General features: G+C 38.8%; 6 protein-coding genes across 14 annotated transcripts; 5 read left to right on the top strand and 1 right to left on the bottom strand.

Moving 5' to 3' along the window:
* The first annotated feature begins 3,188 nt into the window (after nucleotides 1-3,188).
* On the top strand, nucleotides 3,189-27,993 carry LOC144025590 (neuronal acetylcholine receptor subunit alpha-7-like). The gene is made up of 9 exons (XM_077531807.1): nucleotides 3,189-3,331; nucleotides 11,652-11,791; nucleotides 13,892-13,936; nucleotides 14,411-14,520; nucleotides 20,625-20,872; nucleotides 22,485-22,679; nucleotides 24,123-24,209; nucleotides 25,410-25,519; nucleotides 25,830-27,993. Exons 1-9 carry the CDS (start codon nucleotides 3,262-3,264, stop codon nucleotides 26,436-26,438), a joined length of 1,614 nt encoding a protein of 537 aa, XP_077387933.1. The 5' UTR covers nucleotides 3,189-3,261; the 3' UTR covers nucleotides 26,439-27,993.
* A 6,554-nt stretch (nucleotides 27,994-34,547) lies between these two features.
* On the bottom strand, nucleotides 34,548-37,563 carry LOC144026053 (uncharacterized). 3 transcript variants are annotated; one of them, XM_077532549.1, is made up of 6 exons: nucleotides 37,434-37,525; nucleotides 37,035-37,088; nucleotides 36,789-36,959; nucleotides 36,622-36,721; nucleotides 35,809-35,939; nucleotides 34,548-35,461 (listed from the first exon to the last, which is right to left on the bottom strand). In XM_077532549.1, exons 1-6 carry the CDS (start codon nucleotides 37,464-37,466, stop codon nucleotides 35,174-35,176), a joined length of 777 nt encoding a protein of 258 aa, XP_077388675.1. In that variant the 5' UTR covers nucleotides 37,467-37,525; the 3' UTR covers nucleotides 34,548-35,173. The 3 variants fall into 3 exon arrangements, with proteins under 3 accessions (XP_077388675.1, XP_077388676.1, XP_077388677.1); XM_077532550.1 differs by lacking the exon at nucleotides 37,434-37,525 and adding an exon at nucleotides 37,303-37,395; XM_077532551.1 differs by lacking the exon at nucleotides 37,035-37,088 and having other exon boundaries at nucleotides 37,434-37,563.
* A 29-nt stretch (nucleotides 37,564-37,592) lies between these two features.
* On the top strand, nucleotides 37,593-40,977 carry polr2g (RNA polymerase II subunit G). Its single transcript, XM_077532552.1, has 8 exons — nucleotides 37,593-37,941; nucleotides 38,171-38,280; nucleotides 38,796-38,955; nucleotides 39,395-39,445; nucleotides 39,529-39,594; nucleotides 40,256-40,327; nucleotides 40,431-40,464; nucleotides 40,594-40,977. The coding sequence occupies exons 1-8, from the start codon at nucleotides 37,930-37,932 to the stop codon at nucleotides 40,605-40,607; spliced, it is 519 nt and encodes a 172-aa protein (XP_077388678.1). The 5' UTR covers nucleotides 37,593-37,929; the 3' UTR covers nucleotides 40,608-40,977.
* A 668-nt stretch (nucleotides 40,978-41,645) lies between these two features.
* Nucleotides 41,646-47,825, top strand: eef1g (eukaryotic translation elongation factor 1 gamma). Its single transcript, XM_077531974.1, has 10 exons — nucleotides 41,646-41,733; nucleotides 42,471-42,629; nucleotides 42,767-42,830; nucleotides 43,566-43,708; nucleotides 44,213-44,356; nucleotides 44,499-44,628; nucleotides 45,291-45,492; nucleotides 46,070-46,242; nucleotides 46,605-46,729; nucleotides 47,496-47,825. The coding sequence occupies exons 1-10, from the start codon at nucleotides 41,722-41,724 to the stop codon at nucleotides 47,652-47,654; spliced, it is 1,311 nt and encodes a 436-aa protein (XP_077388100.1). The 5' UTR covers nucleotides 41,646-41,721; the 3' UTR covers nucleotides 47,655-47,825.
* Nucleotides 47,826-61,158: 13,333 nt separating this feature from the next.
* Nucleotides 61,159-93,746, top strand: ahnak (AHNAK nucleoprotein). 6 transcript variants are annotated; one of them, XM_077532762.1, is made up of 7 exons: nucleotides 61,159-61,322; nucleotides 68,312-68,375; nucleotides 73,901-73,962; nucleotides 74,042-74,198; nucleotides 74,323-74,540; nucleotides 74,846-78,524; nucleotides 78,930-93,746. In XM_077532762.1, the coding sequence occupies exons 4-7, from the start codon at nucleotides 74,042-74,044 to the stop codon at nucleotides 92,909-92,911; spliced, it is 18,036 nt and encodes a 6,011-aa protein (XP_077388888.1). In that variant the 5' UTR covers nucleotides 61,159-61,322; nucleotides 68,312-68,375; nucleotides 73,901-73,962; the 3' UTR covers nucleotides 92,912-93,746. The 6 variants fall into 6 exon arrangements, with proteins under 6 accessions (XP_077388888.1, XP_077388887.1, XP_077388890.1 ...); XM_077532761.1 differs by having other exon boundaries at nucleotides 74,846-79,247; nucleotides 79,653-93,746; XM_077532764.1 differs by having other exon boundaries at nucleotides 74,846-80,063; nucleotides 80,475-93,746.
* A 6,178-nt stretch (nucleotides 93,747-99,924) lies between these two features.
* On the top strand, nucleotides 99,925-130,118 carry klhl4 (kelch-like family member 4). 2 transcript variants are annotated; one of them, XM_077532324.1, is made up of 11 exons: nucleotides 99,925-100,725; nucleotides 111,113-111,280; nucleotides 112,542-112,678; nucleotides 113,117-113,313; nucleotides 118,613-118,825; nucleotides 120,388-120,574; nucleotides 120,643-120,867; nucleotides 123,618-123,780; nucleotides 126,901-127,113; nucleotides 128,770-128,941; nucleotides 129,169-130,118. In XM_077532324.1, the coding sequence occupies exons 1-11, from the start codon at nucleotides 100,283-100,285 to the stop codon at nucleotides 129,226-129,228; spliced, it is 2,178 nt and encodes a 725-aa protein (XP_077388450.1). In that variant the 5' UTR covers nucleotides 99,925-100,282; the 3' UTR covers nucleotides 129,229-130,118. The 2 variants fall into 2 exon arrangements, with proteins under 2 accessions (XP_077388450.1, XP_077388451.1); XM_077532325.1 differs by lacking the exon at nucleotides 99,925-100,725 and adding an exon at nucleotides 109,329-109,509.
* The last annotated feature ends 1,990 nt before the right edge of the window (nucleotides 130,119-132,108 follow it).

The following is a 132,108-nucleotide window of genomic DNA, read 5'->3' as shown; positions in this document are numbered from 1 at the left end:
ACATGCATGTTTTAATTTTTAAAGACTTTTTCATTCCTGCTGTTTATTTTACTGCCTTGGTGGCTTAGTTAACATTTCTCAACTATTGGAGCATAAATTGGGGAACTTTTCAGAAATATTTTGTTGCATGTGCACAGTTGTGTGTGCAACCCTCAAGGCACAAGACGGGGTGAATATATTTAGCGCAATTAAACTGTTTTCACACTTGGGAAGGATATAGACAATAATACTCTCTTAAATAACAATCCTGGGAATGATGTGAATTATGACATCATCAGTATGATAACCACAGTTACGTTGTTGAATTTGATGCATGGAAGAAATGTATAGTCATGAAAACTTTAAATTGTGAATCCCGTGTGTTGGTGTTTGCAATGACAGTGGATGTTGGGAATCAAATTCTTTCAGGGAGTAAAAACCTAACTGGCATAGTTAGACAGTAGACCTGTTAGCTTGTGGATACTGTGTGTGCTTTTCTTGTGTGTCATTTTAACAGCAAGTTGTAAGTTTGACCCAGTTTGTCAACTCTGCATCCTTCAGTCAGCCAATCAGCTCTTCTACAGCCCTAATGGGCAACCCAACTCATTTAAACTGAAAAGAAGTAAAGAACCTCACAGCTTACAGTCATTGATTCCCAGTCAATAAACTGATCCAACTACAACATGCTCAGTCACCTTCAACCAACAATGAGCTAGTCAGAACAATGAATATGTCATAATCTTGGACATTGATCACTTCTCACTTATTAGAAAAAAAACATTCAAGAAGCCTTATAGCAAATAAAATCTAGTAACACGATTGTCTTTCAAAAGAGTGCCTCGATATGTAAACGTGTCAGCAGCACTGCTTTTTGAATGAACTAAAACAGGGAAAAGAGTGAGTCAGCCAGTAAGAACATTTAAAGAGTTTTTCCACCTCATTGCCTCTCGGATTCTATTTCTGTCGGGAATTATCTGTACAGCTCATCTGCTTCTGAGCCACACTGGCCTAGAATAATGACAAAAACAACAAACACTGCAAGTGGTGGAAATGCTGCAAATGTAAACGGGACTAAATAACAATTAACTGCAACGTCAATGCAATGCACCTACAAAATGTACAACATGAGAGATGTGTTGACATTTTCACAGTGCTGTATGACAACAAACTACCACAGGTGGGTAGAGTAGCAAAAAAACAAAAACAAAAACAAAACAAAAGTACTCAAGTAAGAGTAGTGTTACTTTGGAATAATATGACTCAAGTGGAAAATGGATGGATGGATAAAAGTAATGAGTAGTCCTTCAAATAATTACTTGAGTAAGAGAGAAAAGTACCCAGTGCGAAAATACTCGAGTACTGAGTAAATGGTGAGTAACTTGTGGTTATTTATTTATTTATTTAATCAGTGGACGAATGTCAAAATTAAAAAATAAAATAAAATGTGAATCTGCACATTTAGATAATGCTGATCAATATAATTTAATAAACCGTAAAACAATACTAAATAAAATCTTCTTTAAATTACAAAAAATAAAATATTTATAAAATATCATAAATGAAGACAAATTCAGGACCTGCACTATTTTGTTTCCACTTGTGAAACAGCATAAAATATGGATTAAAAAAAAAAAAAAAAGTCTACACACCCGTGTCAAATGCCATGTGATTTTTGTGATGTTAAAAAAAGACACCAGGATGAATTGTTGATTGATAAGTAAAAGAGGCATAAATTTACTGTTTCTTCTTAACATAAATACTCAAGTAAACGTACAAAGATATGTTGCATTAAGACTACTCCATGAGTAAACAAAATCTAAACATGCCTCTCTGAAAGTGACAATTAAAACTGAGCATTACTAGCCTTGGAAAAGTGAGAATTTCTGGTATAAATCCAATTAATCAACAAGTCTGCAGTGTTGAGTGTTGAGGAAATGAGCCTGCGTGTGTGGCTCCGTGCGCTTGGCATATTTGACTATAATTGACTTTTGAAATAACCATGAGCTGACAAATGAAGATTGTGCACCCAACTCAAGAGAGTCCAATCACTTCAGAACGAGATGACAGCCGCAGGAAACAAAACAAGCAAGTGGAGACATCTTCGAAACCAACTCGACTTTTGGGAATAGGCTTGCGGACTTGTGATCAGCAACTATTGTGGCAGTGTCTATTCATAACCAGCATATATATATATATATATATATATATATATATATATATATATATATATATAGCAGTGGTGTCCAAACTACGGCCCGGGGGCCATTTGCGGCCCGCCATACATTTTTTGGCGGCCCGCGGCAAATACTAAAAATAATTTTTCAATGCTGTTTAAAAAAAAGAAAAAAGAAAAAAGAGGGTGGATTAAACATCTAACTACGCAAAGACACAAATTTGCAACTAATAATTCAGTTTCAGCAATAAAAATAGTTTCATCCACTTGTTACTTAGTGTCGAGGTCCAATTTGTGAAACCATCACATTAATTTAATGGTTCTTAAGTGTGGTCAGTTGATGACCGATTGTTCTTGTTGTGGTTCAGAATGTCAAGTTGGGATTCAGCTGCTGCTCAGTGGAGAGGCATATCTATTATAGTGGCACACAGGGGTCATTTGCCTTGTGACTGTTAGCAGTTTTCAATAAGTAACTGCACATCATATAAACAATTTATAATTGCTTCATTGATTTTTACCATGTTTAACTCATTCACTGCCATTGACGGAAAAAGACGTCAAATGATGCATTTTTTTTTGCTGGTCTGGCAATGAATGTGTTAATAAATAAATTTTTAAAAAAAATCAAAGTGGCCCTTGCAGCTTTCTATTTTTCTCTATGTGGCCCTCAGAGGAAAATGTTTGGACACCCCTGATATATAGGCTTTTATTTTTCCTCTCATATGTGTATTTTGTATGTTTTACAGAGTAAAGATGAATTTGTGAAAATTAATGTACAGTATAAATGTGTATCAGTGTTGATTAAAAGCATAATTGTGTAACTTTGGACGATTTCAATTGTAAATTTTCTGGCTAAACAACTTTCAACCGAACCGAGAGCACCACAAGCGCGCGCCAGCGTGCAGTCTCGCGAACACGCTAATCTTCACTTGTTCTGGATTGTCAATAGTGGGCACGTTGCCCCCTCCCCTCCCTCCCTCCCTCGCTGCCTCTCCTCATCTCTTCTCTTTACCCCGCCTCGCTCCTGCCTCTTGTTCCCGCCACCCTCCAAAGACGAAGAGCATCAGCAGCAGAGAGCCCGCAGCCAGGGCCGGTGCCAACCTGCCAGGATGCGGTGCCACAAGTTTTGGGCCACGTGTTCGGTTGGATTTTACGTGTGGACAGCCCTGCTCTTCAAAGGTATGTATTCGGAACAAATTGCTTACAGTACATGCTCAAGGTCTGTTCAGTAAGGGCACAGGTTGGAGCAAATAAGGGGGAGTGGGTGTGCTGATTATTTGCGGAAGCCAAGTATTGCATTGTTCTAAGCTGTTTTATTTCAAAGTTGAACAGCAACTGCCCTTGCAGTACAACCAACACACTGAATTGTTTTCAGAGACAATTTTCACCTCAGATAATTTTAGAAAATATGTACAGTTATTTGACAGTTTAGATCATCTTTCATGCTGTTCATTATTCACTTGCACAACGCCTCCCCACTGTGAGAACAATTCTGGACACTGTGATATTGTTATACATATTAGATACAAACAATCAGTATTATACATATTAATATACAGTGTTTATCGTCTTTCAATGTGCAAATATTTTGCACAATATGCATACATATAAGTTTCATACACTTTACAGACAGCATTATATCACTAATATTATACTTCCTACTTTGCACATAATTTTTTTTGTCATTTTCATTTTCATCATGTTTATTTGAATAGGGACAAATGCCACAATATACAACTTTAAAACCGCTGGGTCAAAAACAACCTAATAGTAGCCAAAAATTGGACCAACCTGCTGCTTGGGTCAGTTTGACCCAACTCTTGGTTGTTGTTGTTGTTGTTGTTGTTGTTGTTGCTGCTGCTGCTGCTGCTGGGGAAAAAAAAAAAAAAAAGTTTTATGTGGTCATTTTTACATTGAAAAAAAATTATGTCCATAATGTTTTGTACAAGGCAACCTAGAAAGTTGAGGTAAATTTACCCAAGTAGCGAGTCGATCCAATTTTTGACCAATAGTGGGTTATTTTTGACCCAACAGTTTTAAGGATGATGTAGATGAATGGAAAAACAATCACTAATGCACAGCATCACAGCATTTGTAGCTAATGCTTATTTGCAAAGCCCATCCCCGGAGGTACTTTTAGATCCACACAAGAATAAAATCATTCAAAACATAAATTGTATTAGAAAATACATATTTCTAAAACAGAGGAAGCATAATTTGACTATTTTCTTTACAAACGACTGAAGCCTGCCTGATATGGATGTTTTGAGGTAGATGCTGATTGTCATATTTGTCAGGGGGAAAAAAATCCTGATAACCAAATAATCGACTGATTATTTAAAAAAAAAAAAAAAAAAGCATATGTAATGAATAAATAAACATATTTTTTTGGTCCCCTGAACTCTTATAACTAATTTGTCTATAGATGTGAATTTGAGTGCGACTGATAATTTGTCTGTATGGGCCCTGGTATTGCTTGGCCACCAGTCCAGGGTGTGCTGGGAGTATAGATAGGCTCCAGCTCACCCACAACCCTAATGAGGACAACCAGTATAGATAATGGGATCATGGTTAACAGTGAATGATTTCATAATGTTTTATTGTTCCTCTTCATCTTATTGAATGCAGACGATTACATGCAACCCGAACATCTGCGTACATACGTATACCGAAAGTTTAGACTGTGTCGATTTGCAAAAGTTCAGTATCTGAACACTTCTTGCCTGCGACACCATCACTCAACTGCCAGGTAAGAGGAATTCGACAAGAGGAATAATCAGCAAACAAACAAAGAGAGTTGCTTTTTGATTCTAATCCCCATTCGCCACTGAGTTTTTGCTAACTCTGAGCACAATCTGTACAGAGAAGTCAAAGTAACTTTCAAAGTCCGATGCATCAAAACAACATTAATATTCTGTCTGGGAAAAGGATTCAAACGGCCACTAGCCTTGTGTTGTGTATCAAGCTTGCTCACATCCTCCAATTTTTTGGAATGATCTTTTATTTTTGACCCTCACAAAGGTTCAGACGCTCGTAAGGCCGAGTGTGCCTGGCCCGGATGCTTTAATACTAACTGCATCATTTCCATTCAGCGCCTCATCTCTCTCTTGGTGTCTTTCCCTGTCTTTTTACCTTCCCCCAGTCAGCAATAAGTGACTCTTCCCGTCACTTTGCTCTTTAATAATGACCTATCTGCAGATTAGACTATTTAATGACTTGTTCCGAGTTTTACCCATGGCAGAAGGCGGTTTATGTGGCAATCTTCACCCAAAAGCAATGAAAACTTCTTGTGACCTTCATCTTTCAGTGTGAAACATGTCAAACATCTCAAACAATTGGTTTTATTGCCGTGGCAACACAAAATCGCCTACTTTAATGATCTGTAATACTGCTGGACATGGCTGGACCATGTTGGGTTAGCGCTAGCGTCAGTTTTGACATAGCAGTTCAGCACTTATAGAAACTTTGCTAGGTGACACAATCACACATTTGTGAAACCTCACAATAGTTTCTTAGGAGTCAAAAATACTCAACAAAACACTTATTGTGGCTTTGTCTCTTTGTACAGTTTCAGCTGTAGTAGGATTTGCGCTGCTCAAGAGAGGGTTCAATGAGCATGAAAGTTGTAGAAACATGGGAGGTCTTTACACCCGGATTAGGATTAAACATCAAGTGGTTTTAGGGCTGTGATCCCTTACCATAGATTATAAAACTCTCCTATATGATTCCATCCAGCCAGAAAGCCATTAAGACGCGTGTCCATATGCTCGGCTCGTCACGTCACTCATTTGAAAGCAGGAAGTCCTCAGTGATTTACGATAAATACCTTAAAATTCCAAATGTTATTATTGTAGTGTTGAGTAACTTTAACACATTTAATCATTACACGTGTAATGATTTAGTAGGCAGCGTCACCGTTTTAGCTGACATCTGAAGTTTTTAATCTGGCGACATCTTCATAGAATGTTGATTTCCAGTCCCCTGACATGCTCAGCTCACTTCAACTCTTGACTTCTTTTGAAATTATTTTTCATTCAACTTGTGCCCAGCTCATATCCGCTCGTAGATTTTCCAGCAGGACGACCTCCTGGGTTTTAGATCGCAGCTTTTGAACACCTGGGAGCTTCGCCGCAGAACTCCCCTCATCTTTTTCTGTTGACCTCATTTTTGCATCAGTGTTCTTAATAAAGGGTCCAGTGGTTGTATTTTACCTCAGTTGGTGGAGAGTCAGATGTGTTTTAGTTTCCTTTCTGTTTCTCAAACAAAAGTGTGTCACTATTATTTATTAAACAACAAAAGCTGCTTTGGGAGTTTATTTTTCAGCCCGTTTTCACACGGGATTGCAATATTTGCATTACTTTTACACACACACGTACACACAAGCCAACACATATTTGCACCAAAATAGCTGGAGATGTGCAGCGTTGTCATTTGGTTGACTCACCACAGCACCCTGAGGGAGAGGTGGGCTGTCAGCACATTGGCAGTTCAGAACTCGTCCCCTCTTAGCAGGTCTAGAATACTGCCCCAAAACACTGAGGGACCGAAGCTCTTTCATGATTCTCAAATTGTGGCATCATGTTTTGATCAAATCTGTTTTTTGTTTGAATTTGTCTCCTAAGAACGTTTGACTTTCAGTGTCTTTAATCAAAGTTGGTTTAATCTAATGCAACAAATTGGACAACCTTTTTTTTTTTTTTGTCTTTTTCGTGCAGATTGTTCAGATTTTGTTTATCCTCATTTGACCATTGTGACGCTCATCATGCTATTCTGCGGCAAAGCTTGAATTGATCACGGGTACATATAAAGACGAGTTGTAATTAGTATAAGCCAAAGACTTATATTTTTGTGACTGCATCATACCTTGGATCAGTAATGTTACATTTAGAACATAATTTTGAGTATATTTTTTCCACACATTGTTGCATTGAATTCCTGAACAATACGCTTTAATTGCAGTCTCGGATAATTTAGATCAGCTCATTTACAATCAGCAAAAAAAAACGTCACAGTTGCTGCAGCCTGAGCGGCTTTAGCGCAGCTAAGCGCAGACACAAAAACATCAGACATTCCTGTGTGTTTGAGTGCGTGCTCATGAGTGTGGGAGAGCCTGTGAAAGGGAGAATGGGTCCCAGTGGCGGTCTGTTTTTGGATAGACCATCTCTGATGAGTGCGTCTCAAAGTCAGATGCGACGTTATCGCCGGGCTGTTTGACAGCGGCAGAGAATAATGGACTGATTAACCCCAAACAAATGCGTTTACGTTCAGGAAGCCGCACACCCCACATGAAGACATCTGATCCGACTAAATTCCTTCCTTCCATTTTTAGGTGACACCGACTAATTGGAAACGGTGCCAATCATGTTTTTCCTCGGCTTGTTTATTTCAATCCAAAACCCAATTGGCTGTGGAATGTGTTCATTTATTACACACACAAAAAAAAGCAAGTGGATTCAGGACAGCCAGAAAGTCTGCGAGAGGAGAGAAGGAGATCAAAAGAGAGGATGCTCATACAAAATATACTAAAAATGAGGTTGCATAAATTAGAGCTTCATGCGCAACACTGCTGGTGTCTAAAGCATCGAGTTGGGAGAAAAACAGATGGAGAGATTAGGGAAGATAAGAACACACGTCAGATTTTTCCAATTTAAATTTGCATGTGACATTTAAAACCCTTTATGATTCAAACGATGCTTATCATAGGCAATATGGGTGGTCTGTTATCTGCTGCATTCGAGAGAAGTGGGAAGCACAATGGAATGCTATTTAAAGTCATAGTGCACTGTGCACTAAGACACTGTATTCATATGTATTTATCTATGAGTACAAATGGGAGTCAAACTTCTACATACCACCATCCATGACCATTCAGGTTCTTATTGTGAATGAATTGGTCATTATGAGTCCACATGCAGCCCAAATGCATCTTGCGTTCAACCAAAATTGACCAACAAATTGAATGGAGGTACAGGCAAGAATACTGTATCATGATTTTTATCTTCCGTAACCATTAGTTTGATGATTGTGGAACATGTGTTCCAGCTAAAAGTTAGCACAGAGCATATTTTCGTCACTGCAATTCACACATTTTCATTTTCTTCATATCTCCGTAGTCATCGATTGCATTTAAAAAAAATAAAAATAAATTCAATATTCTTTCCAGACAAAATCCATGAAGAGAAGATTGCATTGAAGGAGCATGAAAAATGTGTTAGTTTTTGTACAGTGCTGCAAAACTAAACACCCCCCTCCCTCAAAGCCCCCCTGTGGTGCTGATACCCCTGGGTTTGCTTTAGTACCCAGAGGTGTTCTGGCTCTGCTTAATTTAGAATTCTATATACTGCACATTCTGCCCACATTTCTACATGTGAATAATTGCAATATCGTTCCCATTAAGTTCAAAGTTTACACATCTACACTGCTCGTTTAGTCTGTTGCCTCCTTTGGAAGGATAGACCTTGACATAAATGTATAGTTTTATCTTCCAGAATATCATGTAGGGTAGCTGATCTAAAACGGCAGTGGGACATGTTCTTTTTAATTTATTTTCGCGCATCTACATTGCACACATCGCCTTTTAACAACACTCAATAAGTGTTCATTCTTACTTGATGTATAACTTCAGTTGCTCAACAGTCCAGGATCTCCATTGTCATATTTTGTGCTTCATAATGCATTTTCAAGGGGAGACAGGTCTGGACTGCTGGCAGGCTAGCCTAGTACTTGCACAGTTTTATTACGAAGCAGTGCTGTTGTAACACATGCAGAATGTGTCTTGCTGAAATAATCAGTGATGCCCCTGAAAAAGACGTTACTTAGATGGTACCTTCACAGACACCCATTCCATCACAGATGTTTTTCTTTTTTTCTTTTTTTTTTTTTTTTTAACTGAAAACATTCCGGATGGTCCTCATTCCTCTGAATCCTCTTTGGCCCCGAGGATGAAGAAGAGAGGCTGAGATAATTTTTTGGTTGTTGTTCATATATGGCTTTTACTTTACATGGCCAAATTGTAATGTGCATTTGCAGCTGTAGTGACAAACAGTGTTAACCGCTCTTTGTGACTGTATTTAGGTCCTTTGTTGTCCGTTGCTATGGTCCTTTATTTTGTCACAGGGTTGAACGTAGCCTGGTGTCTTTCAGTATTTAATTCCTCAACTTTCCCAGTTTTTTCTTGCCCCTGTCCCAGCTTTTTGGATCAAAATTCTGAATTAGAGAATATTTGCAAAACACAATATCCTTTGATATTTTGTATGCCTTTGTTGTGAAATTACAGTAATTAAATATACATTGAAAATGATTTGCAAATCATTATGTTCTGTTTTTATTTACATAATGCCCCAATTTAATTGGTATCTGGGTTTGTAAATCAATCTGTAAAAAAAAAGCCTCATTGGTCAAAGATGCTCTAGTAAAGAGATGACTGTGGTGCGCAGTGAGAAAATGGAAAGGAAAGTCCACTGGTCTTGAAATGGGGTGCGAAACAGAATGAGGGATCAAATAATTCCACATCTCCATGCTTCCTTCTGCTAAAGGAATTTCTGTGATGATACTCCTCTCTGTGTTTTTCATATCAGCTTCATTACTGAGATGATTAATGGGGGGAAAAAAAGTAAACTAGGATGCCTCCCCTCATGCCTGGTGGGAGCCACACATGGTTTGTTGGTGCATTGAAGACAGTGATTATTATTTTTTCCTTGTGAGCACAATTTCACGAGGCAGGCAGCAGCAAAGGCACCAATCCCCCCCACTACTGACTGCATTATTTTTTTCATGTTGTGTCGACCTCAGTACATGCTGTGACAAAACACACAGGCTCGTTATTTGGTGGAACAGCGGTCGTGGTTGCTAATGTGTCTGAATACACTGTGCAAAAGCACACATCTTTATGACTTTTCATGCACTTGTTGAGTCTTTCTGCAGCCAATAAATAACCAGTAGTTTATTTTGTCTTTCATCTACAATGTTCCACGATGACAGAAAATGTTGGTGCAAATAAATGTTTGCACATGAGCTTTCTCAGGAGGATTCTGGACACAAAAGCAGAATGTCAGGTTGTTATTCTTTGCTGTGAGGATTAGTTGCCATGTTGTTTGGCAACAGATGCGATAGTCTGACGTGATGATTGGCGTGACAAATTGATTCATCAGTTTTTTGACAATTAAGAATTTTGACAATTAGAATTTGGGCGGTATGGGAGAGTTGACGTCTGCCTCACAGCCAAGAGATTATATGTTTGAATCTTGGCACAGGTGTTCGCATCCTGTGTCTAGTTCACTGTCCAAGCAGACTGGTGTAGAAATGTAAATGGCAAGTAAACCTGTACAAAGTGGAGTTTGGCTTATTGAGGAAAAAATATATTTTATTATTATTATTATTATTATTATTATTATTATTATTATAATATTTTTTTTATTATTTTCTTATTCAATTTATTAATTCTGAATCCATGCTCTGCTGCACGTTTTCCTTTCATAGTTCCACTTCGTTTTTTTGAGGATAATACCTAATTGTTAACAGATATATGAATATTAGAGCTGTCAAACGATTACATTTTTTAATCAGATTAATCACATCTTAGAATTTTGATTAATCATGATTAATCACTGACTTAAAAAGGCTTTTTTCCCCAACATATTTTGCCCACTAAATTTGAAGCGCACCTGTTATGTGTTAATTTTTTTGACATTTAATGTAATGAAGACGTCTTCAAAAATTTATATCCACTGCACACGCTCATCCTGCTTTTTCTAATCAATTAATTATTTACATAATTTAAAATGGGAAAAAATGACCTATGGCATATGTAAACATTTATTAAATGCTTTACTTTTATGAATGTAGTTATGTTTATTACTCAAACTCCAACAGCTACCTTTAATGTAACCATCCACTGTCGGATAAAAAGGATCATCTGCCGTCAAAATTAATAGTGTGATTAATCTGTGGTAATACAATGATTAATGCGATAATTTTACGTGATTAATTAATTAGTTAACGCTTTAACTTTGACAGCACTAATGAATATATACACTTTTATTCTTGAAGTCAGATTTACATCTGCTTTTTAATCATTTCTGTCAACCAAAAATTAATATTCAAACTAAATTTTTCCTTGATCAGTAATATAAAACATTTTCTGAAATGCCGATCTCCATTATGGTGCGCCGACCACCTTCTTATATCTTGCTTTTCTTTGTCTGACCTCAAACGCTAACCTGCCATAACGCTCCACATTTTGGCATTAATGGGCCGATCAACACCCTGCCAGGTTGAAGGCACGCTTCTTTACTCCTCGCAAAGCTGGGATTGACTTGATCTCATTGGGATCCAGCTGTGGATAAGCGCAACGTGGATGATGGGCTGAATGGAAGAATTGATGGATGGGCTGCCTGAACTGTATTGTGCTGCTGTTTAAATGTCACTGAAAAAAATGCTTTACTGTATGATGGAAATTAGCCACTTTGTGTAACTTTGCTCTTGCTATGTCGGTCCACAGGATCTCTGCAAGGAGAGTACCAGAGGAGACTTTACAAGGAGCTGCTTGCTAACTACAACCGACTGGAAAGACCGGTGGTCAACGACTCAGCTGCCATCCTGGTGGAACTTGGATTCACCCTTCTGCAGATAATAGATGTGGTGAGGCGCATGTACTATATGGTATTGAAAGATGTGGCATTGAATGGTCAACTGTTGTTGATATATTTTTTTTAAAGTCTATAACAAAAATCTGCAATTACCGGTAATTGACCGTCCTTATAAACATATGATGTCGCAAACGCACGCACGCAAACACACGCACGCAAACGCACGCACACACACACACACAAAAAAAAAAAAAAAAAAAAAAAAGAGCAATGATGATAAGACGTTGAATCGGTAAGACTACCGAATGAACAATTCTGAGCTCTTTTAGAAAAAAATAAAATACAAAAAAATAAACATATGATGTCAAAGAGAAAAGAAACACTAAAGCAGCACCAACATTGTTTGTCCTGTTCGTTAAATGGTTGTGCATTTACTGAACAGTGTATTTAGTGCATCTTGACTGTTAGCACCTTATTTGTTTTTCCTTTCATTTAATTCAAGCGGTGGCTCATCTAAAGCTCACTCGAACCAATAATCCAAAATTTGGGGCAGCCTACCTGTAAGTTAAAGTTCCACTGTAATCCATATCTTAAATATTTTTTTCTTTTCTCTGCGGGCAATAGGAAGGACGTTATCTTCTGTGACCATTTTTTAGTCTAATGTGTATGTATATGAATACGTGGTTAAGAAAATGGATGGATGGATGGATGGACGGACGGACGGACGGATGGACGGACGGACGGACGGACGGACGGACGGACTTTGTGCTCATAAAGCACTGTTAAACACTGGCGGAAGTAATGCACTTCTGCTGTTCAACTTGCTGACACATGCGCACTAACACGCAGACATGCTCATACATATGTTCTTGAAAGTAGTTGCTAGATTGAATCGGACAGCCACAACAGTGACCAGATGCTCTGGAATATTTTGTAAGGTTCATTTTCGATTTGCCATTCGGAGCTTCTCGCAAAAGAAGAACAGCAGTTCTATTTGTTCTTGTTGGTTAAACCAGACAGAAACGGTCAGTTTCTCCACAAAAGTGCACTTCTTGTGTCTTTGTGGAAGCTTTTTTTTTTTTTTTTTCTTTTTTAACCGTCCAGGGGACTTCTTTATTCCACAAATTTATTGGCGAATCACCATTATCTTGAGCAAGGTGGAAGTGTTTTTTTTTTTCATTAGTTCCTCTAACTTTAAAAAGAAAAAAGCTAAATTGACATCTAAATGCTGCTTTTCTACTGCACACGGGCTTAAGTCTACTCTTGCTTGCCTTTGTTAACAGTGTTCAGCTATTTACTCGTCACTACAGGGGATTTGCGAAAGCCAGACTAAAAAACAACATCTGAAAATAAGGAGATAGTTATTATTAGTTACTGCTAACCAGAGATGTCATTTCCAGATCCAGAAGGTAAAAACCGTCTCACAGTTTAGCCACCGGTGCTCCTACTCAACTGGCACCAGGGAGCTTGTTTACCTGCTTGTTAAATAGAACCACCTGTGGCTAAAACAAAACTGTGGCAGTTTTTACTTTTTAGACCTGGATTTGACACCACTGTGCAACAGGATAGTTAGCATGCAAGAGTGTTTATTTCTTCTTCTTCTTCTTCTTCTTCTTCTTCTTCTTCTTCTTCTTCTTCTTCTTCTTCTTCTTCTAGTATGTCATCGAGGACCAAATACAGCAGAAAGCCAAAATAGACCATCGAAGATAGTATTAGCATTCACATGTAGCATAAATGCTGATCTCATGAAGGATGATAGTGGATATGAGAAGACGAGGAAGAAGCCCACTTCACCTTCCCAGTAGTGCAGATCCTTTAGCAGAGAAGTTATATGCAAACAAGCACACACACATGGGAATTTTATCCCAGAAGAGACTGACATTAAGCTGTGCACTAACATCTGTATCGTCTGCTGTCTGACATCATGGAGTTGTCGATGCGTTGGTTAAACAGACCATGGAAAAACTAATTTCCTACAGTAAATAAAATAGCCTATATAAAACTGTAACACTAGGTCAGCTAGGTTGCATAATGATCTCAACTTAAGGCCCTGTGTGGATAATAAACACAATTTGAAAGCATTAATTTCACAAGACGATGCATTATTTTTGTGTAAAAATGTGTTTTCTTTATGATCTCTGTCTGGTGTCAGGATGAGAAGAACCAAGTGTTGATGACCAATGCCTGGCTGCAGCTGGTGAGTCACTGGCAAGATTTTCTACACGATGCTGGCATCTGTCTGCTGGATTTATTTTGTCCATTCAACCAGAAGAACATCACAAATACTTCAGTTTATCCATATGGTGTAACATCACACATGTGCAAGGGTAGTGAGTATTTATGGTGAACACTGACTGGAAGTGGGCCTTAGGGAGTCACTCAGTTCTACATCCTAATATAGTTTGTCCAGTCAAAGCCTGCAAGACAGAAAGTTACAGTATCAGTCTATAAACTAAAGGCTAGAGAGCATAAAATCACAGCTGTAAGAAAAGCACGTGCGCATGAAAATGGTATTTAGAATTTTTATAAGCCCTCACAAGATTGTGCATTGTCAGCATCGTTTCCAAAATGAAAGATCATGAAAACACTCCCTTAGAAAGATATGACCCTTCTCATTCGCCTATGTAAGCATTACTAAAACAGTGTACTAGAATATCTCTCTGCCTCTCAGTACTGGACTGATATCTACTTGAGCTGGAACCCAGAAACCTACCCTGGCGTCCAGAACCTTCGATTCCCTTCAGACCAGATCTGGACTCCTGACATCCTTCTCTACAACAGGTCAGAGTTCTTCCCATCATGTAGCTACTTGTCTGTGCATGCGAAGGCAAAAGTTCTTCTTTAAAGCAGGTTTATTTATTTATTTATTTATTTATTTATTTATTTATTTATTTATGCTGTGCTGTGTTGTTTCTTTCATGGGTGTCATGCAGTAAATCGAAGAAAGAAGTCATACAGTACCGTAATTGTAGATCCCCATGCCCTCCATTGAATAATAAAATGAAACGTGACTTAACAGGATGTAAATATTGATGAAACAGACTGATAAAATGGCTTTTTTGGGTCAATGATGACTCGAGCAGCTGTTGAATCTTTGCTTAGGCACAACCAGGGTACTGAAGATTAATGTGTGGACATGTTTGTCCAAATCCCTCTGAGACATTCATTAAGTCCTTTAATCCTGAATGGATTTTTCAGGCGATAATAGGCTGCCTTTGTAATTATCCTAATGTATTGTTCAAATTCTCTTCAATTGTTCTTGTTCTCCCATACAGGCAGTTTTGTTTAAAATTGAGGGGATTGAATCTAAACAAATGGCCGATGCAAATTGTTATCTTTTTCAAGTGTTTTCATTTGATTTGGATGTTATCATCTTGTGTTTTATCTGTCATAAAATGAGTGTTTTAAACATCTCTCACCCCCCCCTAATTGCATTCTAATCCTTCTTATCCAGCACCATTTTGCTCGGTGCTCTGCTTAATCCCTACATAGAAATAAAAATATCTGCAAAGTAATTTCACTCATTAAGAGCTTGTTTATTATTTTGGGCTCATTCGGGATAAAGATACTAATGAAGGTTAATGTGCAGATATTTCATTTAATAGTGGAGAGAAAACAGAGCAAAGTGTTGCTCTTCTAATTATCCCTATTGTGTGAGAAAACTCATTTACACGGCAGACAAGATGAATGATTAACTTTTGACCTCAGCCACCTCATACGCATGGAAATTGATATTATTAAAACATCTGAACAATTGTTGCTTTAGCAGAAAATAATGACCCTGAATTTTTTTCCCCACACTTAATATTTTTATTTTTTTTTACATTTTACATCAAGAACACTGTTCCTACTGCGTATTCATTAATTAAACACTAGCTGTATTTCACACTTACATGTCAAAAAGGAGCATGAGGACAAAACAAAGGTTTGGTTGTATTAACCCAAATATTCAAAGCTGAGCTTTTAGACCTGCTGGATTACCCATCCTAATCCTACTGCTCTCTTTCCCCATCTCAGCCCTTTACCCTCAACCTCCCATTCCTGCCTCGCTCTCTCGATCATCCATCCCACCTCACCACTTCTCCTTGCATTCCCCATTTCTCTTTCATAACTCAAATGCTCGCCATTGTTCACCCTATTCAATTTTCTTCCGGGTTTTATCTTCCGAGCTTTCCTGGGTATTGTTTATAAATCATACCCTCCACAGAACCTGATTTTTTTCAAGCACTCAGTATGTTTGGCCTCCCTTTCTCCTATTTTGTTGTCTTGCAGGTTTATCAACTCTTTTAGTACTCTCTTTAGTACATCAATATTAGTTATTATCCTTTGTTAACTCATTCACTCCCAGCCATTTTCACAGAAGCAATCCCGTTCGCTCCCGGCTGTTTTACTGGATTTTGACTGATTTTGCAAGGCCCACGGAATATTGTGTTCAATTGCTATAAAAGCATGGAACCTATCAAAAGAAAGATTAAAGTCTCTTCTTTCATCAGGAAAAAAAAAGTATGTTTCTACCTCTTTCCGTTTTTGCAGCAATTAGCATTAGAAGAGAGCTAAGTTTCATCAGTTTTCACAAATCTATTTAAAATTGTAAGTAATTTAGCTTTTTTTCTAGATGGCCCTGGTTGATCTCCTTTGTTCTGCTGCCACCTGCTGGCCGTTTGTGTAATAACTACAATTTCTGCAACCGTTCTTTGCAGTTGAGAGGCTGCATCAAAGCCTTCTGTATGCTCTAGCATAAAAACAAAAAACAAAACAAAAAAACTTATAAATACGTCTTTGGGACACTGAGAACATTAAAAAAAACGTGTTTATACGTTATTGGGAGCAAATGAGTTAATATAATTGTAATTATCTTACAGTAGATCTATTCAAATAGCTAATTTTATTTGCCAATGAAATTATTGTCTACAGTGTGCTGAGAAGAACATGATTTTTATTGTTTTTATTATTATTATTATTTGGCAATTACCCATCAACCATGACTACAGGGAGACATGTATGTAGTTTGTGCTCGTATGTTTCATTTTTCTTGCCTCCTAAGCAGAAATTAAAAAGTGCAGGCTTTAACCCTAATGGAATGCAAATACAAACAACCTCCCCAGTGCTGTAATTGGTGTTGTGGTCATTCAGTAAAGTTCAGGTGTGCAACGTGGTAAGGCATACAAAAAAAAAAAAAAAAAAAAAAAAATCAGACAGTTCATTGTTACACTAATGGCACCAAAGGCATAACACACCCCATTACTCGGTATGCCCTCAGGGAGTTTCCCGTAACACTGCAATCTCACTGTTTTGAATAGTGGATGCACTCATTAGCATGCCGTTCGGTTGGGAGACCATTCAGCTCATTTCTTTTTATGCGACCTGTAGGAGCGATGAGGTCAGATGGCATCGTTATCTGAAATATATCTGATCTAAACTTGTTCCTGATGAGTCATCCACCTCCTGTCGTTGGCGCTCGATACTTTTTCAGATCAGTAAGTCGACTATTCAACCTCCATCAACTGCTTTTGCAAGGACATATACAAATGAAGAGTATTATTTATTTATTTATCTGACACCACTTTAGATTATGTCCTGGCTATTTTCCAAATATTTTTTGTGTTCATTTCCAGAAATTTGGAATTACCACCACATAGAGGCTTTTAATGGCCTTTTCTAATGTCTTAATAGCTAATTTTCATGAAAAATTAAAGACGTGAAATAATGGGAATAATGACTCTTGGTAAGGTTTCATATTTAAGAGTCCAGGTTATGAATTGTGAATTTTACCATCCTGTTTTGCTGTGTGAATTCTTTTTTTTTTTTTTTTTTTAATAAAAATAAATAAAAATTGCTGTGTGAATTCTATCATGCAGCAATTTACATACATTCTGATATCTTTGTTTCTGGGAGTATTTTTTTTTCTCTTCTTCCCTGGTAATAATCTCTGGTTTACTCCTTTCTCCTTTCTGCTTTTGGCTCATGACCCATAACAGATTTTTCTGTGCTCTCATCTGCGCTTCTGGCTTTTGCCAGACAAAATGGCCAATGTGGGAGTTTACATAAAGAATACCCAAATGAAAAAGCAACTATATGACCTTTCTCATTGTAGGAAAAATTCAGTGGTCTCACTTGACTGACGATCGATCAGTTGCGTGAAGGACATCCAGCTCAGGTTCGGTGCTAGGTGTTAGGTGCTCTCTCAGGAAAGTGGAGTACATGTGAAAATACATTCAAAATACCAAATGAATCAATTGTTGGATTTTTTTTTTTATTTTTTTTTTGTATATATTACTCAATTCGACACAAATATTGTCATGTAAACTGTTTACAGAAGTAGTACAGCCCACAATGAGGACAAGCAGTGTACAAAATATATGTGCTCATATGTACCATTTTCACCAGAAAAAAAGGTATACACATGAAAAATATTGAATCCTGATAGGTATTTAACACAATCAAACATAAAACTGAAAATTGGAAAAGCATTAATTTCACACAATTTCAGTCATGCTGTAGTTGTATAATAAATGTCACTGTCATTAGTCAAAATGTATATTTATACTGTACAGGTGAAAATGCATTTGCTACAATAGCCTGACAAATCATAGAATATTTCATGATCCAACTGTTAACAATTAATTCACACATGAACGCACAGATTAAATTATATCATTAGGCATATTCCCACAAAATAAACATGCTGCAACAGTTATGTAATGTAAAATGATCCAACAGTGTAGCCTATGTCCCCACATTTTTTTACAGTTGACGACTCGAGGAAGATGCTTGAAATAATTTATTTAGCACACTTCATTTGTTGTATACGCTCTCCGCCCACAATAAATATGTCACACTTGAAACTAGGGGATCACTGTACTGTACTATTTGCCTGTGGGTTTCTTGGACCATCTCATTAACCACTGGGCCCACACACAACGCCTGATGTCCGGATTTCCTGAGTGACTGCTTTATTTCTCAACTGTGCAATCATTACCTTCCCCTTAGTTCAGTCCTTTCAAGGTCATTGACAACCCAACATGAGAAGTTTTCCAGCCTAGTCCACCAATATCGACCAGGGTTGCCATGATGATGGTGGCAAAGAAAGAAATGTAATTCTCTTTTTTTTTTTTATCTCTCCTCTGAGGTCATAGCAAAACCACAAGTAATTTACCCTTTTTCTATATTATGTAAATGAATTCATAGCTGCTATTTTTAGGTTTAAGACAACATAAATCTTTCAAGTTGTCTGTACTGTATGTGCTCTCCATACTGCCTGGATTACAAGAGTGGGAACACCTTCAGTTTAAATACGTCTTCAAATAATAAAAGTTTGAATAATTCATGATGTGGCTTTACCTCTGCCGCCCCCACTTTTCTACTGCCTGGTACCTGGGCACACACAGAAGAAGGATAAGTCAAACACATTTATATGACTAATTTTGACTAGTGATGCACGATAATGCTATTTTCAACCGATACTGATAAAGCAATAATTTAGACGTGCCGATGTCGATAACCGATAAGTAAGCCGATAATTGTTTGCAAAATGAACTTGCATACAAATATCCTTTCGAGTCCTACGATCAGTCTAATGTGCACAAATAATGTTAATAATGTTTCAAATCAAATTGTCAATTTCAAATTGGTCGATAATTGACGATCATTTTCAGTGGATTTCTTTATTATCTGGTTTATCTGCGTGAAATCAAATTGGTCGATAATTGCCGATAATTTTTGGCAAATTTCTTTATTATCTGGTTTATCTGTATGATGTCAAATTGGTCGATAATTGCCGATAATTGTTCGTAGATTTCTCTATTATCTGGTTTATCTGTATGACGTCAAATTGGTTGATAATTTTTGGTGAATTAGTTTATTATCTGGTTTATCTGTATGAAATCCAACTGGTCGATAATTGCCGATAATTTTTGGAAAATTTCTCTATTATCTGGTTTATCTGTATGATGTCAAATTGGTCGATAATTGCCGATAATTTTTGGCAAATTTCTTTATTATCTGGTTTATCTGTATGATGTCAAATTGGTCGATAATTCCCGATAATTGTTCGTAGATTTCTCTATTATCTGGTTTATCTGTATGACGTCAAATTGGTTGATAGTTTTTGGTGAATTAGTTTATTATCTGGTTTATCTGTATGAAATCCAACTGGTCGATAATTGCCGATAATTTTTGGAAAATTTCTCTATTATCTGGTTTATCTGTATGATGTCAAATTGGTCGATAATTGCCGATAATTTTTGGCAAATTTCTTTATTATCTGGTTTATCTGTATGATGTCAAATTGGTCGATAATTCCCGATAATTGTTCGTAGATTTCTCTATTATCTGGTTTATCTGTATGACGTCAAATTGGTTGATAGTTTTTGGTGAATTAGTTTATTATCTGGTTTATCTGTATGAAATCCAACTGGTCGATAATTGCCGATAATTTTTGGAAAATTTCTCTATTATCTGGTTTATCTGTATGACGTCAAATTGGTTGATAATTGCCGCTAATTATCGGTTGAGTTCTCTATTACCTGGTTTATCTGTTTGATGTCAAATTGGTCGATAATTGCCGATAATTATCGGCCACCGATATTATCGTGCAACCCTAATTTTGACTAAAGGCGGCAACAAATAAAAGGGGATCCATCCAGATATTTTCCCAGTTTGGGATTAGATTGTCGTTGTGTGTATGGTTCTATTGTGGGCTTTTATACTTGAACACTTGAGCTTACTATGCTACTGCATTTGTTGACCATTATGGTGGTACTTATTGAGCTAAGTATTTTTTTAGTGGGGTGCTTGGTGTGAAATATGAGGGAACCACTGGTCAACTTCACAAGCGCAGATTTTGATGCATGGAGTCCATAACTCTCTTGTTCCTCTCCTTATAGTGCGGATGACCGCTTCGATGCCACCTTCCACACCAACGTTCTGGTGAATGCGTCGGGTTACTGCCAGTACATCCCGCCCGGCATCTTGAAGAGCACCTGCTACATTGACGTGCGTTGGTTCCCCTTCGACGTCCAGAAGTGCGACTTGAAGTTTGGCTCTTGGACACACAATGGTTGGTTGCTGGACCTCCAGATGCTGGATGTGGACACATCCACCTACATACCCAATGGCGAGTGGGATCTTGTAGGTAAGTTGTAAAAGTGGTGGAGAGTGTCGTATTTAAAACTGCACTTTGTAACAATTTGCCCCAAAATGTCTTTAGCCATTTTATTTGACCATTTATGACTGAATTTTTAATTTTTAATTTTATTTTTTATTTAGTAGATTAACTCCTTAGCTATGTTCATAATGGTGACCCCTGCAAGCCTCTGGCTCTAATAGTTTTTAGTCGGGATTCGGGTTTGAATTTCGCATACGCGTTGTGTACGTGAAGAAGGGAAAATGCAGTTCCTTTTTTGGCCACAGGTGGCAGTAGTTATTCGAAATTCAATTGTCTGCATTCAGTAGCTTTAAAAAGGGAGTTTGTGCTTTAGGTAGCGCCGATGATTTACTGTAACCATAGAAAAAAATGTTTTGAGGTGTTGTGAGATGTTTCGAGGTGTTACAGAGAGAAAGAAGAGACAAACATTTCTGACATACATAAAAATAAATAGATGTCAACGATAATTTTATGGAAGGGATTGACCGCTTTGTTTGAACTCATGTGCATAGCAATTGGATGCAAAGGTACTATTTTCTTGACCCATCCTTCAAAACTGTGCTTTTAAAACTTGGAAACTTGGAACAGCACACCAGGAAAACTGCTCTACAGGTCAGCACCAATTGCCTAGCAAAATAGGCGATCTGTTGTGGACAATTTTTATTGTCATCGTTTAGCACTTTCAGACATGCAAAATCAGCAGTCTTAGGGTTGACAAATCACACTGCATGTGCTAATAATGTGTAATTTTGCACATGTCGTTGGCACATCAGCTCCCACATCTGTAGGCACAATCAAGTTGGTGTCAACTGGTGGAGATGAATCAACATGTGCATCTATAGGTTTATAGTAAAGTTTAGATTGAGTTGTACAGTATTTAGATCATAATTGTGCTTTCTATGCGAACTGTTTAGATGGCAAATTGCTTGGTCTGCCCGTTCCAATTGATGTCGGTGTGCTAGCAATAAGTCATCAAGACAATCCTGAAAAAGCAACAGAGATAAACAAGCATTTTTGCACATTTATCCAAATGTCTCCCTTCTACTTGACTTCTTAAACCATTCATTTGTACCAGTCTTATACCGATAATTTAGTAGGATGAACCATATTCATAATTTGGATCTTAAATTGAAAATGTTTGGGTAAAACCATGTCTCAAACTGAAGCAAAGAAAAAAAAAAAAAACATTAGGTGCATTAGTTTTGGAACACCACCCAAGCGGAGCCTTCCAGCTGGGAGAGTGGCTTCTAATGTTTGAGCCCTGAGGAAGTGTTGGCTGACTGGAGCTGAGGGTCGGACGAAACAGGCGTCATGGCGTGCCGCTTTTTGACAGTCATGTTGAATGTGAGAGCAGACAGAAAAACCCCTTCGAGATTAATAGCTCTACTCTGGTGATAATTCACAATGTGTTTCACTAGGCTAGCCATGACACATATAAAACCAAAGCTGTTGCAATGCAGACAATGTGGAGTATTACTTAAATTGTGTGACCCATCTCTCCATTCATCCTTCTTCCGTCCATATGGCTGCTTACACAGACAGATGGGATGATTGTGATCACGTTTTTTTTTTTGTACTTTTGTCTCCCTGTGTCCCTCAGGTGTCCCGGTCAAGCGCAATGAGCTGTACTACGACTGTTGCAAGGAGCCCTACCCTGACGTGACCTTCACGGTCACCATGCGCCGCAGGACGCTTTATTACGGCCTCAATTTGCTCATTCCCTGTGTGCTGATTTCGGGCTTGGCTCTGTTGGTCTTCCTGCTGCCTGCTGACTCAGGAGAAAAGATCTCTCTTGGTGAGATGACGCACAGATGTGAGCAATTAAAATTTTGGAGTTAGCCATGCCTTTGTAAGATGTTAGCCTTGGCTTTTATGGAAAGACTCTACAAGATTTAGAAGTGTGCCTGATGGAATTTCTGTCCAAGTGAGAGTGAAACTTTGATAAACTTATCAGTGGCAATTTGCAGAAAATTGGTCCATATATGTGCATCTATAACAGATACGAACCCAGATATAAAATTGTGACTCTGTGTAAAACGCAAATAAAAATAGCATAATAGCATACAATGATTTGCAAATTCTTTTCAACCTATACGCAAATGAATACTTAAATTGTAAGTTCTTTGTAAGTTATTCATCTGAATCTAGGCAAGGCAAGGCAACGCAAGTTTATTTGTATAGCACATTTCATACACAAGGCAACTCAATGTGCTTTACACAAGGAAAGACAACACATAAGCATAAAAAAACAGTAGTTAACATTCAGAGGGAAAAAAAAAAAAAAAAAAAAAGGTTGAAAGTGACTTGCAAATTATTGCATTCTGTTTTTATTTACGTTTTGCAAATTACAGCAAGAAAATGAGGAACATTGTGATCATTCATATACTGTAGCTTATTAGCCCACTTGAGATCACATTCGGCTGAATGTGGCCGCTGAACTAAGAGTTTGACACCCTTAGACAATAGTAAGGTTAATTTAAAAAAAAATAAAAAATGAATGGAAGAAAAGAGCTTGTGAGATCGTGAGGACAAAAAGTTCACTCGCATATGAATATGGAGCCAAACAACTTTATCAGCCTGAGTTAAGGAATCAACGTTAAGCAAGTTTTTGTTATTGTCAATGTATTCTGGTGATGAAGTAAAATTTAATTAGTGTTTCATGAAGCATAACTTTCAATTCTGGGGTATTTTCCCAAAACATTTAGTAACAACAGAACAACTCTTATTTCATAGAAGCAATGCAGTGAATGAAGGCCGAAAAAAATGCAGAATAGGAGCTCACTTAGAACATTGAAATTAACTTTTACTTAATTTTTGGACAAATCATTGCAGATCTAATTTATTCCTTTTTTTTTTCTTTTTTTTAGGCATGCATTGGATGTTTAGAACATAGCTTTTACCCTGCAATACTGTGTGTGCATATGTGTATGCAAACATTCTCATAAGTCATGAATACATGCATGTAAAAACTGCTTGGAATAATTGAATTTTTGAGTGGAGTTCTATCAGCCCCTTGGTTTTTGATGGATAGGCACATGTGGATGAGCAGTCACCAGTTAGCGTGAGTTTGACAGATTTCTGGAGGGCTAAGCTTCCTTGAACGTTCCACATGACAAATTACTGTGGTTTTGAGACGATAACATCCATAAGTAATTACAGGAATAATTTCACACATCTGTGATCGTACTCACACTAATCATTTTCCTTATTTTCTTCCTTGTCTCTGTTTTTTTGTAAGGAATCACCGTGTTGCTTTCACTAACTGTCTTCATGCTTCTGGTGGCCGAGATCATGCCGGCCACCTCCGACTCGGTTCCCCTTATCGGTGGGTTCTATTTAAGTGTGCCTCTATGTGTCATATATTATCTACACAGAATCGCCCACAGGAAGAAACCCGACACATCCTAAAGTGGAATTATGCTGCTGAGCTGAGCTATTTATATGAGTGTGCACGCTGTTGTGTTATGGCTCTGGCCATCAAAGCAAAGTGACTGTAATATTGATTCTGTCAGTCAACGCACCAACATTAATGATCACATCACGCCACGGTATCATCTATCTTGAATGTCCCTTGGAGTGTTTCTGCCAGCAGTACACACCCGCATGATGATACTTGCGTTATTCAATGCTGCCTGACCTCCAGATATGATCACCTCGAGAATAATTCATTCCAAGGGCGATTCATTTGGACACCTGCGGGTGTCCAGACATAATTCCCACAGCAGGGTGGAAGAATAAAGAAGCAATGAATGGAAGATGAAAAAGAACAGTGAGGAAATTTAGTTATGTTTGGTGTTTCGGTTTGTGTTAACAAAACTATATCACATGCTGTAATTAGTGAATTCCTCATAAACTGTAAATAAACACAAATATATTTGATTTCAGGTTAGTCTGTAACCTGGAAGGTTTCAAAATCACATTTGCAGCAACATTATTGACAACAATCAGACTTAATGGACATTTAGTGTAGGTTATACTAATGCACAATTCACAGATTTAATGGTATTGATGGGAAAATTATTTTTTTCTCAATTATGATAGCGCGGGATTAAGTTAAAATATATTTTTATGAATAAACGGCTACCCAAACGAACATAACATTTACTTTAAGTGACTAGAGGACAAGCCCAACTCTCCTCTTAATTAAAATGATTCATCTTTACCACATTTGGGCTGAATGTGGCTGTTAATTATTTTCAAAACCGCTGCCTGAAATAGACGATATGTCTTTTATCATTAGCACATAGTCACCAGAAAGTAAATTCTTCTCACTCACATTTATGTTCTTGTGAGAAGGAACCACTGCCCCATCACGCAATTAATTTCCTAATGTTTTGACCTCTGGGCAGTTTATCTTCAATTAACCAAACATACATATTTTTAGAATGTCGGAGAAAACCCACACAGTCACCGGGAGAACATGCAAACTCCACACAGCAAGTCCAGAATTGAGATTTGAAAACTGTGCTGTCCATTAAACATACCCATAAGAAGCACTTTGCAGCTGATCACATTTATCTTCCAGCTCAATACTTCGCCAGCACCATGATGATAGTAGGAATGTCGGTGGTGGTGACTGTGATCGTCCTGCAGTTTCATCACCATGACCCTCAGGGAGGCAAGATGCCCAAGTGGGTAAGTGATGGAAATCACTTTTTTGGGGTTTTTACAACCATGATCCCTGTGATCTCTATGCATGTGGGAGAGGGAGAACCAGTTAGAGCAATTGACACTGTCCTTCTTGTTTTCTAGTAAGAATAGGGCTAAATTGGGAAATTATTGTTTCTACATCAGATTATGGATTTTATTCATTTTATTTATTTCATTTATTCGTTTGTAGTTGATTATAATGTATATATTTGCTTTTATGTATGTTATTTTTATGGTGAGACTGGTGACTGAAAATGTACACTCATTTATTCATGAGTGCCCTCCACATCTTCAGGTTCGTGTGGTCCTGTTGAATTGGTGCGCTTGGTTTCTGCGCATGAAGCAACCTGGCGACGAGCGGCGGCGGCCCGGCTACAAGCACCGCCACGCTACCCAGCACCCCTCCAGCACCAACTCTATCGAGATGGGTGCCATTCCAAGCCTCTCCATTCCTGTTTCCCAAACTTCTTGCCCACCATGCACCTCAGGCACCTCCAATGGTTCAATGAGCCTCTACTTTAGCGGCTACCACCCAATGGAGAGTCCACACTGCCCACCTTCCAGTGACTCTGGCGTAGCTCTGGGGGGTCGCGCTCACTGCTCCCCCGATGAAGAGTCTGAGCCCCCCGGTGGTGGCAGTAATGTTTTGGGAATGGGCGCTGGTATGGGAGTCAGGATCCCGCCACCGGAGATTCAGCGTATCTTGGAGGAGGTGACCTACATTGCCCAGCGCTTCCGGGATCAGGATGAGGCTGAGGCCATTAGCAGTGAGTGGAAGTTCGCAGCAGCGGTGGTGGACCGTCTGTGCCTGGTGGCCTTCTCGCTCTTCTCAATCATTTGTACCTTCACCATCCTCATGTCAGCGCCCAACTTCATTGAGGCTGTTTCCAAGGACTTCACATAGCTGGATGCGAAAAAAATAAATAAATAAATACATCATTTATCGCTCTTAGAGGGCCATTAATGAGAACAACACTTATTGTATTTTTCCCATGTAAATATATGTATTTTATGTCTCAGCTGTTGCTCAGTTCTATGTGCAAACACATACATAATGGCAGGTTTTTGTGAGATTTAAAATAATAATAATAATAATAATAATAATAATAATAATAATAATAATAATAATAATAATAATACATTATTTTAAAACTTTTCCCATGTGACCTATAGCCTGTACAACTAAATTGAGGCGAGGGGAAGGGGGTCTTTTTTTTTTTTAGAAGGGAAGCAAAATTACCAGTTAATAAAAATAATGTGCTTGTACAAGTGTACACACCCTCTTGTTTTTGTAATTATGTTCACTCAGAAAAGGAATACTACTGTTACTGTACTGTACTGTACTGTTACAAAGAATCACATTTCACATCCAAGTCGCTTTAGTTTGAGTGATCACATTTTGTACTGTATTAAAATCTCTTGTGAGCATTTAGTGTAATTGTGCAAAGATGCTTCGTGCTGACTGGTTGGAGTGGACCAATAACACAGATTCAAAGGTGTCATTCAAATAGTGTAGTTTATGTTTAACATCCTTAACCATGTTCAAAGATGCTTGTCATAAACTGTTAATAGAAGATGAAGGCTTTTGTGACGTGTGACACTTTGGACAGTCTGCTCATACAAAACTGCTTACAGAAAACATTTGGAGGGATTTAATGTACTTTAATTGCTGTAAAATTGAGGCCAATAATAACATCGAGTTCACACAAGTATTGCTTGTTTTCCTGCAAATCAGCCAAGTTCAAACTTAAAAGCCAAGTCAACCTATTTATTTATGTATTTATTTATTTATGTATTTATTTATTTATTTATTTATTTATTAATAACAATATGGAGTATGGTGCATGAAGCCCCAGTCATCTAAACACACTATTCTGATTAACATTGTGTTTGTGGAATATGAATAAAGCAAAAAAAAAAAATCCTACTTGTTCTAAATCCATCTCGGAGGTGGCCATTTTTCCTTCCTCAGCGTGCGAAGGCACATGACCAAATTCACTTGCTATATCGACAGAAAATATAGCCCCTGAGATGGATAAAAAAAAAGAAAAAAAAAAGGGTGGATTTTGCTGCTTAATTTAGGTTTTATAAACACAAGATTAACTCGGGAGTACATACAACATATTAATGTAAAGAAATGTTTTGGGTTAAACTTCACTTTTACTAAAGGACTTATCTGTCGGCACAAAATTCCAGTACAATCCTCATGATGGATATTAAGGAGAACTATAAAAGGCTTGAGAATGTGAGAAAAATATAAAAATACATCACGACAATGCTACATTTATCAAAGTCATGTGTCAATATAGGTTTTGAGTGTGTTTACGAAGTCGAGTTACTAATGTACATAATAGATAACTTTAGTTTTCATTCTTGTGCTGATTGCTGTTTTCCTTTGTGTCCTTTCAAGTGTAAATGTTCCCTTGGCCATAATAAAAGTATATGTATTCTCTGTATAATTGTCTCTTTTTAGATTCTTGAGATGATAATCAATGAATGAGGAACACAGTAAATCTCCAAACTGTGGAATGACAGACCATGCTAAAGCTTCTTAGACTGAGGAAACAAATGAGCAAGATGCATGTTTCAATACATGAACAGATGACACACCACATTAAATTGAGTGAGAAAGGCTGTTTTCAAGATGCCAGGAAAAAGCATCTCTTGACAAATTTAACATGCCATATTATAGGCCTATATAGGAAAACGTAATGTGACAATTCATTTCGCACCGTTTGCTTCTATTAGGTGGTGTTAAAACTCTCTCTGATCTCAATTTGTGTGAGATTAGATGAGGCCAAAATGGGAATAAATAAAACAGGCCACAAAGAATGTGTAGCACACATTTCTGATTTCTTTAATGTGAACTCCGAAATAAGATGGGATTTCTAATGCCCAGGCAAAAATGTATCTCACATTTAGTATTCTTATCAAGATAAGAATTTGGTGTCAGTCATTTAGATACAATGGATTTTTGCTATTGTTATAATTGCTATTTTTTGTCTTCTGCATAGGGTCACTATAACAAAAATGCAACAGCCTGGTTTAAATTGGATGCAGGCATTGCAGGTTTTAAACAAAATGTGCAATAAATACAACGGAATATGAATAAACAACACATTTAAATGACATGGCTTAACTGTTATGTTAAGTTTTCAGTCAAATCAGTGAACTGTTGGATTGAATGATCAACCATTTGGCAGAATTTAGAAGCGTATTGGATAACAGAGAATACCAGAGGAGCAATAAGTAACTGAAACTGATCTCTGAGGCTGTATTGGTTGGGATATCACTTTTAGTAAATGAGTGCTGATGTAAATGGACCAAACTAATCACATCACACATAAACATAGCACAACTGCTTGTGACGTTTCATAATAAACTTTGTCATCGACCTCACTATAAGCTGTTTTTGTCTCAGGTCACCTAAATGAACACTAACTATATTAAGCCCTCCTCCAACATAGATACAACGCTGGAACTGGGGCGTATATTTCCACTGACAGCTCGGAAACAAATGCAGACTGGATGGAATTTCCACCTGATTTAATGTGCCTCTGTTTTTATGCACCGATGTGGAATATAAGAACAAGAATTATGTGTACTCATTGTGCAGTCCTGCTCTGGAACACTGTGACTTCAGGCCTGTAACCTATATGGAAAAAGTGTCATATAACCCAGTTGGACTTTTATGGCTTTGTTCCTAGTAAATCTTAATTTTTCATCTTTTCATGATATTTTGGCACACCATGCTCACAACTTTCAAGAAAAAGACAACAAACCATCATCGATGTTGGAAGGTTTTGTTGTGGAAAACTCTGGTATAAACCAGAAGAGACTGAGCCATTCAAATTTGTGACCTCTGACCACATTCTCACAGGCACACTCCGAACTCTTTTTGAAAGTTTTCCCACAAGAGTGGAAACTCCCAAATTACAAAAGTTAGTCCCCGCCCATTCCAATAACTTCTTCAAAAGTTGATAATACACTGCAGGGGGTGGACTGTGATTCGGGAATATTTTTAATTTTCTGCGTATGAACATCTCTTTAATATTGGCCTACCGGCCCTTGGGGAGGACTGCCCTCTCTTTGATTGTAATCAGGGTTTATTTTAGGTCGTGAAGACAGACATTCTCCCAGAATAATTATTCCTATAAAGCTTTTCATTTTGGCTAGCTCAACATCAATATTAATACATCCATATGCAATTTTCTGTACAATATGAACCATATTTGAAGTAGCCAAGTATATTTCAATTGAATGTACTATATGTTATATAAAATACAGTCAAAGGCTGGTCTGTCACAATTATTACCTCAATTATAATTATATACGATAATATATCAATGATGTGTCTAAAACCGGGGTGGGCAAACTCGATCCTTGAGTCCTGCAGGTTTTGGAGGTTTCCCTCTTCCAACACAAGCTGATTCCAATCAACGGGATCGTTAACAGGCTTATGCAGAGCTTGCTTATGAGCTGATTATATATCAGATGTGTTGGAGAAGGGAAACATCCAAAACCTGTAGGATTCCGGCCCTCAGGACCGAGTGTGCCCATCCCTGGTCTAAAATGTTCCCTTTCCCATATTGTTCGACCAGATTACAGTTACATGGACATATTGACAGTAGAATTTGATTTTTACAAGTCTTTATATTTAAATTTGATTCAGATGTTTGTGGTGGTTGCTCCAACAACTTGTGTATCCTTTTGAATAAATAAATAAATATTGTGGGTCTTTGACTGATACTACAGTGCATAGCCTTACATACATTGCCTTACTTTGCAATGGTGGGAAATTATGTAGAGTAAAAATTATGCAGTATATAAAATGTTTATTAGATTTAGTATGTAATGCTTTTGAACATGTGCAAATGCATCATTATCTCTCCTTGTAGTGTAAACTGCTGATTTCCCCTTTACAATAATTTGGGCGGTCGTCGGGTCGTTAGATATTGGCACCATGCACCATGCACACCATTAGCTTTATGCTATATTAACAAAACATAAGAGAATGCTAGAAGTGAGGCAGTATTCTTTGGGAAGATCAATCATTCTGGAAATTCTAAAAATATGCAAATACTTAATGTAACCCGAAATCAAGAGCAAACTATCACACACACTCAGACACATAGGCGAGTATTTTCTGATCATCTGCAGTTTAATCATTTATTACCGTGAAGCTGAACACATTTGACATGAGAAAAATGGCCTTTCATCACATTGTAATTACTGAAAAACTGAGAATTAAATAGAAGCCACGTGACATGATTATAAATCGGCCCTGAGAAAATTGGGGAGGTATCCAGTAATCAAGAAAAGTGAACTTAGCTCGGCAACAGTGTTAAACACCTCTTGGAAGTTTTTGTGGGAACTTTTCCCTCCTGCAGTCTTGCATTATTTGACAGTAAGGTGACGGTCATAAGGGAACGATCGTAACAGATGGGGCTCCCTCACTATCATCAACATTGCAACTCCCTGTGAGGATATGTTTCCTCTGCTACTCTTACACCTTCAAGTGACTGACGTATATGATGACAACATATGTTGTTGACTCCCGTACCTGTTTGTTTTGAGTGAAACAAGGCGTTGTGTGTGTGGTGAGAGCAGCAAGGTAGGGTGTAAAGGGAGGAAGGGAGGCTGCTATACAGCCTTGAGACGCTCCCTCATAAACAGTTTGTGCGGATATAAACAGTCGTGCAGCCTGCGCGCAGCGGGGTGTGCGTGATAGCAGATTGTGTGTTCATGTCGTGTCAAATGGTCAGACTGCTGAGCTCAGTGTGAGGCTGATGTCAACTTCATGGGGTACAAACTTACAAAATAAAGTAGACACTTTTAAGAGGCAATAAAGATGCATTCATAATTCTTGAGCATCAAAAATACAATATAATGGAATGAGACATGAGTCACCACACACACAATCAGGTACATTCAGCTGAATTTTCCCAAAGAACATTCAACAAAAAGCAGTAGTAAAGCCTAATACAAGTAACCATAGGGTAATGGTGAACAGTCAACCACTGTAAAATGTAAGGACAAATGACTCTACCTTAACTTTTAAGATGATGACGCTGGCGTCTTGCTACTTTGGAATCAAGTTCACTTCCTAAACTTCTGCTAATGAAAATTTAAAAGTAATATGCCCCGCCGAGATTCATAACAGGCGCCACAAAGTGGTGACAAAGAATTCTGCTCAATTGATTTCAACATACAGTAGTTCCTTATTATAAAGAGGGTATTAAAACACGACTTTTGTCAAAATGAACCGCCACAAACTCACTTCAACAAAGTTGAAGAAGGCACAATACTTTTATTGCTTTGGTCTGAGCAGAAAAACAGAGCATAGGTGAGTTTTTCATCGGCAAAGTGTTACGGGGTTTCCCCCAACCTCTCAAAAAAATAAAAAAATAAAAAAATGTAGGGGTTCACTGTATACTCTTTCTCTTCTCTTGGACTGATGTTCCTCTTCTTAAGTGTTGCAAAAACAGGCTGAACTAAAGCAAAAATCCTTCACAAGTTTACAACTGTTCCGACTGTCTCATTTGAGGTGTTTGTCATTAAATTTGAATTTTGATATATTACAGGTGGCGTGAGTGTTTTTTGTTGTTGTTGTTTTACTGATACTTGTGCCAAGAGCAGCCACACTGTATGATATCTCCTCCTTGCCTTGCATGTCGCCAGGACACCTGCCAGGTCCTCAAAGTCAAACAATTTCAACCTCACACTTATCCTCCTATGTTTTTTTTTTTTTTGTGGTCAACTAAACTTTGGATTCAGTTAGTTGCATTTGTTGTGTCATCATCCATAATTCCGAGATTTCCAGACTTTGTTGAAATGAGGTTGGCTTTCATGGATATGCTTGACTGGGATACACAAATGGAAAGTCATTAGATTTAGCGCTATCATATGTCATGTACCCCTCTTAAAGAACAATATGGGCTTTGAAGAGCCATTAACTTGAATTATAGATACGTACATAATAGCCTTGTAATGAGGAGTCCCTCACAATTTGCACTGCCTTTGTGCTGCATATACAAACTTTTTGATGCATTCACATATAGCCTATGTGTCGTTTCAGAGGCCAAAACATCCATTATTTTATTTATGATCATGTCTCTATTGATTGCATTATCATATTCACACTTTAATTGATGATTTTACTCAATAAAGCAAGAGCACTGTTGAACAAAGGCAGTTTGGTTCACCAAAGTTAGGGGTTTTGAAAGCAATTTAAGGTGTGTTACGAAAAACACAAATTTTGGGCCCCAATGTTGTAAATTGAAACTTTTACCTTCTAGGGCCACTGTCAATCCTGAGTCCCATTGCCCTCCGTTTAAGGACAAATTTGTAAACAAACTCTTTGAGAAGGATATGAGCTTCCCCGTGTCCTACATCCCAATAATTCATTGAGCTAATTGATTAATTCAGCCATGGCATATTTATTGTTGTCATGGTTTCTCTCAGTATAAAAGGACATCTTGAATGCTAATGTGATGCATCACCAAATGAAAGAACACCAGTGAGGTTGGCTGCATAGACTTTTGCCGCTTTTATACTACACAATATTGCCTTGGCTCAATGCACCTTAGCACTACTTGTATTGGTTTTACGCTTCTAATTAGTAGAGCAGTACACTGCTAAAATCATACATTGAATGTGTCAGTCAGACCGAGACCTGCTAACAAACAACTGCCTTCAAAGTAGAGACTGTAAGTTAAGAGTACAGAGCATAACAACAGGGTAAGAAAGCTACCATTAGCATGCTTGTTTGTTTTAGCTGTTTCTAGCTGTGTATGAGAGTACATCCATGATGTACACAATACCAAGACAGGGCAGAAGGGACAATAGAGCCGCAACATCCACCAGTTATCATCAGTTTTCTAGGCTCAGATATTTGCTGGACCTAAACAAATCTTACACGTGGCATCATGAGGGAGTGAGACGATATTCATATTCATGGCACACTACAAGCAAAATGAGCAAAACAACCTAGTCTGCCAAAAAATGGTCTTGCCAGTCTTCAAGGACAAAGAAACTTCTGAGATTGTTTTGAGTCATCCACTCAATCTTCACATCAAACTAATGTGCTGTGAATGTGTCTCAAGGATGCCAAATATTAAGCAATATCACGGTGTAAAAACAACTGTCCTTGTCTAATATCAATGCCATCAAACACAGTGAGCTCAGAAACACTGCAAAATTAGGCCAGTCTACCACAGAGGGACAAAAAGCAAACATACAAAACCAGACATAAATAGAACATCCATGAACACACAAGCAAAAATAATAAAAGCTTAAATCGTTCTCTCTGGGCAAAAATATCAGAAGGCACATGACCCGTTATCCACAGGGACAAAGTAATCTGACTGAATGTGCATTTGGATTATCAATCTGGGACTCTCTAATCTGAAACGAGACCTAGTGGAAGAGCCTGTAGAGATCCAGCAGCAGTAAGGCATAAATGGTCATGAGTATGAATATTGCAGTTTCCCCAATCTTTGAATCCAAGACTAGAAGGTGCAATGTAAGCAGACATGTTTCCTCAGTTATCTTTTGCTCCTTCTAGAAAACTACTTCATGACAAAAACAATTGAACTCGTGGTGCCCTTAAGATTCACAGTATCCAACACTATACGGAATATGGCTGCTCACAATTACATAACATAGAAAAGTAAAATATTTGTGATAGTGTTTTTAATTATGTAGGCTACTTGTAACCTTACACCTAGAGTATGTAAGAACTTTGGAACTTAAAATAACCCACAACCTCAACAAAGTCACTTTATTCTCCTTACCAAGCAACAAATTGGACTCAGGAAAATGAACAAGTCAATATGTAATATTCCACCATATAGTTTAAAGCAAAGATAAAGCTGCATTGATTCATCCATCAAGTGTACATCTGCAGTAAGAAACGGATGAATGTTTCCATCCGAAAGCTATTCATCTTGTCATGTGATAAATCTCCAGCATGTGCATGCAGTGTGGATCAAATGAGTTTCTACTTCACATGTTCGAAATTGTCCAGATTTATTAAACGTACTATTAGCAAATACCAATAAGCATGGTTTCGCGTTTCAAAGAATTTGTGTTTCATACAAAGGAAATTAGTTTGTCAACAAAAGTGGAAAAGGGGATTTAATTTCATGTATATTATACATTTTCTAAAAAAAAAAAAAAAAAAAAAAAAAAAAGTCATTTCGAAAAGAAAACAGTAAGAGTTGCTGCTGTGAATATTTTAGTGGAAACACAATCTCTTGAAATACTTCTGCAGTGCAAATTTATTAACCACTCCGACAATGTGATGTCCTGGTGCCACCTAGTGTTGACCCCAAAAAAAAAAAAAAAAAAAAAGCTAAATACTGCACAGTACAGTGACAAGGAAACATATTTATGAAGAGCACAATTCACTGGTAAATTCTGCTTTTTTCTTTTTTTTTATTATTATTATTTTTTTTATGTTTTTGAGTCCACAACGTTCATATCAGTCTGACAAATAATCCCAAACCAAGAAAGAGAACGAAAGAGAATAAAAGAGTCAATGTTTTTTCATTTTAAACAATGATAGCCTTGATTGATTTACATTTAAGTCTACAAATCACAATATCATCCCCTAAATTAAACTGGTCTGACAAGTCACTAGCTGTCTTTGCCCTCCTTTTCTTTGCTCTTGTCCCGTGGTATGCGACCCAGGTTATAAAACTCCTTGTTTGGTCGCATGTCGGTGAGGTGGGCGAGCCGGTTAGACATGGCGAAGAAGGCAGCGATGGCAGCAATGTCCCAGGCGTCCTCTCTGTCAAAGCCGACTTCCTCTAAGGACTTAAAGTGCTTCTCAGTGATCGTGTCTGCGCGGCACACGGCCATCGCAAAATCCAACATGGCACGCTCTCGCGGTGGCAGGTCTGCATTCTCATAGTTGACTACCACCTGGGGAAGAGGTCAGAGGGAGTGCTTGAGGATAATCACATTTGAACTATCATTAGGACAAAATGTAGTTTTCGATGAAACATGCATATGGCATAAAATGTAGGTAAATATGTACAACAATGACAATGAAACAGACTATTACAATCCCTTTTCTAACATGCCTTAAAAGAAACAATTTGGTCATAGCTTCAAGTACGTACTGCCTCGGACTTTGCTGCTTCCATAATACAACATGTCTAATTGTCTGGTTGTTTTTGTGCACCATAACATACAAATGGATCTGGCTTAGCAAATTAAACCATGATCATAATCAATAGAGAATAGTCAGTTGATGTTACTTGTGCTACCTGGTCTGCAAGGGTTGGGTTCTTGGAGTAGATGCGATGTAGTGCACTGTGGGAAACCACACAGTAAAGACACTTATTATAGATGCTGGTGGCCACCACAATTAGCTCACGGTCTGCCTTGGTTAGTCCACCTGGAAAACAAAATCATCTCGGTATAATATTTTATCTATATTAATCAATACAAAATGTTATTGAATTAGAATAATCAGAATGCAATTCAAAGGTATAATGTAGAATGGCAATTCTTTTTTTTTTTTTAATCTGGAAATTGACAATAATGTATTTTCGTTTTTTTTTTTTATTAAAAAAATGCATTATTTTCTTTTGATTTTTTTTTTTTTTTTAAGCCCTGCAGATTCATGTGTTTTACTGGACAGCAACAAAGTTGGCCAAAAAAGCCTTTAAAAATGAATAAAATGATCAGCACCTGTCCAAAACCATTGTCGCATTGGTTGAGAAACTGTGGCAATTATACAAAGCGGAACTGGGGCATCAAATGAAACACAAATCTTTCGACTAAACATATCCACTGAACTCAGAGGCCCTGGAACAAGCAAGAGCCTAACCCTGAGCCCAATACAGTAGAGCTACAAAAGCATATGAACGTTCCCTCTGGATAGCATGGATTTTGGGTTGAAGTAAACAAAACATTGAAAGCAAAAAGTTATTATTTCTTCTTTTTCCCCCCATTTTTACCTTGTGCACTATTTGCATACAGGACAAACAAAATTGTACATATGTTGCATGCCACACCACCATATAGTGTACATCGAGTATCCTGTATGCTTAATAAAGAACGAGAAGTAAACATACCTGTCTCCTTGCTCATAAGTTCATTGTAGTAAGAGAAGAAGGCTCGGAACTCTGCAGGTCTGTGAGAGAGGACTTTGAAGACATTGGGTAAGAATCCTCCCTGTAAACAAACACGTTACAGTCACATTATTGCAGGTATATCAATGTGCTTTTTTTCCCCTCCCTACCTTGGATTCTACTTCCTCCATAAGTTCCACTATGTCATACGGCAAGTCTTTCTTATAAGGAATTGGATAGCGGCTGATTCTCTCCGGAGGATCACTGGAGAAAGTTCGAGCCCCGGCGGTGGTCTCCACCGCTCGCTCGGCCAGACGCAGACAGCCCAACCGCGGATTTTTCTGCACGCAAACAAGCACGGTTATTCAAGACTCAGAGATATAAAGGTAGAATTAATTATTTGATTGACAACTTACAACGTGAGTTGACACCAGAAAGAACCTCCGGACGAAAACAGTCGCCATTAGATCCTGTTTTTATTTATAACGACCAAATAGGACTCAGGAGCAAAGCAGCTACGTTTTCGAGAAAAACTTCTTGCAAGTGTCGCTAGCAGACGGTTTATACACTGTATGCATATATTCAGTATTAGTGCTGGTCGATCCAATGCCTCTTTTAGATAACTTTCAAAGTTTCACTTTTTGTTTTTTGTTTTTCAAGAATAAACCTAGCCAATCGCAGTACCGTGTTTTGGGTACGCCTGTGGTCTTCACCTCCTCGTCAATCGTCATACGTGGGGGCGGTCTCGCGGTGCGTGCACTGACTTACATGAAAACATATTCATACATATTCATAGAGATATAAAATATGCATACTTGTGTCCGTGGGTCCGTCTGCGTCACTGTCATGCGCTGGATTTACGTCTTTCTCTGTCGTTTTACGGTAACAGTGGGCAGCCCAGTGCGACAGGCAACTCCAAAATGCGTTAACATTTGATTTTTTTCCGGGTTATGCATAGATACTCCTCCGACCGCTAGGGGTCGGTCATACATGTACTTTACAATACTGTTGAGCAAAAATATAATAATTTTCGTCCAAAAAGCACTTGATAAAATTTATCATTCTTGTTTCAGTCGGACGTATAATCAATTGGTGTGTTTTTTTCCCCATCACCTGCTGTTATAATAAAAGAATTTATTGAGTTATATTAACACCTGGAAGGCAAATTGCAGGGGAAAGGAACCAGTACAACCAACTCAACGGCGACGGTTAAATGATATGGAGCAGTAGTGCATGATTTTCCAAGTGGTACGATAAATATATATGTGAGCGAAATACTTCCATCGAGAACAGATTGAACACAGGAGAGAAATGTTTTACCATGTAAGTGTTGGTCTTATGCGCGTCTTATCTCGGCAGTTTCAATGAATCATATAATGTGAGACCTCTTTGTGTTTGCTCCATGGCTCGCCAGTTTTTAGCGAATGCTAAAAATCATGAACTGTAGTTACAGTATATGAGCTGCATTATTTTCAGATTTAGTGGCAAAATTCTCTACAGCACCCCAGACTCAAATTGGATTAATGTTTATGCTGCCATTTTGTTTTCACAGATATCTTTGGAACATGAAATTTTACTTCACCCCAGGTACTTTGGTCCCAACCTCTTAAATACCGTGAAGCAGAAGCTTTTCACTGAAGTGGAGGGCACTTGTACTGGAAAGTGAGTATTTAGTCTTCATTCTGTAGACGAACATGAACGAACATATAGACGAACAACCGATGGGGTCTTGGGTACCTACGAAATTGGCATTTGTTCGTGACCGGCAACTCTTGCGAGCGCTATTTTGCCGTGAACCGCGCGAGAGCATGTGACAGATGGCTGGACACATACCCAGTTAGTGGATCAGATTCCGCACTAGTTTTCATGCATAATCAAGTTTGTGCCAATATTAGCACATGTAATCCTTCAGTAAATCACGTGCAACACATCCAGTAAAAGCATTGTTGGCACAAACACGCAATTTAACACCTTTCTTTTGAAATCTTAGTCAACTGATGTCATGTTGTTCATTCTTATCTTACATTAATTGACAGCACCAATCAACAAGCAATATTTAGCACAACATTCTAGGCCACACCGATCCCCAGTCAATCGCAATTGTAAATGGGACATGAGTGTAAATTGATTCAGCTACATAATCTTCCCACTACCCTTCACTTATGTTTCTCTTTCAGGTATGGTTTTGTCATCGCAGTCACGACCATTGACAACATCGGGGCAGGAGTGATCCAGCCAGGCAGAGGATTTGTTTTGTATCCAGTCAAGTACAAGGCAATTGTGTTCCGGCCGTTTAAAGGGGAGGTTGTGGACGCTGTAGTGACTCAGGTTAACAAGGTTAGATTCAAGATGTTTGTTATGTGCACAGTATTAATGCGATGGTAACACTGAGCAGTAAAATGCTTCATTTGTTACCCTCCCTTCACTTATACAGTACAAGAAACTTAAAAAACAAATAATCAAAGACACAAAAGGGGCAGTCTATGCAAGTTCAAGGCAGCAGTTTAGTTGTCAAAAATGCCTGCTAAAGCTATTACCGCACAACCAGGTGGAAGAAAAGGGATGGAAGTGGTCAGCACATTGTCCTCAGCTGCTAACTTTGCTTCATACTCATTATATCAAGCTGGGTTTATAGGGTTAGGGTTTTTAGTTGGTTTGCTGAAGTGTTTAAAAAAAAAAAAAATCATGATGTTCGTGTTTGTACACATCACATGCTCTCAATTTTAGTTTCTCTCAGTCATGTGTGCCATGTGTTTGTTTTATTCTGGTTCTGCAGGTTGGTTTGTTCACAGAAATCGGACCCATGTCATGTTTCATCTCCCGTCACGTGAGTCAGCTTTCACTTTTATCTGCCGCCTTTTCACACCAAACATTGTCCCATCCACGTTTAACAGATGTTTCTTTTTGCAGTCCATCCCCTCAGAAATGGAGTTTGATCCCAACTCTAATCCACCATGTTATAAGACAGTGGATGAGGTAAATTATGTATACTGTATTGTTTTATGATGAAGTTAAAATATCTGGGCAAACTTGTGGTTGGGACACACTGCAATGGCCAATTAAAAACCGGAACTTTTTTTTTTTTTTTTTTTTTTTTTAAAGCTGTTAAAACAACCTAAAACATTGTAACAGGTTGCATGGTGTGGAGATGGTCGCATTTACCATAACAGAGGAGGCAGATGGAGGTGGTAGAGTTAAAAATGCTAAGATTCACTATTTCTCTTTGGGAGTGATGAGGAGAATGGACAGGATAAAAATTAGCGTATTAGATGGAGATCACCGGCTGAAATTTTTGGAGACAAAGCTTCACTGTACATTCAAGTCTATGCACCTGTGTTGAAAAGGCAGGTCTTTCTGCTATAACAAGATTAGACCCAACTAAATCATTTCAGAACTTGTTCCACCATATTGATGGGGCTATTTTAGCATTAACATCTCACATTCAAACTCGTACTAAATGGGAATCTGCCCTGCTGCAAAACGTTCCTTTTGGAATTATGGCCCAGAATGTCAACCTTGTTTATGAACCGTAACCCATTTTTCCACATGTATTTGAAATATTTTGTTACAATGTAAGTAGCTTATAGTACCACCAAGGTATTCAAAGTTACAGTATAGCAATTTTTTTGTTTTCAAGGACATCGTGATCCAGCAAGATGATGAGATCAGGTTGAAGATTGTAGGAACAAGAGTCGACAAAAACGACATTGTACGTAGTATTATTTTTTTTCCCCCCAAAAAAATTGCAATGTATACTACCATGCCTTATTTGCATCTTTGTAGAAAATCAGTAAGAAAAATATGTTTTTCAGTTTGCTATTGGATCCCTCATGGATGACTACCTAGGTGAGTATTACTCCACATTGTCACTTTGGTGTCAGATTTTAAATAGAATCCATGAATTACAGTGCCTATAAAGTATGCATATTTGTATTATTCTTACATTAATAATAAGTGTTTTGCTTATTTCTGTAGGTCTTGTGAGCTGATCTGCATTGGAGGAGGCAAAATTAGTTATTAATTGTGGTTTTTTTTTTTTTTTTTTTATTTAATAGGTTTGCTTTAATCATATTGGCAATCCACTGCTATTCCCATCATTACTTTGATGAGTCACTTTTTTTTTTTTAGGGGCAATTTGAGCCACACATCAACAACATATTTTGTATTTTTATTTATGTTAATTTGATGTAATTGGCAAGGTTTAATCATGTTGGCAACCTACTTCTGTTTCTGTCATCACTGTGATATGTCAATTTATTTTTAGTTTTTGGGTATATCTGTTGTTCATCAGTGTATTGATTTGTTCGTTTTTATGGTTTGACCCACGGGTCGTAATAAAACTAATTTTGTTATGTTTGAGCCTTGGTTTCCTGATTATGAACAGAGAATATTCACCTTTGTACTTAACTGTGTGAATGTGATATATACATAATTGTGTTGCACTTTTTAGTATTTATTTATTTAAACATATATTTGCATGGTGAATTTCACTGGGTATCACTTGGGCAATACTGCACGCATAAAAAAAATAAAATCAAAACATGATTTAGAAACACCTAATTTTGAGCATATACTTTCAAGACAAAAATATTTGGCCTCCCCCATGATTACTGTATCGTGATTGTGAGACCAGAGCAGAGGACATGGATGATGGACCTGAAAGAGTACCTGCATGGTGACTTATCTCTGTCATGGTTTGTGCAAATGTGCTTGAGCTCCGCCGTCGGGTTCTCTGTGTGAGTTCTTCCATTCCAAAATTATCTAAATCCGTCTGTGGACTGTGGCTCAGCATGGGGGAAAATAAAAAGCTCATCCCCAAGCATAATAGTTGAATGATGTCTTCAAATGGGAACATTAAGAATGATGTCAATGTAAAGACCTATTTATAATATATACATTATTTATGTTTAAACAGATTATTCAAGCAAAACGTGAAATGTGAGGAATTGCAATCACAACTGCATTCTTAAAAATTAGTAGTAGGAAAATTGTTTCAAATAGCAACTCTTGAAAGTGAAACATCTCGTGTACGCGCACGACTGACTTGCAGCCCAAATACGTCATCAGGTTGCGCCGTCGTTCTTTCTTTCTCTCGTCCTGAAGATGGCGGCAGGGGTGAGTAAGATGGAGAGTGGCTCCCATATTTCCATTCATGTGGACTTTTATCATCTCAATCCGCCCTAAATCTTACCAATCGTTGTTTTTACATGGCACTATTGAACCTCAGCTCAGTTTTCTATCATTTACGCTTTCATACTAAAGTGTATTTCTTACGGAAAATTAATATAGGTGGCCAATGTAGCGAATGTTAGCCCAGCGCTACACTGACGTTGCAGTCAGCCAATGACGTCCATCTGCCGGACCATGCTTGTGCCACGTTAGCTGTTCATATGCCGTGAAAATAAAATTTTGCCAATTTATCTTGCAAAGCGCTCATGTAACTTGTTTGAAATCCATTTTCTTAACGCCCACCAACTTTTGAGCATTGTGTTGGCAATACGTCTTCGTATGTGATAATGTTCGCTAGTGCCGATCGCACGGGAATACACGTGAATGCCGGGTTTTCGTTTTGGTTGGTTTTCGTTGTAAATATGTATTTAAATACCTCATTGGTTAACCACCCTTACCTGGCAGGTTAAGTAGTTCAGCGTTGGCAATGGAACACCTTGATGTTGTGCGTGAATAGACGTGGAAGATCACTCATAACGCAGCAATGCTTAATTCAGACTGATTGTAGAGTACAAATTTGTTCACAGACATAGGTCAGTTAACTAAACTACGGTACATTTTAGCTTTGCTTAATGCTTGCAAGAGCTTTAATGGTATCTATTTCTTATGTTCAATCTTCCCAGACCCTGTACACGTATCCAGAGAACTGGAGGGCCTTCAAGGCTCAGATTGCTGCCCAGTACAGCGGGGCTTCCCTCAAAGTGGCCAGCAGTGCCCCTGCCTTTACCTTCGGGCAGACGAACCGCACCCCTGCCTTCCTCACCAACTTCCCCCAGGGCAAGGTTGGTTATTATGATGACTGGAGACTCTGAGATTGGTGCAGTGCAGGTCAAAAACTGGTTTGACGATTTGCCTGTGCCATTTGTATGTAACCAAACTGGTCGTACTTTAGAAATACTTATTGTTAATTTGCGTTTAGGTACCTGCCTACCAGGGAGATGACGGTTTCTGTCTGTTTGAGAGTAACGCCATTGCTCATTACTGTGAGTATCTTGATTTGTTTTTCCTTTGAGCTAAAATGGCTGCTTCACCTCACACACCTAAAAATGACTCAAAAAAGAATGGACTAACACCACTTCAAAAGTAAGCGAACTTTATAAGATTTATGCTTAATTTTAATTAAAGGAAAATTAAAACAAAACTATGACATATTATCAAGACAGCCCCAGGTCTTTGTTTAAAATAGTCTCTTAGTAGTCCTTGCTTTTAATAAAAAGGCCTTCAACAAATGCCGTACTGCCAACATGCATATTTACATTCATACACATACACCCCACATTCATAGACTCATGGCACAACTTAAAGTGTGCTTTATTGGTACTCCATTGTACACACACACATAGATAAGCTAATATGATATACACCTTTATTTATCCCACCATGGAGAAATTCACATCGTTACCAGCAGATCTGCAGTACTGTCACATATGAGCTATTTATTGTGGGCATTATAAGTGTCGTCCCCTGTCTTTGGGCAAGGCAGTGCCCAACCATGGCATGTTGTCTTAATCTGACAGGGGAAAAGCAAACTGATCATATTCATCCCAGTCATCTCTGGTCAGTGAGTTAAAAAGGCTGGTTCATGCTGTGGTCACATTTTAACCCCAAATACTGGATGAAGAATAGTAAAATAATTGGTGGTAGAAAAAGCACCTCTGTGGTATGTTTAGTGTTTTTGTTCCAACATCTCACTGTAACTTTGTGCCCTTCCAATGTAGTGGGCAATGATGTCCTGCGTGGTACCACACCCCAAGCTTCAGCTCAGGTCCTCCAGTGGGTGAGCTTTGCTGACTCAGAGATCGTCCCTCCAGCCAGCACATGGGTGTTCCCTACTTTAGGAATCATGCAGTTCAACAAGCAGGTGGGTAGCATGTTCAAATACTACACTTAACGAGTCTGCCTTGACTCGTTCAGATTTTCTTGAAATGTTCTGTGTGTATGCTTGTAGAATGGTTCCTGCACTTTTCTCCACTGGAAAAATAACTTATTTTAGCTCATTAGTCAGTAAAATTGATGACTTTTTTTTTTTTTAAAAACACCATCAGCATATATTCTTTATGCTGGCTGGTTGGCTTCCCAATTTTAGGCAATCCCCTGTCATTGGGCAAGACTGTGTCCTTTCCGTGGTACAGAGTCTTAATCTGATGGGGGGAGATAATTGTTTTGTCCATATTCATCCCAGTCATCTCTTGATTCAGTGAGTTAAAGGCTGGTTCATGCTGTGGTTACAACTGACTTGGTTCTTAATGTTCTTAAATACAAGCACAACCTCCTCCACATCACTGATTGCTCGATCATCTTAATTGATTTATTTGTTAAAGTGTAATTGTCCTTCATAATCATCCTTCCTTCTGGGTGTGCCCAGGCCACAGAGCAAGCAAAGGAGGATGTGAAGAAGGTCCTCGGAGTACTCAACCAACACTTGAATACTCGTACCTTCCTGGTTGGGGAGAGGGTCAGCCTTGCTGATATCACTGTGGCCTGTTCCATGCTGTGGCTGTACAAGCAGGTTAGCTAAATGAAGAATACCTTTCAAACCACATTTAGTATGGCAAAAACCTACATTAATCAAAAGTTCCCTGTATATGCCTTTTTTTTTTTTTCCCCTATCTCTGTTCAGATGATCTTATAGTTCCTTTCTCCCTGTGTAGGTCCTTGAACCATCTTTCCGTCAGCCTTATCCCAACGTGACCCGCTGGTTTGTCACTTGTGTTAACCAGCCCCAGTTCAAGACTGTCCTCGGGGAGGTCAAGCTGTGTGAAAAAATGGCTCAATTTGATGGTGCGTCACTTCCTCGCCGGTACCTCATTTATATGTTCATTTCAGATGAAATCATTAAAATAAAATGAGTCAACTGTTTAAATTAGCTTAGACTGGTGTAGAAATGAAAAGTTTTGCTAATTTAGAGTACTCAATTGTTAGTTGTCCTTTATGTACTTCAATTGTGCTCAGATGCCTTCCGCTATATTTGGAAATGTGACCAGATGTAACTTTTTTTGAAGGCAGACGTCTTTGCATAAAAAAAAAAAAAAATATTGATTGGTTGGCCCTGTGAACCTAGTTTTACGCCTTTCAGGAATCATTTTAATTCACTACGTTAACAGTTCTCATTTGTTGCATGGGACCATATGCATTGCATTTTGGTGTTTTCCTGATCCACGATGGATGCTACACAGAAGTGCAAAGTTCAAATTATGCTATTTGTTAAATGTAAGTATGATTGATATTCATTCACACAGGCAGGTCAGATAATTATTTTGTGGCCGAATAAATAGCCTCTGAGCTATGTCAAGACAATTAACGTCTTATATTAAGGTTTCCTTGAATTTGTATTGTTATAAGTTAATGTAATCATGGCTTAGCAATTAAAGTAACATTAGCAAAGTCCAATGATGTTTGATGAAACAGAAAATTTTTTTACTTGTTACATTTTTTTATTGTAGCTAAAAAGTTTGCTGAGATGCAGCCAAAGAAAGATGCACCTCCTAAGAAAGAGAAGGCTGGAAAAGAGGCAGCCAAGCCTCAGGAGAAAAAGGAGAAGAAAAAGGAGGAGAAGAAGCCTGAACCCGAAGAGATGGATGACTGTGACGCTGCTTTGGCTGCAGAGCCCAAAACCAAGGACCCCTTTGCAGAGCTGCCCAAGAGGTAGAGAAAAGTACAAGATGGATCTTCACTTAAAGGGATTCTTGGCTCATTTTGCCATTTTCAGGAGGTTTTTTTTGTTTTTTGTCTGTAATAAAATTGATAACTAGATTATTTTTCCTATACTAGTAATAGCTTCTAAAAACACATTTTGGCACTTGCTATTGACCTAAAAATGACATCACAGGTACTCAGAGCTCAGGTAATGAGTCATCAAATTACACAAAATATCTTCTTACTGCTGAAAATGGCTAAATGAGTCAAGTATCCCTTTTAAGTCAAACAAATATTGAAATGGTGCTATACTGTGTCAAAAGTGGCTGTCCCCGTCATTGGGCAAGGTGGTGTCTGGTTGTGACACATAATCTTAATCTGATGGGGAAAGAGAAAACGTTAGTTCATATTCATCCCAGTCATCTCTGGTTAAGTGAGTCAAAGGCTGGTTCATGCTGTGAACACATTTGAAATCTAAGAGAGGCACACTAGACATGCTTAACACTTGCATTTAAATAAACAAAACCAAAACAGTTTTTAATACACATTCTACACATTATTAAACGGTCTCGTTTGTTTGTTCCAGCACGTTTGTCATGGACGAATTCAAGAGAAAGTACTCCAATGAAGACACCTTAACAGTAGCCATTCCCCATTTCTGGGAAAACTTTGACCCAGAGGGGTACTCAATCTGGTTTGCAGAGTACAAATTTTCACAAGAGCTTACAGAGGTCTTCAAAAGCTGCAACCTTATCTCAGGTGAGTCGAAATGCACTACATGTGTAGGTTTGCTTTTTCTGCTCTAAGGTGACTAGCATTTGAGGTTGTTTTTGTGAGACTGAGCAAATTTTGGATTTGCAAAACTTTTTCTATCAGCAAAAAGTTGCCCACTAACATTTGGCAAGGCTGTGTGGCCTTTCATGGCATAAAGTTCTAATGTGAAACTGAATAGAGAAGACATTTAAAAATCTTCTTTTTTAAAAAAAATCCTTTTGCCATACCATCTCTGATTCAGTGCGTTTAAGGCTGGCTCATGCTTTGATTACAATTTAAAACCGGTTTTGCTGCACTTGTGTGAATAGGTTTTACATATTTTATTTGTTCTACTTTGCCATTCTCAGGGATGTTCCAGCGCCTTGACAAACTCCGAAAGAATGCCTTTGCTAGTGTTCTTTTGTTTGGTACCAGCAACAATAGCTGCATCTCTGGAATCTGGGTCTTCAGAGGCCAAAACCTGGCTTTCACTGTGAGTACTCGTAAAACTGCGGTCTCTCTCGCTTATCATCATTCTGTCATGTTTTATTTTGAAAAGCTTCAGCTACAACCCAACTGTGCAGAAGTTTCTGGAAGGTTTGAAAATGCCATCCAACCTGAAGAACAGCACAGCGTAAACTGCAATGCACGTACTTTTAAATTTAGTAACATAACGTATAAATAAGTCTTCCAATAAAAACACAAAAATTACAATAAATAAATACAATTCAGTCAAATCACATTAAATTGCCGCATTCATAAACTCTTAACACGACTCGATAAGTGAGCTTTGTTGGCACTGCACAAGTGCCATCCTCTGTCATTGGGCAAGGCAGTGCCCAGCCATGGCATTTTGTCTTAATCTGACGGGGGAAGAGCAAGTTGAGATCATATTCATCCCAGTCGTCTCTGGTCAGTGAGTTTAAAAGGCTGGTTCATGCTGTGGTCACATTTGAACACAAAGATAAAAGTAGAACATAAAGTGGCATTTGAGAATGCACTGTGAAGGTTCAAAGCTTACATCAGTATTGACACCGTAGACTTAGTTGACGATTTCAAATACTTCATGCAGCGGATTTGGGTTTTTGCGTGTTTACATTTTGAAAGGGTTATTGGCCACGTGTAAATGTAGTCACTGCAAAGTTGCTCTTTTGGACCAACCAGCTCATCTGACACTGTGGTGCAAAACAAGCTTTGCAATACCTGAGGCTAAATCACTGATATTCAAAAGATCACTTGTTTTTCTTTCCACTCCCCAGCTATCGCCAGACTGGCAAATCGACTATGAGTCATATGACTGGCGCAAGCTGAATCCGGACAGCGAGGAGTGCAAGACCATGGTGAAGGAATACTTCTCATGGGAGGGCGAGTTCAAGCATGTGGGCAAAGCCGTCAACCAGGGCAAAATCTTTAAATGAGTGGACATGGGACAATTTGAACGAAAGCACTTTGCGCTTCTGCTTGCAACGTTTCCCACCATACAGACTTCAAGCCGCCACGTTCTAACACAACTGAAATTGTGTTTTGGATTTGTCTGAGGCCCCAAACTTTTGTTGTCACCTACAAAATAAAAGTGTTTTCCACAATGATATTGGAGTTTTTGTGGTCTGACTAAACATCCAGTTTTAAACTTGGATAATGCTGTCCTACTTTCACCATTTTCTTGAACTATTTATTGAAGCCTGCTTGGATGCCATATTAAATCTCTTGGATGGTCAAATGCATATTGCAGAGATTTCAATATCAATGAGTTTCAAATTTCTCTACTTAATCTGCATTCAAAAAATGTACTGTATGTACGGTATCTCACAAATACGCCCCTCACTTTGCTACAAATATCTTTTCATGGGAAACACCGACACAATGAGAAGTTTCATTAAAGGAACCATGAATACTAACGTGCTGTGACATACAGAAGCAGCACAGGACCACAGGGCAGATTTGCAACATAATGACCCTAAACACACCTCTAAGATGGCTACTACCTTGCAAAAGAGGCAGAGGGGTTAAGGTGATGGACTCGCCAAGAATGTATCGTCAAGACTTAAACCCTATTGAACATCTCCGGGGCATTCTCAAACGTAAGATGGAGGAGCATAAGGTCTCCAATATCTTACAGCTACGTGATATTGCCATGGAGGAGTGGAAGAGGATTCCAGTGGCAATCTGTGACGCTCTGGTAAACTCCATTCCCAAAAGAATTAAGGAAGTGCTGGACAATAATGGTGGCCATAAAATAATAGTACATTTTCATTTGTGGATGTGTACTCGCTTTTGTTGCCAGTTTTTTTTTTTAAACTTAATATCTATATTTTGAGGGAATCACAGATATATAAGCTCTACATTGACTACTTTTCTTTGTGACAGAGGATCATTTCTTCAATGTTATCTCATGAAAATATATTAATTGTGCAGAAATGTGAGCGTACTCTTGTGAGATACTGACTGTGCTCGACGTATACTGCATTTCCCACTTCTTCCTGTAGGGGGCAACTAATACTAACTTTTGAAAAGCTGTATGACTGGCTGTTAGCGATCTGACAAAACAAGTTTTGTAATTTGCATAGAACAATGGATTTTTTTTTCTAGTCATTTGCTTTGGTGTTTCCGTCGTTTTACACTTGAACAATATAAAACGGAGTGTCAAAGGTGTGTTTTACTGCCTTTTGCCCTTAGCAAGGTATGGGCCACAACTCAGCTCTGAACATGGTAATTAAGACAATGCATTAATTTGAAAGAGCAAAGTTTCTCAATCCTAAGCACTCATAATTAGTAGTAAAACATTTGGTCAAACAGTACAGTAACTTGATCTCTTGACAGGCACAAACCTGAGCTCGTATTTTGAACCACACCCATTTGTAGTTAAGTGTTGCAAGACTGGGTAAAACTTTAAAGGAAGAATACAGACATACTTTGCCAATACAAATGACTAACTCATGATTAAAGCAAACATTTTTTTTTTTTTAACCAATGAATTCCATCCGATTGAGTCCCCACCCTCCGCACATGCATGCACACACTCGCATCTCCCATAGACACAGACAGATACACACATTCCAAGTCACACAACCCAAATGACAGATGTATGAAAAAGCATCCCACAATGACTCAGATGTGTCATTTTTTCCGACCAGCTAAGAGCAAATCCACTCCAGTGTTGAACCAGGGAGGCCATTTTATAGTTTGCTCTGCGCGCTCATGGAAATAAAGAAAATGGAAATGTTCCCACAGCAGTGAACACATGACTCACCCATCCTGTGGATCACAGTGGATGAGAGGAGGGCCGCTGTAACTTGAGCAAATAACTTCGCCTACAGCATTGTAGTGGCTACAACAATACTGGTGGCAAATGGGTGTTGTTCCAAGCGCCTTCCCGTTGTGCAAGGGAAACGTGAAATCAACACAAGCATACAGTTTTTATGGTTTTTGGCAAGTTTGCTACACTGACAACAAATAGTTCCACACAATATCCTGGTTCCCATGTTTAGTCACTTGAGACTTTACTAAAGTGAGCCACGAACAAACTGTTGTCTTGGGCCAGTAGCAACATTTTCTCTTTTATCTTTGCCAGCCTTTCCCTCTTACTCTTTATGGCTGCTGTTTTTTTTTTTTTTCCTCCTTCCTCTCAATGCACATTTTTGTCCGCACGAGTGACTTATGGCATGGGGTGTGTTTTCCTCCCTAAAATCAGTTGCAGTGTGGGGCTCTTAGGGAAGGAGGCGTACAGACGCTGCCTGAGTTGTCTCACAACTTCAGGTCCTTACATGGCTGTCGCCCCCCTCCCCCGTGAGAACTTCAGGAATGGTCATGGGCCGAGCATCTGCCTTTACCGGATATACTGTGAAACCTCCCAGGTCGAACACACTCCAGTCTGGGGCACTGATCAGCCTCTGATTTAAAAAATTGGACCAGTAGCACCTCGTGAGAGCAGTGCAAAGTTCAAACATGCATCAGGAAAGTATTCACAGCTCTCTTTTTCTATAATCACATTTTTTAATGCATTTTTTTTTTTTTTTTATTCAACACAATGCACCCTTGAAAGATATGGGGGGGGTGAAAATTAATAATATCCACCTAATTGAAATCATATGATTGTTTACTTACAATTATGAACAATGATTTATCAAGTTAGGGAACATATAAATATCAATAATAGGCAACACTTTTATTTCTATAAATCTCGTTTCAGTCATAACTTCTGCAACATTCCTAGAAAATCACGATGACCTGATCACTGGTGATCAGGGCACCATGTAGGTGACCCGTTGTAAGTTGTGAATACTTTGCAAATGCATTCTAACTGCACACTGCGCACCAGCGATTCTTATCTAATATTTGAATATGTATATCTCCGTGGTTGTGTACTGTAAAAGACAAAATATGAAGAGTCGAAACAAAACACTCATCACCTGTAAATTATGAGGCCATACAGATTTGACTCACATATATTGTAGGTGGTGGTTACACTTCAAAATAAGGTAAGAACGACTACTCAGCTTACTGTGGTGCTGATATATGAAGCATCAAGGTTACAATGTGCGGTAAACTAGTGTGCATCGAGGTGTAAGAGAATATGTAACACATAGCACGAGAAGACATGCTTACTTAGTTACCGCTGTATTTACTGGTTTTCTTTAGATTGTTTGCTATTTATGGGCTTGAAGCGTTTTTTTTGTTTCCAAGCATTTCCTTTACTGCTGACTTGACTGTTTTGTTAGTGTGGATTTGTAATAGACCATGGCACGTTCTGACTTGTGTACAAATGAAGGTTACATCATCAATGTAGCAACACAACTCTGAGGCCCCTTAAATGGTAAAACATTTTGGAAGGAACATGTATATTATAATCCATCATCTCGTTAACTTCTGTCAGTGAGTGAAGTCCAATTTTTATTTTTATTTTTGCAGGCTACATTTAGTTATGGTTGTCCTCGGGGCATTTCAATTGGTGAAAGCAAAAATGTAGATTTGCAAGGTGTGTAATAGAGTATCAAACATGTTCATTTGGTACATACCTTGGTTGTAAAGCCACGGTTTGATTTTCATTCAGCATAGTGAAAAAAAAATGCTTATCTTTAGTGTAAATAGGAACTGATTTGTTGACTTTTAAGATGAAAAATAACTGGAAAGCTTGACAACCAAAATGTATTAGCTGTGTATTGAAGACATTCATATTCACAGTAAGTGCAAAATATAAAATGCATATATCTGCTACTATAATAGTTACCCAGTAGCTTGCCATAAAAAGACAAGCTATTTTAGCTAAAACACAAACTACTGTCATTAATCAAATTAGTTTGTGCATCTCACTGAAACATTTTAATAAACATGTGACACGTAAGTTTTCAAACTCCATTTCATCTGCACATTTGCACATGAAATTATGAAAGCAATGATTGCTGTGAAGCTGTACAAAGTTTTGTACTGCATACAGAGGTAGTAGTGATATGATTTTTATGGAATATAACTAGTTTTGAACGGAAGGCAACAAAACAATTGTGGCAAGGTTGCATAAAGCGGAGGGCCGGACTTGGCCATGATTTTGTTACTTTTGCTCTATATATATTCACAGTGCTATGTCGCTCCGTGGTCTCTTATGGTCATCTGTGGCTAATCGTCTCATCATCCTGGATCTTTTTGTAACTGCAATCTGCTCCATGAACACAAACTGCAGACTTACTGCTATGAATTGAAGTCCATTTACTGCAAATTAGTTTAAGTGGATAATTATTTTACTCCATTCATATGCATTTATGATTAACACTTAGAAAGTGGGGAGAAAAAAAAAAAAAAAACAATGGTAAGAACGGCAGACTACTTAGAGACAAGGAATGTGCAACTTTTTCTTCTTTTAAAAGAAGCCACGGCTGCTGCCCGTAAATAGGCATGGCCTTCCCCCTTTGACATGTTTAAAGGGCGCTGCCGTAGCCTTTATGGCCCATAGAAGAAGTCAGTTGGCGTAGGAATGTCCCCAAGTGGACAAAAACAGCTCTTAGACGCCACACATGCATAGAACCACCCTCTGAGTTTTATAGGCGCTTCCTTACAGTGGAGTTTGGGGTTGTGCGTAAAGATCTCGCTAAGCACACAAACACACTCCACTTCAGGGGCAATTAACGGCAGGAAAATGGATCCTTACTCAGCATTTGGGGGCTTTACCCCTTGACGTGGTGCTGCAAATATTTCAATGGTTGAGCAATGGCAACTAAGGTCTTGGACAAAAAATAGTACAGGAATGCATGTCTTGGGTTGTGTAACTGTATCCTAGGTAAGAAAGTGACCTCCAGATTGTTTAGGGGGCCTTTCTCATCCTTTGTGTGCTCAAAGCTGCACATTTCTCCGTGGCACTTAAATGCAGCGTAGCAATTCAGTGCCGCAATGCAACGAAGGAGGTCAGAGATGATTCTGCCAAGGGTTGGGAAAAACAAAAAAAGCCCAAAGAGAGCAGTGAAATACAAAATGACACAGTATCGTTACCAAAGCAGACAGAGTTGCGTAACAAAACGAGGTGTTTATTTCTCGGCCAGTTTGTGTTGCCTTGCAGTGTGAGTGCACAACGGGAGGGAGGAGTGGCAGAGGTACGGTGGAGGGAAAACAGGCAGCCCCTGATTTTCGGGATGTGAAACCCCAGAGTCGCCTCCAGCTCATATTACTCGAATCCGAAGGTGGAGCATGATGACTTCCACTGTCACAGGAAAGTAATACGAAGGTGCTCCGTAATCGCCACAATATTAAGAATGATCAATGTAGGCAGTGATCATAAAGTGTCGTCATCAAGGTTGTAGTATAACAAATACTACACTGAGAACATATACCTGTGTAAACAACAGCTTCCCAGACAGTTTGTGGCTTGGTCGTGTACTGAACGTTCTGTCTTCAACTTGGCTGCTGGTTATAATTTCTGCCTTGAGGTTGACTCACAATAGTGCTGCTGGGCATACCAAACCGCTCGCCCAGCCAGTCGGGATCGGCTCCATTTATGCACAACACTAACGAGGAGAAGGACAAATTGTATAGCGACTGTTAATGGATGTACGGTTCTCAATTCTCCTCATTAAAAGTACAAAGCACAGTAAATCAAGTGGCACGCAGTGTGTCTGCTTCTTTTACAGTGGCGGTAGCTGAGGTCTGGACATGTGCTTTTGGGAAAACAAGTATGACGACCCTCACTTGCAAATGCTTCACGTCTGCTTCATGTATGGACTTGCTGCTTGTTTCATCCCACCCAGTGGGGGGGAAAAAAAGTTGGGGTGTTTAAACATTTACAGTCATGAGTGGAATGCACAGTTTGGGAAGGTGTCTGCTTGTGCTGAAGAGCAACTTATGGGAGGCGTTCCTCAGGGTGAAGCAAACTCTTGCAAAACCCCAAATCACTTCAAGACTTCAAAGGTGTGAATCTGGCATTGTGGAAGAAGTGGCTCACGCTTGTGGGTTAATCAGTTGCGAGCGTACTCGCGTATGTTTCATAACTGTGTGTATTTGGGCAGATACTTCACTGTCTCATAGCTGAAATGTCACATTGGGTAAATAGTAAAATAGTGAAGGTTTCTCAGTAACTTCATTACTGTGCAATCTATGTGGTGGCAGAAGCAAGGCTCAACGTGCAAAGGGAGGAGCGTGTCTATGTATCATCTCAAAGACAAAAAAGAAGGAAAAAAAAAACAGTACAAGGCGGAACCAAAGTTCCTTATTACAAACTGCTTTGTGGCATGTGATATTTATCCATACACACAAAGGGCATTGCTATGGAAACAACCCAGCTAGTACCCGCCCCCTTGCTTATTTTGTTGCTATAGCAGCCATCCCAGAATAATCTTTTCACCCCCCCTTCGCTGTTCTTTCCTCGTGTTTGTGAGTCATAACTGGCTGTTGAAACCACAATTCAGAACGTCTCCTTTTCCTCACATTCTTTTCAGTGCCCAAGGACCAACTTTGTGAATCATCTCTGTGCGTGTTTGTGTGGGGGGGATTTCCAGAAAGATACATGACAGATACACAACAGTAATAATATGTTGCTATGGTGATGTTCATGGCATAACCGGTTTGACCCAGGAGTTCTAACAACTTAAATAAATTGAGTTATGCACATTGTTATTAGCTTTCACTGATTTGCTGCTAGTTATAATCCTGTAGTTCGCATTCATTTTAACTTTTGCCATCCAGCGTGCTTGCACTGTTTGCTGATTCACTGCGCTTCAGGGCGGAATAGCACGCAATCACATGTACAAATGTGTTTCATATAATGCAACAACGATTGATGCGGGAGACGAGTTGAATTAAGGATTTCTGTCTTGTTGAATGGCCACAACAATACCGTGCCTTTGCCTTATTTTTATGTCACTGCTTAGCAAAGAAGATCAGGGGAAACAAATTATTCATGCTCAACGAATTATGTTCAATTAAATGTGGAAAAAAGCTACACACAATGTGGGTCTGTTTCTGAATTTGAGATCCAAATGTACAGTACATTATGTTCAATTGATGTGAACTGAACTGCTAGAACCCTTTTCAGAAGATGGCGTATATGAGACTGAAAAGTTTGAATCATTTGGGAATCATAAAAAGTCATTTATATTAGCAAGAACAGCTACAGAAAACTATTATGCTTCTTAACAAATCCATGAAGACATGGAACAACCAATTGCAGTGGTTACAGCCCTGTTCATATTTATGAGACAAGGGTTCTAAAATAAATATCCCATTTGATACTCTTCAATAAACAGCATGGTTGACTAGTAGGAAGTAAAACACTAAAGTGGAATCACCTGCTGGATAGCTTGCCTTGATGCCATTCCAAGTCAGGATGCTTTTTGCACTGGCAAATCCTTGAATGCTTATGGAGCTTGGGTTCGGATAACTTTAACCTTGAAAACATTGAAACAGAACAAGAGTGTTTTTGAGCTCGGATAACCAAGATAACACTTTATTTGCCTTACTACAGAACATTTCCTCAAAGATTGAAAATAAGTTAAAATGATGATGTTGAAGGCTGAAATTCATGTTTCACCTAGATACAGCACAGTGAAAAATGTGTGGTTGAACATGATCTTCTATCTTCTCCAAGATTTTGATAAATCACCAATTCCTTTGCAGTTCAGAATGTTTCGTGTTTGGAAATGGATCAATTCCAGGGTTAAACCGTTGCCATTTAAGCCTTTTATTACTGTACAGACAATTTTCAAGCAACATTTTACAATGACGACTAATCAAACCTATTAAGATGCAGCGGAATGACAAATAAATAGTGTAATTCCATCACACTGGGGACAGCAGCCCACGTCATGCTGTTTCATTTATTCCACATGCACGACATTGATTCATTCAGGCCATATTTGCACCACTGGTTTCTATGTTGGCGTCCTTCTCAGCAGTGCTTTGCCAAAAGTCTTTGTCACCACACTGACAATGTTGCATATTGTGTAGGAACATCTATAAGAGCTGCTGTTGTTGTTGTTGCGCTCAATTCAGTTTGCCGAGTGAATGAGCACTTTCTCGAAGTATTCTGGGACGCAAAAGTGACTCTTTCAAAAGTTAATTGCATTTCGACGTGGGTCAAAAGCAGGAAGGAGGATGCATTTTGATGTGAAGAAAAATAAATTTTAAATGGGAGTATTGTTTGTGTGCATTACAACTTTGCTTCGTGAGGTGCCACAGAGCTTTCTACTTTAACGTTGCATTGATTTGATCAACTAAAATCACTGTTAACACACAAACAAATTACGACATGTACAAGTCATATCATGTCCTTAAAAAAAAAAAAAAAAGACCAGAAATGCTGACTGTTAACTACCTGTCAGAATTACAAGTCATGTACAAGTCATATCTTGTCCTAAAAAAAAAAAAGAAGGGAAAAAAAAAAAGAAGGGAAAAAAAAAAAGTTTTTAAGACGAGCCCTGGGATTGGCTGCAGGCAACCAACCAGTCGAGCGCTCCAGCTCTCCCGCAAACCTCATGAGGACAAATACATGTGAATATTCTCATTCATCCAGAGAACAAATGAGGCCAAATGTTATAGCAAATGGATTGTTGGCTTGTTAGACCACCAACCCCTGTTTTTCTAGCATAATTACGAGCTTTAATGTGCCAATTTCATTGCGCTCTTGATCTTTTACCACTTTTAAAAGGCGTGAGAACTTTTAAATAGGATTAATCTCTTTATACATTTAAACACTTAAATAAATGTTTGGGAATGTGAGTATATTTCCAGTTTTTCTTTTTTTTGGAAAATTGATGGCTACCATTAGTAATTATATTTTACCTTTATATATCTTCTTTTAAAGAGCTTCTACACACTGGTATATTAACTATTACAGAAAGAATAAAACGTGATTTTAATAATTCCCGGTTTGTTTCATTTAGTGCAGCTGTGTTATAAACAGTGGGTGGGCCATTTATCTTGCTAAGCATTGTATGCACAATTTTTTTTTTTTTGTAGCTCATGATCCAGCAAGTAAGAACGATGAGTCATAAACATGCTTTTTGGCACGTGAACTTCACCTGTTTGCTATTGCTACAATCCCATATGCAAAAGCAGAAACACGTTGTCATTAGTGCTTTCAACATTCGGCCAAATCATTGAGACGCGAGAAAAAAAGAAAAAAAAAAGTCAAAATAGTCATGTGATATTTTGCTTGATTAGAAGTATGCACATTGCACAAAGAAAAGATTGTTTACAAGGTCACAATCTGCAGTTCAATATGAGTCCACACTTTATCTACATGTCAGCTGGCTCTCATACCTATTTTAACAGTTTAACATATAGCAGGTATTTGAATGATCAGATATGAACTTTCTGCAATGGAATGCTTGGACTTCGCTTTATCGTTATTCTTCTGGCAGATATGTAGATAAATGAATCAAACGCTCCAGCTCGTGTGTGTGCAAATAGTCCCTCCCCGATCTGATCTTGATGTTCTCTCCTCTGCTGTCTGAGCTGCTCTGTTTTCTTTGTAGCCATGAGCGTGAGTGACTCACGGTGCATCCGAGCCAAGTTATTTGCTCTGCTTCAGGATGGCCGGCACACCTACGACCATGCAGGAAAAACACCCATTTCCACATATCCTAGTATTCAGTTCAAGTGTCCTGCCCTGAAATAGTGATAAGCAGGAGGGATTTGGTTGATTATAACATGTTCCCAATGTGAAAAATATTAAGAATGTAAGACACAAAATCCCCGATTGCTCAATGGTTTGGATTTATTTGACTATGTTTATCTGCTGATCGGTTTATCTAAGTCCCACTGTTGAATGATTTCAGTGGGTGGGGATCAATACATGGATTTGACTCATCATTTTAGCCACAAATCATTGTGAAACAATCAACACAGACATTGTCACCCATTGCAGCAGAGATGCAATACAGATGGTGTTTACCCCACAACTTGTTCGGTGAGCATGGAAATCTTAAAAGGGTTGCGAAGCGTCTCGTCACACAAAAGGCCGTGCACGTGTCACAAAAGTTGTCCATCTGGAAGCCTCAATTGCTCTGAGGCTGAAACAGTTCTTCAAAGGGCCACGCCTCTCGAACCAAAAAGTCAAGCATGCTGCACACGGGGCTGAGCAAACAGGTGCAGTAGCAGAACACAACAAGAAAGGAGCATAACAACAAACCAGGCTTCTCGTACGCGGCAATGCAAATGCAACACAATGTAGAATGTTCTCAAGGATAAATTTACATATATTATGCCAATTTATTTCATTATTAGAAAATGGACATATTGCGTTTGGGTGGAGAATTTTCTGAAAATAATACAAAATATTTTCAATGGTGCCCGTTGTAAAGACACGGATGCCATCAAGATGGCTTTGATGATGGAGGTACGAAGGGATCCGGGAAGAATCCTTCCATGAGTGCATGAAGGTGTGGCAAAGAATGCTGGGAAAGTGCGTTAGACTCCAGGGAGCCTACTTCAAAGGGGAAAACTTGTTTATAGTTTGAATATTTGTAATACTGTACATCTTTTGCGAGACACGTTGTGAAACTTTTCTGACGCCTCCTACTCTCAAACATTAACACCAGAAATGATCGCTATTTAGAAATAATGGTAAAAATTATGGAAGAGGATTAGTGAAGAGAACAAAAAAAAAAAAAAAAGGTTGGCAGGATTCAGATTTTTTTTTTCTCAGCCTTTTGACCACAATTCATAGCTCTACGTCACAAAGTCAGAATTCTCATTTTAAAGCCAGAATTCTGATTATTAAAGTCAGAATTCTTACTTTTCAAGTCAGAATTCCGAGATTAAAGTCAGAATTCTGTGATTAAAGACACAATTTAAAGGCAGAATTCTCACTTTAAAGTCAGAATTCTGAGAATAAAGTGAGTATCCTGGCAACCCTTTATTTTTCTTTTCACTGGTCCTAATCCTCTTCCGTATAAAATAAAGTATATCGCAAAATATAGTGAAGCACATTTTTGTGTGTTAGTGCGGAGGCCTTGTGAAATTCCCAAGTGTGTTTTCTTGTATGATTTTTTTGCTTAATTCATGTTGGGCAATGTGCTCAACGACTCACTCGTTGAACTGCCTTTCGGTCAAAGTCCTGCAGATTTGCAATGTTTATTTACAACACAGCTGCAGTCCAAGGAGTAGAGAAACTAGAAGTGTGGCTTATCTGAGCTCACACTTTTATCTCAGCATGCACACCATTTCACACACAGTAGCTTCTGTCCTTCACACTGTCTCCAGAATAACAAAAGCTGCGTTCTTGTGATGGCCGGTGGTGCAACATAGCGATATTAAGACAAGTGTACATGCATGTCTGAGTGTAGTTGTGCCACACCTCTGTTGTGTTGCAGCAAAAGAGGCACACTCACTTCCTGTCTCAAAAAAGTTGGGTGTGACTCATGGACAAGAGGTGCTTCAAGGACGCTGAACATTTGATGTTTGGTGTACACAAATTTAAACTGTGCGGTGATAAACACTTAAGTAACTGAACTCCAGTTTTTTTATTTTTTTATTTAAAAGCCCCTGTGCTGTTATTTGTCATGCTGATACAGATTATGATTCCAACATGAATTTAAAGCAACGTTCCCTCCTTAATGCCCATTTCATTGCTACTTGTTTGTCACGCATAGGCTGTCATATCCCAAGCATAATTTTGTTTCCACACAAGCAAAGTGAAGCGCGTTTTAGTTTAAAGATGAGTTTGAGCATGTTGCATTTGCTTGGGTGTGACACGGAACCTCATCCAAAAAGGCAGTGTCTTGGATTGATGTCCAACGTAGATGAGTGAAAATGGGAAACATGTGCGGGAACATGCATGCTACAATGAGCCCGTTTCAAACGGTCTTGCGAAATTTGCACCTGTTTAAAGAGACGTGACTGTCTTTTCAAAAAAAAAAAGTTGGAAGGGAAGAAAGTACTCTACTGTGCTGACATTACAATGGCAACTTTTTTTTATGAGAATCACGAGAATGAAAGCAGAAATAGAACATGTATGACTCATAGAAGAAAAAATGATAGGCGTAAAACATGATTCAGTTACATTTATACAAATTTGTAGGCCCATATGGAATTTTCAACTAAAAGCACCCAAGTCATATAATGACTTTAAATTACTTTAAATGAATTTAAATGCTATTCAAACATGTTTTTTTTGTTTATTTTATTACAGTCTATCACATGATTCCCATTTTCTTTTGCCTTCTTATGGAAACAAAAAAAAATCAAACTATTTCCTATGAACTCATGACACAAGCAATTGAATTTAATTTAGAATTCAACAAATTGTAGCTCCTATTTTAAGGCCACAGCCATAATTGTGTTTGAATGCATGCAAGGAAGCAAAAGCTGCTTTATCGCAAAAGTGGTAGTGCACGTCACATGTTTGGTATCAACCTAAAAACAGCCAACAATCTGAGTTATTGCAGGCTGAAAAAACATTTAAGTATGATGTGATCCATTCAGCCATTTTTGGTAATACGTGTAGTATGTGCTTTTTTTGCAGCGGTCCCCAACCTTTTTTTTTTTTGTGCCACTGACAGATCAAAATAGAAAAACAAATAAGAACATATGATTAAAAATACATTATTGTGCTCACCAATACGCTGAATGTAGCTTTAAAAATTCATTTGTGGAAGCAGTTTTGATGGCTTTATTGCCTCATTTGCAAACCCGTCACCACATATTATCAGAGTGGGTTTGGTGCATGAGTCAACTATCAATAAACCCACACCTAAAGCACGAGTGCTGATGTTATCTCTTAAATACAGATTTCTTTTTGTACTCATTATTGTTCTGAACTGTAATTAATTAAGATTGGCTTGATTGTACGTTTTCTTAATACAATGCTTTTGTAGCCCTTTTTTGGTGGAATACTTGATGCGGCCCAGACACACCCAAACTGTCAGAGGCCCCGACATGAACTGAGTTTTGGTCTTCAATTAAACTAACATGCATGTCTCGGATTGTGCAAGCAAGCCAGCGTACCTGGAAAAAAAAAAAAAATCCCTACAAGCACAGGTAATCTCCACACAGGAAGGTCAGAGGTGTGAAGATTGAACCGTAAGTCAAACGTGCTGCACAATATTTGACATAAACATGCTTTTAATTTTGTTGTGTAGATATTTTTATTCGACCGGTATTAATTCATATTATTCCACTATAATATGTGGCATTATTTTGACAACCTTATCGTTGACTTTTTCTTTCTTTTTGTTTTATTAAAGCACTTTTTTTTTTTTGCTGCGTGTCTTCAGAAGTTCCACATGTGGAGCAGTAGTTCGTCCCATGGCTGCGAAGGACAACTCCCTCACACTGGTCCCCTCCCCTCTGTAAACCAGGAGCCCAACCCAGCACCCTATCCCAGCACTCTGCTCAGCCCAGAGGAGCAGCCACACAGGGGGAAAAAAAAAAGAAAAAAAAGAAGTAAAATCAACTCAGTGGAGAGACGAGGGAGGGAGAAGAGAGCGAAGGGGGGGAAGAAAACGCCCTGGAAACTTTGCCTGATCGAAAAGTTGGAGAAGTCATAGAATCTCATCAGACAAAGTTGAGAAGCGCTCTTCTTGGGCTGGGGAGAAGGGGAAGACGACAACATTTTCAAGGATGCTCAAGCTTGTGTGAGGCTTCTCGCGCGCAACGTGTGCGCACAGGTACAGATCCCTTTCTTATTTTTACTTCTCCTGAAAGGTTTTACAAATCTGTGCATACTTTTTTTTTTCTTACTGTCATCTCAGCTTTGCCTCAAGTGATTATCATAAGAGAAAAACAATGTAATAATTAACTTAAAGTGACATACTTGGCACTCTAGAATTCCCGTCATATTTCACTTTCCATTTGCATTAAGTGTGTGCATCGCTCGTGAAGTTTTTTCTTTTCTTAGAATGTTGTGTTAATTTGTTTTTAGTAAAAATGGAGCAGGTTCTAAAAGTGGGTGTGTACTTGCAAGCTTCACATGAAGGCAGGACTGGAATTGCGCACTTCACTTTTCCTTTAACTGCGCAACAGTGAGTCAAAGGCTTTTAATGCATAAAAGCTGAACTCAACTCTGTGATAATTACCACATCGTATTTGCTTTACCAAAACACTTCAGATGACTTTCTAATTCTGTCCACATGCAACATGTGGTTTTCAAGCAGCACTGGTGTGTTCCTCACACTTGATGACAGTTGAATGGCTGTCAAGATAAGAGTCAAATTGCCAGTGTTGATTTTATCGCTTTGTGTTTTCCTGTTGCCTGTCACCCTTTGCAAAGGCTTGCAAGGGATGTGGACGTTTAAGAAGTAAAGTTACGCAGCCATGCGCGTCTGTAAGCCACCAACCAGTCTGGGTGTGGATTCCTCTCCTTCGCCTCCTTCCACCCCCTCCTTTTTCTCTCTCTGCGTACTTCTCTTCACAGAGTCACACCCTTTCGAAAGTTGAAATCTCCAAGCTTGAAAATTCATACAACCCACTAAAAATGCCAAAAAGTATCATCAATGCTGGCTGCGGAAAGCAAATATATTCTTGATTTTGATTTAAAGTGTATTTTTATTTGTGGTTATGCATATGAGGACATATTTGTTTTGCCGAATATGAATAATAATCAAGAACATGATGTTCTGTTTTTGGTAACTTGTGTTATGAACCTTAATGGGGAACTCTCCAGAAATTGATTGTCATACAGGAAAAAAAGTTTAAACAAAACTGCTTTTTGACCTCATAGCTAAAGTCTATAAATGTTTTCTTCTGGCAGATTTTTCCTCTTTTTCCGTTTCCTCGCGGGTCTCATAACCTTGGTTCTTGGACAGGGGCGCAAGTCAGGAGAGATGAGGGGAAGAAGGGAAACGAGAGTACGAAGGAGGGAGTCTGCGAGGGGGGGATGGGCGGAGCAAGTGTGAGGAGGGGAGTAATGGAATGTAGCGGTTTGGAAAGACAAGCTAATTGAAACCAGGTTTGAGCCATAAAGGGGGAACTAAGAGTTTGCAAGTTTGTGACGAAGATGCTTTTCCTATGTCTAGAAGTTTTAATGAAAGAGTTTAAAATATCTTTTTAGCGATGCTTTAAAATCGAATCTTCATCAGTTTAACACAAAGCGAATAAAACGGTGGAAAAAAAAACTGAGCTAGAAGTCACTCATCTCTTGTTGAATGCTAGCAAAGAGTAAAATGTCAACGTGTGCAGTTGCCTGGCCCCCGCAGCTCTCTCCTGCCACACCCAAAAAAACATTTCAGGGCACTGTTGCTCTTCCCTGCATATTTTTTTTGCTGTCCATGTTGTGTGTTGTAAGGTTGTAAATGTCTGGCGTTTCTCAAATTGCTCCTGTCAAAGTGATTGACTTTGACATAGGCTGCCCACAGAGCCAAATGGTTCTGGGGGGAGGATTGGGGGGGGGGGGGTCTTTGATAGTGTACTTTGGCAATAGTACTCTTGGAATGTCATAATTCGTGTTTAGCTTGGCGATAATGTGGTGTGAAGTATTGTATAACACATGTTGCTGTAAGTGAACGTTTGTGTCGCGCATGTACCTGCATGCCACAAAGACAAGTAAACATGCAACATAGATTGGAGGTGATGAAACTCTCGGAACTGGTTGTGAAAGACTCGCCAGTGAACGTTCTGGCTGCAGGCAATTACCGTTTTGTTTAAATGCTCTTGTCGCTTAGCAATGAATTGACACAGCGACCACATTATGGTGTCATGTGAACTCGTTAAAGACATTTTCATGGAAAAGTTGTTTTTTGCAACATTTTTGATTCTGACACTTGGTACATTTGCCAACCATGTGACAAAGTGTGTCAAGAACTAGACTGGGATTCAGTAGAGAACGGACCTCCGCGAAGATTGAAATGATCTTATTTGCAATTTTGCACACATTTATCAATACTAAGGTTCAAAATACATTAAGGCCCCAAAAACATGATAATAAAAAAACAACTAATATAAATTATTATTATCATTATTTTGATTAGGGATATTTGATACTATTTTTTCCACGCTAATACCCGTACGTACGCAACACATATTTGGTCACTGATACTGATTACACCACTAGTACTTTTGATGCATAAAATATCTAGACTTTAAGCGATCAGGATTTTTTTGGCCGTTCAGTGATTGAGTTTGAAAAAAAAAAAAAAAACGGCCACCGATTTGATCATAAAATGGCACAATATATCTATGTGTGGCATAAATTTATATATACATTTGAAAAACTTTTATATTTACAGTCAAACACTTTCATTTGCGGGGTAAAGTGACTTGCCTGGCTCACAAATAGCGATAATCCATGTATAATTGACGCCAATTGAAATCTATGGGATTTTTTTTTTAAATTCTTCTTAAAAAAAAAAAAAACACTGATAAACATTCAATATAACATGTAATGTCTTATTTTGCGGATAATAATAGTTTTAAAGAAAGAGTTGGATATTCCAATATTGTATTTTTCCCCTTAAAATTGCATGAAAAAAAATGCCAATTTTCAAATCTTCTAATTTGGAATATCCTGGTATGATACTGGTATCAGCCACCGTCACAAGTAACACTACCTTCAAATAAAGCAGAATATCAGCTTGATCCGATACCCGTTATTGTTACTTGCCCATCCCTTATTTTGATTATCTTATGATTAATCACTTGTTCCATAAGGAAAGAAGACAATGAAATGTCTTGCATCGAACGTAACTGAATCCACACTATAAATTAATGGATGATCCTCATCCCAAGCTCACCTTCACACAAAGTTCTTGCTCATTCTTCATTGTCACAAAGATACAAACCTCACTTTCCCTCCTTCAGGCAGAAGTAACCAGTCAGAAGAGCAAGACATGCTTGACATATTTTTTGCAGCACCACCTGCTCTGCATTGTTTTCTTATTGCCTGGCAATACTGCCCAACAGGAGCGGAATGAGCCAGTCGCAACGGAAAGAAAGTGGTCTCGAGCACGCTTCCTCTTCCTTTTCCTCTGTTGGTTCTGTTAGACTGTTGATAGGAAGGCGAACCAGTGTGTGTGGATCGATATAGCGGCTAAATTTTTACCAAGGTGATAGCAATTGCACCACAACATGCTATATATGTATATATATATATATATATATATATATATATATATATATATATATATATATATATATATGAAACAAATAGCAGGTTTGCAGATACAAAATACAAAAGTGTCTCTGTGAGGGGAGTTTACAAATTCTCTTGCAGCGTATAAACATGTAACCATAGTGTGTGAAGTTTTTAAAAGCCCTTCTAGACAATCCACCCTGCAGCCACTCCCTTCTCGTCCATCCAGTGCTGGTGTTTGGAATGTCTCATACTGTCCGCAAATGAGGATTGTCTGCCTTGTTGTTGAGGCAAAGTGATTTGAGAGGTGTGGTAATACATCTGCCATAAAAACAAAATGATTTACATACAAAAGCCTTTACAGCCAAATTGTCTCTCATGAGGGAAGACATTTTGAAGGGTGTGTTGTATTTACCTCTGCCTCAGTTTCTGTTTTTATGTTGCTAGTGTAATTCAAAGCTGCTTTCAGGATTTTCACTAAACATTGGACAAATGGAAAAAAAGCAGATCCTGTATTTGTTTTGTAACTTTTATCGAACAGCAAACCACATGACACACAGGTGTTAGGCCTGCTTTCCCCCCCCCCCATGTAATCTGAAAAGCATTTCACTTCAATTTTTTGTCTCTCTGACGGTTTGCAAGGTCTACTTTGCCAGGCAGTCTGCTTCGAAGAAAGTCTAATATCTATAAATAAACATTCCGAAACTATGCTTGCAATTCTGCCCTCCTCTTCACCTTCGGCTCTCTCGCTATGAATGGACTTGCACTTGTTCTTGTTCCAATGGCAGCTGTGATGGACAGAAACAAATTCCGACTTAATTATGAAGTGTGTAATGCCGCTGCGGATCACGTGCAAAAGCCTCACACGCGATCTTGTTTTTGTTGTGGCACATAAGATGTACATAAGATGAGTTAAAGAAAATGTGTCTCTCTTGATTTTGAGTTTCATATAGGATTTCTTTTGGCTTTATAACTGTGCAGAAAACTCACGGTATTTCGCGTCTTCCTTACATCCTAATATTGCACAAATGTGTACAGATTGGAATCCATCCAATAAAAACAACCGTTCTTGACAAAGCCTTGGTGTTTTGGAGGAAACACTCCCTCTCAAACATTAACCTCAGGAGAGGAAATTCAATCAGAGGTCCTCCCAACTCACATATCCAGTAATGCAAGAGAAAACAATGAAAACCTGCCTTGCATATAACTCTACCTTCAGTTTTGTCTGTTGATATTCCTTGTTTCTATCTCCAGTTTTTTTTTTCCTTCTAATTTTCCATCTCCCAAATTCAGAAGTTTTAATGAGCGGGCAAGCTGGCGTCAGTGGGCAGGCTTTGTTCTCATTCTGGACTTGTGGTTTGGTTTACGGCTGCAGTACTGAACGTTGACTGTGGAGCACAGAAGAGAACCACTTATCTTGACATGCATTCCTTTTATATGCGTCACACGTGCATACGCTATCTGCATGTTTGAAGGGATAGCGAACTGAGGCCTTCTCCCTTTTAGTTGCACAGTGTGAGAACAGGGAGTCCATTCTGTTTGGCAATAATTTGCTACCTCTTTTCTTCCTTCTCGTCTTTGTGGCCTTTATTTTCACGCTTTGCCAAACCCTATAAAGTAGCTTCCCTACTTACACTTGAGCTGTAACCACGGTCACACGGCTGCTGTTTTGTGCTCGTCAAAATGATTACATTTGGCGATCAAATTGACATGAGCTGACTTCAATCCTAGATTTATTTTGGCCTATTGGGGTTGGCTTGTTTAAGCAAGGTGTACATTTTTTATTTATTTATTTATTTATTTATTTATTTATTTATTTATTTATTTATTTATTTATTTATTGATGAGCAACTGTGGCACATATGTAGCCGATAACAATTTGATAGTGATTTTTCAAGTGTTGGACAAATGAAGCTTCATGAAGCTTCGTGAAGCATTTGCAATATTTTGGAAATCCTCTAAATAGTGGTCTTGGTTGAAAGTCGCAATGGGAATTGATTACATTTCCACTGCATTTTTTAATCTATGAGTATCATCTGGAGAGTTTCATGAAGCTTCACGAAGCTTCATTTTCCCATCACTCGATTTTGTACACCGAATGTTTGAAAATGTGTGCTAGATAGAAAGTAAAGGTGTCTAAATGTGTGCGATGTTCTTGTTTATTTAAGCATAACCTGCACATTGGGGGTGTGGTGGACTCAACGTAGGAGGTGGGAGTGGGCACACATGAAGGGTGCAGGGGACTCGGCAGCACAGAATGGAGCCCGAGTGAGGCAGAAAGTGAACATTTCTGTGGAGTTAGTCAGTGCGGGGAGAGGCTGGGCTCCCTTCCAGCTGGCCCGACGGCTCTATCAAGGAATGTGTGCAACTAGAGGCCTGGGTGGGGCTTTGCTCTGAGCTTCTCCCTCTGCAGGCTTAACAGAGGTGAAGCAATGTGAGTGACTGTGGAGTCAAGGGGCATCTTTCTCTTCGGTATCTGCGTTTTTATGTTTACCCATTGTTGGTGTCCACCCGTGGCTGTGTGGTCTCCTTATTGGTATCAGGGGTGTGATAGATGTAGTACTTTTGACGTACTATGAAGTCAACGCAAGCAAATCGGGAACAAATCTCACCACAAGCGAGTCATAACCTCAAGCAGCGCACACACCGATCTAATTTTGTTTTCGCTAAATGAAGTGAATTGAATTGCTACTTGACGAGCACCCTGATGATTATGGCACTGCGACAAGAGTGCGGGATGTAAAGTGTGCACAGCTGCTGTAGCACAGGTCTCCTTACGCAAACAAAAGGACAACTGCTGTTGGGTGGCATTTATCTCAGAAATGTCCCTTCTATTTTAGAGGAGAGTCCATTCAAAAATGCAATACACACAAATTAGTCTAAGAGGTTTGGAAAGCCAAGTAATGTTTCTCTCCAAGTTAACTGACTATTGATAATGAGCAGAATAGATGAGTAAGAAGGTTAATGATGGGGGTGCCCAGCCTGTCGCAGAAGGATTATTCCGAGGGGCATGTTCCCACTGGTAGCTGCCTGCCTTTATACACATTGAGTCTGGTTCTGTTTGTACTTCGCTCTTACAAAGACAAGGCTTTGTTTCCAAATGTGCCAGTGGGCTGAAGCAACAATCTGCGCTAGTCATGTCAGAACTTGGGCAAGTCACTGCAAGAAAACATTTTAACATTGCGAGAAATGTGAGACTTTTAAAAATGGAAACAAGAATCGGGCTGTGCGAATGTTTATAAATGATAAAACTTTCCCTGATTGTTGTTTATTTTGAATTAAACAAATCCAATGTTAATGATATGGTCAAAAGTTGGCTGTATGTCATGGAAAGTCAGCCTCGAACTACTCATCGTCACCTCCTTTTAAACTTATATTTCTTTTTATGATAAATTGACAAATAATTACCACTACATCAACTGTATCCTGTAACAGCCAGCCCAACAGCCCACTGAAAGGCAGCGTTAATTTCAGACACTTTAAGTTACTTGATTGTTTATTGCAATCCATTTTCAATGTGGTTATAATATCTTAAAAAAAAAAAAAAAAAAAAAAAAAACATCCTCATCCTGTCTGCTTTTCTGTCAACAGAAGTCAAGAAAACAAGAACCAACGCATCGGACTGAAGCCCTTGGCCTCGCTTGAGCTATCCAAGGTAATTGTCCTTGACATGATGTCAAAACGGAATCCTCTGCATACATCTGTTACTGGTCAGGGAAGGAAAACGAAACTTCTGATCCCACCCTCCCACTTCTGCACTCCAAGGCCATCTTGTCAATGTGACCTCAGAACAGCCCACCATTATGCAGACAGAGAGCAAAAAAAAGTCTGCTGGAATGTTTGTTGCAAAGCCTTCTTTGACTTGAGGTCATGCCTGTGCCGTTATAACTCGAACGGAAAGCTGATACTTTTTGCACACTGTTTCCTCCTCTTTGCACCCCCTTGTTCCTCCCCCCCAGCCAGCACCTGTTGGGGTCCTCGAACCCCCTTTCCGCTTCTTATGAAACAACTTCATAAGATCCCGCCAGGCTCACCCGTTTTAGGTCAGCTGCATCGGATGATTTATTTCCTTGAAGCGGAAAAAAAGGCGAGAAGAAGCCACTTTTGTACTGTCCCTGTAGGCCAATGGCAGAGCAGGGAGACACATCCATAATGCTCGTTGGTCACAGTCTAGTTGATCAAGAATTTTGTCTGGCTCACTGTGCTGCTCTGGCTCGCTCTAAATACATTACAAACCGCAGCATATGTGATGGATGGAGAGTTTTATCATCTCAATGCTATAACTTTTATCCCCTTTAAAGAGTTTTATAGGAAACCTTGTTTTTTCCATCCTCAAAAGACTTCATAAACACGCCGTTTAAAGGATGACGTAAAAAGAGAAAGAACAGATAATGACTGTCATGGTGCGCGACTGCGTGCCTGTCTTATGACGAACAGAAGCTCACTTATTGAGAAACAGTCTGCATAGAATTATATGATCTTTTCAAATTGTTACAGGATTCCCGATTACAATAGATATCAAAAGCCTACAAAGTTGAAATGCAAGGTTTTTCTGTTGTAATAAATTAGACCAGGATAAATAATTTCTTTCTTTCTTTCTTTCTTTCTTTCTTTCTTTCTTTCTTTCTTTCTTTCTTTCTTTCTTTCTTTCTTTCTTTCTTTCTTTCTTTCTTTCTTTCTTTCTTTCTTTCTTTCTTTCTTTCTTTCTTTCTTTCTTTCAATTAAAATGTTCTACCATTAATGTGGCTTGACTGGTGCAACTCGTTATTCGTTTTTTTATTTTAAACCTTTTTGAGAGTGAAAGTAGAGCTAAACAAGTAAGTAAGTAAGTGTTCACACGCTCTTTTAAATGGAATGTGGCTGTGTACCAAATTAACAAATCACACCCAAAGGAAAGTCAAAACACACCTGCTACAATTTTAAGTTCCTCTGATTTACCCTAAATAAAGATGTTCTAGTCGGCTTTTTCTGACTTTTTTTTTTTTTTTTCTCTCACCGACGCCTGAAGTTGACACTGATCTGTTCACAATTCCCTGCACCTTGTCTAAATCCCATTCCAGCTGAAAAAAACAACAACTCCAAAGCATGACGTTGCTACAATTGTTAGTGTGATATTCTTTCAGTGATGAGAAAGCAGTGTTTTATGTGTGCGCCAAATGCATACCTATTGGAATTATGACCACATTTTCAACTAATAATCTCCCAAATAGATTTGGGAAAATGTGTTATGGACCGATGAAACTCAAATGTAACTTGTTGGCCATAATTCCCAAAGGCATGTTTGGCGTAAACACGTCACTGTTGATCACCAAAAGAACACCATACCTGCAACAAAGCTTGGTGGTGACAACATTATTTTTTCTTAGCTTGAACTCAGGAGGAAATTACAAAGAGCTCCAAGTAGAAGATGTGGTGTTCAAAACGTCAAGCTTCTGCCAGAAAGCAAAAGAAAAGTCCTGAATTGCCTACTCCAACATCAGAAATTTATTCTGGGTTAATCAGAGCCACATTACATGCCAAATGCCATTTCACATGAGTTTGAATGCGATTGGTTAAAACTTACCACAGCCTTATTCCATTTATAAAAGGCCGTGCACGGTTGTGCAACCACATTTTTCCAGTTATTTATTTTTTACTGACACACTTGAAAAGATAAGAAATTAAATTGAGTTGTACTGGTGATAGATCATTTTAATGGTGAAAAATGATTTAAAATGGTTTATCTTGGTGACATTATTTTATATCACCAAAAATCTGGCATTAAACAGGGGTATGCAGACTTTTAATATCAACTGTATATAGCTACTGAATAGGATCAGTTATGAAAGAGCATTCTAAACTTATCAAAGAAAGGGACACTAATACTTAAGATGGAATTTTATGAAAGGTTGAAGGACTTGGACTAGCCTTGCACGCCACCTCTCACCAACATCGGCGCTCACTGTTGTGATAACCATGTGCTATATTTGCATTACTGCTTTCTTCCACTCCCTCTCCAGTAAACTCATACGGTGACATTCCTCCAGCAATTCCTCGGCTATCTCACCCACTCTTCATCTTTTTCCCATCGTTTTCTGCCCTCTCCTTTCTCACTGCAAGCCCTGCTCTAGTTTAGCCACGCCCCCCTCCCCTCCTCCCTTCCAAAAAATATAGCAGAGGTGTGACAACAATGCAGCCCAAATATTTTACTCAAAGAGTGTCAAAAAATATTAATAAGTGGGCACCGTTGCACAATTTAATGAGACCCAAGGTAAACCCTAGAGAAAAAAAATAAATAAAAAATCAAAATAAGTTTTGTGATTACAATTTGAAGTGTCTCACAAACACAATGATGGAATTCTTCACTACACAAGTGATTCTGAATACAGGTGAGGCAAAATGGAGTGCAATACTTGGCAACAACCAGCAGATTGAGGAGTTTATGGTGCCGTTCGAACCGGTCTGCGCTCGTCTGTCCAATTAATGACAGAAATCTGTATTACCACGATGCAATGTCAGGAACGTAGAAGCAAAACATCACAAGGTTATGTGACACATTTGTTGGCTATTTTTTGCCTAGTGTGTAATGAGTGCCTGTACAGAGAGGAGGTTTAGCATGAGCACCATCTCATGGATAATTCTCAGATTCTTTCCAACACGACCAGAATGGGATTATTGGGAGCAGTCAGAATGAGTCTAATATGATCTAATTGGGTTCTTAAATTGTGTTCTCAAGCAATGTAATGACAGTGTCTGTCAAATAACATGAACTGTAATGCCTGAGGTCGGAATAGATTCATATTCCAAACCTAAATTGAGGCAACATGACACAATAATGAGCAAAAAATGAATAGGGAGGATCAGGTTGCGGATGCCTGCAAGTCATCGGCATAATCTTTGGTACTATCCCCTTACTCTGCATATGCTGGCGCATTGACCATGACTCTTCCAGACCTGAGAGCCTGTGAAAATCTATTTTGGAGAGCAAGATTAATATTGTCTCAAAGCATAGCATGCATTTTCTGTATCCCTTCAGCCATGTGGGACCGATCTTAAAATGGACGTGTTTATTAGCGTCTTGCATGGTGCATGCACGTGGGCAGGATGCTAGCGATGCTGGAATGCAACCCCTTGGGAATTGATCTTAAATCCAATCAAATTCTCCAAATGTACTGTAAAAGTTGACAGTTCTGTTGTGTGCCTAATTATTGGCATTGCCTTGTAGTTTGAATTCATATTTGTGTAAAGTGTATAGTTATTATGAGAAGTATGACATATCGGACTGCATGGTAAACTTAAGGGTCTTTACCTTGACTTAATGTTAATCTTTTTAAAAAGTGTCGTTTTATTACTAGTGTATTGACTTTGCTGATATTGTGAAGCAGGAAGCCAGTTTAGGTCCAACATGGGTGATCTCTAATCACTGGATAAATGAGCAAATACATTCAATATCTTCTATTATTCTATTATAAATTGCTGTAGGTGTAATTGTCACCATAAGGCTGTTAAATTGATGCTTTTTAAAACAATAAAATACATATTTAAAACAATCTGAAATAAACAAACAAACAAATAAATAAATAATATCAATTTTAACATCTGACTACAAATTTGTATATGTAATGCATACAAATTACCGTACAGTAGATAACCTGGTTGACTTTCTTTGATGATTTTTTTTTTTTTAAGTCATGAAAAAGAATTTCATTTAGTCGTTCAAGTACCAAACCACTTATCAGTGCTATTAATAATCATGTACTGCCCACCAAATGTTGAAGTTGTGCTGATGACATGTAAAATATTGGCAAAGTTGTTTGGGCTTACTGAGTGGATGCACACAGCAATGTTACATGTTCATAGGAAGAAGCCACTTAGATATTGATTGATTGATTGATTGATTGATTGATTGATTGATTGATTGATTGATTGATTGATTGATTGATTGATTATTGTTTCCACAGTGGCATCATAAAAACGGATAAGCTACGTGGTAATGAGCATGCTCGGCTCGTTAGGGAATAAGCATGTGTGGTCCATATCCCTTGTTCATAATTGAGAATAACGTTACCTCTTTTACCTTTGATATTGTGTATCCATATCCATATTTGAATGTTTACTGTTATGTTATTGCAGAAATGTTAACTTCATTCACTAAACGGACTCTTTGAGTTTATTGTTTACACCTACTAAAGGGATGCTATCTTCTGCATATGTCTGAACCTTTATGAGCTTTGGGAAGGGAACTTGTTAAATCCTAGTTTGTTTACTCTCAATTATGGTTCTATTTTATAGTGTAATCCTTATCGTACCATGCAAGGTAAATGATCACACCCAACAGGTAATAGACAGTTTTTGTGAGGCCTTGTGCACTTTGTGCATTCAAATGCACTTAGATTTAGTTAAGTCATACCGTGACTATAGTATGTAGGATTCATATGTTGAAGATGGCATAAGATCAGGGATAGGAGCACTTGACAGTATGCATGCTCTCATAACTGGCTTTTTTTTTGTCAATGGCTTGAGGTGTTTATTGGGCTGCTTCGGTAAAAAGGACTGATTTGACTCAAGTCAGTATGTTCGAGAAGTGTTTCACAGACGGGGGTGTACGTAAACCCAGAGGTACAGATGAATAACCTGTGGCTCAGCTGTGCCAGAATCACAACAGCTGCATGTCAACGACAGCTGAGAAGACTGATGAAAATGCACCTGAATATTCTTGTTGTTCAGTGTGTTGTTTCTTATATTTGATGTTTAAATGCCTGTTTAATGGTAACCCAGTGTTTTACAATAAATGTTAAGAGTTTATATATATATATATATATATATATATATATATATATATATATATATATATATATATATATATATATATATATATATATATATATATATATAATGATTTTAATGTCATAATCAGTTGTGTTACATTCTACTTTTGGAGAATCATCAACACGTAGGAATGAGGGGATACACATAAGGTTGGGGTTGGGGTGGCTGGGGGTTTTGCAAGCACTGCTCTATGTTGAGAGAGAAAACCGGTATTGTCAAAGGATTTTACCACCCCCTTGTGTTAATAATTGGGAATTACAAGTCAGATTATTTGGGCATACAGTAATGTATAATGAAAAAAAAAAGTTTTGGAATGGAATAAAACGCTTTCAGTGCATTTGCAATGTTTGAATAATATTTTCCTTTTTGCAGGAAAACCAGGGGGTGTGACGTTCTTCCCCACCAGGGTTTGAACGCACAAGAAACAAAGCAAGGTATCTCAGGATAATTTAGGGTAAAGACAAATTCAAACCTTGCCACCTCACATTTATTATTCGTGTGTCCATATTTCAGATGGCTGACGAAGAAGAAACAAGAGAAGTGCTCTTTCCAGACTGGGAGGGTCCAGATAAAACTGGCCTGACCATTGAACAGACGAGTGAAGGAGAGATCTTCGTAAAAGAAGTAAAAGGAGAGTCACCAGCAGCACGATCTGGAAAAGTATATGAAGGTAGTTTTTCTTCTACTTTTCTTGTCATTTCTTCTTTTCTTGTTGTTTTTTTTTATAATACAACTCTGCAAAACCCAGTTTAGTAATTATCTTTATTAACGAAATTCGTACGTTTATTTATTAGGTGACCAGATTGTTGGTGCAACAATCTATTTTGACAACATGAGCTCGGAAGAAACATCTGAGCTGCTGAAGACACTGAACCGTCACAAGGTTGGATTAAAACTACAAAATAAAGACAAATCCCCATGCTGCTCTCCCCTGAGCACACCGTGTCGTTCCCCATTGGGTACTTTGACATGGGAGGGGAAGTTAGGAAGCACCAGTCCAGACATCCTTCTCGTAAGTCTTTATTTTATTTTATTTTATTTTATTTTATTTTATTTTATTTTATTTTATTTTATTTTATTTTATTTTATTTTATTTTATTCAGGGTTAGAGAGTAAGTCAGATCTTATGTCTTATAATTATTAAAAAAAAAGAATTAAAACAAAACAAAACAAATACTGGACAGGTACACTTTGTGTTGTATTTACAGTTTGCATATTGATAAATAATGTAGTACTTCAACATTCTTCTTTGCTATTTTGTAATGCGCACATTAGTACTACTCCAATGCCGTATGCCTTGTATTTGTCTTTGAACAGAGTGGAGATGATGAGGACTATAAAAGGATTTACACAAGGAAGATCAAACCGAGGCTCAAGTCTGAAGACCTTGCTGAAGGTGTAGATGTTCGCACGGAGCGGCATAGCAGCACAAGTAGCGACGGCAGCACGATTACAACTGTCACCCGCCGTATCACCACCTACACTGTGGATATGCCGGCTGGCATAAGTGAGCAACTTGAGCTTTCAAGTCCAGTTTTCAAGGGTCAAAGGCAAGAGTCAGGGGATGGCTCTCTCGGTATAAGAATCTCACATGGCAGCCCTTCGGGTAAAGTGGGACCTGAAGGAGGAGTTTTTGACCTGGGCAATGTCTCTTACAAGCTAAAGGAAAGTTCAAACACTGGTAGTAGGCATGTTTCAAAGGGAGGAATAGAAGGTAGTGAGGTATTTAGAACAGATAATGACAATGGAGGCTCAATTTGTGTGTCTGTACCAGAAAAAGGAAAGCAAAGTTTTGTGACATCCATAGATAAAACACAAGAGGGTGAGGGAGCAAAGGTGACGTTACCTGAAATTACTGTTAGCCACCCACATGCAAAGGATTCCGGCTCCATTCACATTCCAAACATCTCACTGAGCGGAGGTTATCCAGCTGCTGAAAGTGAACTGAAAGGCCCTTCCGCAAGTACTAACGTCAGCATTCAAACAAAAAAGTATGGTCATGGCCCAGATATAACTCTTGAGCAGAAAGAAGGGGATTTCAATATGCCTCAAATAAATATAACATCAATTGGAACAAAAAGTTCAAATTTTGATGTAAAAACTCCTGAAATTGTGTTAAGGCAGACAGGCTCACAAATTAAAGGAAAAGTAAACGTGTCAACTCCAGAGATGGATGGGAATGCAAAAGTACCAGGTGTGGTAATCCAGGGTCCAGAGGTAAACACTGAAAGACTAAAAGGAGAAGGCACAAAGACTAGTAAATATGTTCCCAAAGTTGACATAAAGGTTTCTTCAGGTGGCAAGGGACCAGGTCTGGAGACTTCTGACATTGGTAGCAAACTTCCCAAGGCTAATATTGGCATCAAGGTCCCTGAGGTTGGCATTCAAGGTGCTACAGTTGATGTCAGTTCCCCAAAAGATAGTTTGGATCTTCAGGGCCCTGATTTGTCTGTACCACCGACAGAGGGACGTCATATTGGCAGTATCAACGCCAAAATCAAGGGACCAGAATTGAAAGTGCCAAATATCTCAGGACCAGACAACTCGATGCCTGAGGTGGATTTACATTTGAAAGGTCCAGAAGTCAAAGGAAATGTTGACATGTCAGTACCAAATATTGAAGGAGATATAGAAGCATCAGAAATGTACATCAAAGGTCCAAAAGTTGACATTAAAGGCCCCAAGACTGAATTTGAAATGCCTAAAATAAATATGCCAGAATTTGGCATTAAAGGTAAAAAAATGGAGAGTCCTGATTTTTACATCAAGCATCCCAAGACTAATATTGACATCAAGGTCCCTGAAGTTGAAGTCAGTCTCCCCAAACCTGACGTAGACATCAAGGGTCCTGATTTAAATGTTGAAGTAACTGATGTCGACATTGCTGGTCCAGAGTGGAACATCAAGGGGCCAAAAGTGAAAATGCCAAACATCTCAGGTCCAAATATCAAAATGCCAAGTTTGGATTTACATCTGAAAGGTCCTAAAGTCAAAGGTGATGTTGATGTTTCTGTCCCAAATATTGAGGGCAAAGTGCCTGAAGTGGATATTAAAGGCCCCAAAGTTGACATTGAGGGCCCCGAATCTCGATTTGAAATGCCCAAAATCAAAATGCCAGAATTTGGCTTTAAAGGTCCAAAACTGGACAGTCCTGATGTTGACATCAACCTACCCACGGCCAATATAGATGTCAAGATCCCTGGAGTTGATGTCAGTCTCCCCAAAACTGATGTAGACATAAAGGGTCCAGATTTTGATGTTGAAGTACCAGATGTTGACTTTGTTGGAGGTCCAGGTCTGAAGATCAAGGGACCGAAAGTGAAGATGCCAAAAATATCAGGTCCAAGTATCAAGATGCCAAATCTGGATTTCAATGTTGAAGCTCCTAAAATCAAAGGTGATGTTTCTTTCCCAAATATTGAGGGCAATATTACAGAACCAGAAGTGGGCATCAAAGGCCCAAAAGTTGACATTAAAGGCCCCAAGCCTGGATTTGAAATGCCCAGCATCAAAATGCCAGAATTTGGCTTTAAAGGTCCAAAAATGGAGGGTCCTGATTTCGACATCAACCTACCAAAAGCCAATATAGGTATCAAGGTCCCTGAAGTTGATGTCAGTCTCCCCAAAACTGATGTAGACATAAAGGGTCCAGATTTTGATGTTGAAGTACCAGATGTTGACATTGGCAGTCCAGGTTGGAAGATAAAGGGGCCTAAATTGAAGATGCCAAACATCTCGGGTCCAAATGTTAACGTGCCAAGTTTGGATTTACATCTAAAAGGTCCTAAAGTCAAAGGTGATGTTGATGTGTCAGTACCAAATATTGAAGGTCATGTTAAGGTGCCAGAATTGGACATCAAAGGCCCAAAAGTTGACATTAAAGGCCCGAAGACTGGATTTGAAATGCCAAAAATCAGTATGCCAAAATTTGGCATTAAAGTTCCAAATCTCGAGGCTCCTGATTTTGACATCAACCTTCCCAAGCCTAATGTTGACATCAAGGTCCCTGAAGTAGATGTCAGTCTCCCCAAAACTGATGTAGACATCAAGGGTCCTGATATAGATGTTGAAGTACCAGATGTTGACATCGGCAGTCCAGGTTGGAAGATAAAGGGGCCTAAATTGAAGATGCCAAACATCTCGGCTCCAAATGTTAACGTGCCAGGTGTGGATTTACATCTAAAAGGTCCTAAAGTCAAAGGTGATGTTGATGTGTCAGTACCAAATATTGAAGGTGATATTAAAGCGCCAAAATTGGACATCAAAGGCCCAAAAGTTGACATTAAAGGCCCGAAGGCTGGATTTGAAATGCCAAAAATCAGTATGCCAAAATTTGGCATTAAAGGTCCAAATCTCGAGGGTCCTGATTTTGACAGCAACCTTCCCAAGCCTAATGTTGACATCAAGGTCCCTGACGTTGATGTCAGTCTCCCCAAAACTGATGTAACAATCAAGGGTCCAGATCTTGATGTTGAAGTACCAGATGTTGATATTGACAGTCCAGGTTGGAAGATAAAGGGACCTAAATTTAAAATGCCAAACATCTCGGGTCCAAACGTTAAGATGCCAAGTGTGGATTTAGATCTAAAAGGTCCTAAATTCAAAGGTGATGTTGATGTTTCTGTACCAAATATCGAGGGCAATATTTCAGCACCAGAAGTAGACATCAAAGGCCCAAAAATTGACATTAAAGGTCCCAAAACTGGATTTGAAATGCCAAAAATCAGTATTCCAAAATTTGGATTCAAAGGCTCAAAACGGGAGGGCCCTGATGTTGACATCAACCTTCCAACGGCCAATATTGATGTAAAAGTCCCTGAAGTTGATGTCAGTCTCCCCAAAACTGATGTAGACATCAAGGGTCCTGATATAGATGTTGAAGTACCAGATGTTGGCATCGGCAGTCCAGGTTGGAAGATAAAGGGACCTAAATTGAAGATGCCAAACATCTCAGGTCCAAACGTTAACGTGCCAAGTTTGGATTTCCATCTAAAAGGTCCAAAAGTCAAAGGTGATGTTGATGTGTCAGTACCAAATATTGAAGGTGATGTTAAGGTGCCAGAATTGGACATCAAAGGCCCAAAAGTTGACATTAAAGGCCCGAAGACTGGATTTGAAATGCCAAAAATCAGTATGCCAAAATTTGGCATTAAAGGTCCAAATCTCGAGGGTCCTGATTTTGACATCAACCTTCCCAAGCCTAATGTTGACATCAAGGTCCCTGACGTTGATGTCAGTCTCCCCAAAACTGATGTAGACATCAAGGGTCCTGATATAGATGTTGAAGTACCAGATGTTGACATCGGCAGTCCAGGTTGGAAAATCAAGGGACCGAAAATGAAGATGCCAAACATCTCAGGTCCAAATATTAAAATGCCAAGTCTGGATTTCCATCTAAAAGGTCCTAAAGTCAAAGGTGATGTTGATGTGTCAGTACCAAATATTGAAGGTGATATTAAAGCGCCAGAATTGGACATCAAAGGCCCAAAAGTTGATATTAAAGGCCCGAAGACTGGATTTGAAATGCCAAAAATCAGTATGCCAAAATTTGGCATTAAAGGTCCAAATCTCGAGGCTCCTGATTTTGACATCAACCTTCCCAAGCCTAATGTTGACATCAAGGTCCCTGACGTTGATGTCAGTCTCCCCAAAACTGATGTAGACATCAAGGGTCCTGATATAGATGTTGAAGTACCAGATGTTGACATCGGCAGTCCAGGTTGGAAGATAAAGGGACCTAAATTGAAGATGCCAAACATCTCAGGTCCAAACGTTAAGATGCCAAGTTTGGATTTCCATCTAAAAGGTCCAAAAGTCAAAGGTGATGTTGATGTGTCAGTACCAAATATTGAAGGTGATGTTAAGGTGCCAGAATTGGACATCAAAGGCCCAAAAGTTGACATTAAAGGCCCGAAGACTGGATTTGAAATGCCAAAAATCAGTATGCCAAAATTTGGCATTAAAGGTCCAAATCTCGAGGCTCCTGATGTTGACATCAACCTTCCAACGGCCAATATTGATGTCAAGGTCCCTGAAGTTGATGTCAGTCTCCCCAAAACTGATGTAGACATCAAGGGTCCTGATATTGATGTTGAAGTACCAGATGTTGACATCGGCAGTCCAGGTTGGAAAATCAAGGGACCGAAAATGAAGATGCCAAACATCTCAGGTCCAAATATTAAAATGCCAAGTCTGGATTTCCATCTAAAAGGTCCTAAAGTCAAAGGTGATGTTGATGTATCAGTACCAAATATTGAAGGTGATATTAAAGCGCCAGAATTGGACATGGACATCAAAGGCCCAAAAGTTGATATTAAAGGCCCGAAGACTGGATTTGAAATGCCAAAAATCAGTATGCCAAAATTTGGCATTAAAGGTCCAAATCTCGAGGCTCCTGATGTTGACATCAACCTTCCAACGGCCAATATTGATGTCAAGGTCCCTGAAGTTGATGTCAGTCTCCCCAAAACTGATGTAGACATCAAGGGTCCTGATATTGATGTTGAAGTACCAGATGTTGACATCGGCAGTCCAGGTTGGAAAATCAAGGGACCGAAAATGAAGATGCCAAACATCTCAGGTCCAAATATTAAAATGCCAAGTCTGGATTTCCATCTAAAAGGTCCTAAAGTCAAAGGTGATGTTGATGTGTCAGTACCAAATATTGAAGGTGATATTAAAGCGCCAGAATTGGACATGGACATCAAAGGCCCAAAAGTTGATATTAAAGGCCCGAAGACTGGATTTGAAATGCCAAAAATCAGTATGCCAAAATTTGGCATTAAAGGTCCAAATCTCGAGGCTCCTGATTTTGACATCAACCTTCCCAAGCCTAATCTTGACATCAAGGTCCCTGAAGTTGATGTCAGTCTCCCCAAAACTGATTTAGACATCAGGGGTCCTGATATAGATGTTGAAGTACCAGATGTTGACATTGGCAGTCCAGGTTGGAAGATAAAGGGACCTAAATTGAAGATGCCAAACATCTCAGGTCCAAACGTTAACATGCCAAGTTTGGATTTCCATCTAAAAGGTCCCAAAGTCAAAGGTGATGTTGATGTGTCAGTACCAAATATTGAAGGTGATATTAAAGCGCCAAAATTGGACATCAAAGGTCCAAAAGTTGACATTAAAGGCCCCAAGACTGGATTTGAAATGCCAAAAATCAGTATGCCAAAATTTGGCATTAAAGGTCCAAATCTCGAGGCTCCTGATGTTGACATCAACCTTCCAACGGCCAATATTGATGTCAAGGTCCCTGAAGTTGATGTCAGTCTCCCCAAAACTGATGTAGACATCAAGGGTCCTGATATAGATGTTGAAGTACCAGATGTTGACATCGGAAGTCCAGGTTGGAAGATAAAGGGGCCTAAATTGAAGATGCCAAACATCTCGGGTCCAAACGTTAAGATGCCAAGTTTGGATTTCCATCTAAAAGGTCCTAAAGTCAAAGGTGATGTTGATGTGTCAGTACCAAATATTGAAGGTGATATTAAAGCGCCAGAATTGGACATCAAAGGCCCAAAAGTTGATATTAAAGGCCCGAAGACTGGATTTGAAATGCCAAAAATCAGTATGCCAAAATTTGGCATTAAAGTTCCAAATCTCGAGGCTCCTGATTTTGACATCAACCTTCCCAAGCCTAATGTTGACATCAAGGTCCCTGAAGTTGATGTCACTCTCCCCAAAACTGATTTAGACATCAAGGGTCCTGATATAGATGTTGAGGTACCAGATGTTGACATCGGCAGTCCAGGTTGGAAGATAAAGGGACCTAAATTGAAGATGCCAAACATCTCAGGTCCAAACGTTAACATGCCAAGTTTGGATTTCCATCTGAAAGGTCCCAAAGTCAAAGGTGAAGTTGATGTGTCAGTACCAAATATTGAAGGTGATATTAAAGCGCCAGAATTGGACATCAAAGGCCCAAAAGTTGATATTAAAGGCCCGAAGACTGGATTTGAAATGCCAAAAATCAGTATGCCAAAATTTGGCATTGAAGGTCCAAATCTCGAGGCTCCTGATTTTGACATCAACCTTCCCAAGCCTAATGTTGACATCAAGGTCCCTGACGTTGATGTCAGTCTCCCCAAAACTGATGTAGACATCAAGGGTCCTGATATAGATGTTGAAGTACCAGATGTTGACATCGGCAGTCCAGGTTGGAAAATCAAGGGACCGAAAATGAAGATGCCAAACATCTCAGGTCCAAATATTAAAATGCCAAGTCTGGATTTCCATCTAAAAGGTCCTAAAGTCAAAGGTGATGTTGATGTGTCAGTACCAAATATTGAAGGTGATATTAAAGCGCCAGAATTGGACATCAAAGGCCCAAAAGTTGACATTAAAGGCCCGAAGACTGGATTTGAAATGCCAAAAATCAGTATGCCAAAATTTGGCATTAAAGGTCCAAATCTCGAGGCTCCTGATGTTGACATCAACCTTCCAACGGCCAATATTGATGTAAAAGTCCCTGAAGTTGATGTCAGTCTCCCCAAAACTGATGTAGACATCAAGGGTCCTGATATAGATGTTGAAGTACCAGATGTTGACATCGGCAGTCCAGGTTGGAAGATCAAGGGACCTAAATTGAAGATGCCTAAATTTGGCTTAAAAAGTCCAAAGCTGGACGATCCTGATCTTGACGTCAATCTTCCGAAAGCTAATATTGATGTTACAATCCCAGAAGTTGACCTTCATGGCCCGAAAGTTGATGTAAATATCCCGAAAACTGATTTGGATATAAAAGATTTTAACACTGACATCAAAGGACCAGCTCTTGACATAGACAGTCCCAGTGGAAAGATCAAAGGACCAAAATTTAAGATACCAAGCATCTCCATGCCTGATGTGGACTTCCATCTAAAAGGCCCTAAACTCAAAGGTGATGTTGACATCGCAATACCAAAAGTTGAGGGAGATATCAAATCTCCTGAAATGGATATCAAAGGCCCCAAAGTTGATATTAAAGGACCCAAGACGGGATTTGAAATGCCAAAAATCAGTTTGCCAAAATTTGGCCTCAAAGGCCCAAAACTGGAGGCCCCTGATGTCGATGTCAACCTTCCCAATGCCAACATTGATGTCAAAGTACCTGAAGTTGAACTTAAGGGCACAGAAGTTCATGTAAATCTCCCAAAAGCTGATTTAGACATCAAAGATCTAAATGTGGACATAAAAGGACCAGATTTTGAAATAGACAGTCCCAGTGGAAAGATCAAGGGACCAAAATTCAAGTTGCCAACCATCTCCATGCCTGATGTGGATTTCCAACTGAAAGGGCCAAAACTCAAAGGTGATGTTGACGTGTCAGTACCAGATGTTGAAGGAGGTATGAAAGCCCCGGAAGTGGATATCAAAGGCCCCAAAGTTGACATTAAGGGATCTAGGAGTGGTTTTGGATTACCAAAGTTTAAAATGCCGGACTTTGGCTTTAAAGGTAAAAAACTGGAAGCTCCTGATATTGACATAAAACCCCCCAAGGCTAATATTGACATCAAGGCCTCGGGACTAGACACTCAAGGGCCTCAAGTGAATGTCAGTCTTCCGAAAGCTGATTTGAAACTGAAGCGTGCTGAATTGGACATACAAGGACCAGATGTTGATATTGACAGTCCAAATAGTAAAATCAAAGGACCGAAATTCCAGATGCCAAAAATTTCAGGACCAAGCATTTCCTTGCCTGATGTAGATTTCCATGTTAAAGGCCCCAAACTGAAAGGTGATGTTGATGTATCAGGACCAAATATCAAAGGAGATATTAACGCTCCGGAAGTGGATATCAAAGGTCCCAAAGTTGACATTAAGGGCACCAAGACTGGATTTGAAATGCCAAAAATCAGTATGCCAGAATTTGGCTTTAAAGGTCCAAAAATGGAGGGCCATGACATTGACATCAACCTTCCAAAGGCCAATATTGATGTCAATGTCCCTGAAGTTGATGTCAGTCTTCCCAAAACTGATGTAAACATCAAAGGTCCAGATCTCGACATTGAAGGACCAGATGTTGACATTGGCAGTCCAGGTTGGAAAATCAAGGGACCGAAAATGAAGATGCCAAACATCTCAGGTCCAAATATTAAAATGCCAAGTCTGGATTTCCATCTAAAAGGTCCTAAAGTCAAAGGTGATGTTGATGTGTCAGTACCAAATATTGAAGGTGATATTAAAGCACCAGAATTGGACTTCAAAGGCCCAAAAGTTGACATTAAAGGCCCGAAGACTGGATTCGAAATGCCAAAAATCAGTATGCCAAAATTTGGCATTAAAGGTCCAAATCTCGAGGCTCCTGATTTTGACATCAACCTTCCCAAGCCTAATGTTGACATCAAGGTCCCTGACGTTGATGTCAGTCTTCCCAAAACTGATGTAAACATCAAAGGTCCAGATCTCGACATTGAAGGACCAGATGTTGACATTGGCAGTCCAGGTTGGAAAATCAAGGGACCGAAAATGAAGATGCCAAACATCTCAGGTCCAAATATTAAAATGCCAAGTCTGGATTTCCATCTAAAAGGTCCTAAAGTCAAAGGTGATGTTGATGTGTCAGTACCAAATATTGAAGGTGATATTAAAGCACCAGAATTGGACTTCAAAGGCCCAAAAGTTGACATTAAAGGCCCGAAGACTGGATTCGAAATGCCAAAAATCAGTATGCCAAAATTTGGCATTAAAGGTCCAAATCTCGAGGCTCCTGATTTTGACATCAACCTTCCCAAGCCTAATGTTGACATCAAGCTCCCTGACGTTGATGTCAGTCTCCCCAAAACTGATTTAGACATCAAGGGTCCTGATATAGATGTTGAAGTACCAGATGTTGACATCGGCAGTCCAGGTTGGAAGATAAAGGGACCAAAATTGAAGATGCCAAACATCTCAGGTCCAAACGTTAACATGCCAAGTTTGGATTTCCATCTAAAAGGTCCCAAAGTCAAAGGTGATGTTGATGTGTCAGTACCAAATATTGAAGGTGATATTAAAGCGCCAGAATTGGACATCAAAGGCCCAAAAGTTGACATTAAAGGCCCGAAGACTGGATTTGAAATGCCAAAAATCAGTATGCCAAAATTTGGCATTAACAGTCCAAATCTCGAGGGTCCTGATTTTGACATCAACCTTCCCAAGGCTAATGTTGACATCAAGGTCCCTGAAGTTGATGTCAGTCTCCCCAAAACTGATGTTGACATCAAGGGTCCTGATATAGATGTTGAAGTACCAGATGTTGACATCGGCAGTCCAGGTTGGAAAATCAAGGGACCGAAAATGAAGATGCCAAACATCTCAGGTCCAAATATTAAAATGCCAAGTCTGGATTTCCATCTAAAAGGTCCTAAAGTCAAAGGTGATGTTGATGTGTCAGTACCAAATATTGAAGGTGATATTAAAGCGCCAGAATTGGACATCAAAGGCCCAAAAGTTGATATTAAAGGCCACAAGACTGGATTTGAAATGCCAAAAATCAGTATGCCAAAATTTGGCATTAAAGATCCAAATCTCGAGGGTCCTGATTTTGACATCAACCTTCCCAAGCCTAATGTTGACATCAAGCTCCCTGACGTTGATGTCAGTCTCCCCAAAACTGATGTTGACATCAAGGGTCCTGATATAGATGTTGAAGTACCAGATGTTGACATCGGCAGTCCAGGTTGGAAAATCAAGGGACCGAAAATGAAGATGCCAAACATCTCAGGTCCAAATATTAAAATGCCAAGTGTGGATTTCCATCTAAAAGGTCCTAAAGTCAAAGGTGATGTTGATGTGTCAGTACCAAATATTGAAGGTGATATTAAAGCGCCAGAATTGGACATCAAAGGTCCAAAATTTGACATTAAAGGCCCCAAGACTGGATTTGAAATGCCAAAAATCAGTATGCCAAAATTTGGCATTAAAGGTCCAAATCTCGAGGCTCCTGATTTTGACATCAACCTTCCCAAGCCTAATGTTGACATCAAGGTCCCTGAAGTTGATGTCAGTCTCCCCAAAACTGATTTAGACATCAAGGGTCCTGATATAGAAGTTGAGGTACCAGATGTTGACATTGGCAGTCCAGGTTGGAAGATAAAGGGACCTAAATTGAAGATGCCAAACATCTCAGGTCCAAACGTTAACATGCCAAGTTTGGATTTCCATCTAAAAGGTCCCAAAGTCAAAGGTGATGTTGATGTGTCAGTACCAAATATTGAAGGTGATATTAAAGCGCCAGAATTGGACATCAAAGGTCCAAAAGTTGACATTAAAGGCCCCAAGACTGGATTTGAAATGCCAAAAATCAGTATGCCAAAATTTGGCATTAAAGATCCAAATCTCAAGGGTCCTGATTTTGACATCAACCTTCCCAAAACTGATGTTGACATCAAGGGTCCTGATATAGATGTTGAAGTACCAGATGTTGACATCGGCAGTCCAGGTTGGAAAATCAAGGGACCGAAAATGAAGATGCCAAACATCTCAGGTCCAAATATTAAAATGCCAAGTCTGGATTTCCATCTAAAAGGTCCTAAAGTCAAAGGTGATGTTGATGTGTCAGTACCAAATATTGAAGGTGATATTAAAGCGCCAGAATTGGACATCAAAGGCCCAAAAGTTGATATTAAAGGCCACAAGACTGGATTTGAAATGCCAAAAATCAGTATGCCAAAATTTGGCATTAAAGATCCAAATCTCGAGGGTCCTGATTTTGACATCAACCTTCCCAAGCCTAATGTTGACATCAAGGTCCCTGACGTTGATGTCAGTCTCCCCAAAACTGATGTTGACATCAAGGGTCCTGATATAGATGTTGAAGTACCAGATGTTGACATCGGGAGTCCAGGTTGGAAAATCAAGGGACCAAAAATGAAGATGCCAAACATCTCAGGTCCAAATATTAAAATGCCAAGTCTGGATTTCCATCTAAAAGGTCCTAAAGTCAAAGGTGATGTTGATGTGTCAGTACCAAATATTGAAGGTGATATTAAAGCGCCAGAATTGGACATGGACATCAAAGGCCCAAAAGTTGATATTAAAGGCCCGAAGACTGGATTTGAAATGCCAAAAATCAGTATGCCAAAATTTGGCATTAAAGGTCCAAATCTCGAGGCTCCTGATTTTGACATCAACCTTCCCAAGCCTAATGTTGACATCAAGGTCCCTGAAGTTGATGTCAGTCTCCCCAAAACTGATTTAGACATCAAGGGTCCTGATATAGATGTTGAAGTACCAGATGTTGACATTGGCAGTCCAGGTTGGAAGATAAAGGGACCTAAATTGAAGATGCCAAACATCTCAGGTCCAAACGTTAACATGCCAAGTTTGGATTTCCATCTAAAAGGTCCCAAAGTCAAAGGTGATGTTGATGTGTCAGTACCAAATATTGAAGGTGATATTAAAGCGCCAAAATTGGACATCAAAGGTCCAAAAGTTGACATTAAAGGCCCCAAGACTGGATTTGAAATGCCAAAAATCAGTATGCCAAAATTTGGCATTAAAGATCCAAATCTCGAGGGTCCTGATTTTGACATCAACCTTCCCAAGCCTAATGTTGACATCAAGGTCCCTGACGTTGATGTCAGTCTCCCCAAAACTGATGTAGACATCAAGGGTCCTGATATAGATGTTGAAGTACCAGATGTTGACATCGGCAGTCCAGGTTGGAAAATCAAGGGACCGAAAATGAAGATGCCAAACATCTCAGGCCCAAATATTAAAATGCCAAGTCTGGATTTCCATCTAAAAGGTCCTAAAGTCAAAGGTGATGTTGATGTGTCAGTACCAAATATTGAAGGTGATATTAAAGCGCCAGAATTGGACATCAAAGGCCCAAAAGTTGATATTAAAGGCCCGAAGACTGGATTTGAAATGCCAAAAATCAGTATGCCAAAATTTGGCATTAAAGGTCCAAATCTCGAGGCTCCTGATTTTGACATCAACCTTCCCAAGCCTAATGTTGGCATCAAGGTCCCTGACGTTGATGTCAGTCTCCCCAAAACTGATTTAGACATCAAGGGTCCTGATATAGATGTTGAAGTACCAGATGTTGACATTGGCAGTCCAGGTTGGAAGATAAAGGGACCTAAATTGAAGATGCCAAACATCTCAGGTCCAAACGTTAACGTGCCAAGTTTGGATTTCCATCTAAAAGGTCCTAAAGTCAAAGGTGATGTTGATGTGTCAGTACCAAATATTGAAGGTGATATTAAAGCGTCAGAATTGGACATCAAAGGCCCAAAAGTTGACATTAAAGGCCCCAAGACTGGATTTGAAATGCCAAAGATCAGTATGCCAAAATTTGGATTCAAAGGCTCAAAACGGGAGGGTCCTGATGTTGACATCAACCTTCCAACGGCCAATATTGATGTCAAGGTCCCTGAAGTTGATGTCAGTCTCCCCAAAACTGATGTAGACATCAAGGGTCCTGATATTGATGTTGAAGTACCAGATGTTGACATTGGCAGTCCAGGTTGGAAGATAAAGGGACCTAAATTGAAGATGCCAAACATCTCAGGTCCCAACGTTAACATGCCAAGTTTGGATTTCCATCTAAAAGGTCCCAAAGTCAAAGGTGATGTTGATGTGTCAGTACCAAATATTGAAGGTGATATTAAAGCGCCAGAATTGGACATCAAAGGTCCAAAATTTGACATTAAAGGCCCCAAGACTGGATTTGAAATGCCAAAAATCAGTATGCCAAAATTTGGCATTAAAGATCCAAATCTCGAGGGTCCTGATTTTGACATCAACCTTCCCAAGCCTAATGTTGACATCAAGGTCCCTGACGTTGATGTCAGTCTCCCCAAAACTGATGTAGACATCAAGGGTCCTGATATAGATGTTGAAGTACCAGATGTTGACATCGGCAGTCCAGGTTGGAAAATCAAGGGACCGAAAATGAAGATGCCAAACATCTCAGGTCCAAATATTAAAATGCCAACTGTGGATTTCCATCTAAAAGGTCCTAAAGTCAAAGGTGATGTTGATGTGTCAGTACCAAAAATTGAAGGTGATATTAATGTGCCAGAATTGGACATCAAAGGCCCAAAAGTTGACATTAAAACCCCCAGGACTGGATTGGAAATGCCAAAAATCAGTATGCCAAAATTTGGCATTAAAGTTCCAAAACTAGAGGGTCCTGATTTTGACATCAACCTTCCCAAGCCTAATGTTGACATCAAGGTCCCTGAAGTTGATGTCAGTCTCCCCAAAACTGATGTAACAATCAAAGGGCCAGATCTTGATGTTGAAGTACCAGATGTTGATATTGACAGTCCAGGTTGGAAGATCAAGGGACCTAAATTTAAAATGCCCAAAATGTCAGGAGCAAATATCACCATGCCAAATCTGGGTCTTAATGTGAAAGGCCCTGAAGTTAAAGGTGATGTTGATGTTTCTTTACCAACTATTGAGGGAGATATCAAAGTGCCGGAAATGAACATTAAAGGAGGATCACAAGTTGACGTTAAGGGACCTGGATTTGAATTGCCTAAAATGAAAATGCCCCAATTTGGTTTCAAAGGACCAAAGCTAAAAGGTGACATTCAGGTTCCTGGGATTGATATTCAAACTGCAGGTATTGATGTCAGTCTTCCCAAAGTTGACTTGGAGAGTCCTGAATTTGACATAAGCATTCCCAAATTAAAGGGCGTTGGTGAAGGAAACATTCATTTGCCAAAAGCTGAGCTTGATGTGGAAGATGTTACAGTTGACGTTCCAGGAATCAGCACTAAGAAATCTAAATTCAAAATGCCAAAGTTTGGATTCAAGAGCCCAAAGATAAAGAATCCAGAATTTGATCTAAAACAGACACAAGGAAATATAAACATCACAGGGAAGACTGGCAGCATTGAAGGACTGGATGCAGAAATGGATGTAACAGGCCCCAAAATTAAAGAATCCAAATTTAAGATGCCAAAATTTGGTTTCAAGGTTCCGAAGGTTGAAATTCCAGGAGCTGATCTTAATCTGACCAAGAGTAGTGGAGAAATACATTTTCCAGAAGTGGACATTGAAGGACCAGAAGTAAAAATTGGGGATCCTAATGTAAAAATCAAAGGAACAAAGCTCAAAATGCCATCTTTTCCAGCAACAAAATTTTCTCTTCCAGATGTTGATTTTAATCTTGAAAGTCCCAAAGTCAAAGTTGACACAAGCATGTCACTTCCGAAGGCTGACATAGATATAAAAGTACCAACTGCTGATGTAAAAGGTCCAAAATTACAGGGACCAAATAGTGACATCAAGTTTCCCAAGGCTGATATTGATGTCAACCTCCCCGAGGTTGATATTCATGGGCCAGATGTTGATTTGAGTCTGCCCAAAGGTAATGTGGCTATTAAGGGACCCAACGTAGGTATTGAAGGTCCAGATGTTGATATTGACAGTCCCAGTGGGAAGATCAAGGGATCAAAGTTCAAGATTCCAAATATCTCTGGACCAAACATCAAAATGCCAAATCTCAATTTGAATCTAAAAGGACCTACACTCAAAGGTGATGTAGACGTGGGACTACCACATGTTGAAGGTGATTTAAAAACACCAGAAATGGAACTTAAAGGCCCCAAAATTGACATTAAGGGACCCAACAGTGGACTTGAATTGCCAAAAATGAAAATGACAGACTTTAGCTTACAAGGTCCAAAACTGGAGGTTCCAGAAGCTGACATAACCATGTCCAAGACTAGTATTCATGTGCCTGAGGTTGACATGAAAGGCCCCAATGTTGATTTCAGTCTACCCAGAGCTGATTTGGCCATTAAAGGCCCAGAGTTGGATTTTGAAGGGCCAGATGTTGACATTGACAGTCCTAGTGGTAAGATCAAGGGACCAAAATTCAAGATGCCAAAACTCTCGGGACCCCACATTTCATTTCCTGATGTGGATTTTCACCTGACCAGTCCTAAACTCAAAGGTGATGTTGATATATCAGTACCAAATACTGAGGGAGAATTTGAAGCACCACAAATGCATATCAAAGGCCCAAAAGTTGACCTTAAGGGTCCAAAGACTGGAGTTGAAATGCCAAAAATCAAAATGCCAGGATTTGGCATTAAAGGACCGACCTTTGAGGGGCCTGACATTGACATCAAACTTCCCAAGGCCAATATTGATGTCAAAGTCCCTGAAGTTGAATTCAAAGGGTCAGAAGTTGAAGTAAATCTTCCCAAAGCAGATTTGAACATTCAGGGCCCAAAATTGGAAAGTGACATACCAGATGTTGACATTGAAAGTGCCAGTGGAAAGGTCAAGGGACCTAAATTCAAGATGCCAAAAATCTCTGGATCAAACATCTCCATGCCTGACTTCAATGTGAAAGGTCCAAGTCTCCAAGGTGACATAGATTTGACAGTACCTAATTTTGAGACAGAGATAAAAGCCCCAGGAATGGATATCAAAGATCCAAATGTTGACATTAAGGGTTCTACGGGTGGATTTCAAATTCCTAAATTAAAAATGCCGCAATTTGGCTTCAAAGGTCCAAAATTGGAGAGCCCTGACATTGACATAAAACTTCCCAAGGCCAATATTGATGTTAAAGTCCCTGAGGTTGAATGCAAAGGGCCAGCAGTTGAAGTAAATCTTCCCAAAGCAGATTTGAACATTCAAGGCCCAAAATTGGAAAGTGACATAGACAGTCCAAGTGGAAAGATCAAGGGACCTAAATTCAAGATGCCAAAAATCTCTGGATCGAACATCTCCATGCCTGATTTTAATTTGAAAAGTCCAAAAGTCAAAGGCGATATAGATTTGTCAGTACCCAATTTAGAGGGAGAGATAAAAGCCCCAGGAATGGAGATCAAAGATCCAAATGTTGACATTAAGGGCTCTATGGGTGGATTTGAAATTCCTAGATTAAAAATGCCTCAGTTTGGCTTCAAAGGTTCACAACTGGAGAGCACTGACATTGACGTCAATGTTCCCAAAGCTAATATTGATGTCACAGTCCCTGAGGTTGGCATTCAAGGTCCAGAAGTTCATGTTAGTCTCCCAAAAGGTGACGTTAAAAGCCCCAAATTCCGTGTCGAAGGACAAGACATTGACATTGATTCCAGTGGTAATATCAGGGGACCAAAATTAAAGATGCCAAAAATCTCAGGGCCAAACATCTCGATGCCAAAAGTTGATTTAAATTTGGCAAGTTCTGACCTAAAAGGTGACATAGACATGTCAGTACCAGAATTGGATATCAAAGGTCCAAAGGTTAAGGGTCCAACAGGTGGATTTGAAGGTTCAAACATGAAAGGTGATTTGTCATATCCTGATATCGATGTCGGCATAAAGGGGAAGAGGGGTAAATTTAAAATCCCTAAAGTGACAGGAAAGGCCAAGAAACCGGATTTTGACACAGAGACACCAACAATTGATGTGACAGCAGGAACATCTAATATAAATGTCCAAAGATCAAAAGTGAAAAAGCCTATTTTTGGTAAACTTCAATTTCCTGATGTCGAACTTGATATCAAATCCCCAAAAGTCAAAGGTGATGGATATTTTTCTGAGGAGTTGAAATCCCCTACTGGAGAGTTACATGGTCCTGTTACCAGCAGTTCAAATATTAGTTACGAAGGCGTAGATGTGAAATTAAAGACTCCCCATTTTAAAATACCAGACATTGAGATTTCTCCCGTAGGCGGCACATTTAGAGGCCTTCAATATCCTGAAGGTACAGTGACATTTCCCAAGCTCAAATTACCACAATTTGGTTTTAGTCTACCCCAGATTGAGGGCCAGGAGGGTGCTGGAAAGCTTACAACGAATGTTGCAGCTAGTGGAGAGCTTCAGTGTTCACAGGATATTGCAGTTTCCAATCCAGAAATAAGGCAAAGTGAGGGAAAGATAAAGGTGAAGATACCTAATTTTTTTGGCAAATCAAAAGCAAAGGGCAGGAGTGCAGGGGACATTCGGGGACCAGAGGTAGAACTGAGTACCAGTGGAAAGGGAGCGGTCGCTAAAGGTTTCGGCGTACATAGTGGAGAAGGAAAATTACAATTCGAGGGTGATGCTGGACTCAGTGTTTCACCCAAAAGCAAGTCAGCATCACTGGATCTTTTCAAGAAGTCAAGACATCGATCTTCCTCTTTGAGCGATGAGGGTGGGCTTGCGGTTGTTTCCCCTTCAGGACACCTCGAAGCAGAGGGCAGTGATATTTCATTAGATCTAAAGGGACCAAAGGTCAAAGGAAAAAAAGGCAAGTTGAAGTTTGGCACCTTTGGAGGTTTTGGCGCCAAGTCAAAGGGCTCGTATGAAGTGACGTATGGTGAAGGCGGTGAAGCAGGAGTGGAAGGCAGTGCAGGTGTGTCATTGGCCACCCCAAAATCAAGATTGTCCTCAACGTCTAGCAGTGATAGTGGGTCAAGGGGTGCTTTGAAGTTCCCGAAAATTGAACTGTCTGTATCACCAAAAAATGATTAAATTGTTGACGACCTAAACTCGAGCTCCAAAATATTTCTCTCCAACCAAATATACCAGATACCAGACATATACTATTGTCAAACCTCAGTTTGCAAATAAAATGCAGTCATCTCATTTTTAATCTTACCAGTGATAGAAAGGAGAGGGATACTTTAAGACCCTATCAAACTGTAAATAAAATGTATTGTAATATTGTTTGCCTGTACATAGTCAAGATTTATTGAGAATATCACATCTTGCCAAATTTTCCACTAACAATGTATTACCGGTATTATTTTGTCCTGCTTCATTCAATTACAAGTTGTTCTGAATGGGTGTGGTATAATTCCATGCAGGGTCTGTTTCGCTGAACAGTCAAAGTAGTTATTTTGAAGGAACATGCAATTTATACAGTTAAACACAAATACATATAAACAGTTTCCAGTTTTAGTTTGAAGCTTTGATTTTTGTATAATCATTTTTGCATCTTAAAGCTGGGCCTGTATAACATACTCTTAAGTTTGGTGATGTTTTATTTTATAGATCATAATTGCACAGTCAGTATGTTTAGAAATTCATATCTTTTCCAGCGCACCTTGTCATCTTTGGAAGACTGTCCACATTTGTGCTTTATCTGTTATTATTTTTGTTCTAACCTGTTTATTGTACAGATTGCCTGGTCATCTTTTGCACCCTTCATACAACATTAAATGTCACAAATAATAAATGTCATTGATGGTGTGTTTAACTTCTTTCAGAGAGTTTTGATCTGATATGTGCAGAGTATGAATTGTTTGATTTTCCTTTGTGTGCATTCTGTCTGATAATCTAATTAAAATGTATAGAATGAATATCATTTCGTGAAGACTTATGTTTCCTTATTTCTCCATTTGTTTCTTATGGCCTTGTAAGGCTACATACTGCTGCAATGTGCCACTAACGAAGTATCTTTAATGGTAGCAAACTAACCACAATGATGATTTAAAGGCACAAGTCTAATTTATTGCAATCAAGATCAAATGTGTTAATTACAAAAAAAAAATCTGGATTGATAAATTACTAAAAAAAAAATTAAAAAAAAAATCAGAAAAAAAGTGTGCATTAAATTCAAACATTTTTATAATCACATTAATTTTATATATTAGAGGGCAAGCGGTAACAAATAACACAACATACCCAGCAAATTAAATTAGTTTTTGAAACTAAATAAAGAATGATGTTATTATGTAATCCAAGTAGTAAATTCTAACCTCCTGATTTGCACGCAATTGATGTCAGGGGACTGACAAATCAATCTGTAAAGTACGAGCTAGATCGCTTGAATACATTTATTCAGAAACCGCAAGGAATGTTTGTGACTTCCTCACAATGGAGTCACCATTGAGTTTGTTTCTTTTTTTATTATTTTTTTTTACTACGGGGGAAAAACACTATTATTATTATTATTATTATTATTATTATTATTATTATCATCAATCCCCAATCTCTTTTATCTTTGCAAGATAATTTGGGTTGGTAATTGCCCTTTTTCATCAATCTGTTTTCAATGTTCTAAAATTAGGGATGTTTGATACCGCTTTTGTCTTCTCCGGGTACTCCGGTCTCCTCCCACATTCCAAAGACATGCATGGCAGGTTAATTGGGCGCTCCGAATTGTCCCTAGGTGTGCGTGTGAGTGTGGATGGTTGTTCGTCTCTGTGTGCCCTGCGATTGGCTGGCAACCAGTCCACGGTGTCCCCCGCCTACTGCCCAGAGCCAGCTGAGATAGGCGCCAGCAGCCCCCGCGACCCTTGTGAGGAATAAGCGGTCAAGAAAATGGATGGATGGATGATACCGCTTTTTTTTTTTTTTTTTTTTTTTCAAACCAGACACTAGTATGAGTACTCAACTTTTGAGTAGGAACCAATACTAGTACTTTTGTTACATAATTAAAAACAAAGAGTCACAGATCATTTTAAACAAATAATTATATATACTGGTATAGCACTGTTTTAACTAAAATTGGTGACATGAAGCCCCATGAAACGTCACATGTACTGACACTTCATTTGGATTCATTTACTCTTTGACGCCATCAAGTGGTCAACAGACCAAGCAGTAAAATATGCAGAATGAAGATTGTAGGCTAAACAGTAACTAATGCAGTGCCCTGTGCAAAATACAGCAGCAAATCAAAAAACATAACTGATAACTAAACACAACAGCATATCAAAAAAATGCAACAACAAATAAAACATTTTCCTACCGGAAGAGGTATACATGAGATCAGACTCATCGCTGATTGGAGGAGAGGGGCCACCATGATTTAATGGGCTCATTCCCTGTTGAACCTGCATAACCGTTGCTGCCGTCGTCTCAGTCTCCGTCCTGCGGTCTTTTTGTCGTCTCATTGGGATGACGACAAGTTTCTGACCCGTCACTATACCCCAGCCTTAAGAGGGAACTCGAGTAATGGGCCACCCTGCTCAAGATGGTGTCTGCAGAATGCAGATTTAGATGTCCAAAGGGTTTCGTATCCCGTCGTTTATTTTATGAAATGTGTTCAAATGACTATTTAACGCAAAGTATTGTATTTCCCTTCTCTTAGAAGGCTAATCTGTTTTGACACTGTAATGTTCTGGAACATGAAAACATTTAGGAAAAGAACCATTTCACCTCACATACAGGGCAATCCTTGCATAGTTGTAGTGACTTGAAGGCAATTGTTGATTCAGTGCAAAGGAAGGAAGGAACTGCTTCCTTTGAAAGAGGAAAGTGCTCCCTTTCCTTTTGGAGAGGCAAGCATTTGTGTGCTAAAAGAGAAGACAAAGAGTCCCACGAAGTTGTGATGGTTTTGAATCGAAAAGTTTGTTTCACACTTTGAACCCATTTTCAGGTAAGATAGTATATTATTACTCAATATTTATTTGAGAGTTTGCAAGGACATATGGGGGCATTTTGGTCATCATTGCTGGTTGTGTGGTTATGTAAATGTTTCTGTTCACTGATAGAAAATGTAAATTCTAATGGCTATACTGACGGGCATATCAACTATAAGACCAATATCATCTACAGTCATAGAGAAATATTCTTAGATTACCCTTGCTTCTTCAGTTTCTGGTTGCATGTTATTTCATTTAAAGTTCGGTACATCTAAAGGTAGATTTGTTTATAATGGCAGCAAAAATAGATCAGAAGAGCTGATACCTCGCCATTTTACGAGGTTTTCTAAATAACAATCAACATCATTGAAGTTCTTAAATCAATAGTAATTATGATGCGCTGCCCAAAACAGTGCTTTGAGGCATTGCATGTCCATACAGTTATTTTGTTGCTGCCCAGGATAACGGATTTGTCTGGAAATGTCCCATTTACCCAGAAAACTGGTCTGTAAGCAAATTGTAATTGAAATAAACTAGATTGCCGATCACTTTCCCAAATATCTGACAAGGCGTAAGAGTACGATGCTATCCCGGGGGAGGAAGATATTGGATGGTAATGGGTTTTAGCACACCAGTGTAACATCTGACATCATATGTGTCTTGTGGAGTGCAGCCAGATGGTGTCCTTGACTCCTGCGTGCATTGAGGAGGTGACCCGGTGTAATGACTCGCTTCTATATATGAGGTCATATCTCATTCAAATAGACTTGTGTTGTCGTAATATAATGAGACAAAATGGTTTATTTGTTCCAAGTACTGACAAGAGCTATAATAAGAGTATGTGAATGTATGTATGGGACGAGTTGACATATTAAATGAATGGGAGTGCTTGGTTACATATAGTTGTGTACATGTATTGTCTCTGGCAGTGAGACCACTGTTCATTGGTTGTCATGTATGTCTCACATAAATGGGCTTTCACTTCATATTCAAAGTGCTTTAAAAACCTTTTCCTCATTTACCTACTGATGATGCAGCATCAGGAGCAATTTGGGCTTCAGTAAGCTTGCTCAAGTACACTTTGACATGGTCACAAGTGTTGAGGATTGAACCCACAACCTTGGGATTGCGAAATGTCCACTCTTCCACTGAGCCATGCCACCATGTTATATTTTGTGAGCCTGCTTGGTGAATTGTTCTTATCATAGCCTTTCCCCTCTGCTTGCCACAATGATGTCGAATACGCTCTCGCTTATCAGCTCAACCTTAGTAAAGGTTTGCACTCTACTGAGTGCTATTATAGTTACTTAACTTCAAAACAACCGATAAAATGGATACCCGAGCTGACTGAAATCGCCAAAGCTGCTGACTCACTGTGCTAGATTTTAGTGCAAGTGCAATAAAAGGTAGTCAGGATGGCAAAGCAATTCTTTTGGGCAGTAAAGCCAAGTTAATTACCCTTTAATGGCTGTGATTAAAAATAAAAATAAATAAATGGAAGACTCCTATAACCCTGATCATCTGTTTTTGTGCCATTAATTGCACTTAATGAGCACGGCAACCGCATTGCATCGCATAAATTCACAACTGTAAGAATAATTTTAAAATATATACCCTATTAAATGATAGCTGCATTTTGTTGCTAAACAGACAGTATCAAAGGTGAAGATGAGGTAAGGTGAGCTCCACTTGCACAGTGAAAAAACAAAAATAACCAAAATTTGTTTCTGACAAAAGGAAAGAAAAGAAACCCTGCAGGGATTTAACCGTACTTGGATACACACACTCATGGCATGCATTTCAACCCTTTCAATTATCAGGACTCAGTTGGGAACAGATTTTTATATGCGGCCCCTTTGGGCTTCAAAAATAACACTGTATTCCATAAAATATTTTTTTACGAGTAGACGTTGCGCTCATTAATAATGTATTGTTTTGACCTTTGACCGTATATAAAAATTGTGTTCTTACCAGAGGCATAAACACTTGGCTAGCAACAATGATGATTGTATTGTGTACGCTTATTTAATTCATTCTATTCTCAAAGAAATTTACAAGGCCATTTTTTTTCGTTTATATATTTTGCGCTTTTTTTTTTTGTAGTTTTGAGCATGCTGTATATGCTATGTTTTTATCTATTTTTGGTATTTTGGAATCACATGATTTCTCAGTATAAACATGCTCTTATGCATTGTTTGAGTAAAGTGAATGCTGCAAAAGATATTTGCAATCAGGAAATAGATACAGTCTGTAGATATTTGTGTAATTACTCCATTAAATTACCTTTTAATCCAATGCCAGTCGACACAGAAGTTGGTTACAAATAACCTTCCCAATGACAATGCCCACACACTCTTCCCAACACAAGGTGGGAGGCGGCGGAGGCGGACGAGCGCTTTCGCGGTGCCAAATCGAAGCAGTTTGAGTGCAAGTTTGCCCTTTCATCTCTGCAACTGGAGCCTGTTTTGATGGTTTACAACAAAAAGACTGCTCTTGTTTTCACGATTGAAGTTAAGGAACCTCATGTAAAACAAATACGATAAAGAAAACGTTGATAGGGTCATCAGGAACAGAAAATGTAGAAATTGACCATTATATAATTGTAATGTGCTGTTACTTGCAGTCAAGTTTACATTTTACATTTTTGAGGCCTTTGAAGGCTGTTTTGACATATTAAGGGCCACGGATTAGGCATAGTTTGGAGCAAACATTTCAACATTATATAAAATCATCTGTCGCGTCATCTAGGGCTTGCTTGACTTTGCAGTTGAAAACTTGAAATGACATATTTCTTTGAAGGAAATGGCATAATGGACACTTTTCTTGACACACATGCAGCGCACTTGAATCCAATCGTGACAACAGAATGCCCTCACAAACTCGTTTTCATGGATTTCATGGTCCTCCAATTTACCTTTATATCCCCCCTTTGGAGTCCGGCTGGATTTTGATAGGTGGCTTATACACTAGCATGGTCTGTTCTTGAAGTGTAAAAGAGTGCTCTGAATTTTTGACAGGCACTGACCTTGAGGGTTCTTTTTTTTTTTTTTTTGCTTTTCTCATGAGGAGGCTTCCAAGACAGCGAGGGGGAATATTTATCTGCATGGTTACCTTTACGTAGAAAACTCACTACCTCGCCTTCTCCACAGCAACCCCACTGACACTTCCCATGGGATTGTGTTTGATGTGAGAGAGTCCCAGCAGATGTGTACAGATGCATGATGCATTTTGGTTTGATGTGGTGATTGGATATGTATCCAAGAACAAAACTGTTGGTATGCTTACAGAAAAAAAAACAAAAAAACCTTCTATAGTCGCTGAAATAACTTAACTGACGAAAGGAGTCAACCCAAAAATTTTAATTTCAGTAATATGTTCTATGCAGCCCCACTAGTCCAAACACGGCATTCAGATTCATACATTTGTGGAATGTGAATTAAGTGGCAAAATCCACCCGTTTTTATCCATATCTGGGTGCGGCCATTTTGACTGAAAATGACACAGTAGCTCAGGGCTCGGATAACAACCAATCATGGCTCAGCATGTGACTGTCACATGGCCAAACTCAGGAAACAGGTGAACCGTGATTGGCGCTTAAACGAGCCCCTGGCAACTGTGATGTCATTTTTAGTCGACGGCAAGTGGCAAAATGGCTGCCCACTGAGATGGATTCCACAAACGCAATATTAATCAGAATACCATGTTTAGACTAGTGGGGCTACATAGAACATATTGTTGAGAAAATTTCAGTTCGTTCATAATGGCTTAGTAGATCACTATGGCAAAAAAAAAAAAAAAAAAGGCCATTTCTACTATGGGGACCCGCGAAAAGTGAAGCAATGCTGTATGCAAATACATCACAAGGGCTGCTGCAATAGTAGCATGTAGTGAGACGCCTTAAGCAGTTAATGCTTGACTTTGTTAAGGTGTGACCTCAATCATGCTGATTCCATGATACACCACCTTCCTTTCAGTGAGAGCAGACAGTCCTGTTATCACACGGAAAAGAGACACAGGTGACTGGGGAGGGGTGGGGACATTTTCTCAAACAAACTGTCTGCAGGGGTGTGTGTGTACTGTTTATGTGTGTATAGTATGGAGAAGCAGAGAGAGAGAGAGAGAGAGAGAGAGAGAGAGAGAGAGAGAGAGAGAGAGACGAACACGGGTGGCAAAGAGGAGGGAGTGTGGCTCATGCATGTGCATTAACTCAGCTCCAGCAGCACGGCAGCAGCCAACATCAGCCGCAGCAGCAGCAGCAGCAGCAGCACAGGAGGCAAAGAGAGGAGGAGAGTTGGAAGGAGGCTGCTTAGAATAAAAGCTGCAGAGGACCGCTCTCCATCACTAAAAGAACAATAGAGGTGTACCAGAATAGGGAGGTGGGGGGGTAGTGATGAGTGTAGTGAGACAATAACGGAGTAGAAGAGGCACCCTGTAGTCAGTCAGGACTGAAAGCGAGGCTCCTGTCTTGTCAGCTCTCCATGTTTTTGGGCACTCACCGTACTATTGCCCTCGTCTCCAAAGCCAGGAGAGAATGTCGGGGAAGAAGGAATTTGATGTGAAGCAGATCCTCCGGCTCCGCTGGCGCTGGTTCAGCCACTCGTCCCAAGGTTCGGCAGGAAGCGGCGGTGGCGGCGGGGTGGGAGGTTACATTCAGCAGGATGGCACCGACCACAGGGGGACCCCCGTCCAGGGCCGGCTCAAGAGCCGGGAAAGGGGTGGAGGAGGACTGCGGAAGTCGAGCAGCCCGGCCCACAGTATCCTGGCGCCGACCCCGGGACCCACGGCGGTCTGTGTCAGAGCAGGTCAGCAGTCGTGGCAGCAGCAGCAACACACCGTCCCGGGTCTTGGGGTCAACGATGACACGTCCAAGAACGCTTCCTCACCCAGCACCACCAGGAAGGAGGACCCCAACACGGGCAAGGAAGATGTGAAGAGCAGCACGGAGGACCCTGCAGAGGTGGAGGCCAGAGAGAGGTACGACTGTTGACCTCATAGACCTTGTGTTTCCCAACCTTTTTTGAGCTATGGCACATATTTGACTTTATCTAAATATTACCCCAAACAAAAACAGAAGAGAAGCGGCACTAAAACAGGCCACAATTCCCATGTAACACATGATAAATGACTAGTTGTGGTTTAACCAAATGTGAGAGTGTAGAAATAAGTCTTAAGTCCAGATGTAAACATTTCTACTGAGGTTAGCGCTGCTGACTTCTTTAGCTCTCAGAGTCACCAAATGACCAAAATGTCAATGTAGTCATTTGTAAATGGATAATTTCTTGCGGCCCACCTGATGATCTCACCGGCACAGTGGTTGGGAGACTGTCATAGACCATGTGGTGCAATTTCAGGCACTTGTATACACTCACTCAACAACATTATTCTTATACTGACACATCTGTGTGCAAGTATAAAAAACAGATTTGCCATTACTGCGATTTGGAGTGGTGTAACTGAGCTGTCTCACATTGGAAACTAATTGGAACACGTGTCAAATCAAGGTCCAGAACGTAAACACCCTGCCACAGTTTGGCTTTAGTTGTGGTTCTACTCAACCAGCAGGTAAACAAGTAGAAGCACATGTGGCATATTTTTACATGGTAGACCTGGATTTGACACCTCTGAATTCTAATATTTTCTTGTTAGAGTCAAGTAAGCTACTCAATGCAACATCAGCGCTATACAACTGCAAACTATAACCACAATCGTAAAGAAGAAAGTGGCAGTAGCTACAGTAAGCCAGGAAGCCTGTTTGCTTGGAGTCATGGGTTCAATACCTGCTGTGTATAGAAAAATATGGAAATTGAGACTGGCTGTTGCTGGAATGAGGCCAGTTTACTTTGTGAGGCACCCCTGAGTAGAGGTGGGCGAAATATCGATATTATTGATACCAAGTGAGTATCGATATCGGATCGATACTGGCACTAAAATATCGATCTAGTACCAGTAGTTTAGTTTCATTTTGGCAATTTTATGCACTGGTGCGGTTTTGGTCAAACAGATAACAGACATATCACAGAAATGTGTTTCGATCGTGTGCCATCACATGACTTAGCGTCTCATCTTTGTAGTAGATTACATGAACACAAACAGCATTATATTTGAAAAATATTTTTTGGTATGTTGTTTTATCGTTTTATATTTGTTGTTGCATGATAATCTTTAACATATTGTTTTGTATATTTAGAAGGAAGAAGGCAGCATTTTTAGTTAGTTTTTGTATTTGTAGTTTTGGAACAGTAATGTATGATAACGTATTTGTTTATATTTCCTATGATCACTTTGTGCACTTTGTTTAAGAATGTTAAAAAATATTTTGTCATGGTTATTTTGTCAAGTATTTTCTATTTATCAATAAACTCTCCTAATTTGATCCTTTTTTTTTTTTTTTTTTTTTTTTAAAAAGGAACAACGCAAAAACAATTAAAGGTTGAAATTTGCCTATGAATAAGCAATGATACAGCAACCTTAATGGAAAAAAAAAATCTATAATTTCAAAAAGGATCGATATTGGTATCGGCTATACTGTCCCTGTAAACTTGGTATCGGATCAATAACAAAATTTGCAGGATCGCGCATCACTACCCCTGAGCATCACAGCCTCTTCATCTTGATATCACTTTACTAACTTCCCTAAGCATGTTAAAATATTGTTTATGTAAATATCTTGTTCAAAGCAAAGCATCAATGTATCCTAAAAGAACTTTTTTTAGACATAGCATTTATTTTGATGATCTGAAGAGTGTATGCTGCGCATGCTAGCTTTGCTTTGAAGTGTTTGACGCGAGTAAGTCTAATGAATAAGGCAAGCCATCGATGACCTCGGGACTCACTTTCATGGTCCACAGCTCGTTGGACAGTGTAAATCATTGACGCATTATTTTAATTATTCAGTAGACATAAAGCCTCGACGTCAGTCTGTCTTGAGCCCATTCGCGGCCCGTCTAATTTGTCACACTTTTACACTGACAGTGTCAGACTGTCATGGGGTTAATGTGTTAGGCGAGAAAAAGCTGTGACATCACTTAACAGCCGGAGGCCCTTTTAAACGGAAAGCACCGTTATCACATGAATTATCCCGATGACCATTAAAGTCGCTTTACAAGGCAAATGCCTCACAGCAAGTGGATGCAGCACACGGTTTGATTTATCACAAGGAAAAGTGTTTTGCAAACATTGGTTGCAAATATCCAGATGTTACAGTTACGTATGGTTAGCCTGTTAATTAAATGAGCTGATCTGTGATATGTGTGTGCGTGCTTTCTGGCTGAAACCTCAAAGGAAGACGCCGTCATGTCAAGGATGAAACCACCCTTTAATCTGGTCTGTGACATTCTTGGGTGACTGGCACTCAGCTCCCTTCATGTACCTGGTGAGGAATTGAACAGTTAACACATTCATTGCCAGACCAGCAAAAAAAATAAAAAATGCATCATTTGACGTCTTTTTCCGTCAATGGCAGTGAATGAGTTAAATGCCCCATGTTGCTTTACTTCAGAATAGACTCAAAGTGAATAAACTGAATACATACTACAATGTGTCAAGCAGGGTTCCCTGAAAGTCAGGGATAACAGGACAAACTGGGAATTTTTCCAAATTAGCATGCAGTTTTGGAATCTGTTCAACATTCTGCTCTTCATAATTGGCAGATATCCATATTTGGTGGGGGGTCCCTAAGTGTGGAGTGCATGCATAAGAGATGTGCTCGCAGTGGGGGGGGGGGGGGGGGGGGGGGAATGTGTGTAACTCACTGGCTCTCAGGGGTAGCGTGAGTTCATGTTGGTCATGTAAAATACAGCAGCACCATCATATTTGACAACGACGCTGAAATATTAAAAGGGCTGCACTCGGTGGGATCGTAAAACATGCCCTTGGCCTTCCTGCACTTGGTTTTAGTAACATACATTTATGGACTTCATAACCGTGCAAAGTAATCGGAAACATAAAGTTAGTTCAACGAGAAAGCCTTCCTTTGGACACATTAAATTGATAAACGTCAACACTGATTTTTCACTATTATGAGTTCAATGTAAACTAGAATGACCCTTAGTCATGTGCAGACCTTTTCCCGGGCCAACAACGTCCTCATGTAGATGAAATTGTAACAAACAACTTCATATGCACACTTTTTTTTAAAAGAGATTCGTGAACGGAATAATTGACTGAATAAATGACGGGAAATGGAAGAGCCACACCTTTTTCTAGATGTGCATCAACCTGCTTTAGCCGTAATCCAACACAAACAAACCCTGATGAACAAATTTGATGAAGGACATACTCTCTTTCAGTAAACATTTTTCTTTTTCTTTGTTTACGTAATACTACAAACAAACAACATGAACAAATTAGCAAACTAAAACTAATTAGTATATATATATATAATTTCACCTTCACCGCCTTCTTGTGGCCATTTTACAATCAGGAACTGGAAATTTGAAATGAGAAGAATAGAAAATTACCTTTAATTTCATGCAGTTTTTTTTTTTTTATTATTTGTAATTGATTTTGGGGGGAATTTTATGAAACAAAAATACTAGCGGTACCGGTACTGTTACCTACAATAATGATGAATGAATAAACAAACAAACAAAGGAATGAACGAACCAAACACTGACCAGACACTAATAGAGGAGTATAGCTGGTTTTTGTGATTGCAGTGTAGTTTACCAGACAAACTAAACGTTAGCATAGCTCCTTCTTCTTCTTCTTCTTCTTCCTCTTCTTCTTTTTCTTCTCGTGTTCTCCTTTTCCTTTTGTATTTTCTTCTTGTCTACTTTTTCGTATTCTCTTCTTTCTTGCTTTCTCCTTTTTTCTTGTCTTTTTTCAACTTCCCTCCTTTTCCTTTTACTTCTTGTCTACTACTGCTTTATGTCTCCGTCTTTTCTTTTTGCCTTTGCCTTTTCCTTGTTTTTTCTTCTTGTCTTCTTCTTTTTCATGACTTCTCCTTTTTGTCTTCTTTTTTCTTTCTTCTACCATTACTACTACTACGACAACTACTAATACGACTACTGCTGCTGCTGCTACTACTCTTTTCTCGCCCCATGGATGCTCTATAATCTATGATACCCTACTGCCTCTCACAGGTCAGTCAGTCATGGTACCACAACACACATCTCATTGGGGGGAGGAGTCAAGTGTGGAATCTATATACATTTAAAAAATTAGATAATATGTTAAAAAAAAAAAAAAAAAAAGAAGAAAGGGTGTGTGGGGGTGATGTGTGTGTACCCTACTTAACTGAGATGTGCCTCAGTCCATAGGGATTAAACGGATACTATTCTAATTTTACAATTTTCAGAACTAATGAGCAGTAATATTTTGTCTGTCATGAATTTGACAAGCTGGGATTGGTTGTTACCTGTGCCCTCAACACGTGATGTAATTTCAGTCGACAGTAAATGGCAAAATATGTTTTTAAGGATGTTAATTGCATGTGAAAAATAATAACATGAAATTCATGACAGCAAAATATTAACTTTTTTATTGCTGTAAAAATAGCAAAATCAGTAAAGTATCCTTTAAAAAAAAACACTCACTCAGTCAGGTATGAACACTGACAAACCTCTCTCAAACGAGACTTGTGTTCATAAAAATGAGCAATGCAAACACTCAGTTTCTCAGTGTACAGTTACACAGGAATAGCTGGAAATGACATCTGGATGGGGCGTTGGTGTGGAGAGTCGTGACACGAAGTAGGCCAGTGACTGTGTGACACATTGGCAGCGAAGCAGATGTTACTGAGACGCGCACATTCATTTACTCCACCAGCCTGATGCCCCTATTACGTCTCACATCATAAACCACATGACACATGATTTGTCACAATCTCTCAGGTTAAATCTACAAATGATGACTTATGCCGGATGCGAAGAACTACAATGGCTTTCACGTTCTCTCTCTTCTTTGAGAGTATATCAGTGGTGTTGGCCTACAATAATTTGTGCTCTATTATGCACATAGTGACTTATAAGTATACGACCTCAGCCTGCTGTGCATGTGTAGAGTTGCGAAATCGAACTTTGCGGAGTAAGTCACAGCCAATCTTGCACACTTTCTCCCACCTTTGTGTTGAATGCAACCACATATCTATTTGTCCCGTCCTCATCCAAACAGGCTCCGTAGTTGGCACAGAATATATAGCCGGCGTTAACCTGAATGGAATGGAAACCCTGACCTCTCACACATAAACACTAACAGAGGTTGGACTCCGCGGTTGTAAGGTTGAATGATATCTCAATTCCCCCTCCACCGCCTTGGAAAAGAAATACCGCCGCCTCTCCCGTGTCAGCAGCAGTAAGTCAGATATTTGTTGGAGGCCTCATAACGCCACAAGCATCACCATGTGTGGCACATGCTGCACAGGCGTCAAATGACCAAATAAAGTGGACTTGTCATCTCAGAATGACATCTTGGTGGATAAGATACGTTCGGGATCATTTTGTAATAGATTCTGAACATTGTTTTTAATCGTAAGGTCATCGTGGATAGAAGGATCCGATCCTGCCGAGAAGAGATGCAAGCAATTATATTTATACTCATAATTGCATGCTGGACACATTCCCTCTTTTCCGTACAAATCAGCATCTGTTCTTTCTTTCCACCCGAGCAAATTGAGCTAATTCAAAGAAAATAATCCCTTACACAGCTTTTCATGAATTTTACATGGATGTTATGAGGAAAGGCTGTGACTCAGTTCCGCTGCACCCTGAGGCATTAATTTCCAGTCATTTGCATTGAAAAAGATCATTGAGCCATAGATAACTGTAATAAACTGAAAAATAAATAAACTGAAGATTGATGGATAACATTATTATAACATTATATATATATATATATATATATATTTATATTATTTTTTTTTGCTAAATGCTTTATAAGAGCCTTAATGATTAATGTCACATACATTTCTCATGATGGCAGAGCACATTTGGAACAGGAAGCAAAATATGACATTGACTAATGACTTGACATCAGCTATGAATCACACTCCCAACAGTAATGGCTCTCTTTTTCTGTCGGAGTCGACCCGCCATTAGAGGACCCGTGACCGTATGTGACAAGCTTGCGGAGAAAATCTGCAACAATTTCACCATAAAGACTCCCGCAACACTCACAACTAGCACACAGACATCATTTACTTGCATCAAAAGGCAGGTAATTGATTTGTGAGCAAAAGAGACATTTATAAGGGTTTAAATACCATCAAAAGCATGTCAATTAAGCATTGACTGTAAAATGAGGATAAAAATGGCTGGATTTGTAACTCATATTACACTAACATGATATTAACCAAAATACCGTATTTAGTCTAGTAGGCCTTCAGAGTACATATTATTGTCAATTTATTTGGGGGGGGGTTTGACTTCCCATTTAAGTTTACTGTTACATCAGCGTTTTAGTGTTGTTATAGTAACGGGCAGGTGGCACCTCACAATGTAATAATTTCCTGAAAACGATTTTTATTACCTTATTGGTGAAATTATTACCTTGTTGGGTTTTATTACATTTTTTTATCTAATTAAATGCAAATTTTATTACATTTTCAGGCATTATTACATTTTCAGGAAATTATTACATTATAGGGTGCTACAGTAGCAGCTTGGATCTCATTAAAAAAGAGCCAGGCTATGTACGCTTTCTTTTTCCTCTTACTCACATAACTCCAGCATGCATGACTGCCAGTGCACTGAGGTGGAAGAAGCTCATGAAATATATACAGTATAAAACTGCACCAGGCTTTGGTAAGCTCAACCCAATCTCTGTCTAGAAGCCCTCAGTGTCAAATAATCATGGCTTGACTTTGCTGCCTGTGAAGCAGCTGATGCTTCACCGAGATCTCCTGTAACATGACTAACTCATATATTTCTTTACACAGCAGTTCTAATCTGGTCTGAATCATCCAATCAGGGGAACAATCCGACTGTTGCATGAATTGATTTAAAGAAAAATATATAAAAAAAAAATATATGTCAATTATTTTCTTATATCATCTTTCTGGTGCACTACTGTTGCTCTAAAATAAAGCAGTACTCTAACTCAGTGGGTTTGATCAAATTCGAAGAGTTCAGGGAGTCAGTCTGACTAAGTCGAGCATAAAAAGAAAGTGATCAAATGAATATGTGCAATAATAGATCACATGTATAACTAAACATACGGTGTTCCACAGGGTTCAATTCCGGGGCCTCTGCTGTTTTCATTGTATCTGCTGACCCTGGGTTCCATCCTGAGAAAACAACAGTGGTTGTTTTAAAGAGCTCTATAAATTTAGTAGCGTCCTAACTGCATGATTTGCAATTCCAAGTTGAGCAATTCTAGTTAAGCTAAAGTAACACTTCCTTAAGCTGCATGGAAATGGAGATTACAAGATCACGTTCCTTGCTAAATTCAAGTTGGAGATAGCCAGAGTTGATGAAAAGGCTACTCCTTGTTCATCAATAAACCCTATGCCTATGTCTTGAATTTGAAAATAAATACCTAAATAAATAAATAAATAAATAATAATAATAATAATAATCATATTTTATTTTCAATTAAGAATGGTTCGGTGAATGCACATAGGAAACTGGTGGGGTGGAGTACCTCCAACAAGGTTAAGAACCATTGCTCTAAAAGTTGTAAACCTGCTGAAACTTTTTGCCTAATTAGACAAATTTACATCGCCTCAAGTGATCTGTGGCCCGGACACCACAAGACCTCCCCAGGTCCCGATAGCGTCTGCGACTCTGAGTGAATTGGTTTGTTATATGCGACGTATTGCAGTGGGCCACAGTCATTTCCCTGAGTCGGGTGTTGCGATGCTTTAGTGCCTCAATAAAATCAGGCTGTATACCTTTGATGATTCCACCCACTCCTGCAAGCGAGATATACACCTCTGAGAAATTTACCGTTCTCTGGAATGTGATGCCAACGCAATTAGTGTCGGAGAGATGAGCACGCATGAAAAATCCTTTTTAGCAGGCCTTAGAGTCGATACAAAGAGAATGCATCTCACTTTTATGGCCGCATTGTTATTCTGTCTTGTTTGGTGTTGCTATCCAAGATGAAGCAGTCATTCGGGAATCAACATGACAGCACTATGTATTGCTGTATGCTTTGCACTTAAACATAACATATACGATAAAGACTGACCTGGAGAGACTGGAGGGCAATATTAATAAAAAAAAGTTCCTCAGACAGATTTTCATGACTTCAACAAACAAATAAATCAGAGTTAAAAGTCAGACACTCGGCTGACCGCGGTAACTTTATAATTGTGTGTTAATCAACCGACCCCTCCATTCTCCCTGCATAATCAATAGTTGCATGTGTCAATACTTTGTGCTGCCAACCAAATACAGGGAATTTACTGGTCAGTTGTTGAACAAATCTGTAGCTTTTCGAAATGATGTTGCTCTTGTGGCAGCATACCAATCAATCAGTCAAATACTGTAAACACAAAACGTACTAGCTGTCTGTAATTAAGGCTCTGTTCACGACATTACCCATGTTTGATGTGTTTGCTTGTTAGTGCATGTTTGTGCAACTATATTGCATCATACAGCAACGATATTATATCACTAATCAAAGCTCAGGTCAAATCCGCTTTGAGAATGATCAGCTTTGAATCCTGCGTTGTTTGCTTGGATTGAAACACAATAATCCGTCTGTGTGTAATGTTTGAGGAGAAGGAGCACTAGTGAAGATTTAAACTGCTACTGTGTGTGTCAATTAGTGTTTAAAAAAAATGAGATTCTGGAGGTGGATGATTGACACGTTTAGGTGAGCTTTTCTTGAAGTTGATTGTTTTTGATTCCTTAAGATTAGACTGGTTAGTTTACACTAGGTTAATGTTACCTAACATTGCCTTTACCGTTAATAAAAGTGTATTTTTTATTTTTTTATTTCACCTTTAACCAGATAAAAATGTTTTGAGAACTAATTCTTATTTACAAACATGACCTGGACAATAAAGATGTTGGCAACAGTATGCAATTAATTATACAAAGTATAGTTAATCATTATTAATCACAGTGTTAAATTAAATAAGTTTGACTTCCATATTTAAAAACAAAAAACAAAAATAACCCAGTTTGGGTAAAAAAATAAATAAATAGGGAGAGATCCACTACTTATTGGGTTGTTTTGTACAAAGCAACCCCATTTTCAGGATTGTTTTTCTACACAAAAAGCCAATCTTTGGGTTTATTTTATGAGGTTGTGCAAAACAACTCAGAAGTTGTGGATCGGCCCGTTTTAGACCCAGATTTTGGGTATATGTGACATTTCCAGGCTCATTTTAGACCAAACTGATGTAGGCTACTATACCTCAAATCTTATTTTTGTATTTTTTGATGATGTTCTTTTATGGGATATCAGTACTGTGAAATTGTAAATAAAAAAGTGTCTGTTTCATGTATGACTATATTCAAGTCCCATGACCAACAGGAGTCCTGGAAGACAGTATTGGAGGGGGCCAAAGTGGCACTTTTTTCACAGGACCCCAGATCACATGAGTATGAGTTACAAAGTGCGGCCTTAAATAGCAAAGATGTTTTTTCTCAAGCTTTTATCAGACATTACACAGCAGAGGCACAATGCTGATGACAGCAGAATCCTTCTGTGACATGAAGTGGTTCTTTTTGTGCAGCGAAATAAACAAGCCCAAATGTCAGAATGGACCAGCTCTGCGAAGGGCGACCGGGTTGCATTGTTCGGCACGCGTCAGAGGGATTACTTGGATGCTAGTGAAACAGCGTGTAATCTCGTCGCCTGCTGAGACGGAGATGCGGCTTTCTCACAATGCGGCGATGAACTGGCGTCTTCGCTTGTTAAGTCTCCCTGTGACTGGCACACATCTGTGTGCGCACGCAGATAAACACGGGCCTGTTCTGGAGGGAAGGCTGTTGATTGTGGTGCGGTTTGTCCCACTGGACTGGGCTACTTAGTTATCCACTTATCCACGGAGTTTAGTCCACGACAGTTTTAATTTCAGCTTGGAAAGATGCAGAAGCACCACAGAGGACAGCTGATTTATGAGCACCACATGTCCAAATAGTCCCCCTCCTCCCTCATTTCTGTTTGCCTCTTTTTGTTTTGGATAGTGGAGGACGCCGGACAACGGACAAAGAGGAAACTTAAGAATTACTGCGTCTACCAAATGAAATTAATTTTACGACACGTCTCGTCAATGGGCAGCATAGAGGACCAGTGCTCCAAACACTATAGAAAATGGTCACGTTACACCAATGTGATTTAAAGCGAAATTACTCATCTAACAATAGTGGGAAGCTGTAAATTTCATAAGGAAACAAAAAAGACTGAAAGAAAGCTAATGAGGTTCACAGTCCATCATCCCAGTCCTCTTTCATTTTGTCTTCTCCAGGTTGGCTCTAAGCACCTTCACAAGAATGAACACCAACTCCTCGGATGAATTCTTCCAGGCCACAAATCACGCCGAGCAGACCTTCCGAAAGATGGAGAGCTACCTCCAGCATAAGCAACTGTGTGACGTGCTCCTAATAGCAGGCGATCACAAGATACCAGCTCACAGGTCAGCGCTAGCTCCTCTCACCTCTGATTAACTGTTTCATTACATTTGATGTGAAATGCACAAACTTCATTAAGATTTCCAGTGTGAATCTTCAACTTTGCTGTGGTCTTACCGCGCTGATTTGTTGAAGAATAATCAAATAATCCTTAGGAGGCAGTTGAGCCTCCAGACGAGCAAACACATCGTTCACCGGTGCGCAAACAAATCAAAGCCGCTGCTGTGATCTAATTACACCTCTGCCCTCTCACATCGACATGTTACATTTGAGACGCAGACGCACACTGGGACCCAAAGCCGTGATCCAAAGCCCAGCCGTGTCAATATGTGGACATCTTGCCCTCGGGCGACTGCATGAATAGAACACAATTTGAAATTTATGATGAGAAGCATTGTGCTCTTCTATGCCTATTGAATGCCATATTAAACAGGGAAAATGGCACACGGATGAATGCTTATAAACAGTTTGGGCTGTCTCAAACATTCTTTTAAAAAAAATATTTGGGTGAAATGGCAGCCTATTCCACCTGACTTTGGGAGTGACGTGGGCTACACTGTGGACTGATCACCAGCCAACTGCAGGGAACATAACCAGTCACACTCACATTCACACATGGACGATTTAGAATTTTCAGTGAATCAAATATTAATTTTTTTGGAACCTATTCCAGGTTTTATACCTACATGTTATTTATGTCTAATAATTTATGTCTTCAGTGAACTTTTTTCGAATATGTCGGCACACATTCGATTTGGAAAACCCCCTCCAAACTGTTTGTCTTATCGCCTTTAAATAACAGAAACACAAAAATAATTATAATCCGTGAATGCTTTATTGGTTTAATGTGTTCAATAAAGTCGGACAATGTCAAAGTGGTCCTTGGATTTTGCTTTATGGGGTCCTCAGAGGAAAAAGTTTGGACACTCCTTTCTAAAAGTGACCAATTCCATAATCAAATCATCATCAAAACATCTCCTCTGGCAAGAAAATCCTTTAGTGCTCCTCTTCGTACTTATTTTAATGAAGAAAGGTTGTCCTTTTCTGCAAACCGCTTGCACTCCAATCATTTCTAAAACCAAAGTTTCCATCACAATCGCCTTTGACAGGTTTTTCATTTTTAATCTATCATGAGAGTTTCAACCATATAGCACTACATGGTATAATAATACTCCAACTAAACAATATTCACTTATTATGCACAGTACAGGGCACATGGCTGCTGAGTCCCGACCTGAGCCTTATTTGAATTTATCTTTGCACCAGACTTGTTCTGAGCGCCGTCTCCGACTACTTTGCTGCGATGTTCACAAGTGACGTGAAGGAGGCCAAACAGGAGGAGATCAAGATGGAGGGGGTGGATCCAGATGCCCTCACCTCCCTGGTTCATTTTGCCTACACTGGTGAGTGCTCATAAAGACGTTCACGAGCTCTTGCAAGTCGTTATGAGACCTCTGGAACGCGACCATGATTAAAATGGATCTATCACTGAGTTAGTTGAGTGACTTGCCATCCTCATGACTTCATATTACTTCACCAGCACAATTCCAATCTGTAGCAATGTGAATAAGCAAATCATTTTCCCCTATGTTTTAAATAAAAACAGGATGTTATTATGTTAATTTGTTCATCTTTTATGATGGGTTTTAAAAAAGCAGTTTGGTGTTTATTACGCCAATGAATGTTAACACCTATGAAAAAGGATTTACGTTCATTTTTATCTATTCTGTGGTAGGACGGCAGAAATTACGAGTGAACTATATCGCCATTACAGTTTTTGCCGGCGCAGCTACATTTAGTCGTCGCATAAAAAATATAGCTTGCGCTCTCTGACATTGCAGGTGTCCTTGAGTTGAAAGAGGAGACCATCGAGAGTTTATTGGCGGCAGCTTGCCTCTTGCAGCTCTCGCAAGTCATTCAGGTTTGCTGCAACTTCCTGATGAAGCAGCTTCATCCCTCCAACTGCCTGGGAATACGCTCCTTCGCTGACGCCCAGGGCTGCGTGGATCTTCTGAACGTGGCTCACAACTACACCATGGTAGGCTACGGAAGCATGGAAAAAGACAAACAGGGAAATGCTTAACCTCCCAACACAATAGCTTTTTTTTGCAATATGCATTGCCTTTGCTGTTTTAATGATAATATTAATAACAACAACAACAACAACAACAACAACAACAACAACAATAATAATAATAATAGGGATGTTCGATACCACTTTTTTTCAGACCGATACCGATACTCAGACCCTCACTACTCACCGATACCGATACCAAGTGCCAATACCAGTAGTAAATTTTGCTAAATAAATAAAAAAAAAATCACTAAAAGATATTTTTAAACAGAAATAATCTGTCTTCTGCAGAGTTTGTTGTAAAGTTGGCTGTCAATTTTGAAGTATTTCCAAACCGGTGAAGTTTTGGTGAAAAACGCAGGCATGCTCCGATGCTCGTGGGTTCATTGTTGTCAAAACAGGAAGTGGTCCTCATGATTAGCCATGGTGTTAAACTGCGGGAGGGACTCGCTAAACGCCCCCCCCATCGGTCGCTTGTACTCGTCGCGGTCACGAGTACTCGAGTACTTGAAAAAAGGCTGGTATCGGTACTCACCCATCCCTAAATAATAATAATAATACTTAATTTTGACTGGCAGTGTCGCAATGTTTTTACTATTGCGGTTATAGTTTGCAGAGACAGTATGATTAATAATGCAATGTGTGTTTCTATTTAGTATGCAGCAGGTCTTCCATACTTAATCACAAATACTTGACTTGCCATATAAAGGTAGGTGAAGTAAATAGACCTTAAAATGGCGCATATAAACATTTTGTTAAATACCACAAGATTCAATTTACATTTTATTTTAGTGTCAAGCTGGTGTTGCTTAATAGTGATGAAATATTGGGTATCATGAGACCGCGCCACCTTCCCGCCCACAATCCTTCCTAGTGAGAGTTAGCAATAGACATCTTATTTTCTTCCCCATTGTAATTCTGCCACAGCCTCTGATTGACAGCTCAGTGTCAAGCAGCTCCTCTAGGCATCCTTGCAGGTTGCATGGCCATGAAAGACTGAGAGGCTAAGGACAAATATCAAGGTGAGAAAACATCAGAGGCAACGACAGGCCAATTTGGTTGAATGCAAATGGGGTAAAAATAAGTTGCAACGGACAAGTGATTAAGCTAGATTCTCATAAGTCATACATGGGCGTGAAATCAGATAATAGAACTGCATATCCAAAGGATATTATCCAACCAGGTGTGATATTTTAAAAATATAGTTGGGCAAACCATTCCTTTATAGTGGTTTGATTGAGGTTTTGGAGATTTCTGTCCCTCGCTGGCATTTCACACTGATTGTATAAAGTGTAATATCTGGTCCCTAACTCCAATGTAACAACTCTGATGTAAAGAACATTAAGAATAATATACAAATATTCCCCTATGGATGATTAGATAAATGATGTAAATACATTTAGGCTACTTAATAGTAGGAATGTAACGATAAGGGCAATATCGTGAAATCAAAACTGCCACAATATCGTCATCGTCATGTTCACGATATTTAAATGCAATACATCTGTGAAAAAAAGTCAGGTTGATTTCCATTTGTGGAGTTCTGGCTCCCTCTAGTGGCTAGTTTATTAGTGCAATTTAATTTCCATTAGGGATGTTTTGGCCTTCTATGTTTAAAATCTATGCTAATTGTCAGATGAAGGTGAACCTAATTTGCTTGTGAAGCGATCAATGTGTGCTTGCATTACCAAGTAAGTGCCTCAAAATTGTTATTAGAGATTGCAGGTGGTTTATATGCATTGCTGTTATGTACAAAAGTATAATGTGTTTTTTTTTTTTTTAGTATGAGCTCTTTTCTTTCTTTTTTTTTTTTTTTTTTAAATATTGTGATCTTTTTTTTAAATATCACCAAAACCCCCACAATATCGTGATAATTATCGTATCGTGACCTCCATATCGTGATAATATCGCATCGTGATGTTTGGATATCGTTACATCCCTACTTAATAGTAAAGTAAAGTAGATGTATTTCTCTTCTCTCTCATCTATCAACAGTTTCACACAGAATGTGGACTGAAACAAGAAGAGAATAAAATTCTGCACCTCCTTTATGCTAATGCTATGTTTTAATTGTAAAAGATAACATCTAAGTTAGTTATCATGCATTTTATTGTTTATTTTAATCATTGCATTTTTTGTTTAACATAAAAACACTTGTTACAACTGAAGTCGTCGTTATTCATTTGAAGTTGAATTGGGTTGAGGTAATTTAATTTAGAGTACCTATATTGTTTTCAGTCCAGCAAAAATACTTCTGTCAATTCAACACCATTTCCAAAACAATCAATTGTTGAAATAAATGTCATGGAATGCTGCACATTCCTTTGTAATCTACAGATCATGTCAATATTCTGCAAACACTCATTCTCTGTGACCATCTCATATTTTGAGGCTAGCTGCATTCAAATAACCTGTCATAACCTGTAAAGAAATGAAATGAAGATGTCTCAGCTATTCATATCATCTAATTTTTGTGCAGAGAAACGGTTGACATGCACATTTGAATAGAAATTGAAAAGTTTGATGCTTTCACTTTATCCAATTTAGTTCAGCGGCTGCAGGTAAGAGATACCATGTACCTGCACATTGATTAGTGGACCGACTCCATCTGGCAAAATGGGATTTTCTGTTACATTTCAGAAAGAAATATTTGCATTGGATTAAGATTCATACACATGCTTGTCAGATAAGGTCTTGGCTGGCCATGCAGGAGTGACAGCGTGGGGTAAGCGTTATCTCCTGAAGGACATCTGCTCAGCCTGTTTACAAAGCCCGCTTCCGGGATCGGGAGGTTAATCTAATCATCAAACTGCACAGGATGGTTGAACTTCCTGTTCAATCACTTCGGTAATGAACAAAAAGATTTGTGGGCTTCCTGGAAGTCTGTCCCCTACTTTAGCAGTGGAGAGTTTTGTTTAATAAGCTTGTTTTTTCCTGACTGACAAAGTTTGGATCTCATTTTAGAAACACTGTTATAATTGTGTCTCGGTGCATGCATCTTAACTTTATTATTATCTAAAAGGTGATTTGCTTGACAGCATTCATTTATAGGCATATCCAAGACATAAAATAGATGACATGAAACAGTTTCTGAGTGGTCTACCCAACTGGAGAGTGAAGACAAAATGGTCCACAGCCGATTAAAAAAAAAAAAAAAAAAAAGCTATTAAAACAATAAATACAACAATGTAATAACGGTTTAATAACTTCCAGTCAAAATTAAAATCTTTAATCTCATTAATACTCAAAACTAAAACCTACTTTGCGCAAAGGGGATAAAGGCTGCTCTGTTCTTATTTAAGCATCCTAAAGTAGTGTCCAAGAAGAAAACATACCTGTAAAACAAAAGTGTCATTCATAAAATCTAAAAGTATTTATGTATTTATTTACTTTTACTGTATTAATGAAACAGTGTGATTTGAGGCGGTGATTCCTTGCCTGATGATTGCTCCACCTTTCTTGAATGTAATTTGTAGAGGCTCCCCCCAATTCTCTCATTTTGTAAAAAGTGGGTTTTTAAAATTGTCTGAAAGTTATTTTGCAAAACCAAGTCAAATACATTATTTATTTTTTTAATTGCAATTATTTTTTCATGTCTGAATAAGTCCGGATCAAATTTATTTCAAAAGCACTGGAAGTAACTATTTTGAAATGTTAGTAGCCAAAATGTCATAAAATTGGAAAATAATATCCAATGGGGGAAAAAATAAAATAAAATCTATACCTAGTGAATACAAAGAGAATTAACATCCTAGCAGGAATGATTCATGCAAAAATAGGTTTGTCTTCTGTTTGCTATTTAGTTTTACCAGGGCAATTCCAATGTTATCTCTCTCCTGCTCTTAACTTTAGCAAAATGGCTGATATCTAAATTGTCATAACAGCAAGAAAGCAAGTGTCACTACAGCGGTACTTCTCAATCGTTGTTTGTTACAGAAGAAGAAAAAATAAAATCATTTGTCTATAAAATTGTTGCAGGGAAGCTATTACTCCTTGCACACTTTCTCCACTGCCACCTGTAGTGGATGTGCAATTACACTTTATTTTAGTATGTAAAAAAAAACAAAAAAAACCTTCCCGTCACATGTGCTGAGCATCGCACCCCCACCATCCTCCAAGGGGGCCCATCCCCCTATTTTAGAAGTATGTGGCACTACAGTATACTTTCACATAATATTTACATCCAGCCAACTGAATGGGAAAAACAACACAAGCTCTAACTTTACTAGATGTATTGTCGCAGAAATTAAATCTTCTTCCACAATTCCTCTTCAATCGATGCACATCCTCTCCTGCTGCTCTTGTTTTACCCACCAGCGAATTTGCAAGCCTCTGAAATCACATCCTTTCAGATCGTTGGGAAACAAACGCTGCTTAGCTTTCAGTCTTCTTGTCAGCCTGGTAATTACAACTTACTGGTCCGAAAGCAATGTCAAAGAGTCTCTCCCATCAAGTGTAACCACAGCTGATCAATGCACACCCCTCTTTTCATTAAGGCTTGTGGTATTTAGCGCTCAAATCTGCCTCTGGTATATACTGGAGCCGAGCGACACACTGTAATCTGGACGTTTGTGATCAATAGTTGGCTTGTTTTAGATAATTGTTGAGCATCCACTAAGGCAGTTTAATAATGAATGCTTTGCTGTCAAAGAAAATGTGAAATCCTCCTGGCTGGACTCACGTGTGGTAATAAGATAATACAGGGGCGTGTACATGGGACGTTTTATATCACATCATCTCTAATGGAAATGCCCTGAGATAGTGTCCTTGAAAAGGTTGCCGTGCAATGTTGTAACATGGCCCGGGCTGCAGGCCAGTAAAAGGAAGATCAATCTTTAGGAGGGCAACAGCGAAGAGCTTCCACACCAAAAGTTGCAGCCGGGTGATGATAATGCAGGGCCTCTCTGTCGCTCGTTAAAAAGGCTTATAAAAGACTTAATGGTGTCATGTATGAACAGGAGCAAAAAAGCTTTGTAAGCTGATGAAGATTTTCAAGGGTGATGTTTTCTGCTAGGTCTGCTTACAGCCGCCGTCGTTTTATTTCATAAGTGACAGTTATATCTACGGCTTTGGAATTTGAAGCAACGGAGCATAAGTCATTGCTGTTATCGGCAATGACGAAGACTGTAGAAGCTCCTCTCGGTGCTTTTACACCATCGCTCTTCTTACTGCAGTAATAAAAATAGACACAGAGCCATGCATCAGACGTAGTTGTGGTCTAATGACTGATGATTATCTGTCCCCTTGGCGTCTCTTCAACCAGGAAAACTTTCTGGAGGTCATTCAGAACCAGGAGTTTCTTCTGCTACCCACGGCGGAGATAGTTAAGCTGCTGTCCAGTGACGACATCAACGTTCCTGATGAGGAGACCATCTTCCAGGCGCTGATGATGTGGGTGCGATACGACGTCCAGCGTCGGCAACAGGACCTGGGACTGCTTCTCTCTTACATTCGACTGCCTCTTCTTCCTCCACAGGTTCCCACATCATGATTTCTTACTTGCTGCAATATGACGTGCTTTCGTTTTCTTTTTTTTTCCTTCTGATTTTACTTGTCATTGTAGCATTTCTTAGACTAAGAATGTTTCTTAACGAAAACCTAATATTAGGCACAGTCACACATTGTATTGCGTAACAATCCTAATTAGTGATGGGAAAACAACATTTTTTGAAATATGATGAAAAATGAGAAATCAAAATTTTAGAAACATGATGCAGATCGGTTCCACAGCTGTATTGTTTGGGGGTTTTATGTGTTGTTATAAAGCACATTTTTTTGTCTTGCATTGGTTGTATGTCTTTTGTGTTACATTTTGCTGATCTATTAACTCTTTTACTGCCACACATTATCAAAACGTTATCATTCACGTCATCCTTGAAAACGTTCTATTTCATCAGATTTTGTCATCTTTCATTGTAATTTGATACACGGGCAGCCCATTGAAAAGATACAATGCTGCCATCTGGTGGCCATAGTTAGTGACTTTTTGATTCCACAACCCATTGACCAGGCTGCGCTGCACGTAGATGTTGCACTGCTCATTGTTTTAAAAATAAAAACGTAGTTGACGTCATTTGACATTTATGGCGGCATACATTGTGTTTTTATTAATCGGGATTAAACGTTTTTGGCAGTCAAAGAGCTAATGTAGAGCACTCTTGTTTTAACTGTTTATGGCCTTTATAAATAGTAAATTGGATTGAATAAAAGACGTATGGGGCACTCCTTTCCTACTAATGAGGACTCCTGTACTGCACGTGATGTATCGCGGTGAGGGGGCCGGATGGACTCAATATAATTTCACAGACGAATGCAGATATGTGAGATGGAGGGCTGCACTGCTATGACATTACTTACAGATGACTTCAGTCATGGCCAATCAAAGCGGCTCCTTTCTTTCCCTTTGTGGGACGCTCCTCGCACACTAATGTCTGGACATGACACATCATAAACATACATACAGCGTGAGTGTCAGTTCTGTTAAGACCGCCACAAGATGTTTCACCCAAAAATATGTTTAGATTCATGTTTAGATTCACTTTCTGCCACCCACTTGTTACCCAGCGACGCGCATCTGCAAGATACTCCTTCGCTGTGCCGCCCCGCCCAACTTTGCAGAGACCTACCTGAAATATTGGCAAACATGCCCAGTGAGCCTATGATATGAAAATTTGAATCTGCAGACATTTGTGCTCTTCGGCAAAATGTGCTGTCAATGAAAATACATCATAAGGTCATATGAATGAACTTTAAAAAAAATAAAAAATATATATATATATATATATATATATATATATATATATATATATATATATATATATATATATATATATATATATATATATATATATATATATAATATTCAATCAAATACAGTACATTACTCCAACAGTAATAACATTTATGCAAAAAAAAATAAAAAACCAAAACATTTTTATATAAACAAGGCTACATTTTTCATACAACTTTTTTTTTCCTTATAGACTGACAATTGCAAATGTGTGGCTTCAGATTTAGTTTATGTTCTTAATTTTACAGCTTATTGCTGACCTGGAAAACAACAAGATGTTCTCTGATGATCTTGAATGCCAAAAACTGTTAATGGAGGCCATGAAGTACCATCTTCTGCCCGAGCGCCGTCCCATGTTTCAGAGCCCAAGAACCAAACCCAGAAAGTCCACAGTGGGGGCACTTTATGCCGTTGGAGGGATGGATGCTACCAAAGGTGCGTTACAACCCATTTTTCCCCACATAGCAAAAAAATCAATTCATACTGGGATTTGTGCCTTTTAGGTTCAACCACCATTGAGAAGTACGACCTGCGCACCAACACCTGGGTCCCACTGGGAGTTATGAACGGACGCCGACTGCAGTTTGGTGTGGCCGTGATAGACAACAAGTTGTATGTGGTCGGTGGAAGAGATGGCCTCAAGACCTCCAACATGGTGGAGTGTTACAATCCAGTCAACAAACTGTGGTCCCCCATGCCTCCCATGTCAACACACCGACATGGACTTGGTGACTATCTACTTATCTACCTTTCTACCTATCTACCTTTCTACCTATCTATCTATCTATCTATCTATCTATCTATCTATCTATCTATCTATCTATCTATCTATCTATCTATCTATCTATCTATCTATCTATCTATCTATCTATCTATCTATCTATCTATCTCTCTCGACAGGTCTGGACTGCTGGCACTTGCATTAATTTATATGAAGCCACACTGTTGTAACATCTTTCGAACTTTGCGCTGATAAGAGTCTGGTCTTTTACCTATTTGACCCTGAAGACGCATCGCCCATAAATTCCCCAAAACAAATTGAAATGTGGACTCGTCAGACCACAACACACATTTCCTCTTTGTGTCAGTCCATCTCCGATGAGCTATTTGCTCGCACACTTGTTTACATTGTGATCTCATCCCATCTGTGTTTGTGAACAACTCGGGATTTTGGGGTTGCTTCTTTTACAGTATACCCAATCATGACACGCACCCGTTTTTTAATTAACTGGTTCACCTGTGGAATATTCAAAACATTTTTTTTTAAGCATTCCTCAACATCAGTCTTTTGTTGCCACTGTCCCTGCTTGTTTAGAATGTGTTGCAGCCATCACATTCAAAACGAGAGAATATTTGCAAAAAGAAATAAGAATTGAACTTTAACTTGTCCATGTAGTGTAGGTTGAAAATGCTTTGCAAATGATTGTGTTCTGTTTTTGTGGACATTTTACGCAACGTCCCATTGGAATTTGGGTTTGTATTTCTAATTGATAATTAATAATAATAATAATTTCTGTCAAATTAGGTGATATTGGATGATCTCTCGCATTTATTACGATACACTATGAGGTATTCATTTCCTTCTTTAGTATTTCATCATCGTGGCAGCATCTATTAGCAATCAATTTCAGGAGCATCCTGAAAATTTAGATTCTAAATCCACACTTTTGAAAATATCATGTATTTGTTCAGCCAGGCAACAACGTTTTATCTCAATACAGCGCATTTTCTGGATGTATGCTCCAAGCGGTAACTGCTGGCATGCTGTGAACCTGAAATTACACATCTTTTGAGATACACCTTTGATATTTTCCATTTCTCCCATCAAAGCATGGTGGGCAGTGCTGTCCCTGCTCTTCCTCAATCCTCCCTGACCGACAAATCTCATATCAGAAGCGTTTTGATTCACAGTTGAAAGGGCTCTGAGTAACATGGAGATCTTGTCAAAAGCTCTGTGGGGTCTTGAGTTTTCAGGGGGCCCGAGCGAGCGCACACTTTACGCATCACCTGGGTCTCTTTGATGTTTCCTTCAGCCCAAATATCTGCCTGCTCTGATTGTGCCATGCTTATTTGGAGTCAAAAATATATTTGCGCTGTGTCCCGCAGCCTGCTGTGAGTTTTATGGTTGAAGAAAAAAAAAAAAGAACAAGTTAGCTTGATTTCCAAAACCACACTAAGAGAGAGCTACACCCCGAGATTTGCTTCTTGGTGACAATGTTGATTTAATTCAGACCTCTCTTAAGTGCAGAATTGTCCTCTGGTCTTCACAGAAATAATTCAACTCTCACCACTGAACTCTAATGGAATCTGTTGTTGAAATCTGGTGTGTGCTGTTATAAAACAGGCTTCCTCTGTGATTTGGGAGAAAAGAAAAACAAGGCTGTTTCATTGTCATCCTGTTTTAAAAGGTTTGCCCTGCCGTAGATCCCAATTTATGTGTTGTTCTGGCTTCCTTTTGTGGTTTATGGTTGACTTTATGTGCCAAGCAAGCGTCACCGCTGAGAGAGGTGCTGCTGTTGAATAAAATGTTGTGATTATATTTGTAGTTGTAGCAGTAATGGAATAATTTGTAGTGTTGTGGTGGTACACGTAAAACTAGGATTGATATGAGTAATTGTTATAACACATATTGTGATAGTAATAGCAAATATATGAAACACAACATAGGTAATAGCAATAAGAATTAGCAGTAATAAAAACAGTATGAATAGTAATAATAGTTAACTTATTAGTAGTAATGATAGTAGCAGTAGCTAAAATGACAGCAGTAGTTGTATCAATAGAAATGGTTGTAGTTACATTACATAGTAATAATTATGTTATTACAATATTACAATAATATAAGTAATGTCATAAGTTGTGATAACTGATAATAGTAGCATAGCTACAATAGAAGTAGTAGTTGTAACAACAATATAAATGGCAGTAATTTTCTCTAATAGTAATTACATTGTTACAACAGTATTATTAACACCATAAATAGTAAAAGTATTCAATCGTGAAAGCCTGATTAGTAATTCTAGTTTTATTATTACTGCACTATGAGTAGTAATAAGTTTATTATTGGAACTAGAAATAGCAAGTCGGTGCTAGTATTAATAGTTGTGGAGAAAGCAGTCACTCCTATGACTATGCATTTTGGATGCTTTATGCAAATAGGCCACTACATTATTCATCCATCCATCCAGCCATCCATTTTCTTAACCGCTTAGTGTCTATGCTATCATTTGTTTGCAATTAGTGGTGATATATTTTTTAGCCTTATGGCAGATTTGTAGTTTGTCATTCAATATTAATCAAACACCAAACACAATATGTATATATATAAATCTATACACTCAATAACAAGCGTGCATTCCTGAAGTAGTAATATATAGTGGCAGTCTATATTGCAAGTATGAGGTACAGTACTTGCATGTTATCACGCACAGCTTTCAATTTATTAACCACAACATCTGTCTTGGCTCAATGTGTGCAGGTATCGCTGTGCTGGAGGGCCCCATGTATGCTGTAGGCGGTCATGATGGTTGGAGCTATCTCAACACGGTGGAGCGCTGGGACCCGCAGGCCCGGCAGTGGAACTTTGTTGCCAGTATGTCCACACCACGGAGCACCATGGGAGTCACCGCGCTCAATGGGAAGTAAGTTTCTTGGCCTTTTCTGACCTTTGCCGGCAGCCTGCGCATGGCAAAATGCTGATTTATGCAATATATACGGAAAACTTCCTGACCATCTGCTGCTTTGTTTCGAAGCCTTGGGATGAAATTTATGGAAAATGTGAGGGGGGAAAAACAAACTGACAGCCAATAAGAAAAAAAAAAAAAAGCAAAGAAAAGAAAACATGGCACACAGTGAGGACTGGAACAGTACTTGTAAATTATTAATGATGTATCTTAAAAAATGTTAGCGCAAGAGTTGCATTAAATAGTTTGTCCTTACAAAGATAATTACTTCAATCTGATTCAAACAATACATTAACTGACATCTTGTTAAATTAAAAGCTCTCTAATAGTCATATTAAACTGCCTTATTAAAAGTAAGTGAGTGGGGCTTTTTTTTCTTCTTCACTTTGGTCAAGGTGGAGGGAATTATGAAATATTCAAAACAGGTTTCAGTGTAAGCACTAAACCTTAGGGCTTTGACTAGAAAGAAAGGAAAAAAAATACTTTTGTTTTCAATGCAGTTACAGTTACTTTAATAGCAGTTGGGTTAAAATAAACAAAATTGGGTCAAGAATGGACCAACCCAACCTTTTTGTTATTTAACCCAAAAAGTGCGGTCAAATTAAATTAATAACCAACAAATCAACCCAATTTTTGGGTTGATTTGTTGATTTTTTGCCAATTTTTGGGTTGATTTGTGAGTTATTCATTTGACCCAACTTTTTTGGGTTAGTGAATTGAATTGGGTAAAAAATAAACAGACATTTTTTGTGTGTTTGTTTGCTTGTTTGATTTTTTTGTTTGTTTGTTTGTTTTCCCCCGTATTTAACCCCAAATGTTAGGTCATATTGATTTTTCAAGTTATTCATTTGACCTTGGGTTGATGATGGGTCGGCTCCTGTTTGTCCCAATTTTGGTTAATTTTGACCCAATTATTTTGAGAGGCCACAGTAATGGGGATGAAGTGTTGCAATGATTTGATTGATTGATTGATTGATTGATTGATTGATTGATTGATTGATTGATTGATTGATTGATTGATTGATTGATTGATTGATTGATTGGGTTTATTGAACGTATAAAATATAAGTTGTAGTTAAAAAAGAGAAAAGAAAAATAAATCATCAATAGTATCATAATTTACATGTTCAAAAAGAGTAGAAAGAAGTAAAAAAAAACTTAGCGAGTCCTACTCCCTAATGCTTCTATCATAGTAATATGCTAAAGTTGTTCTTACTGACATAAAAGTTAAACAATGGAAAATAAACAAAACATGTTTATCTTAAGTGCACAGATGTATTGGTATGTTATAAGTCCTTATCCATTACATATACTCAAAGAAGAAAGCGCAAAAGTAAGCTCTACATATACAATAAATTCCCAAACATTAAGTTTATCTTGATGTAATTGTTTTAGAAATTATATCACAAAAAAAAGGCATTTCAACAGGGTTGTGTCGTCTTTTTAGATCCACTGTAGGTCAAAGTGTGGTTTTGATGGCACACAGAGGCCTCACAAAGTGCTTCACTTAAAGAAGTGACCATTGAGTCTTGTGTGAGGAGAAATGATCATTTGTGATCCATATTATCAAAATCTAATATTGTAATCACAATAAGTATCATAAAACCTAGATGTCAGTTTGTTTATGAATCCATTACAAAAACAAACCACAACTGTATAATAATGGTTGAATGCATCGTCACGGTAATAGGAATGTGAGTGTGGCGTAGGTACACAACTTTATGTGGAATATTAAGAAAAAGATGCAGCGACATATTAGTTGTGTAATATTTCCACACTACCCGCATGTATTTAATCCAAAACAGCACTTTCTGGGCTCTCTGACAATTCAACTCTAGAATGTGAAAGGGACTGTAACAAGAAAGCTCTCAGCTCAATTTAAATATATTGGTGCTAAAATGCACCCACCAACCCCAAAAACCAAAGCAAGGCAGTTGCTTGGCTGTGTCTATAACATTGTGTTGGAGTAAATGCAGAGTTATTTCTGAATCTGGGTCAAAAAAGACAACAAGGAAACTGTTTTCCAAGCCTCTGCTGTTTTGCTGCCGGGCCTGTGAGCTCGCCGCTCTTAAGGCACTCGTGATGATTCCGGCAGGAAACACACTCGACGAATGCTCCTTCTCAGTAGTGGGACAGATGATTTGAATCCATTTGAGTCTTTTTCTTCACGTCAGTGACGGGACTTGCATTGGTAACCGGGCCCTTAGTGGGGAGTTGCACAATTGAAGTCATGTCTTGATGTCGTTTCCCCGCGACCACATTGCAATTATAGAAACCATCAATACATGGCTCGTAGATTATCTGGAGGCAGTTCAGAATCAATTTTTATCTAATAATGTGGAAAAAAAATTCATACAATTCATCATACTTAAGAGATATTCTGATTATTAAATATATTGTTTGCAGATCGCTATTGCCATTCTTTGTTCAGTAAACTTGACTTGCTCTGACCAATAAATCAGAGGATGGAAAAATGCTATTATATTAATTTAGGCCAGCTAGTTGGCTCTGTGAGACAAATAAAAACAGCTCCATTGCTAAATGCTAATACACTACATGTACTAAAAACAGTTCAGACAAGTGAAATGCTCTGAAATTAATTCATTACAGTTACTTTTTTTCTGTATTTTTTTTAAGTTATTGTAAAATAGTTAGTTTTAATGATTTTTTTTTTTGAGCAAGTTTTTATTTATTTTTTTCAAAAATGCTTTTGTTTTAGTTTAGTCTTTATTAATTTTAGTGTTAGTTTTTTAAATACATGGTGTACTGGATTTGTCAAGAGTAAGATAAAAAAAAAAGAAGTCACTAATTATTGTGTACTAACGTAAACTACAATTCTCAAACACCTGTTTGACCTTTATTATTCTGATGTACAGCATATGCCAAAATCAACTCATTTAAAATGAACTCTGCTAGCCATGTATACTAATGGACAACGATGAAAACAAATGACATTTTTACTATATAGTTAACTTTAGCTAGTTGTAGCCTAGTTAGTTTTAAATATATAAAAAAAAAAAAATCATTATGTTAGTACCATTCTTCTTTTACATTTACACTGTTCTTTTAAATTCTCAGATTGTTTGCAGTAGGTGGCCGGGATGGCAGCTCATGTCTGAGATCAATGGAGTGTTTCGATCCTCACACCAACAAGTGGAGCAAGTGCGCCCCGATGGCCAAGAGGCGAGGGGGAGTGGGCGTGGCCACGTACAACAACTTCCTGTACGCTGTGGGCGGACACGACGCCCCGGCCTCCAACCACTGTTCCCGACTCTCCGATTGTGTTGAAAGGTGGGAGAAATCATTTTCCTCGGGAGAACATGCACAAAGAAATGTTACACAAGAACATTTTTGGATGTCCTCCAAGTGTCCGCCGTGGAATTCACTCATGGGTGTGGACACTGATGACTTTCTCACTTGAACAAAAGATAATTTGTTTCTCCAACTGATGCGTCTGAGGTCATGTTTTCCATCAGTTCATTTATTTCAAGGTATCTAGCACCATCTGGTGGTCTCCATAGACGTGAACTGAAAGGACAATACTGTACGGTACAGTAGTAATTCCTTGCCCAGCTCCTCCTACAAATATGCATAAAATGTATTATATTTATGTGCAGTATGATATTATATTAAAAAATAGTTCACTAATGTAGTAAATAAATAAATGCAATGTTAGGCTTTTGGTATATTTTCAAATAGGGTTGTATAATTTACTTGAAGTTAATAAAATCAAAGTAACTTTTCAATATCAGTTTAGCATTTGTTTATTTTTTCCCCCCACAAATACAAACTATTTACGCATGTATGCAATTTGATTATTTTCGCACTTTATAAATGCAATGACTTTGCACTTTGAGAATCCATTAATCATCTTGATAATTAATTATAATGAAATGCTTGACTGGTCCCTACAGATGGGGAAAGTAATTAAAAGCTGCGGTTTTTCTAATAACTGTTTTATGGATCAAATGTTTGCAGAAATTACATTTTGCAAACAATTCTACATGTACAACAAACGCAGAGTGCTTTGCTTTAATGAACAGATTATTATTATTTTTTTTTTAATTGCATCTGTCATGGAATACAAATTTGGCTTTTATGTCACAAAACCATCAACATTATCTTCAAGATTATTTCACAAATTTAATTTAACTATTTGTTAAATTATCTACCAGCTGCGCTTCCAAGAGATTCACTGTTTGTTGAGAGGAAATTCCCATTAGGGAATGCGAACGGTTCTGTGATTAAGGGGAAGCAAGCAAATTCTATTGGAGTTGCTGTTTGCGAGTGGTTGACCATCTCTATTTGTGACCAGTGACTAAACTGGTGATCGGTTCAGGGTGCAGTCCACCTTTCACCTGAATTCATATACTGTAGGTTCCGGCTCACTGAAACCTTAAACAGGATGCAAAATATATCAATTGAAACTGAAAAAAAAAAAAAAAAAAAAAAAAAAAAATATATATATATATATATATATATATATATATATATATATATATATTTATATATATATATATTTGAAAGATGTGTGTGCATCAAATCGAATCACAGCAAATACCGTACGTATATCGAGATACGTTTCAAACCGTCTTTTATTGGAGTGATATATCTTAGAAGGAAATGGTGCATTTACGATACTGACTTTTATTTAAAAGCATGTAAACAACAAAAACGTCATTCTTTCATACCCTCTCATATTGAATTGAATTGTAATCCCACTGATTCGAACCAAATTGAATTGTTTCACTTTCAAATTGAACCGACCTTGAATCATTTCACACTGAAAACCATATTGAAACGTCTATATATATATATATATATATATATATATATATATATATTACGTGAAATAATACTTTGAAAAGCATACTAAATGTGGTTAATGTAGTATTTCGACTTGTCTCGTGCAAATGACTTAATTAAACACATTTGACTTAATTCCAGGTATGACCCCAAGACGGACACGTGGACAACCGTGTCCTCTCTCAGCGTTCCTCGGGACGCGGTGGGCGTTTGCCTGCTGGGTGACAGGCTGTACGCTGTGGGCGGATATGATGGGCAATCCTACCTTAACACTGTTGAGTCGTACGATGCGCAGAACAACGACTGGACTGAGGTACTGTGGCGAACTCTACGTATCCATATTGTAGTCACAACAATAGTCATAGCAACAATTCTGCAGTTATAAGCTAAGTTGAATGTTAGAATGGAGTATACGGCATAGTGATTCAAATTAAATCACAATGTTCTTCTAATCCCCTTTTCATCACACTGGAGGGATGACGAGACTATTTGAAATCCTCAAATGAGAAACTGCATGTTAACCTATTTTTCATTTTGCAGGAGGTCCCTCTAAACATTGGCAGGGCAGGTGCCTGCGTGGTGGTGGTGAAACTGCCTTGAGCGGTTTTCGTCCCAAGCCCGCTTGATATAAACAAATGAATAAGAAACAACAAGGACGCGTCCTCGGAGAGACACTTGTTTTTATCCTTTCAGCTTCCCAGATTTTTGAGGAGGGAAAAGAACATGACCAGGCCTCTCCCCCACATCATTTTGGCGCACATGTGGGCCCACTGGGGAGGACCCGCTCCCAAACTGGAATGTGCATTCTTGACATTTCGCAACAGTTTTCATACTCTTGGCCAAGTTGTAGCCGCTTGCCAAGTGGTTGATGTATTGCTTTGTTATTCTGGTTTTACAAAAAGAAAAAAGCTCAAATTTTGGTCGCATTATCTGAAGGACAGATTTATACACAAACATTTTCACACGGTTGTCATCCAAACTGTGCATTTTTTGCGCGACTTTTTTTTCCCTTTACAGCAACTCAAACAAACACGTCACTGTGAATAATGACAACACAGAAGGTAATCAGCTTTTTTTTTGGTGGCTAATGTATTAAAATATGTTGCTTCTTATCAAGCGTGTAGCGTTACAGAACACCAAAGTTAGAAGTCTGGTGGATTGAAGAAACGTTTGCAGAACTGTGAATTACGCAAGATATATCATATTGATATTTCATATTGCTAAATTGTGTTGTTTGAAGCTGTGTGCTCAGAATACTGCAGTTTTTTTTCTTTTATGCGCGCAAGGCGAATGTATTTTTTGATCATCATAGCTTATATCAAGTTTACTGTGTGTTCTGTACATGCCTTCTAGGGTCTCGTAGATGCTTAGCGCTTATTGTCCAAGTTTATGACCCAATATCCAAGGCCTGATTGCCAAAATTGTAATGTTTTTATGAGTGCATTTTATATATTCCGCTCACAAGAATTAAACAACTCGAGAAAAATTGATTCTTCTTAGAATGAATGTTCATTTCTACGTTTTTAATCATGATTTTGTACAGCATGTTAGCAGTCATTGCGTGATCAAATTCATGTTTCAAGAATTTGGGGATCAAATGAAAGCGTTTCACCCGACGGGCCTCAGAAGCTATTATGTCACTTTTGTTCGTGGCGCAGCAATTTATAAACCAAGCATGAGTGTCTCATCAACAGGCTGAGGACCAGCTCCTCCTGCTTATCTCCTTTCCCGCCGCTCATTATTTACCCTCCAAATTGTTTTCAAAGCTCATCCACAAACAACCTCCTCAAGATTGGTGGAAATGGATTTTGCATACAAAATACTGTCTTAAGTGTCAACAAAGAATATGTAAATGTTTGATACAGGAACTTGTATAGCTGTCGACACACACAGAACTAAAAACTGTCACAAGCCAAAACCAATTGTTGTATCAACTGGTGTGTGAATTATTTTCCCTTTCTATTTATTTAATGCCAAAATAAATTAAGGAATTTTCTGTTGATTAATACGTACATCACAGCATATTACCATATTATAACAATCCCTCAGCTTGTCAATATGCCCTCTTAAGGGCTGCAAGAAATATGATATCAGGCCAATCTAATTGGATACTAATGAAGTGTTAGAACATCTTTGCTTTTGAGATGTTTTATCATTGAGGGAAGTAATTTCTCAAACATCCAAATGAAGTGGATTCTGTTCATTGTTTGAGTTTGAATGTTAAATAGTGAGTTTCCACGGGTCATTAAAAAGCATTTAATGTCATTAAATGGATTTTCCTACAATTAAGGCCTTAAATGTCATTAAGATGCATTAAATATGAAGTCAAGAGGCATTAAAAATTTAAATAATTGTTCATGCATTATTTTACATAAAATGTTGAGTTAAGGACTCACTACACCACAAATGAGCAATAATTAATATGATAAAAAATACTGGTGAGTAGTTGTAATTTACAATGAATAAAATGACCTCGAGTCCAAAAGTTGCTTCATGTTCCAAATACAAACTGCTCTAAATTTAAAAAGAAAATGAAGTGTTCCTGTCACCAACGTCCAACATAAAACACTAATGCCACCAAGTGGCAGAAAAGTCAGTCAACACAAATCTATGACTCAATGTTTCACACTCCTTTAAGTAGTCCAAGTTTTGGTACAAATTTTAACTTGAATCACGGAGGTTAATAAAGTAACAGTTTAGGCTACTATAGCCACATTAACTCTGTCAGACTAGAAAATTCTGTGCCACCTCAAAATTCTAAAATTTGGATTCATGTTGCTAGAACTGAAGACAGGGAGTTTTTCTTATTATCTATCAATATCACACCCGCCAAGGAATGAGAAACCGTTTGTGTTATCTACGAGAACTCCATGAAAGTACCGCTACACACGTTAATCAAATAATGTGAATCACGTGAAACCTCATGATGCTAGTAAATGTTGGCTGAGAGCATTTGTCAGTGGGGATAGACAGACAGATTGATATTTTTTGCATGCTTGGAATTCCTCACACATACAGCACTGTAGCACGGTGTTCTTAGCAGACAATCTGGCGGAAGACGGCCGAGATTTCACTAAATTTGCAATGACTTATGACCATCGATGAGTCACAAAAGCAATGGTAAAGCTCCAGATTTCGAAAACGATACATAAATTGTGTTTTGGTACAGTATGGTCAAACTGTTTTTCTGGTGCAGACCAGCTAATGTAGAGAGGAATTTACCTGTAAATTTTAGAAAAGAGGACATGATAGAGTGCAAAAATATGAATACCATGATTCTGACAATGTTGAATGAAAATAGGAAACTCAAACTTTTCAAGGGAGAATAACAAAATAATTATTAAACAATTTTACATGAACAAAAAACATTCACACTTTATTAAAAATATATGTAATAAATAAGCGGCACGGTAGTAGAGTGGTTAGCACGTCCGCTTCCCAGTTCTGAGGTCTCTGGTTCGAGTCCAGGCTCGGACCTTC

The sequence above is a fragment of the Festucalex cinctus genome, chromosome 9 (assembly GCF_051991245.1).
Source record: "Festucalex cinctus isolate MCC-2025b chromosome 9, RoL_Fcin_1.0, whole genome shotgun sequence".
Taxonomy (NCBI): Eukaryota; Metazoa; Chordata; class Actinopteri; order Syngnathiformes; family Syngnathidae; genus Festucalex; species Festucalex cinctus.
This window is presented reverse-complemented; position numbering and strand designations above follow the sequence as displayed.

What these genes read in the sequence shown, in the direction of transcription:
- LOC144025590 (XM_077531807.1), top strand. Translation starts at nt 3,262, where the DNA reads ATGCGGTGCCACAAGTTTTGGGCCACGTGTTCGGTTGGATTTTACGTG. An exon ending in CCAATGCCTGGCTGCAGCTG is followed by an intron (nt 13,937 to 14,410) that starts GTGAGTCACTGG and finishes TCTGCCTCTCAG; the next exon opens with TACTGGACTGATATCTACTT. An exon ending in GAGGCAAGATGCCCAAGTGG is followed by an intron (nt 25,520 to 25,829) that starts GTAAGTGATGGA and finishes CCACATCTTCAG; the next exon opens with GTTCGTGTGGTCCTGTTGAA.
- LOC144026053 (XM_077532549.1), bottom strand. Translation starts at nt 37,466, where the DNA reads ATGACAGTGACGCAGACGGACCCACGGACACAA. An exon ending in AGACGGACCCACGGACACAA is followed by an intron (nt 37,089 to 37,433) that starts GTATGCATATTT and finishes AAATAAAAACAG; the next exon opens with GATCTAATGGCGACTGTTTT. An exon ending in ACTTATGAGCAAGGAGACAG is followed by an intron (nt 35,940 to 36,621) that starts GTATGTTTACTT and finishes TTTGTTTTCCAG; the next exon opens with GTGGACTAACCAAGGCAGAC.
- polr2g (XM_077532552.1), top strand. An exon ending in GTTATAAGACAGTGGATGAG is followed by an intron (nt 39,595 to 40,255) that starts GTAAATTATGTA and finishes TTTGTTTTCAAG; the next exon opens with GACATCGTGATCCAGCAAGA. An exon ending in GAGTCGACAAAAACGACATT is followed by an intron (nt 40,328 to 40,430) that starts GTACGTAGTATT and finishes TATGTTTTTCAG; the next exon opens with TTTGCTATTGGATCCCTCAT.
- eef1g (XM_077531974.1), top strand. An exon ending in TCATGCAGTTCAACAAGCAG is followed by an intron (nt 43,709 to 44,212) that starts GTGGGTAGCATG and finishes GGGTGTGCCCAG; the next exon opens with GCCACAGAGCAAGCAAAGGA. An exon ending in TGCTGTGGCTGTACAAGCAG is followed by an intron (nt 44,357 to 44,498) that starts GTTAGCTAAATG and finishes CTCCCTGTGTAG; the next exon opens with GTCCTTGAACCATCTTTCCG.
- ahnak (XM_077532760.1), top strand. Translation starts at nt 74,042, where the DNA reads ATGGCTGACGAAGAAGAAACAAGAGAAGTGCTCTTTCCAGACTGGGAG. An exon ending in ATCTGGAAAAGTATATGAAG is followed by an intron (nt 74,199 to 74,322) that starts GTAGTTTTTCTT and finishes TTTATTTATTAG; the next exon opens with GTGACCAGATTGTTGGTGCA. An exon ending in CCAGTCCAGACATCCTTCTC is followed by an intron (nt 74,541 to 74,845) that starts GTAAGTCTTTAT and finishes GTCTTTGAACAG; the next exon opens with AGTGGAGATGATGAGGACTA.
- klhl4 (XM_077532324.1), top strand. Translation starts at nt 100,283, where the DNA reads ATGTCGGGGAAGAAGGAATTTGATGTGAAGCAGATCCTCCGGCTCCGC. An exon ending in GAGGTGGAGGCCAGAGAGAG is followed by an intron (nt 100,726 to 111,112) that starts GTACGACTGTTG and finishes TGTCTTCTCCAG; the next exon opens with GTTGGCTCTAAGCACCTTCA. An exon ending in AACACACCGACATGGACTTG is followed by an intron (nt 120,868 to 123,617) that starts GTGACTATCTAC and finishes CAATGTGTGCAG; the next exon opens with GTATCGCTGTGCTGGAGGGC.